This window comes from Falco punctatus (assembly GCF_963210335.1).
Source record: "Falco punctatus genome assembly, chromosome: 1".
Classification (NCBI taxonomy): Eukaryota; Metazoa; Chordata; class Aves; order Falconiformes; family Falconidae; genus Falco; species Falco punctatus.
The window spans coordinates 41062329-41206507 of record NC_137580.1 but is presented as its reverse complement, the minus strand read 5'-3'; the positions used below and the strand labels follow the sequence as shown (position 1 = coordinate 41206507).

The 144179-nt window shown below is 44.9% G+C and overlaps 1 protein-coding gene across 1 annotated transcript; it reads left to right on the top strand.

The window, feature by feature from the left end:
* The first annotated feature begins 43149 nt into the window (after positions 1 to 43149).
* On the top strand, positions 43150 to 128768 carry ADRA1D (adrenoceptor alpha 1D). Its single transcript, XM_080396822.1, has 3 exons — positions 43150 to 77110; positions 77201 to 78824; positions 123833 to 128768. Exons 2-3 carry the CDS (start codon positions 77858 to 77860, stop codon positions 124399 to 124401), a joined length of 1536 nt encoding a protein of 511 aa, XP_080252948.1. The 5' UTR covers positions 43150 to 77110; positions 77201 to 77857; the 3' UTR covers positions 124402 to 128768.
* The last annotated feature ends 15411 nt before the right edge of the window (positions 128769 to 144179 follow it).

Below are 144179 nucleotides of genomic sequence, written 5' to 3'. Positions count from 1 at the left end.
GGAGTCTGCAGCTGTTTAAATAGCCACCCTGCGGGAGCCACAGCACCACAGCTATGTTTGTCATTATTATACCTCAGCAGGGATGGGGAGAGCCATGGGGACAAGGAGTCCTTCCCACTTCCTGGTCTCCATAGATTACTTTAATTGGTAAAACTATGCTCCTGTCACTGGAGATGACACGTCGCAAAACAAAATATGAACAAAATCCTGTGTCTACGAATTCATTTGCCCTAAGGTTCAGCAAAACCCTTCTGGGTAAAGCTACGTCTACGGGGAGTCAGAGCACCAGCAGCAAAAGAAATTCCTTGGAAAGGGGACAGGCTTGTCACACCTCTCAAAGGGGGGCATAGTAAACAATCTCTATGGCTTTCTGTCACCTCCCCCCTGCCCCCCCCCCCCCCCCCCCCGAGTGATTTTAGGCTTTTCCATATGAGCAAGTACATGCATTCTCAGTGTAGAGTCATTACCTTTCTTGACTGAGAGAAAAATAAAACTGTTTCTGTGTGTGTGTGTTTCTGCACACGTATATGTGAAAGTAAGGGACATTATCCTAATAAGATGCCTTTTTATTGCTTTCACATTTAATTCAGTTATGACAAGTGTAAATGCACTATTGAAAAATGGTACTTAGCAGCTTGCACACTTAAGCACATTTTTTTTCTGAAGTTAATTAATAAAATTTTTACAGGAACAAACAATTCTTATTTGTGACTAAAATTTAACAAGTGCTATTAACAGGCTGCTTTAATCCAAATCTGTTTATGCAAGCCTCTTTTATTTGTGCCAGGGATACACTTTACAATTTCAAGAACAGAGAGAAGTAGGAGTTGAAGATAAACTGTACTCTCCATTTAATAAGCTAACAGTTCCCTAGATACTGTTTCATACAGCCAATATTAATCTCATCCAATAATAGATGTGAGATAAAAATTGTCTTTAGGTGCTGAAAAGATAAAATAATCATAGTGTCATGGAATGTTTGTCGTTGACATAATCCTAAATACAATCTTGATATTGCCTGCAGTTGTTCTAGAAATATAATTTAAGTTTATTCTCCAGCATCTCTGCACCATGGTATTCTGTATAAAATCAGTAAAGAAATTCAGATCTTTTTGACTTTGAATTTGCAGCTGATAACTACGGTTCTTCTAAGCCTACCTGCCTGACTCCAAACCAGATGATTTTCCTATTGAAAGGGCCTTTGGCAGAGTGTGCTCAGGTCCCATTCTTTAAGTTTTAACACAGCCTGAGCAGGTCGTCGCTTTTCAGGCATCACACTGTGCAAAGTGAGAGGGTTTCTGCCACCTCAGATTTCTTACATGGTGTCCAGCCATTCCCCCCCAATCTCAAAGGGTAGTAAGTTATTTTCCCAGTTTCTCCATGTGGCTTTGAGACCCTTTCCCAATCTCCCAAAGGTCTCTGCACAGGACAGTAAGGCAGTAGAGCTGCCCCTCATGCATACATACTGCTGCTCTTGTGTGGAAGTCTCCAAGGATCTCAGACAAGACCCTGTAACCTGAACTCAGAAAAAGTTCAGTAATTAATGCCTTAAAGCCTGGCTTTGAGCTTGCTACTCACTGAACATTAACAGGAAAGTACATGTCATCATGTGCAGCAGTTTATACCTGTGAAACTGTTCATAAAACTTTCCAGCTGTTGGTTTGGATTGTTTTTTCCCAAAAAACAGAGTCCCAGAGATTAAACTATGTCTATATTTTTTATTTCATTCTTTTTCTATTTTCTTTTTTTTTTTTTTTTAGTTTAACTTTGCTTAAAAACTTTAGGTATCTTTAAGATTAGTTCATTGAGAGAGATTTGGTCAACAGTTGCTTTCTTCACTGTTGCTCTGATAAACTTGGTTGATGGGTATGTAATTTTCATTCATGTGATAAATGAAGGAGAAGCAGAATGGTCTTTAATGTAAGGGGGAAATGGTGTATCTGACAGCCTTTAGACTGCAGGTCCATGTCACAAAGGTATTGGAGGTGTCATCTCACCATCCCCATGTCTCCCACTCTAGAAGAGTTCACTGTATAAGAAGTTCCCATGACCGGAAGCCCAAGTTTCATTCCATAAGAGTTTACTTTGGAAAGAAACTTGTTCCTGCAGCTTGCGTCCATGTGATCTCTTTCAGCTTCTAAGTGCAACTTGGGTTTATTCCAGAAAATGTTGCTATATTGAAAATCCAAGAGTGAGAGATTTCCTGCCCCTCTGTCACATAATTGCAGTCAGATGGAGACAGAATTGGTGTTTGATCTCCAAGCTGGCTCCAACTTTTACCTCTCCAACACGGACTGGCTGATATCTTAGCTCCAGGCTTTCCAACCTATTTGTGGAGCATAGGAAGGACACCACGTAATCACGATCAATGCTTTAAAAGTTACTAGATAAAAAGGTATAAATAGCCCTTGGATCAGGAACTGGAAACCAGCTTCCGCATTTCAGGTGACAGCCCTATTGCTCTGGCTAGCAGATGGCCTTGCTGCTACCCCTCTTTGATTCAGAGGAGATTTAATCCTAAACCTGCTGCATAATGGCTCAGTTTCAGCATGATAAACAAAGAATGCGCTCTCCTGTCTCCCCAACACGTAGGCTGTCTGCTGATAAAGCCATTAGTGCAGCCTCATAAGAAAGTATGAACCTCCACACATAATAGGGATTGAAGGGCTTTCCATTTTCCAGAATAAGCTTGAAAAATGGCAGCAATTCTCTCCTTTTTCTGCAGCACCTAAAAAGAGCAGATAGAGCTTGTTAAATCCTTTTACAAGCAAAACTGTACATGTTAGTGCTAGATAAGGTGGTCTAGTTAGTAAGGGTCCTCTTGTATGTAAGAACCACATACCAAACCTAAGGAAAGGGAAGAGTTTAAGACACTTCAGAGGTTATTATCATCTGCCACCCTCAGTCTGTCAGATGTTGAATATCCCTTTTGGAGCCATCTCTTTTTCCTGAGCATATTAGGGCTCTGAGGCTGAAGGGACCAGCTCAGGAGTCAGGAAACTCCAAGTTAGATGTTGTGATGGTTTGATGTTCATTTCACCTATTAATCTCTATTTAAAGTAGGTTTGCTCTCAAAGATTGTCATCTAACCTAAGATTTGTGTAGAAAGATGCTCTTCCAGGGTACAACTGGTTGTATCCTAAGTTAGGTGAAGTATCGCTGCTGTCTAAAGGTTTCCCTCTCTCTCCTCCCCTCACTTGCCCTCTCAAAGACTGTATCAGACCCAGTATCTTACATCAAGAAGTTTTACTTAAGTGAGATAAATCCTAATGAGAGCACCTAACTTCTGAATTTATCCTTTAGCTTATTGAGTGAGGGTTTTATAAAAATGTAAGAAATGACTGAGCTCACCCAGATTTTTAACGGTTTTCTGTATTTAGATTACATTTTTCCCATGGTAGGGTTGCCTTTTAGCAGGTGTGTATCTAATTTGCTGGCACAATGGCATCTGAGTCTTAGAAATGTGACAGGCTGGAGGTGTGCATTTGTCTTTTAGAAAAAGACACTTGCTCTTAGCCTTCACTTTGTCTCAAAAGTTACACATCCGTAGTCTTTTGCAGTAGGCACTTTAACAATATAAATCATACATTATCCAACGAACAATGATTATGGCTGTTCCCAAGTCTCCTCCCTCTCCATTATCTGTTGGTTTGCTTTTTTATTAAAGTTCCCATACCAAGTGAAAACCACAGAGTTCCTGTGAGTGAATTTTAAATGGGTGTTTCAGATGGAAAATATTGATTTCCAATCATATTTTTTTTAAAAAAGGCAAAAAACCACAATACAGCATACATTTTACAATGGAAAAGTTCACACAGGACGCAGGAAATACAGAAAAATGTTTCCTTCCCACTTCAGTGCAGGAGCTACACGGTGTGTTCCAACTCAAGAGAACATGCAAACAATGTTCAGTCTTCAGGCAAGGTCAGCAAAGCAGATGTGACTTTAAGTTTACCGCTTGTATAGCGTGAGAACAATCCCTGGATAATGGAAAGACCTTATGGGGAAGCCATGGAGTTTGCTAAGTGTCTTGGCTAAAGGCACCATATGATTCACTGTGTGCCATTTCCACATTGCTCAATGCTCTTGGGGCTGCTGGAACAGCAATGATTAAAAAAAAATGAATCACTTTGAGATAAATATCTTTAAAGATTGTCAGGGGAGGGTAGTAGAAAACATCAGGACTCCAGGGCTACCGTTAAGTCCTCCTACTGAGTGTAGATCGCTGAAGGATGCCTTGCTTTCCAGGGACTAGTTGTATTACTAGAGGTGTGAAGTCATCCTAGGGTAAGATATATCCTAGTCAACTCCTAGATTTTCAGCCACACTTGGCTCTTCCATTGGGAGCTGTGAGCTAAGACTTCTAGCACAAAAACTAAATGTACACATGGCCTTTGTGTTTGTTTAAGTGATTTCAGGTTCAACATTTAGTTTATTGGAATCTTGATCCTTGACAGAGGTTTCTGTATTGTATTTCTAAGAGGACAAGGAGATCAAAACATGGATTAATGTTAGAGCAATGAAGCAGGACATTTTCCTTGGAAACTTCTCACAGAGATTTCAAATAGTGAGACCTGTCCAAATAAATATGCAGTTCACTGACAGCTGAAGATTATCTATTTGTAGTTCATTAGTGTTTTATCATAATAAAAACATTAAGGAGATGGTATTCTCTTTCAAATTTTTTTTTTGGGGGGAAGAGCAATAACGCTGTCAAGTGATGTATGTGACAGAGTAAGTTAACCTTTGTAGCTCTGACCAAGGTCAGGTGACTAAGGTTGGAAAATAAATTTTAATCTTCCTTTATCATCTGGGTACTAGGATTTGCTGGCTCTGGATCTTACTGTACACAGATGTGAATCAAGCTCTAGTTTTCTGCTAATCTCATATTCTGTAAAGCAGTAATGAATTGGAAGGAGTCTCTGAAGTGGTAGTCTATGTTTTCCTGAGGGGAAAAAAATAAAATCAGATAGAACTGAAGAATCACTTGCTATTGCTTGAGGTCTGTTTTTTATCAGCAATCAGCCTAACTGGTTTAACGGTATTTATTCTGCATGACTAAATAACTGAATAACATAACTGAGAAAAGTAATGGATTTAAATTCATTTACACCCCTTAATGAAATGCATGTCTGTGCAAATTAGTGTAGAAAATTAACTAGCAATGACCTGTTATCCAAGATGTATGTCATACTTTGAAAATAATTTTACCTTAGACCAGGTTTCGGAGCACAGATACTCACCTTGTAAGAAAATAACCACAGGCAACATTATGACAAAAAACCTTTCTGATAGCTCACCTGTTTTTCTTACCTAGTCTTATGCTGTACTTGCTTTCTAGCCTTAGCTGATTTTCCCAAGATGGGATGATGAAGCAAGCTGTAACATAAGATGGAAAACTTGCTAACTTGTGCGTTGCAGTCAACTATCTGTGGAAAAATAGGCAATGTAAGCCTTACAGGGCTGAAGAGTTTTCAATTTTATTTGTTTACACACACAAATTTTAACAGAGGGATTGGTGCTCAGTTGCCTTGCTCCAGAACATGGGCCCATGGTTGCAGTGACTGAAAACCTCTTGAGCATCTTTAAAAGTTTTGAAGTCAGAAACCTTATTTGTGATTAACTCATAGTCTTTGAGATGATGCCATGAAAATAGTTCTGTTAAAAATCAAAACTCTTTATTTTACCTTCACTCCATGCTAGAACAGAGACAAATAGAAATCCAGAATTGTTAGCTTTTGGAATTTATCTAACTTTTGCATTTAACAGGAAGGAGTGAGATGCACTTTGACTTCAAGTGCACCAACTCCTTCAAAGTCAAACTGAAAAAACATGTACTATCATTTTATGTATCTTCCATTCCAGAAAGATTGCAAGAGTACATTTGGAAAACACACAGCATTGAAAAGAACTTGCCTTGAAAACAGCCAGGTGAATTCAGAATTAGCTTTCCCAAGTAAGTGCTTGACCAAAAAAGACGTACCACAGCAGCTGTTCCTCCTCCCACTATTCTCCTATTTTGAAGGATATGGGGGCTGGCAGTTGATCTTGAAATTAAGAAATTATTTGTGTAGCAGTAATATTAATGTCTGATTTTAGGACTTCATTTTCACTGTGGACTGCCAGATTGTTCTTTTCCCTAAGCACAACCATGGCTATACCAGCAGCTCTGCATGACAGCACTCTCCTTAGTGGCCTTAGGTCAGTCGGTGCTGAAGTTATTGGTAAAAAATGACTTTGCTGCAAAGCAGATGAGACCATTGTACCAGTGGATACGGAATTGGAGAATATTTCAAAGTACGAGTCAGTGATGGTAGAGGATAAAGCAAGGGACATCTTGTATGTTATTGATCTGTGGGGACTTGACAGGCTAGGCTTTAACTTTCTAAAGATAGAGATGGGAGGCAATCACATCTCAGTGCAAGGACTGAGAAAATAGGTTCCTATTTTTCTCTTGATTTTCCTGCTTTTATGTGTGATCATAGCACTACTGAACAGCAGAATTGGTAAGACTCTGCAACCACATAGGGACTGTATGTGTGTCTGATTTCAAGGGGTTTTAATGCCCAACTTGGACATATGATTCCTTCATGCCTGCAGTCTACATAAAACTGCCAACAGCAGTGAAGATACAGTGACAGATCACTTTTTGATGGTTAGGATGCACGGGAAAATGTTGGAAAAAGTAATAATTCTGGGAAGTTATGGTGAAAGTCATGGTCTAGATGAGTTTTAGTGTGCTGCAATAGCTATTCTTGTGTATTTTTCTCTGCATTTCTCTAAATGTTCAAATGTCATTCAAGTTCATGGGTATGAGAGAGTGCAGATGTTAAATTTCATTTATCCAGATGAAAGTTAGAAGCCCTCCTGATACCAGGTCTTTGACCAAGCTGAGTAAAGATTTCTGATATGACTGCACACTTTCATTTATCACAAAGATTCACAAGATTGAATATCTGCCAGGAAAGCTGAGCAAATTCAGATAGAAGATCAAGACTCTCATTTTTGCCTTCCAAAGTAACTAAACACTATGTCATTTTACCACAGGATATAACAAAGTCATTTTTTCTTAACTCTTTAAATTAAGGCAGATTAGTTTTTTAAAACAACATGATGTAGCTCAGACATTTAGTTTTCTTAAAACTCAGTGAAATTTCCCCTCTTGCCTTTGTTCTACAGAAGTCAGTCATTCCCAGTGACTGCTGACCTTAAATGTAAAAACCTTTGACTGTTGAAGAGATTGACTGTAAAAGGGACAGAAGCATGACATTTAAAGCACACACATGTATTTGCTGATTATACATATTCAGGAGTCATCCGCTTGGATGACTGTTTCTCTGCACACCATGCTGTTCCCAGGTGAAGTGATCTTTCTGCCTTGTTTATAAAGAAATTTATTGCATGTAATGATTATTTTCTTCAAAAAAATTCTAGCAAGACATGATTTTTAGGCAATAATAAAAAAAACAAAACTTGCCCTTTTCTTCTGAAAACAATATACGGATTTTTACAGTTCAGTGTAGCAGTATTGCCCATTGGAATGACTTTATCACAGTGTCCTCATAAAGAAAGGATGATATTTCTACTGAAGCATCAAGTGTCTCATTGTTCAGACGATTAAAGAACACAAGAACTGAGATAATGAGTTTGATGTACACGTTAACACATACTTTATCCTCCGCAGTCAACCCTACCAAAAAGTCAACTCTTGCTGTATCTCAAAACTGGAGACAACCGTCCATGCAGAAAGGGAAATGTTACTCCTGAGGACAACTGCCTCACACTCAGCCTCTGTCCTTGGAGGCAGTGTGGGCACCACACAGCCAGGACACTTTATGTCCACAGGTAAAAACACCTGGCAATAACTGTGAATGAACTTTCCAAGGCTGTCACAGGAACAGTCCTTGCTTTGTGAAAAGGGAGCTTGCCCTGTGGCTGTGGACAGGGGGCGTCTTGGGTGCTTGCACCATTCAAACAAGCTCAGGAGAAGGATTTTCCACCTCAGACCCCAGAGACACATTCCTGCATTTTCCATGATGACGACATTGTGAAGATGTAAAGAGGTGCTGGGGCACACAGGACATGTCTTTCCTGCAAGCACCTATGTCTAGGGGGTGACTCAGAGCAGGGACTAATGAGCTGTCTTCTGCACTGCACTGTCCTGCCCATAGAGATGAGATCTGTTCCTCCTAACTCCTACAGAGATATAAAAAAAAGAATAGAGTATGATGACAAGATAGAGGAAAGCTGGAAAGTGAGAGGGGAAAGCAAAGATGAAAGTTCAAGAGAACTAGTTTCCCCCTGCATCTCTTCTTTCCTAAACCTTCACTTTCCCCCCACCCCTTTCAGCATTTCATTATCCACATATGAACCTTATGCCTCTTGCACCTTTATCATCCCTTGGTACCATTATCGTGGAAGAAGTGAGGAAAATTTATATCTGCAGATCTGTTGATGGTTCTTCATTTATGGTCAAAAGTGCTTCTTTACAAAGGTTTCTCTATTCGACCATGTATAGATCTGTATGCACACCCCCTTCCTTGCTTAAAATTCTCTTTGAGTCTATAATTACATAGTAAGTCTTTTAGACTCCCTTTCTCCTGCTGTGCTTCATAGTGAACAATTTTTCATTGTTTTTGTTTTAATCTTTTCTATTTCTCCAGCAGATTGACAGCACATTTTTACAGTTTTGGCATTTACACAGGAATAATGATGTTCTCACACTGTCCATTTCTACAGATGACACTGCATCCAGATGATTTTGCACCACAAAGTTTTTTTCACAATGTTCTCCAGACAGTCATAGTACTGACTGATCAGTGAGGATCTTGGTATACCCAGATCCCTCTCTGCCCCTGCCCAGGCATAGAAAGGACTACCCAAAGCATAATGACTGTGTTCTGAAAACCATGCACTGAAAACCATGCAACAGTCTTGGGAATATTTGTAAAACCTTTAACTCAAGCTGCCTGGGGAAAAAAATTGGCTAGTCCTTAACTGAGTTGTTTGTCTCACTCAGAAACGTGACGATGGTGTGAATCTTATAAAAAATAAGAGATAATCTGGGTGTTTGTTGGTTTGGTTTGGTTTTTTGTTTTTTTTGTTTTTTTTTTCTTTTATATGCTGCTTAATGCAATATCAAACTAAGAAAAATCTGTAACTGCATTAGGGAAAACAAGTGTTTCAACTGAAACTGTATTTGGAATAGATGTCAATTCTTCAAGCCTGGATTAGACACTGGAAAAAGACTTGTGGAAGCCAATGTGTGGAGGAAACTAACACCGACAGATACTACCCCTGCCCTACATGTCTTGAACCTACAAGCCAACCCCAGTAAAATGTTATGGATGGAGAGCAGTCTCAGATATATTACGAGTTCTTATGCTTTACAATTATGTGACTACATACAAGAGGGAAATTTTGCATAATGTCCTCTCTGAAACAAGAACCCACTCAAGTGCTTAGAAAAAGCTACACATCAGCAAACCAGGCTCCACCAATCCTTTACTCATGAACTGAACTCTGCATCTCACTGTGGTCCTTTCCTAAAGATACAGGTTTCCTGGCACTCAGCCATAGCTTGTGCTAAAGAGAGCTATCTCCAGTCCTAGAATTGTGTTCTACTTCATGTAGAGGCTCCACTACATGTTTTAAGTTATTTTCTTCTAAACCCAAAAATTTCATTAGCAGGCTAGAGGGGAAATTATGAGGCTGAGTCTCTCAAGAATAGATTACAACAAAGCTAGAGTCAAAAGCAAAAATGGTAAAGGTCTGACATGATGCAGTGATGTTTTTAAATACTCATGATTTAGATGAAGCTAACTTGGAATCAGACTACAGGACGCCTGACAGTTTGTGGCAGGTGTAATGCTAAGATGTGTCAGGCATGTAATTTTCTCCAATTAAAATAATTACATGATTGGTGATCAGTTACTGCACTTCTGAAAAATAACTGGGAATCCCTCATCCATGGATATTCTCAATGACTGTTTAAGACTTTCTGTCAAAGAGATATGATAATCACTGCTCTGAATGGAGTATCATATCCACAAGCCCTCTCATGCCCAGTTGTCTTTTGGCAGGTTGTTTCTAGCAGTACTGAAACAGCTTCACAAATGTGACCAAAATTCCCTTCTCCTGCACTTTTCTAACTATGTCCAGAAAACTCAAAAGATCATCAGATTTCCCAGATGTAGGAAGGGTAAACTGGGATAAATCCTTCCTTCCCTATCTGTACCTGAGATTGAGTACCAAAAAGTAATCCGAACTTCATTGTATACTAAGTCGCCAGTAAACCTCTTCTCTATCACTGTACAGTGACTTGCTGGAAAATTTTCCTGATAGTCTTTTGAAAGTACAAGAGATCAGATAAGGAGCCTTGTCCTCTTAGAAGGGGGGATAAATCTTGTAAGGACTGGGGAAGGAAAAGCAGATTGCCTCTGTCCCTGGATCCCCCTGCTTTGCTGCAGACACAGTGCTTAACCAAAGCAAAGCTGTCTGGATCCAAGAGCATGAGCGATGGAACGAACCCACAAACATCATTAAGTGGGAACATGAACTCCTGAGGAAACCAGAAAGCATCAAGGGGGTGGAAGTTCATCCAGCAATCGCCTGGAGTGTGTCCAGGGCTGCAAATGAGTCCACAGTTCATGGTTCCCCAAAATAAGATGGATGTAAAAATGTTGGTGGGTACAAAAATGGCTTCTCCAGCAGCTTGCCATGTAGCTTTTGAAGGCTGTAACTAGGAAGATGAATCTGAATAGTGGAAAACTCCTTTCACTGAAAATGGTGTTCAAAAAAAAAGAAGGAAAAAGAAGGAAAATGAAGGAAGAAGAGGAAGAAGAAAGGTCTGAAGTGAGCTTCCTCTGCTAGCTGTCTCCTGCTTGTCAGGAAAGGAGAGATCGGCAGTTCATCACCCACCCCTCAGAAGAGGCTGGCAGTGTGTATGCTGAAAATATAAAGTCAAATGTAAGAGCTGCAATTCTTGCAATGCCCCTGATTTACATTTATGGCTATAATATAGATAATATTTATATATTTATTATATATATATATAACATAATATAATAAAATAGATCTTCAGGAAAGGAGACTGGCAGAAGGAGAAACATCTCCAAGAGGAGGTCCAAAACCACTGGCAGGCAGGAACGGAAGGGCAAGCAGATAGGCACCTGGATGCTGCAGAAGTGGAGGAAAGTCAGTAAAGCACTGCCAGCCTAGGGAAATAGGAAGGCACGTTTAGCACAGGCCTTCATATAACATATGAACCACTCCAGAGGGCTGCAGAAACCCTGAAGACCTCCAGAGCCTTCTGGTGGAACAAGCATGGCTTGTGTGCACTGCTCAGCATCATCCTCAGGTGCAGCAAATGAGCTAACAGCTTGGTGCACTCCCGGTAGCGATGGACGCATTTCAGCTGCAGCTCCTGGTGGTGGGTTGACTTTGTCTAGACACCAGGTGCCCACCAAACCAGCCTGTCAGTCCCCTCCTCAGGTGGGCTGGGGAGAAAAAGCAGTGAAAGGCTGCTGAGCGGGGCGAAGGGCAGGGAGGGATCACTCACCCATTGCCCTCATGGGCAAAACAGACTGGACTTGGGGAAAATTGGGGAAAATAACTCCATTTATTGCCAATCAAATCAGAGCAGGGTAATAAACAAACCCAGCACCGAGTACCCCCTCCCTCAGCCCTCCCTCTAGCCGCGCAGCCCCACTCCCCAACTCTCCCCGCGTTCCCGTCACTGGCGCCGGGGGCGGGCGCGGGGCTGCGGCCCGTCCCGCACTCGCTGCCGCTCCTGCCCCCTCAGGGGCGGCTCCTCACCCCCCCGCGGGGTGCCGGCCCTCAGGCACGGCCCGCTCCTGCCCGGGGCCCTCCCCGGGCTGCGGGGGGCAGCTGCTCCCCCGGGGCTCCCCGGGCCGGGCCGGGGGGCACAGGCTGCCTGGCCGGGGGCTGCCCCGCGGGCGGGGGGCACCTCTGCTCCGGCGCCCGGCGCTGCCGCAGGATCTGTCCCTTGTCCCCGGTGTAAGCGGCGCCCCCCAGGCGGTGCCAGCGTGGCCGCTGGGCTGGGCCGTGGCCAGCGGCGGGACCTAGAGCTTCCAGCCAGTGTACAGAAAATGGAGAAAACTCTGGGATTTTTGTGAGGCCTTTATTGCCCAGAGATGCTCATAGAAGAGCAGAGTTCAAGGCCTAACCTCAGACATTAAGACTTAAATGTGAACAAAGCATGGCTAAAAGCAGTTTGAGTTCATGAAATGCGTAAGGCATCGTGTATAAGTAGCTTTAGGTGTATTGTAGCTGTACACGTAATGAGTGGCAAGGCTGTTCTCCAGACCACCATGGAACTTGGGTTATTGACTGCAGACGTTCAGGCCTTGTGTGAAATTTAGATTTTATAGAATACAGCCTCAAGACAACAAGAAGGAACTCAAGAGCAAACAAGGCCAGATTTGGGTACTCCCTGGTTTACCTCAGGCTCTGGGACACCTGGCTGCTGTGCTTATCCAGTTTTCCGTCATGAATAGCTCACAGCCAGGACAGCCTTTTTTCCAATGTTTTTTCTTTTAGGAAGGAGGTCTCAAGGGTTAAATGTTCTATTTATGAATCCTGCCAAGATTTTACAGTATTTCAAGTATAGGTGGGTATTTTTAGACAGAGAACTCTAAAATTAACCATTCCGCCTTAAAAATACCCCGCCACACTCCAATAGTTCCCATTGATAAGACTTGAAGACAAAATACATTTTGATTCCCAACTACCAAACAGAAGAAAAGGAAAATTTTTCTCCCTGTAAACAGAGGGAGAGAAGTATTTTCTTGAAGTAGTAAGTCTCGCATCTCAACCCTGCCATCTATAAAAGGCCCTCCCTGCTTGGTGAACCATCAGGTTTATGGGGGATGGCAAAATAACCCTGAAGCTCTCTGTGCTTGAGAGTTCAGGTGGAAGGCACAACTTTTTTGAGTAAAATACCTTGAAATTAGACATAAAAGAGGATATACATTAGTTTTGTAAAGTGTTTGCTACCATTTTTTGTGATAAAATCAGTTTTTTGTCTAGCATATTAGAGGTAAACCCCTGTCTCTGTGGAAGTCAGAATTTCTGAATTACTTGCAAACTTTCAGAATTTCATCCATAATTGTCTCCTCTCTGTTTCTTTTCCAGCCTTTAAATAAAGGGTTCTGTGTAACAACAAACAAACCCCTCAGCTCCCTCAAGAAACAGGCACTGATAACAAGAGCTTTTTTTCAGATGCTCAGCTGAGCTAAATCTGTGTAATTCTTTCTGTGCTGTAGAGCTGTCATTATCTCTGACTTGACTGAGGCTTTCAGCTTTCCTCTGACTAATTGATACTAATTGCAACCATAGTCCAAGCTCAGGCAGTGGGCCTATTGCAGTTGACACAGGTTGAAAAAGACGTACGGGCTTGGGAAGACAGCTCAGATACCTCCAATTATCAAGCACCTTGCCCACTCCAGAAGATACCAAAAATTGCCACAAAAATCCCAACTACTTTGGGAAACAGAGCCTTGCAGGACACTGAGACTGTCCTTATCCATTTCTATCAAACAGCTAAACTCTTGGTATTGGTTTCAAAATTCTGTATCTTTTTCTGTGTGAAACAGATTATAAAACTTTTATACGTTCCTTGAAACACTATTCCAGCTGATTTTTGGAAACTGAAATGATTGTGCTGGTAAGCTGTTATCTTGCTGAACAGAATAATAGTCACAGTCGATTTTGTTCAGATTCATTCCCATAACCATGATTCCAGAATAATTTAAAAGCAGACTTCATTTTTTCTTGATGGAAGATTTCTTCTTGAATATCCAGAATCAGCTTCTCCCTCACATTAACCACTTGCTGATCTCCTACAAAGTTATGACAATCAGGGATATGTAAACTCTTTGCTCTTTTTAAAAGCAACTATAATTTCAATGGCCAAATAGAGCATTACTTACTGTGGTGGGGTATCAACCCCAAGTCTCCTAATTACTTTATATGTCCAAAGCAATTTTGCCATCAGGATAAAAACTTTCTGAATAAATCACTCTTAGATGATGTTTGCTAGCCCACTCGGGCTTCTGAAGAGTTCCAGCGAGACGAGGTACAGAACTATTTTTACAGTCTGGTTGAGAATACTTTAAGTGGAAATAAGATGACTTTTAAATCTCCATCTCGGGGATGTCTTCTCGGACTATCTCTTGTTTGTGCGTGCATGATCCTACGGACAGGCTGATGGGTGAGTCACCCTGCCTGCCACCTTATCTGCGCAATACTATGCAATCTGGAGAGTGTGGCCACATCAGAAAGTGATTTTACTACTCCTGGCTGCCCAGGCCAAAAGCTGAAGCAGAAAAAGGAGATTTTTTTCTTGTGTGTTATGGAAGTCGAGTACACTTCTTTTAATTTCTGATTTTGATTTGCAGTTAAAAACTACCAGAAAATAAACCTTCCTTTTCTCTGTGGCTCTTTTTTCTCTTTGTTGTCTTAGACTTGCAGCTCTAATTTATTCTGGTAATTAATGTTGCCTCCCTCCAAAAGAAAAAACTCTCTTTACATATTTGAAAAGCAATGCAAACTTGGTTTCATATTCTTGTCTGTGCAAGTGAAATCAAGATCAGGTCCTGCAGGCACTCAGTGTTAGGCACGAATGAGCAAAGCACTCCTAACACCTGACAAAACCCATGCTAACATCTTTACTACTACATGAGGACTCCTGGAGCACTCAGTCCAATTTCTGGCTTGTGCAATCACCTCTGTTTTAAAAAACTGCATCTTTATCTAAGCCAACACTACCTCACCCTTACCAGATAAGATAGCCAGGTGACAAAATGCCTACAGTTTCCCTTTGAGTGAACACATACCTTTTAGAAAAAAACTTTCCCTTATGATTTAAAGAAAACAGCTGGTGAAGAATTGTGAAGTCTCTAGGGAAGTTGTTCCACTGGTTATTTTCTCTCACTAAAACATCTTTTCTTTATTTCTAGTCTGAATTTCTCCAGCCTGACTTCCACCTTTCACAGCATCCTTTTCTCCCAGATTAAAGGGCTGTATTTTCTCAGGAAAGGTATTTCTGTAGAGATACTTGCAGAAATGAGAACGAGTTAACTCTTAATTCTCACGGTGAAGCTGAAGAGAGATAGCTTTTAAATCTCTTGGTTAAAGTTGCAATTTAAAGAGCACTTGCTGCTTTTTAAAAAGCCCTTTCGGTTTTTTTTCAGTATTCTAATAGAAGTATAAATATCAGGCTTGAGTAAATACATATGTAATTGTCCAGTTAGGGCTGCATTCAAGGTAATACAACCTATCTGAAAATCCTCTATTAGTATGTCAAAGCATAGCATTGGCCATATATGCAACAGCTTCATGCAGCTCAACGGTTTGTCCACCATGGCCTTGTTGTAACACTCAGTAGATGTTATTGACCCCTTTAGTGCCATACTTTTAAATCCCTAGAGGGAAATGGTTCATACAACAAGGCAGATGCAGGAAAATGCAGGTGTTTATGCTCAATGTTGATTGGAAAATACTATTTCCCACAGGAGTGGAATAAAGTCAGAAGAAATACTAGTTATCCTTGGAAATCGGTAATAGATAAATTGGAAGAATGTGCAAGCTTGATCCTACTGCCTCTGAGCTTTGATATATTTAAGGGTTCAATGACAAAAATTTGTTGATGATGTTACTGTTCTTGTCTTTTGTTGTTTAGTTACAGGAAAATGCCTGCCCTGAAACTGCCTGGAAGGGTGATCTGGCCTGACCAAATAAAGCCCACCTATACAGGAATGCCACATCCATCAGCCAGTTGATAGTTCACCTCTCACTTCAGCTGCCTAAAATCTGAAATCCTTTAATTTAAATCAGCAGAGACATTGCAGTGCTGTTTCTTCGCTGTGCTCTTGGTGACGTGGTATGACCATGAGATGATGCCTGAGGTGGAGATTTGGGCACAGAAGCAGTCCCCCAGCAAGCTCTTTACCTTTACCTTTGCTATTACACTAGCTTTGCACTGCACACCCACCCACCCCACCCCCTTTATTTTGGGCCTAATCTCCCAGACTGTTAATTCAAGGAAGAGAAACCTAACAGATGAATGCATAATGAATCATTTCCACTTTCCTTTCTTCATAGTCTAGTTCAGTCTGGAAATGTCTCTGAATGAGTGTACTGAAGTCAGGAGCTGGTATAACTAAAGTTAAAACCTTTTATCTCACTTCTCTATTACATTGTCTGTCTAGACAAAATCTATTTATACTTGGCTTAGTACCTAATTTAGACAAATAAGTTAATTTTGGTAGAATTCAAGTAATAAATGGCACAGACGTTGCTTTCTCTGATCTTTAAACCTGAACAATCTTACTATGTACCTATCAAGGTTTCTGCTAACAAGGAATTTCCAAGCAAAGACAGATGGTAGACTAATAAGAGGGGATTTAAAGTCACACAGCAACTCCACTGCATGGAAGATCACAAAGAAAACCTGTTCTCAGTGTAATTAATTTGTGGAGGCTGTCAGGAATCCCCCTCTTTTCACCTCTCCATACTCCTACCACTGTTCTTAGGCTTCATTCTCTGATCAGTGCTACCTGCTTCAAAGGAAGATAAAAACCTATTATGAGTCACACCTACTTGTAATGTCCTGTATCATGGGATGAATTTATTTTCACACCCATGTGATGGATGGATTAGCAAAAGCCCCTGCTTATGTTCTTTGTGCTAATAAAAGGCCAGTGCTTTCTTAAGGAGCAACTGATAAAGCTATTTTCTTTTCTAATACCTTCCAATAGAGGCACCTCTAATGCCTTTGTGCCAGCCCCTCCAAAATGCCAGACCTAGAGGATCTGGGAAAAACAAACACTCAGCTATTTCATTGTGGCACAAGATGCTTTGGGTACATTTTGTGATGTATCTGTGAACAGAAATTGGGGAAGGGTGTGTGCCTTCACTAGCTCTGAGTTGGGCTTGCTGACGGTATTCACATTGCACTGTTGAGACGGATCAGTCCACTTCAGCCAGAAGCTATTTCCATTTAATTGCGCAGGAAATGTTTGCACAGGGTCTCTTCCCACCCCAAGCATTCTGTGATGCCTTGAACCATGGCAAATGTAATCTGGAGGAGGTTGCAAAACACCTATTCTCCATGTTGCTATAAAACTTTTCCCAGTAAATGTGCGGAGGCTTGCTAGTTAAAAGTATGCTGGGCCGTGGGAGAAAGCTGCTGAAAGCAAGGCTGATAACTCACAGGTAGGAACAAACTGAAAGGAACTCCTGCTCAGCATTCTCTATTCATAAATCCTCGATATATTAACAAGCTGGATGTTTGATTTTTCCTCTCCTGGCTGGTTTCCTCCTAAAGTGTCCCCATCCCTCCATCCTCACCAGAACTAGCTGTTGAGCAGGGTCTGTGATAATGTGCAATTGTCAATGAAGTGATGAAAAAATACATTCATTTTTTGTTGCTAGCTCTGTCAAAGGTTCTCAGGGCTCATTACTGTGTGCTGGTAAGTCAAAGGGTTTTTTTCCTGCAGCTTCTCTTTCCTCTTCAATCGCCCATGGCTGGTGGCCCAATCTAAATGGACAGAAAGGATCACAATGTTCCAGCCTGTGCTGTCCAGTGTCTTGGACACTTTTTTTGGAGATAGAGATTAAAAGCTCAAGGTTAAGGACATTCCCAGGCAGTGGAAAGCTCCAGCACCCAAACCACTGCTTATGGGATGGGGACTAGTGCCTTTGATGTTGGTTACAGCTTGAAGGAAGGGGATTGTGGCTACTGCTCTTTGCTCCACTCAGTGCTGTCAGTCTGTAAATGTGATATGATCTCACTCATGGGACAGCCTGAGAAGCAGGATTTAAATTGTTGAAGGTTTTCTGAGAAAAAAAAAAAAAAAAAAAAAGTCCCTTGCAGCCTCTTAATTGCCTAAAAATGCAAAGGCAACATTTAGATATGTACCTTTGGGAGCCAGGGGTTTTGTCCTTGGTTTCTATAGTGCTCAGTGATACCTCTGCTGCAGTTCTTGCTCTGCTCTACCTTACAGGAGTGTTGCAAGGATAAATGGCGTTCGAGCGCTGGTCATGCCCATCGTTAAGAGGACTCTGTCAGTACCAAGGATGGGTGAATGGCTTTTGAAGCAAGCCCTGGAGGCATGAAAGAAGTTTCTCTTTTGACAAACTCATTTTGGGGAAGGCCAATTTGGGAAGGACACCAATTGAATTTCTTGTGTTAAGAAAACCCATGAAAATGATTCAACTTGAGACATTTAAGCAACTGCACTGAAAGGTTAAAATCCAGGTAGTTTCAGTCCCCAAAGTTCATCTTTCTCATTTTCTGGGGAAAAAAAGTAGCAAATAATATACCAAGCTCTGAGCCATTGTTTGCAATACATAATGAAAATGTCTAAAGCTGGAGAAGAAGAAAAAAGTGGAATTGCTGAATAAAGAGCTCCTATCTCATCACATCCTTACTTGCCTGCTTGGCCTCACTTGCTGTACAAAGTTATTCCGCAAAAAAGGACATTTCCCCCTATGCAAGTGGAAGCTTCATGATGAGATAGGGCTAGGAAGATTCAGTAAGCAAGTTGAGACTGTCAGGAGCTGTGTGGGTGTGTGGTGTGCATGTGCTGGGGAGGCACTTCACTGGATGCCCAGCACTCAAACGTTGTCCAGACTAAAGTTAATTGTAAACCTATTGCAACTGGAAACACATTTTTTCTTGAGATTAGTGTTGGATCTTTTTTGCTTTTTCTCATCCTATGACTGTCCCGTGAACTCTCAAAAACTGTGTAGAAGTCCTTATTCTGGGACTGCATGAGGCAGCTGGTTTTATCACTTCCTGCAAATAGTAGGGAGAATATGAAAAGAATAATGAGCTTGCAAAAGCATAAAACTTACAATGCACAGGAATTCTGTGGTGGTTTTTAGTGTCTTTTCTAATAAACCTTTTTGTAATGCTTCTAATCATTACCCATATTGCAGCTTCTTAGTTAGAGCAAGGGACCATCTAGCTAGATTTGAGGGACTGAGAGTAACTGCCCATATGTTGAGGACTTTGGGGATGAGGCTGTAATCAGCCACCAGCAAGAAGAGCTGCATAACATATGAAGAAGAGGATGTCACAGGACATTTGCTAAAGAGGTTTCCAGCTGCCCAAGAGGACAAATACTGCAGCAAGACAATTGTTTGTACATTTAAAACACTCTTTTGTGTCTTTTTCTTTCATAAATATTTCACCTGGTTCCTGCATACAAACTAGTGCTTTTTAGCTGAGAAGCATCACCTCTCAGAGGCATTCGGTCATCCCACCCTGCAACCCTGAATACTGCTGGCAGGTTCCCAAGGCTGCATCTGAAGGGCATGCCACAAGTACCAGAAGGGTCTCCAGACCTCACCAGACCTCTTTAACCTGCTTTTTCTGGGGCGCAGAGATGTGACTGTTGACATGTTTAGAGCAGATGTCCATGGGGAAGTGCATTCACAAGTCTGGCAAAGCATGAGAGATGGAGGGTTATGCTGCTGCACCCTGTCCAGCCTGGCTATGGCTTTTTCTAGTCCTGGCATTCATACAGAAGTTTTCACTAATCAGCTTATCTGCCCTGGATGCTGCTTTGGTTTATTTAGTGCCATCATGGAAAACATGATCAATAATAACATTATCCAGTGTGTTCCTGTGCCGCTTGTGCAGCCCCATGCAATGGTTTGGAGACCCTCCAAGAGGACTTCCTCTGGGAGCTGGCTCTGCAGCCGAATAGCTTTCACTGCTATGAAACGTTTCCTGATATGCTGCATGTTTGTCCCTGAGGGGACACCCTCACCATTTCCTTTCCCGCTGGTACCTGCCCCCTTCACACACTTCAAATGGATCCCTAGGCTTCCTCAGGCCTGGCTGTTTGCTGACATGCTTATGCCATTCACAGTTTTGGAAGGATGGGTCCCAAGTCCATACTTAGGTCATTAAACCTAAAACCTTCTTCTTAGTGCTGGTGCTGTGGTGAAGGCTCCTGCTGACGGATGCAATCACATACTTTACCACCAAATTCTGCATTTCTGAGCTGTGCATTTGTCTCCTCACAAAAACATAAGAGTCCCGTTGATGTATTTTTCCCTGTGATGCAACACCATCAGAGGCAGAGAAGGGAGGCAGAGTGGCCCTATAGATTATCAAAAGATATTAAGGGTCATGGATTAAACTTCTTCATATGTGCCTCACAATTCCATGCAGTCTGCACTGTAGCTGAAGAGCAGGATTTATTTTTAATAACAACTAGGGGATGAAGTGCGAAAGGGTGGTGTCATGGGATATCATTTAAGGAGGAAGCTTTGCATGGTCCGAACATGATAATCCAGAGCAGTGATGTACCTGCCCTGACCGAGGGGCTGAAATCCAGAGCTCTAGTGGTAACAGGGTGCTTCCTCTGCTTTCCATCAGTGGCAGACAAGGGATAGCACAAGGTCTAGTCCACAGCACAACACACTACATTGCCTCTGCACATGGAGTTCAGTGAGCTCTTCCCCTCAATGCACTAAGATTATCAGGCTTTCTGTTGTTGTTGTTGTTTCTGTTTGTGTGGGGGCTTTTTGTCTTTTTACTTTGTATCGTCAAATAAAAACAGGAAAATATGATAGAGTACAATATGATTTAGGCTAATAAGTTTTCACTAATTAGCTTAATTCCTTTGAAAAGAGGGGGGAGAAGGTAAGCATCCCTGAGACAGTTACTGAAGAAGAATAAGGCATTGCAAGGAAAAAAAATATTGCAAGAAAAAAACAAAGCAAAACAAAAACTGTGAGAAAGACTTGTTGCCATGGTAACAATGTGTATCAAACTGATGTCAAACATTCTATGAAATAATCTCACCAAGTTATAAGATGCGATGATGAAGCAGGTTACAAAAGGAGTCTGTCAGTATTGTGTTTATGTTATTGTTTATGTACCTATTTGCCTGCATGGTATGCACATATCACACCCACACACCACCCACAGCACACAGCTGTCCTTCTGAACTGTCTTAGCTCTACTCCAAAATTCAGGGGATGATGGGGGAGGAAGGATAAGGAGAAGAAAAGAAAAGAAAACAGCATTCAGATTTGGGAAGTAAAAAATAGTACTGCATCTTTTTCGTACCAGGTGGACGTAAGTTGAATGGGCCAGATTTGATTCTCACCTCAGTTATTTGTCCTACAGGTTTCAGCAGTACAATTCCAGATTTGTGCCAGTGGAATTGCAATCAGAATAAGCCTAATATTTTCTGTGTTAATATCATATTATTTCATTTGTGTGCTCTGCAAGTATCAATGCATGGACATCAATCAGTCTGAAGAACCAGGTTGGGGATGCTATGTGAAACTTAAGTCACAGAATCACAGTATGTTTGAGGTTGGAAGTGGCCTCTGGAGGTCATCTTGTCCATCGCCCCCACTCAAGCACAGCCACTGAGAGCTGGTTGCCCAGGACCACGTTCATATGGCTTCTGAATATCTCCAAGGATGGAAACTGAACATCCCTGGGCAACCTGTTCCAGTGCTTGGTCACCTTCACTGTAAAAAAGTGTTTCCTGATGGTCAGAGGGACCCTCCTGTGTCTTAGTGTGTGCCCATTGCCCCTTCTCCTGTCACTGGGCACCACTGGCAAAAGCCTGGCTCTGTCCTCTTTGCACTGTCCCTTCAGGTATTCATGAACATTGACTTGACTCCCCTGAGCTTTCTCTTCTCCAGGCTGAGCAGTCCCAGCTCTCTCATCCTTTCCTCACAGGAGATGTGTTTCAGCCCTTTCATCAGCTTTCTGGCCCTTCACTGGACTCTATCCAGTATGCTCATGTCTTTCTTGTACTAAGGATCCCAGAACTGGACGCAGTACTCCAAGAGGGATCACCTCTTTTGACCTGCTGGCAATACTTTGTCTAATGTAGCTCAGGACACCATTGGCCTTCCTTGCCACAAGGGCACATTGCTGGATCACAGCCAACTTGGTGTCACCAGGCCACCCAGATCCTTCTCTGCCAAGCTACTTCCCAGCTGGGTGGTGGCCCCCAGCAGGTACTAGTGCCTGGTGTATGTGAGGTTGGTCCTCCACAGGTGCAGAAGTCTTCAGTTAGGTGGCTGAACTGGCTTGTCTTCATCCCCTCATGTTGCAAAAGGAGAAACAAAAGCTGGTGATGCATTTTTGTGCTTGTAGACCCAATGGGCCCAGTGAACTGCTCAGAGGACGAAGCTGAGGCTTGTAATTACTAGCATTAGTATTCCCGCAGTTGCCAGAAGAAGCATCCAGCCCTCCTGATGGGTTCTTGGAAAATCAAGAAGAGGTGCCATAATCTGCAGAAAAGCAAGCAGAAGAGAGACCCATCTTCCCTGAAGGCTGGAGTGGATTTGAAAGCAGGCAGCAGCTTTAGAAACCAAAAATTATTTTTCTGAACAAAGTAAGAATGTCTTTTGTTCCCATTTGGCCCACTGACCTCTGTATCACACTTTTTTGACCTTCTGTTTCTGTCCTAACCAGGTATAGAGATGAAAGCATACATATCCATCTCTACAGTCTTCCTAAATGCCTCTGATAATCCCTTTCCATTTTTCTGAGAGCACTTCCTAGGTTCATGAACGCAAACCCTCAGCTTCGATGAGCAGTGGTCTCACTATCACAAAAGTGTTATGCTAATTCTGCCATATCCTCTTGGCTCACCATTGCTGTGCTCCCAGCCATGTTCCTCCTTGTTCATACATCCCCTCTGCTGCCTTGTACCCCTACCGTCAGATCTCATCTTGTGGACCGTGGTAAACCTAACCAACTTCCTCAAGCTTGTAGAGGTCCTTCTTGTCCCACCAATGTCCTTGCGTGGGCCATTCCTCTTTCACAAGCTATGCCAGCCTCCATCCCACAAACTACTCACTGGCTGCCAGATAATACCCCAGTTCACTTCAAAACACTACCTACCAGGGGCGGTCTGCAAGGGCCAGACACACAAATTACACCACAAAGCCATGTAAGAAAAACATGGATGGTGTTCTAAATCCATAAAGATACGGAAAAAAAATTATAGCTGCTGTAAGTCTGAGTAGCCTCCTTATTCCAGGTGACACTTCATTATAAGTCTGCAGGGGAAGCCCTATGCTCCTTCAAAGTATATGACACCTCCTTGATGACCTCAACTACCTACCATTTTTAAGGGCATAAGAACTGAACTAAAACATTGTACAGATTTATCCAGAATGATCATTTATTGCTGAAGCAGGATTCTGTTCTACACAAAATGGAGTTTTCTCACACAGAGCAAAATTTCATGATAAAACAGCTACTGCTTCATAGAAGTATCTACTTTCAAAGGTTGAAACAAGGATAAACAGAGCCATCTTTCCTCCTCTTTTGCAGCTGGGCTGTGATTTGCAAAGTCATTTTACAGCTTTGAACTATATGCAGAGAGTTGTGCCAGTAAACCCCTAGCAGACCCACTCAACACCCACCTTTGCGAGCAACCTTACTCTGATACGAAAATAAAACTCACTGTACTATGTGATATTTTGTTCTTCCATCCTAGATCTTAGTTTTTTTGTGATTTTCTTCTCTGGAGCTCCTAGCCCTGGGACAGCTACATTTCTTCACTTTTTACAGCGTGCAAAATACTTCAGGGTCCTTCAAGGTCAAAAGCATGGTGGCCAACTCCTTAGTCTTTCCTGCCTGCCCTGTCCCTCGAGGCCCTTCATGCCACGCTCACCAGTGCAGTACAAGATCTTGCTCACAAAAGGGCAATGTAATCCAACAGTAAGGCTGCAGTGTTAAGCATGCAATGTTCAGGAAGCACAGATAGGTTCTCTCAGCCATGCAGCCAGGCCACCCAATGCTCTATCACTGAACTATGGCCCTGTCACCCTGATAGCTGAACTCCCTCATAGGTGGTAGGTATGGGTGGCAGGGCTGTGTAAGCACCTAGTCCCAGCTGATGGTCTGAAGCTCTGCAAGAGCCTGGGAGATGAGGAGCTCAGGGGAGTTTTAACCTTTTGATAAGGTGCTCCAATATTTAAAAGGGCAAGTGTTCTTGTTCCCTTCCAGACATCTTCTAGGAGATGCCAGTTTTATGAGCTGAATATGAACATTTTCCTGGAGCTGGCTTTATGCTGTGTTTTTAGTATCCACCTACTGAACTCCATGAGTCAAAAAGAAGCAAGAACCCATTATACCTCTTATGTTCAACATAAAGTTACCAAGAAACATGGACGAGCAAAGAGTATCAGTGTCCCCTCTGTATGTATCTCCTGTGTTCTAATGTCTGCTAGAAAGCCTAGCAAAGAAGCCAGCCCTGAATATTTCAATGCCTGGAATCACAAGGAGGATGGGTGGAGCTTTCTTGTTTTGTTTATTTTAAGTTTTTTTCTCTTTGGAAACAAGCTGAAGTGATGAGCTATTATTTAAAGCTGGCCCTTTTCCAGGCTGTGATGTCAGAACTCCAGACAGCATGGAGGTTAAGCTCAGGAGAGAGTAAATCTTGTGCTTTTGCTCAAACAAATGAACAATAATGCTGTTGCCTGGCTTTCTGGCTTCCAGAAGAAAAAAAAAAGGGGGGGGGGGGGGGGGCGGGGTGGGAGGGATGTGATTTAGTCTGGATTGCTCCACAGTTGCAACGGAGTCAGCAAGATCATGTTTAAGTGAAGTCTCTTACTCCCCTCCCTGCAACAGTTCATATGCCACCGCTTCAGAAGTAGCACAGTCTCAAGGAATGTGATGGGTCTTCATGATTTAGAACTTTAAAAATGAATTTTCAAGTGATTCCGAAAGGAAAAAAGAGGACTTTTAAAACTCAAGTGATGTCATAGGCTATTTTTGGATATTAAAGACCCAAGACAGCTTGGTGAAAAGCCCATGAATGGCAGTAAGGTGGTCTAGGTGGAATTTAAGTCCTGTGAACATAGTCCTCTTGTTTTATCTAGTGTCCCTCTCCAAGCTTGAATCTGGCAACAGCAGTGGTAATAACATATGGGCAACTCCACTGTCTAACAGGGGTGTTGCATGCCCTTCTTTCTGCAATTTGATGAAGATAGACCATGGGGGAAACTCCCTGTGTATCTGGTGTGTAGCACTTGCCACATCTGATCCACTGAATTTACAAGTAGGAATATGTTAAATTAATTGTGTGACTGTAGATACACCAGTTTGGGATGCGAGGTGCTACAAGCTCTACCACAGACATCATCTGTGGTTGTGGTCACATCACACAGTGTCCTTCAGGTCTTTATAAACATTTAGGTGTAGATTTACCACGGAAGACCATGCATACTTTAGACCACTGGCCAGCTGCTTTTTGTGATGTTCCTGCAGACATTTCACCTCCGTTTACGTGCATCCCCTCTGCTTCAGACCCAGGCAGACATTATTTCTCTCCCTTGCTTAACAGCACTCTGAGATTTGAGGGGCATCATGAAATGTAATCACCTCTGTATCCTTCAGATCTTCACTTCAGGAAACTGATAGGAGCCTGTAGAATAGATTAACTGGATTTGGGTTGAAACACAGCCTGGAGAGCACCAAGTGGCCTAACAAGCACCTCTTGCATATAAATGTGTCCTAACAGTACAGAATTTTTTGTTAAGCAGATACTGTGGCTCCTCTCTCTACTTCTTCTGCAGGCTTCCCTGGTGATCACAGATGGGAAGAGATGTAGTGACCATAAATGGGAAGAACTTTGGTTCCAGAATTGAGAGAGGGATGTGACGATTTTTTTGTTCATTACTGTACTCTGATAATAAAATAAGATAACAAAATCATGCCTGGATTCCCAGTGACATAAAATTGGCATTGTGAGGTGACATGCTAGATAGAGTAATGCTTACAAAAATTTCCTTGGGGTCTTCATTTTGATGAATGTATTTAATTAAACATTATGGATACATAAAAAGATCATCAACTGGACTAAAAATACTCTGAACAAAGAACCACAGAAAATAATGGGTTTGGTGTCTGCCTTTGTTTACCCCAGGCAAAACTGGAAGTCTTCCATTTGTTTGTATTAGTTTTAGTGTTAGTGAAAGTAGAGAACCACTGGTCTTGACTCACCAGTGGTTTCCAAGTGCTGTCCACAGACCCCTCCAGTGGGTGTGGGAAAGATCCTTACCTATTGTCAGTCAGCTGAAATTCATAACACAGATGCTTCTAACTCCACTAATGCAATTTTACAGCTGCACAAGCTGGAGAAGGTTGGAAATCACAAGGTCCAAATGCTCAGCTGGTGCAAGCTGATAGTACTCCATTTCAATGTCAGCAGACTTGGCTGTCTCCCCTTGGCTCTATCAGGAAAGATCTCATCATTTGCCTTCGTTGTGGTTCTTTGTACTCACAGGGATTCAAAACACGTTTAATCAAGAAGCCACATTTGCTGGGCAGACAAGACTCTGCTGCAGAGCTATAGTGCATCTAGGGTCAATGTTACCCGAGCAATGGTTGATAAATCAGGCAATCAAGTTGGCAGACCTGATCCTTACAGTACCAGTGAAGTCCACAGCTTTTTGTACATTTTGGTGTTCATATATCCAAAGGCTGAATACAAAAAGTGTGGCACAAAGCCAAATGTTCTGCCTTTTCCTGGACAAAAAGTGTGTGAGTGAGAGAGGGAAGCTGCAGGGGGTTTGAGGATTTTGCCCTTAGGCTGCCCTGAAGCACAAACTAAACAAATGAACAACTTTGTTCTGAAGCAGCCAAACTACAGTACCTCTCACACATTGCATCATTACTTCTGCCACAGGAGTTTCTACACTGGAAAACTGTATTTTAGTCAATTTTTTTTTTTTGGTAGAAATTTATTTTTCCCCAGAATATTTATTTCTGGTGAAGAAACCCCCTTGGGGATATTCTATAGAGCCTGCTGTAGGCAGTTAACGGATACAGATAATACAGATAATAGTGGGTTCCGTGTTGTTTGTGGAAGAAAATTGTTCCTCAGAATGGGGAATTTGGGAGGATCATAGTCTGATTCATCTGCTCTGAATCACCCCCTGCAGCCCTTTAACCCCCCTCCACTGGCCAAAGGAAATTAGTCTCCTGATTATGAACCTAGCATGAAGCAACCCATATATATCGGGGTGGCATAAAACAAAAGATGATCTCCAGCACTGTGTGTGACTAGCCTCATCCTGTAAAATATGAAGCAATACAAAAGAAAAATTCTCAAAGCACAATTTGCTGAGGTTGCATCCCAAGTGAATTGTAATTGGCAGTGCTCACCTTATACACATTACATTGGACGAGGCCATAGCTAGTGGATCAATTCCTGCACCTGGATCAATTCCTGCACCAACATCCAGTTCAGGATGCACCATCCCAGTACCAACTGACATTCAAATACCCTTTCTCATTCTTTGGGGTTTGTGGGCAGGGCTGCATACCTCCAACAATGTCTCCTTGCACTGCAAATGATTCTGCAGTCTTCTGGGGCAAAAGCCTCCCTAGATTTGCTGCACAGAAAGCTCAGGAACAGTCATCCTAGGAAAAAATGGCTCATGGAGAGTATGATACCAACTCAGGCGGCACATGGTTGTGTTTGGAGAAAAGATTGTGAGTACACCCCAGTCCTGCAACCTGACACACCAGGGACCCTGGGACTCACCCAAACTGGGTACTGCCACGAAGAAGATGGAGAAATGATGTAGGATAACTGGAGTTTTGGGATCTGAAGAGTTTATCATGTATCCTAATGGGCTGCTCAGGAAAGTGATTGAGTCACAATCTCTGGAAGTATTTACAAGACATGTAGATGTAGTGCTTAGGGACAGGGTTTAGTGATGGACTTGGCAGTGCTGGGTTTACAGACAGACTTGATGATCTTAAAGGTCCTTTCCAACCTAAATGATTCTATGAAAATGTCCGTGAAGGCTGTCCCTTTCAGAGCCCTCCTCTCCTCACCAGCTCCGGGTTGTTCTACAAAAGAGACGGGGCCCAGGCACCAAAGGCTGCAGCCCACCGCAGAGACAGCTCTCAGCACACTAGCTGCAGCCCAGCTTTTAGAGCAACTTCTCACTTCACTGTTAGTCTGTCAGTGGGAAATGCTATTTGACAAGAACAGTGCCTCTGGCTCATCTCTGAATTTCTGCATTACCTGGAGGTGAAGGTGCTGCTCTTTTCTCATAGGTCAAACAGTGACTACTCGTCAATTATGCAGCTTGTCATTATCAGCACACCATTCATTTGTGTGTCAGAGAAAGCAACCACACTGTAAAAACTGGATCCAAGCCAGCACTTGGTGCTGGTTCCTCTGAAAGGAGACTGTCATGTTTGTATCCAGACAGAGCAGAAAATACCATGCTGTCAAAAAAACCCAGCTCCAGATTGCAGTTCCTTTTACATACAAAGCTTTGGTGCACACCAAACGACCTACAGTTTGTGGGTGGGCAAAGTCAGTTAAAGCTGACTGATTTGGTTTTGGCTTTAAAAACAAGGTAAAGCAGCACAGAGCCAGAAGATCCAGTAGTAAAGAAAGGCAAAGTAAGCATCTTAGTGTCAGAGGAAGGGGCTACTGAAAGCTTTTCATGGGAGCAAGACAAGGAAAGGTCTGCGTCTTCCCCTCTGCAATAAACCCCCTGAGTCACCCAACACAGAGCCATCGCTGTGAGGAATTTTGCTCTGCTTTAAGGGGAAACTAGGAGAAAAGGACATAAAGGTGGGAGTGGGCAAATTTCTCATCTCATCCCAGCCCCTCCCTCTTCCAGCTCTGAGGTCTTCACTATCACATACTCAGCATCCAGCTACTTATAGCACTAGCACTTTAATTCTTTCATGAAGCCCTACTATTGACACAACACTACCATAAAATGACTAAAACTGTTATCAAGATCTCATCCCACAAGCCCCTTGAAAAAATTGGCAGGAAGGACTGTGCTTTAAAGACCTTGCAGTCTACTTGGGCATAAAAGAGCAGGGAAGCCTGTGCATACAGCAAGTCAGCAGAACAAGCATGATGATTTCCTCCCTGAATGATGCACCACGTCCCAAGAAGCTCAATTAATAAAGCTGAGCTTCTCTTGTCAGGGTGGGACAACTCATCCCTAGTTGGTGGGAACATTTGCACCAACTGGATATGACAGGAATAGACTCAGTCTTTGATTTTCATTCCAAGCTAATGTCAACATATTAACACTGAAATTTTCATTCAGCTTTAATTATTGCTAATGAAGTTAAACTCTGTGCACTAAATAAGTCTACCTTGCCAGATCCTTATGTAAGAGCAGGGTTTTCATGCCCTGATGTAGGCCAGATGTTTTCTGCAGTGCATTAAAAAAACCAACAAAACAAAACAAAACAACCATACCAAAAAACCCACCCAACCAAACAACAAAAAACCCAAACCCCAACCTTCTCCAATGACTGAAAGTACATGTTTTGTCCACATCTGTTGAAAAGATTAATGAATCCTCTTGAACTTGGTTTACTGCAACTCACATTTGTAAATTACAAACATTCAATTGTTCCCAAATATGTACCAAATTAAAAAAAAAAATGCTGTTGAGTTTTCAGAAGCAGTAAAACTAACCAGCATGAAAGAGGAAACATGGCTGAAAGTGAAATTTAATCTCAAAAGGGAATTTCATATCAATCAAAAGTTTTATTCCAAGGCTCTCCGGGTTAATCTCTATTTTGATGTTTTCAACATCGCCATTTGAAAAATGCTAATATAGGGCAGGGCTGTGAAACACTCCTTCATATGGGAAGATAGTGGGAAAACTTGCGTATCAGCTCACTTTTCCAGGCAGACTGCTCAGCCACTCAGCCAGGGCACCATTCACCCATGCTTGGATTTCAGCATTTCTTTCACTTCAGTGCTTTGTCACTGAACCCCTCCCAGCAAATAAAAATATTTCCACTGGGCTTACTGTTGTCCCAGACCTGACCCAGCTTTTAAGGGCTTTGCTCTGTGCTGTTATATTGTCAAGTTCCTCTTTGCAGTGACTCCCAGTAGGCTTCTGTAAGATGAAGATAGAATGAGCAGGAACTATTAAAGAGGAGCAGACGTTACTTACTTAAATTTGTGTATGATTTTTCATCTTTGGACCATGTATCCATTGTCCATTTAGCTGTGTGGTCTGTGTCTTCATTCACTCTGCCTGCTCTCTTGAGCTGTTCCAACTGTAAGAAGGTGCAAGGTGCCCATATCAAGGATTAAAGTGTCTCTGTTTTCAGATGATCCAGGGTTAATAGCCGAGGCAGAGAGCAAGCAGGCACAGCAGTACGTACGTCTCCCGTCTGACTGTATGGATATGGAGGGAGGAAAAGACTTTTGGAGCAAAGTCCAGGCTAGTGGGGAAGGTGAGAATGAACAGTAACTTCAGGAAGACAGACCAGAAGCTGGAGGCAGGTTTTAAACAATGAGACTATTTAGGAACTGTCTGTGATTTTATGACCAAATCAGACAGTCTGTCTCTCAGTTTGCTACATCTGCTGGGCTAGGTGTTTTTTCAGGGGCTTTTTCATGCTCTTGTAAGAAGGGACCATTGAGGTCACAGGGGTGATGTAACCATCCAGGGGATCCTGGCACAGGTACAACTATGCTTTGTACTGGGAGGGAGGAAGAGCCTCCCTGTCTGCTTCTATCAGGGCAACACATCTCACCAAGCATAAGACAGAAAACATAAAAAGGGAAGCACGATCCCTGTTTCCCCTTCCACAGCGAGTATCCCTGCAATGAGCTAAGTGAGTATTTTGTCAAAGCTAACAGTTCCTAGGTTTTGATTTAACATGAGAGACTGTGTCAGATCTCAAAGTAAAGCAGAATAACCCCAATGTAGCACCAGTAAAGAAACCAGCACCAGTGTAGCACTGACAGAAAGCGTAACTGCTCAGGCGTGTCATAGCAGGTGCTTTCTGTTGAAACAGGTTCTGTTTCTTGCAGTTTGAGATAATACTTGACACCACACAAATCCTCCTCCATATTTCCAGTATTGTATTCAGTTTAGTTTCTATTAACAAGATAAAACCATTGAATTGAGTCAGCTGGGAGCAGAGCCTAAATGCCTGTCTCCAATCTTCAAGCATGCTGCTAAGTGCTGACATGAAGCTGAGTAGTCCTGGAAAATAAGGATGAGGATTTGGGGGCTCTTACTTAGGTCTGTTCCAGGCTCAGCAGGTGAGTCTGCGTGAGAGCCATCAGTTTGTATGGTGCAAGTTAGTCACACTCAGATCGCTTTAGCATCCTTGAAAAGCTATACAGCCATGGTAGAGGGTGATGCGCCTCCTCCTGAGCTAGGTTATTGTCAGTCTGTCAGTAGAATTTTCCCCTTGAGGCATCAGTTTCTCCTTTTCACTCTAATGGAACATCACAGTGACTGGCTTAGAGTGAGACATCTCATTTTAGATTTCTAAGAGTTAAGGAAGGTAAATACCCCCAAGTAAACTCAATAATGATTCTGTGCAACTCAGGGAAGCTTCAGCAGGGAATGGTTGAATGCATAAGAAAGCCTCATGGGAGCATGTGAAATTCTTGATAATGATGTATGTCACCCCAACATTCACAAAGCCAGATAAATCTTTGCTCATGAGATTTGATCTCATCAGTAGATTTGCAAAGCAAGATACCTAGGACTGCAGTGAGTAGGAGGGCTTGGCTGGAAGAGCAGGACTGCCGAGCAGCCATGCTGTGATGCATCATTCAGAGCCAGCCTGGAGGGACAGAAACTTACTGTCAGACGCATGGTGGGAGGTGGTAGGGAACTTGTAGAGCAGCTCTCCTCCAGCCAGTCCCTACTTCTGCTGCCTCTGCTCTCTGGAGGATGTCTTGAGGAGAGGCTTCAAGTCCTCTTTGAATTATGACCTTGATTTAGGAGATCATTTAGCACTTTGTTTGCCCTTGTTGGGACATCATCCCTCTGATCTTGAAGTGGTGGAGGACAACCACAGCAGCCCATCTGTCCCTTCACTAGCCTGCTCACCCCACTCCCCTTGCTGCCAGGGGTGTCTGCCCCTCAGCTAGAGTGCAGTGCTTTAGGTGTATTTTCTGATGCATTTTGTCTGGGAAGTGGAGCGGAGAGCACAGCTGGCAGGACCTGCTGAATAGAAGTTGAGTTGCAGTGGGACAAGGAAGCAGCCCTGCTCTTGGCCAGACGTGCCTTGCTTCAGCTGCATTCTGCCCACAGCAATTTGCAAGGTGACTTCACTAACATGTTCCCTTGGAGGATGCAGCTGCAAGTTTTTTGACTTTAGGGCTATTGTTGTTTATGCCGTTGTCAATGCAGAGGCAGGAATGGTGTGGATGAAACCCAAGGGAAACCCTCTGCTACTATCCTACCCTGAAATGACAGGAAGGTCAGAGCTAGTTTCCCTGCATCTGCCAGAGTCACCCCCCTTTCCCATCCCTCCCCCTGCTCTGGGGACGGACAAACTGCCCATGCCAGAGGCAAGTTAGTTCCAGGATTCATCAAAAGTTTCTGAAGAACAAATTTTCTGATGCAAGAAGCCAGATTGCACAAACAGGCAGATGTTTGCAAGCTAATGTCCCAAGGAAGATTAAAATCCCAAGACACATTTTTTCATAGCTCACATCTCAACTGCTGTCAGGATGCTCAGATTGCTCACTGGGGACAAAATATATAGAATTGACCAGCAGAGACAATAAGAGGTGGAAATTTCCAAATGCCACCTTCCTTCATGATGAGAGATGGGGTTTGTTTATAGGGAACCACGAAGGAATGATCCTCATTCATCAAGACTGCAGCAGTGCCCTGAAATCCCACCGGAGACTGGGGCCTTGATATCTATAGGAGCAATGAAAGTCTGCTCCTAATCTGTGAACAGATAAAACAGAAAAGGACCTTGTTGCACTCCTGCATCTGATTTGTGTCAGACAGTGGGGGCAACCTGCTTCTGCCATCCAAGATGGCTACAGCCACTTGTGTCCCTTTTTATTTTTTACTTGTTCTTTTACTTTCATCATGCATCCTCGTTCAAGACATCACCTCAGCTTTTCTTTGGGAGTTCTAGGACACATTTCAATTTGTACTGAACCAGCTCTTCCTTGTAACTTCCCACCCAAAGAATTATTTGTCAATAAATCTCTATAACCCAGCAGGCTGAAACATCTTTCAAGTCTCCAAGGTTTACATCCAGATTGGGCTTTGCAGCATGTTATGACATCCAGGAAACCAAGGGTGGATTAAGTGGCCAAGGGCTTCTCTTAAAGACCTGTAAGATCCTTATAAAGTCATAGCTTTCCACCCTCATCATCCAAAGAAGCAGGATGACTTATATAGACCCTGCAGACAGATCAACAGGTAGGCAGATACAGATTTACAAGGGTATGATGTTCTTCTCTCCCCTTCTGGGAAATTATTCAGGTTTGTGCATAAAACTAATATACAAACATCTACACATCCTAACACATACTGTAAAACTAGCTTTTTTGTAATTTACACATACAGGTTTGCAGTGCAGTTATGTGACTTGCCCTAGTTCCTCAGTCCCACGAGACAAATAGAGTTGATTTTCCCACCAGCCGCATGGGCGCTCTGTGCTAGTACAGCAGTGGCATACAGAGGTAGAACCACGGACCTCTTACAACAGAGGATGTTTTTTTCCAACATGAACGTGAAAATACAAGTGTGCAGTCCCCTTTTGGCCCTCCCTTTCCCCAAATGCATTTGGGACACAGGCTTTTGTTAGAGCTGGCTCTGAGTTTTGGAGCTGCCTGGATCTAAGTAGTATCACCTTAGCTAGCACCTCTCATGCTCATGGATGTGAGTATGGAGAACTCCTGAACTTGACACAGTTGCTTTTGATTTTTCTGTCCTGTGATAATGTCAATGTATACAACAGAAAAAGGGATACAGGTTTTTAAAAGTTAGAAATTAGCATAAAATCATAGGATCATTTATGTTGGAAAATACCTTTGAGATCATCAAGTCCAACTGTTGAACCATATTCTTTCCATATTTCCAGGTGTTACAAGTCTTTCTTCTCCACTTCTGTCCTTTCCACAGGTTTTAGAGTTCTTCAGTTTCTGTGCATTTCAGTTTTGCACCTGATGCTCCTATCGCTCCAGAACTAAAAAGCTTTCCCATGGCTTCAGGCAGAAGAAAGTGTAAAAATACTTTATTCAGCCACTGAGGGGACTGGCAAAAGTTGTATCCAACAAAGATGGCTTCATAAACAGGGTCAGAGAACAGTTGTACCCAATAAGATGGCCTTGGCATAACTATTTATTTCAGCAAATATGAGCCTGCAATTCTAGTTATGTAGTCATTACGCAAAGGACTGCATGAGACCTTGATGACTCACGCTCAGTACTTTGAACCAGCCCCTGAGTTAATCTCTTGATACCACTGCCTAAACAAAACCAGTTTCCATTTTGTCGCATATAATGCAATTCATTAATGTCACTAGACACATGTTGGCTGAGGAAACAGCTCCCTTCGATTTTTGGAAGGGACCCTGGCCTCCAGTCCTTAGCCTGTCTGTCCACCTGTTGTCTTTCCAAACAAGCCTGGGATAAGCAACCCAGCCAAGCAACCGAGTGCCCAGTTACTGGAGCGAGACTGCCTGGAGCCTTACATGAAATATGCTTGGGAGGAGTCCGAAGCTTGAAGCCAAGGCTGGTTAGGGAAAAAAAAGCTCCTATTTTGGGTGCCTTTGCTGAACATTCCACATGAAGGAATTTCCTCATTTTAAGAAGGAACGTGAAATGGTCACACACAATTAAACTGACAATTTTATATTTTGATTTTGTGTGTGGTCTGTTTATACCCATAAATCTGCATGGCAGGTCAGGTGGTGAGGAACGTCCTAAGGACAACTCTTAACCATATCGTCCTTGTGAATTTTCTTGCTCATGAAAACAAAGTCTCACAACCTTGATGGGCAGGGATGGAGCTGTACCATCTTATTTTCTGTACCTATTATAAGAACATCCTTAGAGGTTTTCAAGTGTAATCTCTAAAGCAGAAAGAAAGAGAGAAAGAAAGAAAACAAGGGGCGGGGGTGGGGGTGGGGGAGATTCCCAAGCCTCCAGGATAATAGCAGCTCCAGCTGCTGCAGATTATTATCTTCCTGGGATCATCAGTCTTTTCTGAAATGCCAACTAACCTGTGTGTGACTTAGATTTCACACAGCAGCTTTCAGCAGCATCACGCCAGAGTAGCTAAGTAACCACAAGACCTTTGCAAAGCTCTTGCTATTTCACCTTTTATAATAAATAAAATAAGCCAGGACTAGTCTGAGAACCTGCTGCCCCAAAAGAGGTCAGCTTTATACTTTCCCCAGTATGATATGGAAGACCCTTAGCTGGAATAGGCTGAAGGTGTGTGAAGAAACATTAAAAATCAGACAGTTTCATCAATCATAGGCTGTGTCCTGGCTCCATGTAATTTATTAGTGAAGATGCAGCAATAGGATGATGTGAGAGTTTCTTATTTTCTCTGTGCACGGTAAAAAAATCAGCTCTTTGTGTCACCAAACTGACTTGCAGAGGGCAATTTCAGTTACAAACTTGGCCATTGACAGAGCACGGGTAGTTTGCTTAGTCCTCTGCCTTCCGAGTCCAAACCAACATGGTGAAGGCAGCGGTCCGTATCTTCTTTGCCTCTAGATGTCTCAGACTTTTAACACCTCAATGCTGTGCACATCACATGAGGGCATCCCTCAGAGTATGGGGTAATTGTCTCTGTTAATAATGGTCTTATCTTCCCCTTTCTTGCACCCCTTTTTGGTTGTCTGGCTCCAGGGGGGTGAGAAGTGCTGATTTTCCCCATGCCTGTGCTGTGCTAAACACAGGTGTCCCACTCTGACCATGCATTACTGGAACATCAGTAACAGCAGCGTTGTAGTGGCAGGTGCTGGGGTATGACATTCAAAAGTGTTGCCTGATGCACTGGGGCAGGAGGTCTGGAAATACTGCAGAGCACGGCAGGGCAATACAAGCAGCACCACAGCTAGAAGCACCATCCTGCCAAATCTCCCCTATGATGCAGAAGTCAGGTTTAGGTTTATGGTACCTTTTCATTTGCAGTTCCCTTTAGGAATCCTTCCACATCTCTGGGATGGATTTAATTGACTTGCCTTCCTTGGTCATCAGTAAAACCTCTGAGCTTTCTCTCTCTTTGGACTTTATTGTTCCCTTTCACCAGCCTGTTTCCTCCTCATGATTGTTTTGGCCTTTGCTGAAACTTATAGCCACGTTATTCACCAAGCACGGACAACCTTCTGTGTAATGACTTTTTTCACCTCTTTCTTGGCTTCTCAGCTGCTCCATGTCCTCACTCCTCTTTTCACATGTGGAAGCAAAGAAGCCTTTGCTTCTCATCCTCTGCAGGGTCTTATTCCCTGCCACTTCATGCTACTCAACCCGGGATCCTGTGTCATTTGCTGGACCTCTAGGTTTCTATAGAAAAGGCTCAGAAAACCACGAAACCTTGGTTTGCATGTCCATGATATAAAAACAAAGTCTTAAAAATATACTGCTCCAACAGGTGTGAAGAGCTAGACTTGCACACCTAAACAGGCAGGGAGAACTTCTCCACATCTTTTTATAACTACCTGCTCTGCAATTCTATGTCACTGCTTAACGTGCTCAAATTTGCACCTTTTTTCCCTTCTAGAAGAAAATGCCAAATGGTCAGATTCTGTTGTGTTTCCCACTTTGAACAGGAAATTACTCCTTAAGTAGTCTCCTCCAAGCAATCAGGGCTGAAAATAAGAGGCATACTCCCTAAGGGTCTTTCCCACGTGGAGAAATGAATTCCATGCAGGAATACCTGTCCTGTCTCACCAGTATTTGGGAAACAGGTTGAACTCTGGCAGGTCTCACCAGTATTTAGGAAACAGGTTGAGCTCTGGCAGCCACACAAGGTTGCTGAGCACTTGCAGAAGCAGAGAAGTGACTGGAATCCAGTGCTCATGACAATCTGATGGAGCCAGATGGGTTGATGGTCACCCAAGCAGCTTCACATCCACTGTCCTGTGCTGTGTGCAGATTATGCCAGCTTTTGGCCTGGTATTCCCATGGGAGTTGTGTGTACCTCCTCTAAACTGCCTGACATCCTGACGAACAAGGGTACTTACTCTGTACACACTCTTATGGCAGTCCATATCTGCATGCCTGAGGGTGAAGGCTCTCCATAAGCACAGATTCCTCAGTGCTGGACTGAAGAGAGACCATCACTTTCTCAGTTGTTTCAGGGATGCTCTGTCGTCCAGCAAGTAGTTTTCATTGTAGCAGAACTGTTCTTATTACACCTGAAATGCACATGCTGGTGTTCAAACAGTGGCACGCCGATCCAGAGCTCAGTCCAAGGCTGCGCACAGAACCAGTAATCCCTATCCCAGGATCCCAGGTACTTCCTAACTGAGCACACCCCAAACAGCAACAGGTTTTCAGCACTGCCTTCCCATGATTTTTATTTTGTTGTGGAGATCAAACACTGTGAAATTCACTGATGCCATGAAAACAAAAGCAGCAGTACAAACAACATCAATAAAACACCCAATCTGTCATTAGTCAGTTGTCATTGCCCATTGGTCATTACCAAGTGAATGTGACACAGACAGCACAGAGGAGATTCAGCATGGGTAAAATAGAGGGATAAGAAAGCAGTGCAGATCCATCTGGTTCCCCAATAACTAATGGCTTGCATAGATGAAAATTATCACAAAAGAAAATACTGTGTGATTAAAAGTCATTCCTGAATACCTCACCTCTAGCACACAGCTTTTGCAGACTGATACCTGTGTAGCTAAATATGCTGTGCATCAGGGGTTACTCCATAGGCAGTAGGTTCGTAACTGCTGTCATCAGAAATAACAGTACCTTACTGATTTACTGAAACATCCAAGAAGTGATCTCATTTTTTCCTGTGTGAACTGTCATTTATGAATGCTTACTGTTACACTGTTCTAACTTGTGTAGCAACACTCTATACTGTCATCTTCTCAACCTACAGGTCCTAAAAAACTTGGCTTACAAAAAAAAACAACTTGAAAACAAACTAGTGATAACTCAGTGTATGAGATGTGGGACTGAAGTGTGATGCTCTTTGCAGTTCCGTTGACCTTGTTGGTCATATGTGTTGAATCCCACGCACTGTTTGTGAGCAAGGAGTGTTCAAGGAACATCCACCAAAGAGATAAGGCTTCCACTCTGAGAAATAGAAGGTTTGCCTAACAACACACCTCACAATGCAAAAAGTAAATAAAATAACAATGCAATAAAACTGTGATAGGGCCAACACGTGAACTGTGCTGGCATGAAATATGTGTGGGTACAAAAAAACAAGTGAAAATAAAATAGATACTTACAATCAAAAATAAAAGTTATTCTTAAGGATACTGGCAGGTATTTCATAAGGCAAGGCAGAAAATCTTGCTTTTGGGTTGGTTTTTTGTTTTTTGTTTTTGTTGGGTTTTTTTTTGTGCAGGTATTTGTGTCAGAAGAAAATTGTGTTGTGAGTAGTCGATACAGACAAGCAGGTGGAAAGTTCTGTATGCAAGTTCTTCATCCATCACAGGGTGTGTGCTTCTGTTGGGCACAGATGGATTGTGGCAGCTTGTATTCTCACCCACCCCCATGTCTCATATAGTTTGACCAGAGGAAACAGACTATTCAGGCACTAGGACGCCTTCAACAGAATTCACATTGCCTTGCAGCGTTGTTGTAAATCCCCACACTCTGGAGATCTCCAGAAAAGTGCTATTTGTGGTAGAGACACCACCCTGTACACACTCAGCTCCTCTGCCTTTGTCAGGCATGCAATAATCCCCATTTCTCTCCCTGGAACCACCATAAGAGCAAAAAAACCATCGCTAGCCAACTTTTACATCATAGATTAAAACTTCACATCATCTCTTCAGCCTTATGCCCTCTCTCCAGGAATTGGCAGTGCACCCTTAGCATTGATTTGCAAGGCTTTGGACCCATTCCTCCCACTTGCTTGTAGGGTACCACTCTGTCTGTGTAGCCTGACTATCCTCTTCAGAGGAGCATCTCTACTAATGACCTCCCACCTACACGCTCTGGTTGTTGGCTGGATCGTAGCTCACGGGAGCTGTACGTGCTGGGGCCAGATGGGAGAGTGAGTATTGCTGGGCAGAGGACTAGCTTTGTGGGAAGGCTGTTCTTCACATCCTCTCTCATTTTCAATGTCCTCTTGATTTCAGCTGAGTTTTCTTACTGGCCTCGGAAGGGTGGAGGGGAAATCAGAGCTATTCCTTATCCCCATGGGAGAGCCGCTGCAGGTATTAAAGTTAGTCTTGCCTTTGCCTTTAAATCCAGATGGATTTAGGATTTAATTACAAAGTTGTTTGTGTGTGAGTTTTTTTTTCCTCCATCTGAAAACTAAATCTGCACCAATGATACAAGGAATGTATAAAACATTTGATTTCTACTGCTGTGGGACATAATCAGCAGCACAAATGGATGTGGTGACCAGGAAAACACTTGAAATGAAAACCAAAGCAAGCAGTGACAAAGCTTTCTTTGCACAAAGAATGACAGCTGCTGTTGTCAGGATTACACTCAGATGAGCAGGGATTGTGTCAGTCCTGTTTTAGGAAAGGATTGCAACTGGAACCTCTCTGTCTCAGGGAAAGAGAAGCAGCAAATGAAAAATGTCTTTGAGCAGAGAGAAGTGACACGTTTTTGTGATTAAATGCACTGTTAGCGAAATGTCAGGTTGTATACAAGCTTGTTTTCAACTCTCGGTTGAACCAACTCCTAATTGATCACACAGAGGGTATCCCACATAGAAAAACCTGACAAGTTTTAGAAGCAAATGACTTTTCTTTTTCTTTTGGAACATTTGGCAAATGCACCCAAGACTTGCATTTGAACACTTCTTATGAATACTATTGTCAATAGGCAAGGATCTCTGGTGGCCCTTTGCTTCCCAGAACATCCCTCTGTTTCTTTGCCTGCCCCTACCAAAAGAGAAGACTTTCTGCCCTTGAGGCTATAGGACATCATGGGAGATGCACTCTGATTATGGGGGCCAGAAAACATCAAGGGATTGCAACAAGATGTACTTGAAGCCCTGGGAGGGGCTGAAGCAGTTTGAGTGGACACACAAAAGTGTGAAATCCACCAAAACAAAATTATTCACTATGATGGAAACCAAAGTGTTTTCATTCAGGATAGCTCAGATTGTATTGTCCCAGAAACAAGCAACCTTGTGATGATACTCAGCCCCTCATTTCTATTTTGCCTCAACAGAGAAAACACAGCAGAGCAAAGAAAATGGCAACAATTTCCGTGCATACACAAGCACTTCCTTTTGAAAAATAAAAGCTGCCTTGAAGTTTAATGCATGCTCAGAGTTCAAAGGGTGCAGGCCAAATTTAAATCAGCAAGGATGACTAAGGATTTCTTTGGAAATTGGAAACACCAGTCTGTTGGCATTCGTGTGCGAGTTCAAGACTAGCAGGTGCAAGGGAGGGGGAAGGCTACCTCTGGTGCTATTTCATCCCAGGTACAGCAAAAAAATGATGCCCTGGCCTTGTTTTGGGAATTGCTACATATTTCTTGAAAAGTATACAAGAAATAGCGTATTTCCCCCTCAGCCTGGGCAAGGATATGACATGTGATCAAAGCAGTTTTGAAGCTGGTTCACTATGTCTTCCTGTAATTGCAGTAGGGTTGTGGGCTGGTGGGGTTTTGTTGGCGGGTGGGGGGTTGTTTGTTTTGGGGTTTTGGGGGGTTTTGTTTTGTTTTGTTTTGTTTTGTTTTATCCATTGATGATGCTATTGTGTATTTTGAGACCTGTTAACGGCAAACAAATGTGAGCCTATCAGTGCTCCAGCAGTGCCTTTTATGGTTTCAGCTCCCTTGAAAACCAAGGACTTGTGTACCTGCTTCATGAGTAATAGACTGACTTTCCTTTTCAGCTGGAAATCTTACAAGTAGAAATTTATCCTGAGGTGACAGAGGTAGATTTTGGGTCAGAGTCCTCAGAACTCCTGCACTATTGGAAAAACAGGCTGAGATTCACACACCCTGAATGAGACCCACCTCTCCCAGCAGCTGTCACCCCAAACGTGCATGGATGTGGTGACTATGGGGGAAAATGGTTTAGGTGATGAAATAAAAATGCTTCCTCTCCAGCTGCAGGGAAGTGGTGAGGCATCTAATTGAAAACCATCCCTGCACATTTGCTGATATACACACAGAAGTTTGCCTACGTTGGTTTCCAGGCTCTTTAGATAGCCTTACCTCCCATTCAGAACTAATGCTGGTTTTCAGTGGGGTTGGCTTAGAAGTGGGGAGACAAAGATGAGGGTTTTTTTTTAAATTTGTTTCAGTCTAAACGGCTGATGAACTATTCTGAAAATGTCACCTTGATGGTAAGTGATGAGCAGGTGAGCATTTAGTTGAGAGCTTTAGAAAAATCAAGCCTGTGGTGCTGAGTAATAGAATATATAGATGAGAAAGAGCTGATCTCTTACTGATATTCCCCCCTAGCATGGCAAAACTGCTTTCAGCAACACATTTTCCAGAATCTATTTCCATGTTAGACAAAGGCTCGTGCTTTCAGTCTGCGCAGTGAAAGACAAGAGAAGAAACAGCATCCTGCTTCTTTGCCAAAAGGCTTCTTACTGAGCACAGTCTGAAATACTGCAAGGACAGGCAGTTGTTTTCCTTCTTGCATTTGCTTGGAAAGTCCAAGCTGTAAGATTCGTATTGCTGGGCACTGCTTGGTGGTCCACCTTAGGACAGTGGCAGTAGTGTGTTTGGCAAAGTGATGGTAGAAGTGCAGGCAATGGCCACGGGACATAGAGAAGTCAAGGTTTGTAAGTGTTGGGAATGTTTTTTTTATTAGATCAGCTAGTGCAGCTGAAAAATAAACAAAAAACAAAACCCCTAAACAACCCGTGTTTGTGGTCAATAGCCCATTTTCCACATCCTGAAAGCTTCTTTCACATTAAACCATCCAGTAATAGCTGAGGCTGCGGAAAGATGCTATCTCCTACAGGAGACACAGCCTAAGGAAATAAGATTCTTTGTTTAGAACTTGGTAATCTGACCTCCTTTCAAATTTTAGTCCCCTGTACCTCTCATTTATTAAATTCTGTTATGAAACTTAATTGGGGCAGAAATCCCCAAGTATATATATTTTTTCCAATTACTGAGATTGGCGGAAGATCTTCCCGATAGAGGCACCGATCACTGAAACCCTGGAACACAGACTGACCATGCTTGGTTCCTTAATGTACCTTCTGTACTTATTTATTCTTGTGCCAGAAAAGCGGGGAATGCTGCTACATCTCACGCCCCTTGCTGGACCAATTTCTGCTCAGAGCTTCCTTGGTAAAAGGGCAGAGTAATATCAGCGCCACAAACGCAGCTGTTCTGCAGTGGTGTAAATGAGACTGTCAGATTGCTGCAGGTGCAAAGCAGTGGAGAACCAGAGAGCAGAGCCAGGGACATCTGTACCCTTTCTTCCTCCATGTGTGCTGCTTGTTCCTTTGACCCACTGAGGTTAGTGCTGATTTGTGCCATAAGGCATACAAGATAAGTTGTGGAGGAGGAAGAGCAAGCATCAGGTGCTCCTGAGAGAACAGAGTTCCTTTGCAATAGAGCGAATATTCACTTTGCTCCAGGGTCTGACTAATTTACCCCCTGGATCTGAAAGTACTTCTTAATCTAAATAAAGATCAAAACAAGAGCATTGAATGTGTTCTTACATTAGTAGAGAGAAGACACTGACCCTATCCTTTAACTCTCTGAAGACGCATAATTAGGTTCTGGAGTTAAAACAAGCTTTTGCATGAGAACTAAGGTTTGGTTTCTTTTTTATAATAGGAGTTAATGGCAAGTTTTGAAGGGCTATGGCAAATAGCCTTTTCATTCCTGAAGTCTTAACTACTATCATGCCTGAATGACACGGCTGAAAATACTTAAGAAAACAAATGGCTGGACTCAGTTCAAAAGTCAACAGAGGAAGTCCTTTTTCTGCTGTTAGCTGGAGGTTAAGCTAGACACGATGTTGCCTCTTGTGATTAAACGCTGCAACATTGCCTGTATGTTTGGAGTAAACACTCACAGCTTCCTCTGCCACTGCTCCAGGCTGATGAGACATGAGTCGCCTACCTTCCCAAAGCTGTTCAGCGGTGCTCGTGCTGCAGTGTCCCATCCTCCACAGAGACATACGAACAGCATCAGGGTCCCATTACCTTTATTCAAGGGTAAATGACACGTGTGTGCGTGTGTGTGTGTGCGCGTGCGTGCGCGCGCAATTTCCTCCCCCAAGCACATAATGAAGTATCATTAGGCTATTAATAGGAACTCCAGGGCTTCAAAGTAAGAGCAGATACTTAAATAAACTTATCAGTTGCCTTCAGTCTGTTATCTACAAATCCCAAGGGGAAATGGGGTCTCTGGGCTGCCTCTGACCCCATGGAAAGTAATTAAGAAATCAAAACCATTGTCAGCAGCTGAAGTTTGCTATTCAGGGATCTACCATGCAGCAGAAAACAGAGGTAGCTGCAAACCAGAAAAATGTTGAGAACTTCTGCAGCAGGGAAAGTGCAGAAATTACAAAGATCAGCACTACCATCTGTTGAACTTAACAGTTCTAATATCTTCACTTAACCAGAATATTTCAGGGGATGGTGCATTTCTTCCTCCTAGAGCACTACGAGCCCTGCAGGATAGCTGCACTCCTGCAACTCTTGCCATTGATGGACAAGCTCTGGCTTGTACCCACTGTAACATTCTGTGAAAAAACACCGAACACTTTGTTTTTTTCCTTGGTGGTGTGAAAACTCCCCAGCAGAAATGGTGGATCTGGGATTCAGGTGTTTTATTGCTGTTAAGTGTTTTTCAACGTTGTTTAAAGCCTATGCTGATTTTCATGGACTGCCTGCTATCAGATGTGTGTTTCTTTCTGGTACTGTTTCATTTTTACCTTGTAGCTGAAATGTCATCCCCTTTCATGCAGAAGTGGTTTTCTTGCTCCCTTGTGCATCAGACATTTTGCTGCTGGAACAGTGAATTTCCCTCCACTGGCACCTCCCATAAGCTGTGTTCACTCCTGTAGACTTGGGGTGTCTGCAAGATATTAAAATAAACCCTATTCATAAAAGGCAGGCAGAAACTGTTTTTATTTGAGCTGCAGAGGAGAGAGCACTACCCAGCACAGCCAGGGTGTGAGGCTGGACAGGACTGCCCCAGCTTCCAAAGTGTAAATACTCATTGCAAACTAAGCATGGGGGAAACACTGCCTGCCTGGTTGCCCACTGCCTGCATCACAGAGCTTCAGGAAGCAGAGCCCCCAGACAAGGTGTAGAGGAATGAAGCTGGGTTAATTATCATTGATAATATACAGCTCTGGGCTGGCTTCAGGGACGGTGGGTTGGCTGATGTAGATAAGGTGCAGATGTGGCTGGTTCTGTTAAGTGGTTGAGAGTCAATGGAGAGAGAGCAGCTGAGGAAGAAGCAGAGAGAGAAAGAAGTAAGAGAAGAGAGAGCGGGCCCTGGATGAGGTGAGGAGAAGGCAGCAGAGGGACTGGCATGAAGAGCGTGCTGGTATGAGATGGTGAAAGACCTTGTTGGAGCCTGATAGTTTGAAGAGTGCTGTGACAACAAGGAACCGCCTGGGGACAGTAAGGTGAGAAACTTGAAAGAAGAGCAAAACTGAGCATACTGGAGTGATAAGGCCAGGTGGCTGAGCCTTTGTGGGACTGGTCTTTGCAGAGACAGAGATGCAGAGACAGATCCTGGCTGTTCAACAGTGCTAGCTGAAACACAGCACACTCAAACCTTCTTGAAGCACAAGGGAACTGAAGGAAATTAAGTTGCTTCTGCTTAATGATGCCAATGAGCAAAGCCTGGGTGCTCTTTCTCTCTTTCACCAAGCAGGGGAGGATGCTATCTAACACAGCTCCTCTGTGAGCAGCTAAAAGACCATTCATCAACAACTGAATTCCTGTGGTGGGTGAATTTTGGGGAACTAATAGTTGCTGCTTACCTCTGTGCATAGGAAAGTTCCTGAAGCAACAAGGTGGGCTGCAGACACACCTTCAGAGAGCAGCAGACATGATGCAGTGCAAGTCATATGTTCTGCTTCTCATTCTACCCTTCTTCCCAGCTCAGCATCACCAATCTGAAAATAGTCAGACTCCTCCAAGGAAGGCACAGGGATACCTGGCATTCTTCTGCATCAAGATAAAGTCCCTCAGCAAGGGGACCATTGTTGGATGGTCCATTAAATTTACCTCTAAAAATTTACCTCCATCCACTGATGGGCCATTAAATTTACCTCTAAAACATGGACTCACATTTTGTCCATCAGTTGAAGAAGCCTGACTAAGAATGGGTCAAGCATATAAGGATACACCTTCCCCAGACAGGACAGCTGTCATACTTTGATAACCCTGGGTGGATGTTTCTTCAATGATTTTCTTCCATAATTCCATCCACTCTCTTCCTGAAGCTATGTAAATGTTGGGCATCCACAGGATCTTGCAGTCAGGAGTGCTGCAGGTGGCAGGATGACTTCTGAAAAAGATTCTCCTTCTCTCTGTCTCCTCCTAGTTTCTTTTCATGCTGTTTGGAGAAGGAAAAAAAAGTTAAGGATTCTTTCTTGGGCCTAAAAATATTCTTTGTCTTAGATATGAGAAGAAATTAATTCTCTGTGCTTAGAAATGGGTGAAGCTTTACCTATAATCTCACATCCAGTCTAGGGGAGTTCTTTTTAAGAAAGTCCAAAATGAATTGAAGGAAATCCAGAGTTCAACAAGAGTGGCAGTTGTGTTAAAAAAATGACTGTAATGAATCATTGAAAGAATTGAGGTTTTTTAGTCTAGAAATAGGAAGACTGGAGGGGGGATACAATGGTCTGCCCACCTGAAAAAGTACCGCATATAAGAAGATGGATCATTGTTCTTTGTGTCTGGGAAATACCTTTTGGGGCAGGACACAAAGTAATTAGTTTCCTTTGCAGGAAAGTGGATTTGGGTTAGAAATTAAACCACTCTTCCTAATTATAATGCTCTCGGCAAATGAGCTGGGAAGCATGGGAATCCCCAAGTCCTGTGAGCTGCAGGACTGGGGCAGACACCCCACATGGACAGATGAACAGACCTCCTGTGTGTTCCTACCTCACAGCCTGCGAGCCCCCACCATTCCTGCCACCCCAATGGCATTTAGAGGATGACCGCTATTTGATAGTGTCACTTTAACTTTCCTGTCATTCTTTGCCAAAATGGCTTGGGGAAAAGCATTCCCTTTTTTCCTCTTAAATACGTTGAGCAGCCCAAAGTACATTTTCCTCTCTGAGTTCTCCCCTCTGTAACTAATGTGACCAAACTTCCACAGGTCACACTTAATGTTTCATTTGATGTGGTGATGCAACTTTGCCCAGCTGGTCTGTGCTTACCCAGTGCTCAGACACCGACGGTCACAGATGGATTGATTTACTTACCCGGTAAGTGGGAGGTCACTGGGTAAGACCATAAATATAGTCACAATCCACATTTTCTTCCAACAATGAGGTTTATCTTTCTGTATCATACATTTCCCATGCAAAGTGTGTGGTTCCTCTAGCATGTGATTCCCCTCTTTTTGGCAGCCTTGCTGTGATAAGTTTTATCAACATTGCTAAATGAATTCTGCCAAGGAGTGGACTTGAGGCCTGTTCCCCAGCTGCCCACACCACAAAATCATTAGTCTGATCCCTGGCTGTTTTGGATGGCTCTAGCTCTGCGCAAGGCGAACCCTGGTTTAGTGAGCAGTTCACTGCAAGGACCTCTCCCAGCAGGCAGCATGAGTGAGATTAAATTTGGGGGTTGTCTTCCTCCCTCTGTTTTCCAACACTACTGCTTGGCTTTGCATCCTTAAATATCCCTGGGGACCCTCCGATGGCTGTAACTCAGGGTGTGAAATGCAGCCCCTCCACTTGGCGCTGGTGATAAAAAGTCCTCCCAGGGGCTCTGTAGTACGAACACGGTCTGTTCAAGATGGAACTAATGTGAAGTAGTGCAGACATGAGGCATGGTACATCACTAAAGATTTGGGATTGCTCCTTGGTCCTCTTTTATTTACCGGCACAGATATACCCTTTGAGCTCTCACTTACTTCAGATGAATGCTAGTGAGAAGAGAATCAGACCCCTACATTCATTCTGAACATGTCTTTTTGGTCAGGTGGACTTGTTTTCTCAGAACAAAAATGGGGGATGAATGAGAGAAAATAGCCCTAAATTTCCTTTTTTATGTTTTTGCTTAGTGGTTTCAATATAAAAAAGCTGAAGGATGTGTCATTTTCACCTATATTGTGCATTGTTTTTTGTTTTTTTGGTTTTTTTTTTTTTACAAGGAGAAGGAAGGGTTCCTTGTGTTTTTTAAAGGAAAAGTATAGAATCAGAACATTTCCCACCACTTCAGAAGGAAAAGAGATATTTGGAGAAAGAAAAAATCATGGTGATTCCCCTCCCCCCCTTAATGTGTTTGGGGAAGATGATCAAGGTGCAATGTCAGGTTTTCTTTGTGTTGAATATCAAGGTTTTACCAGGAGAGATTTAAAAATCCTGCAGCCTTGACTGCCAAATGATACTGCATCTGTGCTGGGCATGCTGGTCTCCCAGCTCTGTTTCCCTTGCAGCCATGTTCGCCCAAACCCAATACAACCCATCCCTGCTCATATGCCTTTCTCCAGGTGTCTTGCATCCTCTCTCATCCTTACTGCTCCATGAACCAGCTCTTTGATTCATTCATATCTTCAAAAGTACATGTTTTTCTCCTTTCTGTTATGCATGTCAGGACAGAATTAGAGGGCAAACTGCTGCTTGGGCATGTGGTCCTTTGCCCAACATGGGGAAGGACCCAAAACTACTGTTGTGGCCTCCCCTTTGACTGAGAGTAGGTGTGCCCCAGCAGCTCCATAGTGCCAGTATCTAAAGCGTCCCCCTGCCCCCAACACACACACTGTTGCATGACTGCCAACTTGATGTGCAATTACATAGGCTACCTTGAACCACTTTTAAGACAGTACCTGTCACCCCTGTCTCTTTTGGGCTGGGATGAGGTTAGCCCTCTCCTGTTTTTCTTCATTTTTCTTGGATGGAGCAGCCAGATGGGACAGCTAGAGCCCTAACTCTGACCCAGTCATGCAAAGGGGAGCCAGCTGGCCTTGCGGGTATCAGTCATTATCCATTATTTGAGCATATTTTCCCTGTCTGCAGGCAGAGAGATGCAGGTTGACATCCTCCCAGGTGCTGAGTTCAGTGTCTTCCCTATAGCTGGATCACCAGTATAAAACACTATTTTCAGTTTCTCTCTGGTCTAAAGACCAGATTCTTCCCTCTCCCTTTCCCTGCCTTCTGGTCCATCATCCAGCTCTGAATGTGATAGAGGATTTCTCTCCCCACCCAAGTCAAAAAGAGTTGTAGCAGCACAAAGGCAATTTGCTCTTCTAAGTGTTATATTTTCCAGGCTACCTCTATTATAACCTCCTGAAGGACTGTTATTTGCCCTCATATGGGGCAAACCGAAGAGATTTGGAAACCTCTTTGAAGCTGTGAGTAGCTTCACCTCCTTGCATTTCACCTCATGGAAATGCAATTTGTTAATATGTTCTCAGTTCATCTCCAAACTGCCACTCCTCAAATGCAGAGCAGAAAGAGTTCTGTGCCTGCTGATAGCACCAATGCAGCCATGAGGTCATTAGCATCAGGCTGCACCTGTTTCACACCATTCATAGAGCACCATTAATGGTCCAGATAGTGATTATTTGTTCATACGTGGAGGGGATTGAAGCTTCCCACATGGCTGACAGCATGCAAGGGGTAAGGGACTTTCTGTTAAGGAAAGACAGACACAAGCACATCATGGCTGCTAAGAAAATTGAGCTTATCACAACAGTGACCCATACACTTGCTGTGATGACTCCAGAAATGGTAAGGGCCAGAGCCTTAAAAGAAATGCTGATAAATAACACTGAAGGTTAAAGGAATGGTGTGCTTGAAGTGATTTCTTGGAGCCTCAGGCACTGTGGCAGAACTTTTGCAGGGCTCTGTGAAGTCCCCAGACCTGTGGAAGGCAGGACGTTCAGTAATTATAACAGTGTCTCACAGACATATGAATCAGAATAGCTCCACTGAGGGTATCACTCGTTTGCCAAAGGAGCAAATAAAATTATTTCCATTTTAGTGGTATAGATTTGCAGTAACCAGGTAATTTCTGTTCACTGCTCTAGAAAAGAATAAAAATCTCATAGCATCCCCGTAGAGAAGGGAAACCAGGGAATAAACTGCTATGAGCCAGGTCACTTGCTTTTTAGCCTAATGTCCTTAGGAAATGAGGGTGCACAGTCACACTGTGTATGTCATCTGTCTTCCTGTGTCAGCCCAAAAAAATGTTAGCCCTTTTTACAATGTTACCCAATTTTGAAAAGCAGGGTAAAGTCTTAAAAATATTATGTCATATTGAAGATAAAATTTTCATAAAAATATGAGGTGGAAATGATCCCCAGTGCCTGTGATGTGACTGAGGGAGTCTGCAGCTTATTTCATATCAGACATTCTCCACTTAGAAGAGCTGGACAATACCTGGGCTTCCTCTTTGTATCTCTCTTCCATCTGAGCAAGATGCTCTCTAACCACATCACCAGTATTGCTCTTTAAGGCAAAAAAAACTTTTATTTTCTGCTGCTCCTTTTTAGCTCAGAATGGCAAAATGCTACAAACACTATATTGTGACCTAAATGCTATGGAAAATTAAAGCTTAAGCAGGAGATTGTGGCTTTTATCTTTGCCTTGTTATTTATGCTGCTGTCTTTCTAAGCACTTCTCTCGCACTTGTCTGGCAAATTAAAAACATGAGATAAAATAAAAAGTTTCATTTCCAAAAGTTCCCTTATTATTGTGAATGGTTTTCAAGCCCTTTCTGTTCTGCTGTGAATGGGACTTCTACAGTCACACTTTCTTCCAAGCATGAAAGGACTTCAGACATTCAAAAGCTGTACTAAACAATTGCCACATGATGCAGAAAATCTATAATACCATTTTGGAGAATCCCCAAAGCAGAACAATCCTGCTAATGGCCAGGTCAGCATGCACAGTCCTCACACCCTGGGATCCTCTCCGTTTTGCTTCTGGGTAAACTGAGGTGCAAAAGCAGTCTGTGAATTTATTGCCAAATAACCCAAAACTCTTAAGAGGCGTAGCTGTAACTGCCCTAATGGATGCTCTGCCCTTATTCAGGTGTGGGCCGTACAGCTTCCTTCCCTTGCTGCTCTCTGTCCTGCACACGTCTGCTTGGAGATGCCATAAGGCTAAACTGGGAGGCATCTGCCGATGAGCCACGCAGTCAAACAAACTCCCAGCCAGAATGTGATCAGCCAGCACTGAGCACCCTGTTGCCCACAGGTGCTGATAGCTTCATGAGTAGTGAAGAAGGAACAAACACAAACTTCACAAATTATTTCTACATTTTCAATAAATACAGTGGAGAATAAAAGGAGACAGGATCTGTTTTCTGGCTGCAAGGCACACATCATGTTCACACTTTTTTCTCCCCAAACAGAATGACTTTGTCGTCTGGCCTTTCAGGAACGGTCCTGGACAGGTGGCATGCCCTGAGATTGTGCTGTCCAGGAAAGCACCAGAACAGGGTAAAATCTCACAGCTGGAGGCTGTGTCCTGGGACTCTTTAGCGACTCAGGTGCATATAACCCACTGGTGCATGATAGAACCCCTAAAACATGTCTTTGCACAGTGCAGGGATGCGCAGACATGGACAAGCTGTGTTATGGGGGCTGGAACAGTGCAATGTCTACAGCAATGCATGGTAGTCTTCTGCCTGTGCTGGTGATGGACTCCTCATTAACTCCAGCTTTGGCCTCAAGACCTCTGCCGTAAAAAGGTGGCCAGCCCAAAATCACAAAGGCAGGATCTGTCATTTGGGATGGATGACACGCTGACAAAGAGCAGAACTTGACCTGGGAATTTTATACATCTCATTTCTACCTCTTGAGATGACTGAAGTAAGGAAGAAAAAAGCAAATCAAAACCACATATCATCTTTGTTTTGTCATTGTGTACAAGAGAAGGGGAATAACACAAATCACCAGTAAAACCAACATCTCTTCTGGGAGAAAATTCTATTGCATTTGTAAGAGGCTGTTGACAAATAACTGGAAGCATTGAAAGTGTTGTTTCATTCAAGCTGCCCCTTTTTATTTATAACCATTGACAGTGCTGGGGAGATGGAGGCAGATTAAATGGAAGGCACAGAATTGACAACCGGAGTTTTAAAGCAAACAAAAGTGTATTTAAGATGGGGATGTGTTGTTCCCCATGCTCTACTTCAACTGCCCATGAACACTTCTCTGAAGTGAAGCAAAGTGATCTTGTGTGCCAAATTTCAATTTTAATTTCTTCACTGTGTTCCCCATGGCCAGCTGAGTTGGGCAAGCATTGCCACAGTGTGAAATAAGCAGAAAAGTCCTCCCTCAGGTATCTGTCAGCAGTAGGCTAAAAATAAAATAAAGTAGGCAACTGTACTACTGTACCATACAGCCAAAAGTTAGTTAGCATCCAAATGCCAAAATTATTCTTTGCCCTGCATTGCAAAGGAGCTCATGGGAGAAATGTGCAATGGCCCCTCACAACCTTTATGGTCCACGAAACATTAGTTGTGACTGCTTTGGGTGAGCAGTCATCTTTCCCAGGATCTGTCCATATGTGCAAAAGCAAGCTAATTTTCAAGCTACCTTGCCCAAATTCTGCTGCCATTTCCAGGGCTGCAGCTCCCTTTGATGGGTCCCTGCTCATGGGCAGAACCTAGCAGGACATGGAGCCCACTGCACCGTGGGGCACTAATGACACAAAGGTTTCTTGGATGTGACTATGGGCCTGCTAAGCACCAAGTGCCAGAAGTGCCTTTCCAGCACAACAAATGACCATTTTAATGCCAACGTGTTACAGAGCATTTATTTATAAAGTGCTCTGGGGGATTCAAGGATATTTTTTGCTTTCTCAGGCAGTGGAGCAGAGTGGGCAGTGCATTGCACAAGAGACTCAGTTCTATTTCCAGTTCTGACAAAGGCATAAAACACATGATAGGGGCAATGCACTTCACCTACTTTTTAAATGAGGTATGGAATCTTACCTTACTTACTCAAAAAAATTTTTTGAGATCTGCTGATTAAAAAAAATAAATCAGCAGAGCAAAAGGGGCAGTGACAGCCTTAAACAACACATAAACACCATCTCTAGCTTTTCTCCTGCTTTCCTCACTCAGACCTCCCGTAACTTTCTGCTTTCCCACAGAAAACTCCCAAGGTGTGACTTTTTCCACAAGCAGACATATTTGTTTGAAACTATGAGCAAGGACTATTCTGACTTTTGGAAAAGAAAACACAAGACTTTTGTGGAGGATCAAACAAAAAATATTTGAAAAGCAATCTCTCTCCACTTTTCTGCTGAAGGAATGATGCACTGGAGGCAGCAGGTGAAGCACAGCCCAGCAAGAGCCTTGGTGGAACCTGTTTCTGCACATTCAGGTGACAGTGGACTTGGGCTGGGCTGAATTTGGGGCGGTTCTTCCTCTGCAGACTGTGAAGGAGGGGGAAGGGGGTGATGGAGAAGAGGGAGAGAGGGGGCAGGATGTTCTCACAGGAACTCTAGGCAGGAAGGGACCTCTGGGATCATGGTGTCTTGCCCTGGGTCTCACATCCCACCACATCCTCTAGACCTGGTAGTCAACCCAGCAAGCTCCCCATAAGCCTCAGCTATCTTAGCCTGGGGGCTATGGTGGTGCAGGCATCAGAAGTAGCATGCTGTGATACAGCCACTTTCCTGCAACACAGTAGGTATGTAAGAGCTGAAACAATTAAGCTCCTTGACTGGTTTGGGATTTTTTTTCTCGTTATTTTTCTCCTTTTGAAATCCACCCAGAAGGCTCTACATTAATCGATAGTAGTAAGGAGGCTATCACCCACCAGGAAATGCTGAACTTGAACTTGCACGCAGACAGTGAAACCTGAAAGTGTCAATCCCATCATGGGTACGTGTCCCAGCATGGACTTGCATGAGCTTATTACTGGCTCTCTCTGGAATGATGCAGCGCAGCTTTCAAATTGGTTTCCTCCAGATTTTGCCCTTTTATTGACAATTTCAGAGTTTATCCACAAGGATAATAAAAGAGTTACGACTGTGCTTAAATAAAATTTATTGTAACAGTTTCTTAGCCTGTGCTTAGTTCAGGGGACTGTTTCAGGGGCATTTTTATTGCCTGGCCATTTCTGTTCTGCTGTGAAAGGTTAAGCCGCCAAAGGGACAGTCATGATTGCAGGGATGGAAGGCTGATAGAAAGGACAGAGCTTTGGATACATGTCAAAGCTTTCACAGGACTGGCTGGTCTAAACTATTTCAGGGGTAATCATTACCAGCCCATCTGAATAATTAGGCTCATTTTCCAGGGGATAACAGCTGCTAACTACTGCTCAGTGATTTGTGGCACATAGCCATTTTTCTGGCTTTTTAACATAACCAGTCATTGACCCTTCAGGGTTCTGCTCAGAGTTGTTCTGCAGCTCAGGCAATTGGATCAAATCTCACTACTCTGAATTCCTCTGGAAGTGCTACATGGGTGAACCTCTCCGAAATGCATTCAGTATGAATACAATGTCCTGGTGCTCAGCTGCCTCATGATGTTGAACGTGTAAATAGTCCAAAATAGCTAAGTGAATGTTGTGTGCCCTGCTGTCTTTTAAAGTGTACTTTTGCTGGGACAAAATAATTTTGGTTGACAGGGCTGGAGCCTGAGGTGTTTCATGTATCTCCAAAGGTGCAGTGTACCTAAGGGTACCATGCAATGCCTGAACTTCAAGACTGGACCTATTGCAGCCATTATTCAGCCTCATGGTCTCAGACACCTCAAGGAGATTGTTGGTCTATATCCCAGGGAACCAAAGTTTTTATATGATTCACAGGCTGGCAGTGTGTCTTTGCTTCTGCTAGACCAAGCTGAGTATTACGCATGTGCCTGGAGTGCCAAGGACTTGTAAAGCACATTGACACACACGTATTCTCGGGGACTTTCCAGGTTGCACCTTGCTCCCAGAAATACTCAGGTCAACTGCAGCCAGGTAGTTAGCAGCTGAGATTCTTCATATGCAGGTCTGGTCACCATCATTTACGTGTTTATTGCCTTATGTCAACTGCTGAAGCACAGGCTTTGCGGGGTAAAAAATGGTGTACTCAGAGAGATAGGAATGTTTTTAAATTAGAACTGGATTTGTGAACTGATCTTTTTATCCATCCATCCATCCATTGAAGAAATTTCCCTTCCATCCAAAGTCAGGAGGCTCCAATATTGACTCTTGAGCTCATCAGGGACCAGAACCTGATATATTCACAGCTCATCTTCACAACCACTAATTAAAATAGTTGCTAGGCTTATTAGCAACAAAAATACAACTTGCAAACAAAGAAATAAGTCTTAGTCATGGTACTTTCTTCCATGGATTCCACTGTATTGAAAATATGAGACTTCTTTTGCATGTTTTCTGAGCTGGAATCAAAGAACCATAGAATGGTTTAGGTTGGAAGACACTTTAAAGACCATCTGCTTCCAACCCCCTGCCACGGGCAGCGACACCTCCCACCAGCCCAGGTTGCTCCAAGCCCCGTCCAGCCTGGCCTTGGACACTGCCAGGGATGGGGCATCCACAGCTGCTCTGGGCAGCCTGTGCCAGTGCCTTACCACCCCCACACTAAAGAATTTGTTCCTAATATCTGATCTAAATCTCTCCTCTTTCAGTTTAAAGCCATTCCTCCTTGTCCTGTCACTACAGGCCCTACTGAAAAGTCTGTCCCCATCTTTCTTACAAGCCCCCTTTAGGCACTGGGAGGTTGCTCCAAGGTCTCCCCGCAGCCTTCTCCTCTCCAGGCTGAGCAACCCCAACTCTCTCAGCCTGTCTTCACAGGAGAGCTGCTCCAGCCCTCTGAACATCTTCACAGCTCTCCTCTGGACGTGCCCCAGCAGGTCCATGTTCTTCTTATGTCGGGAGCTCCAGAGATGAATGCAGTACAGCAAGAACCCCGCCTCTCCCTATCCACTCTGCGGTGATCAGGAGGACTCCCATTTTCCAGTTAGCTCTCTCTTCACTATAAGAGCTCATGACAGATACTGTAACTCCTACCTGGGTTTTAGCCGCATGCATGTAGACAAGATTTCTCCAAACAGGCTGCTATACCTTCCACTGAACTCCTTCTGTTGTGTGACCTTTAAAAAGCTGCTTGGAGAGTTAGCTGAGACAGATGGAGTTAGAAGCCAACAACCCATCTCCTAAGCATGTGCCTTTTGCCACAAGCCCTTTAAGTCTTTTTGCACCTCAGTCTTTCGAAGCCTTTGAGCAAAAGCCCTACTATAATGGCATTACTATTATGCTGGCTGGCAGCTTGTTGTGACTCTGCATTGTTCATGTGCCCTTTTTCTTACAGTTTTTCTGTTCCAATCTGGTTAATAGATGATGTTTTCCCAAAGGCATCTCAGCCTTGGCACTGGGCCAAGTGGTCTGTGACCTAACACCTTTCCCAGCTATCTTTAGCTTCACCTCCTGTGTGCTGAGACTTGTTATTACATACAAGGTGGGGGTTTTTTCTGCAGATTGCTCCTATGTATTTGATTATTTAATAGTTATTGGTCATATACTGAAGTGCTCTTGTAAGTCCTCTATTGTATTCTGCTGGACTGTGACACTCTTCACACTCCGACTCATCAGCCACTGTGAAATGGCATTATTTTATATTACATTAATAGCCATAAATGCATAAACGCACTCCAAATTTCAGAGCTGGGCCCAGTTTATTAGATTATTAGTAAAAAGCACATACAGCTTTGCAACAGATTAGACATAATGCTCTCCTTGCACAAGGGTTATCTCAAATCTGCTCAGGAAAGGATGCTCAAAAAAGAAACATGGCTATCCTTTTGGACTAATCTAAGCATGTTGCCACAAGATTCCTAAAATACTTCAGATTATACCCTTATCTTATTTGTCTTTGGGGAAAGTTTGCGTATCTCAAAGTCAGCAAATATATAGTTTACTTAGCTTAACTACTCATTAACATAAAAACCTGTTTTCAGTACTAGGAGACTCATCCGCTTGGTGTCAGACTGAAGTCTGAGAAATGCTGCTGTTTCAGACAAATTTAACATAGTTGAAAAACACTGAACTGCTGCAGTTCAGTCACTTGCTTAGCTTAAGTACACTCTAAGTAGACATTGGTTATCACTTCTTCCTCTCCCAACCCTGTAACCTCAGTTACTCCATCACCTTGACATCTTTGCTAAATGGATAGAAATGACAAATGCTAATAAATTCCTGTGACATTTACACAGGTCAAGAAAACATGCAAACATAAGATTAATGCAAGTTAATCAGATACTGTTTACAGAATAATTAAAGTCTTGAAACACAACCTCTCTCTGGTTTTAATAATGAATATTCGCAAATCACTGTTGCCACATGAGATTATTCAGCATCTTTTCTGCCTTACACCTTTCAGCCTAATTTTAATAATGAGTGCCTTTTCAGTCTAACAATGTTCTTTAAATTTAAAGTTAGCAGATTAATATGCACATAAAAAAATAAGTACATCACCTCTAATATCTCTCCAGTGGTCAGATTTTACTTTGCATGATAGACTGATTACAGATAATTAATATTGGCATGATTACAGTTTGGCAAATTAAACTATGTGCCCATGGGGTAAAAACAGAACGACAGAATAACTTCTTTACGAGCGAGACGACCGTATAAAATCTCAGTGACTTGCTTCTACCTGCTACAGCCTGTCTGCTCTGGAAGTCTGTTCTCCCTGTAGGTCATACGATTTTTGTGATTTAACAGATAAGTGGTGTTGTCATAGCTCATGTTGATCTGTGCCAAAGCCACTACATCAGCACAGGAATTAATCTCTCTCTGGCACGCCGCAGGCTGCCAGCGGTGCTTTCAGGGTGTCAGACACTGGGTGAAACTTCACCACCTCTGGTAGATCCAAATTTCCTCTGCAGTGCTGTTCTTCTAAACAAAACCCAAGCTAAATAAATTTAGCACTTAATTATTTATTAATAATTATTCTATTCTATTCTATTCTATTCTATTCTATTCTATTCTATTCTATTCTATTCTACTCTATTCTTACTCATCGGGGCAGTGGCAACAAAGTTTAGTGGCCACATAAGAAATAGCCAGAGATTTGATTCTGAACAAAAGCCTTTGCAGCAAACTGTGATGTTACTGACCCCAGTTTATGAACTGAAAGTAACTGGTCTTGCAGTTTCTGGTGGTCATGTTGATAAACCACAGCTCCAGTGCTTCAGACCATCTGCATCCTGACCATCACAAGTCCCATTCCTGCAGCTGTAAGGGATGACTCGAATAATGTGCCTTCCTTACCATCTCTCTTGGCTTTCAGTTACATACCAACAAAGATGATAAAGTTATTTATATCTTATAAGGGACCCAATAATATAAGGCAGACTACACTAAAGGAAGAAGCTTGTTCTCACATTTTACTCTCCATCCTTTTGTTTGGTGCGGTACCAAACATGTTTTTGAAGCTCTTTTGAATTTTCCAAACTGTTAACTGCCAACAACTGTGTTTTCTGAGTGCATCTTATAACTTCTTTATAAAGAACTCCACTATAACTCCTTTTATGTAGCCAAAGATGTAATTCTTTTCTCACAGAAAACGTCCTCTCAATTGTGCCAGAATGGGAGGCCAGGTACAAGAGAGATACTCTGTGAATGCCCTCACCTTTTTTCTTCACCAGCAAAGTGAGAAGCTGGTCTCATCTTCTCCTTCCTCCCATCTTTTTAGCTCTAGCAATGCAATCACAGAATTAAGTTCTGTGTTTGTTTTCCTCCCCTCTGCCTTTCCCCAACACTCTCTATCCAGACTGTGAGTTAAGAGGTGCTAAGATTTCTTGATGGATCCAGGGTGCTTTTTTTAACTCCTCGTGTTCTTAAAAGCCTTACTGCCAGTACAGAAACCTAGACTGTCACCTTTCATTTTTTCCTCAGCTTCATCTCCTCCTCCATGCTCTGTCTTTGTTTTCAGCAGGCTCCAAAGACTTCGGCTACCAGCACTCAAAATGCCCCCATGACCAGTTACAGGGTAAAGCTAAAACCCTCAGGGGAAGTTGTGCTTCACTTTCTTGTTTGTTCTGACTTTAATGCTGTAAAACATTTCAGCGTGACCCATGTCTGGAAGGCGTTTTACCGCACAGAAGTGTTTTGCTGCAGTAACTCAATCAGATGGTTATTCCTGGCGCTATTGCAAGTTCTGTCAATGTCACAGCAGTCTGGCTGGCATGGGGTGATTATGCATATAAAATCCAGAATTACCAAATTGTAATCACAGAGCAAACACTATTAGCACCTGATTCATCGATCACTACCTTATTAACCACTCTAATTAGTATGAGCTGTGCAAAACCCCTCTGGGTACCGATGCATTAGATCTACATCTAAATATAGTCATAACGTTGGGAGTCCAATATCAAAACCACCCGGTTCAAACAATTAGTTTGTAAGTAAAAGAAAAAGGCAGCATGTCATCTCCTGCAATATCAACCAGGTTAGAGATACATCACCAAAAAATGGATACCTGTTTCTATCACTGCCATTGTCTGGAAGCTTTTCTCTACTATTAGACATACCTGCTGCAACTGTAAGCTGGGTGACATGTCCCAGAAACCAGCTGCTCTTTGTCTTGGGAACCTTTAGTGTTTCCGAAACGTGATGCAGGTGCCAGAGTTCTTAGCCTCAGTGAATTACAGTTGCTCTTCTGCCTGTTTTTTCCCAGTTTCATGAAAAATTATTTTGCTTGATGCAATTTATTGTAAATTAATCCAAAGCAAACTTTTTTTTTTTTTTTTTTAATGCCTACACGCATTAATATATGTAGGTATGTACATAAATCCTCCTTATATGCTTTGCTGGGATTTTCAACGTGGTGCTGGAGAGCAGGAGTGATTCTTACTGAATTCCAGTTCTGCCAAGTTATTGCGATATTTTCTGGATTTGTGGGTTAAAATTGGATGTATGTATGATGTTATTAACAAACTCTCTGAATTGCTGTAATGTATTCCAGAAACAATGTTTTTGATTACCATAGAAAAACATGTACTGAACCAAGAAAAAAAATGCATTTCAAACATTTTAAAATTGTTTATGGATCAAAAAAGATGTCAGGTAACTCAGGTTACTTCCTTTTTTAAAAAAATCCAGAGAGGTTTTATTAAAATACGCATATCATTCCTTTTTCCCTGCTAGACAGCTGATGCATATGAGATGCGTATCTGGGGTAAGTTGGTTTATCTGAGATTTTTAGAGGGAATCAAAGGGAAAAATGTGTTCTGACACATAATTTTACAAGTACATTTGTTCTGCCAAATAATTAATTCTTTAAATTCTTCCAAATGGGAAATCATGCTTTCTGGCCCATAAGCAGCCTTGTTATTCCTAACCATAGACCATAGAGTATGAAAAATAACAGCCTTTTTTTCAGATATCAGTCCATGTGACACCTATAATTTACAGCACTTGCAAATACAAATGGAATTAATGCCAGGTAGGGTTTCCAAAGGGCCTGGGAATCGGATATGCTTTTGAAAGACTGTTGACCAAGGATCACAGACTAATCTGTTTAAGGGACATGCCTGGCACACTGTCTTGAAAACTTTTCTTCACCAAAGTAGCGGTGTTGAACTCAGCAGTTTAACATGTCTGGGTAAGCATTGGCAGGATTTATCCCTCCTTAAATTTCTACAGATTTGCAGAGCTGTCTGTACATGTAGGAACAAGCTCTAACTATAGCTGACTTATTTATGTTGTTCATGCCAATCAAAATATTGAAGAACTTTGAGATATTAGCACCCTATTATCTCTTTGTCTGTACATATTACAATACATAGAAAAGAGGAATTAACTCTTTCCTCCTTCCCTCCTAGCCCCTTTCTTTCCTTGCTTAAATTCTTTCATACTTGCAGTTGATTTTTTTCAGCATCTTTAAGTTGAATTATTTGAATTTTGTCTTACAGAGTTATTATAGGATTGAAACAAACCTTCATTTTCACCCCTTCAGTCCTTCCAAGGAACACTGAAAAAACAGAGGTACAGGTGATAAAAGTAATACCCTGTCCTTGGAGGTGTTCCAGAGTCAACTGGGCGTGGCCCGGAGCAACCTGATCTAGCGAAACCTGTGTCGAGCAGGATGTTGGGCTAGATGACCTCTGAAGACCCCTTCCAACCTCAAATGTGATGCTACAGTTCTATGAAATTTCAGCTAAACTACGTTTCTCCTGATGGCCAATATCAATATACTGGCCAGGCATCTTCATTCCCACTGGAGTGACTGGGACCTGAGGAATGTAGTCATATGAGTGTGGCACGGAGCCTAACTTTTAAATCCTTGTTCACCTTGAGCTATTTGTGGTCCCCTTTGCAGAAGTGTGGCACTACCCAGACTTTAGGAGACCAGCTGAGCAGTCAACATTACTGAGCAAAAGGCAGCCCATGTGTCACCCATTACCATCCATAGTCCTATGTCATCTCCTGTCTGAAGTAATAATAGAGCTCATCACAAGCCATCTGTAAACCAAAGTTACCAGGATTTCTGTGCCAAAATCAGCCTTGGCCATATCATTAAACAGCCTTCCCGTTGTCTCTCTTGGGTCCTTTTTTAGTTAGTATCCAAATTAAAAGTGTAATAAGAGGTAATAAGGATATCCCAAATCACAGAGTGGGGAGAAATTATATTAATTTCCAATAGATTTATAGCAGTATGATTCCACACACTTTCAGAGTGTTGTGTCATATTAAAATGGTTTCAGTGAGAAAAAGAGTTGCTATGAAGGAGATCAATTTTTACTTACAGCCCGATGCATTCCCATCTCTGCAGGGCAGTTTTGTTTTCCACAGCAGTGTGAATTCCTGACAAATGTTCCTTGTGTGCCTACTGTGGCCCCAGTTCTCCTCTGTTGGCTGCTGCCGCTCATCCACTCTTCCGTATCACAGAGCTGATTATTCTTTCTGAGGGCTAGAATTTTACACTTGGACTTATTGAATTGGACTTCATTTTTTCCAGACAATTTTTTTCCAAGCTTTCAAGACAATTTTGGATTTCAGTCTTGTCCTCCTGCTTGTTCACATGAATTGCCAAAGCCATCAGTCTGTAGAAGCTCGAAGTCATTAATAAAAAGTGTTGACTGGTACCTGTCCTATGGCAGACTTTTCTTTCTTAATACCTTGTTCTTGTCTGATACTTCTCAGAGAATACTTATTAATGTTTTGCTTTTTTCCAGTCAAATGCCAGTACAATAAATAGTAGCATTATCTAATCCTTGTTTCCCAAAATTGTTTAGGAGACTATCTAGTGAAATAATGTCCAGACCTTAAGTCACAATATTTGACATCTATGGGGTTTTTTCCTATCCTACAGGCCTATTAAAAAAATAAAAATCTTTCGGCTATTATTCGTCCCTCTGTTGTCTTCTCCACACTTACAGACTGAGTATTTATTTCAACATTATTCTGAAAACTGAATGATGCTAGCTCACTGTATCACCCCATCCTTCTTTCTGAAGGTTGGCAGTGTGTTAGCCTTTTCCTACACCACCTCCCACCCCATGTTCTCACAGGTCATTACCATTGCTCTGCAGGTTTTTTCCAGCTGTCTCCCAGAATACACATAAGTGACTGTGGTCAAGTCCAGGTCATTTGAAAACCTATCTGCTATATCACTTTTTCTCTCATTATAGCCTGACTTCTGGGGTCTTTCTGCAGTGTTAATTGTGTCAAACACCGAATCACTGTTGAGATAGCACTATTTTTTTATGTCTTTGGGTGACATATTCCTCTCCCTTGAGATGAGGAACAACTGTCATGGAAATTCGTCTCATTCTTTTTATACTTACTAGATGCTTTTTTGTTCTTTGTCTGTCTCAGTTTTGCCCCTATATATCTATGCCTGTCTGATAAACTTGTCCATAGTACTTTGATGAAGTTTCTGGATTCTGTGTGTTTTTTACCTGTCTCCGAAGTCCCTAAAGCTCTGTTTGGCCAAGTAGGTTTCTTACCACTTTCTTAAGCCATCTTTCATGTTGAGATTGTATGTCTTCTTTTAACAGAAATTTCTTAAGGCATTGCTAGTTCTCCACAATTTTCCACCTTAAAATAGTTCCCTCCTGGGTCTTAACTACTTCCATTTGAGAAAATGCATTTTTCTGTAGACCATTATCAGTATCTTCCCTTCTCTTCCTAAGACCCATCCATACTGTTTCAGTCTCATACAAGCTGTCCTCTGTCTTCATGTTCTGTTCCTACCTACTATATTAAAAGTCATAACATCTTCTTTTCTCTGGTTAGGTTTTTATTTTAGTTGCCCATCAAAAATTTATACTTTTTAACCTCCACAGTTTTCTGGTTCTTTATATATCCTGCTGTACTCATCTTCCCAGACGTGTCTGGGTCAAAGAATTCCTTCCTTACATACCCCAGTTGCTACCAATATGTATCACTGTGAGTAATTATGTTAAATTTCCAAAAATGGATTCAAAGCTGTAAAGTGAATCTTCCACACTGAAAGCTGGAAGATGGTTGTGGCAGATGACAAAATTATAATCAGTGTTTAGCAAAGGAGTGAGTTGGTGCTACGCAAGAGACCATTCTGTGAGAATATCGGTTCTGGCATCTTTCAGAAACACTAAAACCAAATCAAACATCAAATAAAGCCAACTGGTGCACACAGCAGGAAAGGCTGCTACCAACAGCACTGGGCCATTGCTGGAGTGTTTGCTGGGGTCATTCTCATCCTAGCTTTATAGGAAACGCAAAGACTGTTCCAGTTCCAGCACTGACTCTGATTGCACCTTTTGGATACACAGTTTTATAGAGGCTATGGCCAAGCTCCATGGAGAAGAGCTTTTCCCCAGTTTATAGGCTGGATTGTTTATATTCCTTGTGGTTTGTTGGCTTAATTAGTGCTTGAATTTCTTTGCACTTTATTTCATCTAGAATCTGATTCTAGGGTATTTTAATATTCTTTAGGAAATTTCTTGTAATGCTTCAATTAGAAGCTTTATCACACAGCTTATTTTAATTTAGGGCTCTGCGTTCAACTGACAGAGGAACAATAGAAGGAAAATTGGTTGGATCCTGCTATTTTGATAGGTTTAAAAGGTGAACATTAATGATTGCATGAGTTATCTCTCTGATATCTTTTCCTATTTGGCATGTTCATCTGTATTATGCTCATCACATTGTGCCTGCGCATTCCTGGTAATGCATTAAGCTATGTGACTTGCATTATTTACATGGTGATTACTGTTCTCATCTTTCCCCTTCTACTGTGTGTATGGAGTCTTTTCCTGGTTTTTTAATGCATTTACTAAATCCACCATATGTATTAGTCTCATTGCTATGCACTGATGTTTAAAAAGTCTGGATCAAGGAAAAGAGAGATGGTGGTCCTTAGGTCAACAGCCTTGCTGACAGCTTTTTGCTGTGAACAAGAGGAGCTTTACCCAGTTGAAGGAAATTTTATTGCATCAGAAGAGTGAAATCATTAGCTGAAATTGTCATTTGATGGATATTGTTGATCTTCCACATATTTCAGCTCGAACCCTTCTTCATCTGTCACGAATTACCCTGTTGTATGATATAATTAACCACAAATGTAAAATCCTTCTGCAGCTTCCAGTTTACTTTCTGTTAGGAAAAGTGTTGCTGCCCCTGAATATTGTTAAAATCTGGCAACTTTATGAGTTTGCTAGATGAGCCATGCTTGTCTCTTCTCCTGGACTCGAATGCATCTACCTAAAAAAAAGTACATTGAGCAGGTTGTCTATGATGATTCGTGATTGTGATTGCCAAAAGTTGGAGGCAAGGATACAATGCAAACACACAAAAAAAGTCAGCCAAGTATTGGGCTGATCAGCTTGTTCAACATCATCTGGAAGAATGTCCCAGAAACCTGAATTATGTATCACACCCTGATGCCTTGCCTGGCATGCCCTGCTTTGGCTACGCATCTCAATTAAATGACCATCACTGTGATTTGCTATCATGGAGCTAACCTAATTTCTGGACACAAGCTCCAATTAAGCAAATATCTCAACTGTGTAGTTTTTTCCGTAATAGGAACATGTTGCTTTGGGTACATTCTTTTGGAGGATATAGTGTTGCTTTGGCAAAGTCAGCACTGCAAAGAATCCACTCAAGCTGTCCAGCAGATACTTAGGAATTAAGTATATCATATGAGAAGGAAACAACACATTTTCTAATCTTTGCCAGCCACATGGAGATTCATTTCTCTTAAGTTTCACTTCCTGAGATGATGACTGCGATAAGAATTGACTTAAATCCCACAGACCCTGGTTTTGCTTGCAAATTGGCTTAAGCTCATCTCCTAATCAGGTAGTTGAACCATTTATGTTTCTTGGCTGAATTCCAGTTCGGGTTCATCTCTTATGAAATTGTTCCAGTTCATTAACCAGTCTGGTGATCCTGAACCAGTCATTATTGGAAAATACAACACTTATAGCCAGAAAAGGGAAGATGACCAAGGCTTGTTTCAGATAAGAGCTTTAGACCCTTTGTCTTAGTCTTGTGACAGATCTTGAAGGCTGCTTCCCAGCATAGCTTCCCAGATTCTCCACACCTCCTTCAACCTGGCACATAAAGCCGAGCATCCACTGAGCCCGTCATGGGATCATGAGTGGTACCAGTACAATGGTAGGACCACCAGCCTTCCTGGCAGTACTGGTGCTCACAGCCTCAGAGCACTGAGCCCATCACTCTTGCCCTAGACTGTCCCTTGGGGTAGACTAGGGGATGGATGGGGCAGCACAGGTTAGTGAGACACATCAACCCTAACAGGGCACCACTGAGGGTAACAACACGGTTCTCCAGTGTGACAAGAGGCATCAAAGGTGTGCCTTTGGTTGAGAAGGACTCTCTGTTGGTGGTGTTCCTGGAGCTGGCTTTAAAATTGTCAGCCTCATGTGGAGTCAGGGAGAGACAGAACATGGCACAAAAGCATAATATTTTCCTTGTGCATTCCCACTGTCTACTATTATTTTCAGCTCACAAGATTTTCTGAATCTGATGCAATTTTCTCATTTAGTAATCTTTTTATATACATTTTATTATATAGATTTTATTATAATTCAAATACTTATGCAAACCCTTCCAGGAGCCAAATAAACTTCCCGTACAATAACATCCACTGACAAGGAAACCTGTTGTAATTTTTGTAGTCTGACATACTAGTTTCATTCAGTGGCCCCTAGTTCTTACTTTGGAAGAGACCAGGAATACTTGGTTGTTCTCCACTACCTCCATTCCCCTTAATTCTTTGTCCTCATCTTTAAACATCTCTTTCCCAGACTGAGGAGTCCTAACTTACTTACTTAATCAGCCTTCATAGAAACACTGTTGCTAGCAGCTGCATGGATTTGTTGCCTTCCTCCATAATTCTCCTATATCTCCTCTGAGATAAGGCTACCAAACTTACACATAGTATTCAAGATGTGGGAAAATCCAAATACTAGGGATTTATGCACTGTCATAACATTCAGTGTTTTCCACTGCTAACTTTTGTGGTGCTTGTTGTTTTGCTCTATTGAGCTTTGGGCTGTTTTATAGAAATCCTACATATTTGTGGGAATATCTATCATAACCCCAAAATCTGACTGCATTTTTAGGTATCTAGTGTGAAGCGAGGTCATTTTTGCAGTCCCTGAACCTGACACCTGAAGGTATTGCTTCAGCTGAATGCATCATGCTATTTTCATCACATTCAGCTTCAGCTCTTTCCGTGTGCTGTAAAACCCCCCAAAATTAGTTTTTGCTCCATGAAGACATGGAGATTTTCTTCATCTGAATCGAGATAGTTACTTTTAAAGAATTAGACAATGCCCATGGAAGTATTCAAAAAACAGTTACATAGACTAGGAAAACAAAGAGGTTTTTTACACAAAATTGTGCCATCAGCTCCCTTCTTTATCAGTTTCATATGGTTTAAGTTTCATTGCATGAATACAATAAAAAGAAGATGAATCCTGTTGGCAACTCAGGAGACCAGCGGTCTGTTCTAAGTATTACCAGAGTCCTTCTGCTTGGCCTGTGGCAAGTTGTTGTATCTCTGGTTTCTCTCAAACTATTTCTTGATTCTATTGAAAATAGAAACCCTGGGGGGAAGAGGTGAGCATATCTGCTCATGCGGTGGCCTTACTCCTCCTCTTTCCCTGGTATGAACATGAAGAGCGGTCTTGCTGGGACAAGAAAAAGGTCTTGAGTCTTTTCTCTAGCAGTAGCAAGGTGCTTAGGAAAGAGCATAACAGCAGAGCAGATAGCTAGCCATACACCTATATACTTTGCTGAGTATATACCACCTATACTGTCAACAGAGTATATAGGTGTATTACTCCTGCAACCAAAGGCAGAGGTGGTATCTCTGTGTTTGATATCCTTACCAGCCCTTTTTCCATCATTTAGATAATTTCTTGGGAATTCTGGCTACACTTTAATGGGTAATCTGCACCCAAAAGGGTTTCCATCCTCAGATACTCATGATCTGGCAGCTGTGACACAGCCATCACTGTCAAGATGTAGCCGTTGTGCAGGAAAATCCAGTTTCTCACTAGTACAGTGCTGCACCCAGCTATTTCATAAAATAAGAAGTGATCAGATGTCGGTCACTGTTATCCAAAGGGATTTTCATACATTGTCATGCTGAAAACACAAGAATGGGTGCTAAATCTTTCCTAAACAATTTTCCTAGCATTCAACAAGCAATTAGCATTTATGTTAATTTTGCTGAGGTTCACCCTCCCTCCTGACCCCACACTGCTGTGTAAGGTACTCCTGTTACATGAATTATGTGGATTTAGGAGGCACCCCGGGATGGCGAGGACCTGAGTTCTGGTCTTTGTTGGCTCCAGGAACTGGCTTTTATATTCTCCATAAACAAATACAAGCTAAGGCAAACATTTGCTTCTCACACTTTCTCCAGCAAATATAGCTTTAAGCATGGGGGGAAAAAACAAACTGTAAGACCGCCTCTCAGTTTTCAATAACTTATGCGTCCATCTTTCATGTTTTATTTTCCCTCATCCTGGAAGGAAAGTGGAGCAGTAGAAAGCATTAATCTCTAACCACAGTAATTTCCTGAATGCCAGAGAACTGTTGTCAAAACCAAGGATTCACTCACTGCTGAAACATCTGTATTAGATTACTGCACTTTCCTTTTTACTCCTGCATCGTGGCCTGCGATCTGCTGCCGCTCCAAACCAGAAGCTGGAAGAAGCTGCAGACTTCAAAACCATTCCAGGCTTCCCCTATCTAACAGCATTGCAATGTAACTTCTACAGCACGAACATCTTTTTGGATTTTATGGGTGCTTCTTTATCCAAACCCTGCACAGCAAACAGTAAATCCCATTTCCTTCCTGGAACAGAGCTGGAAAAAATCTGCATTGGATTCCTACCATTTTTTAATGTGGCCTTAGTAATTTCCAGATTGCTGCCTCTGTTCTGTACCATTTTGTCTCGCTGACTGCCAAGCTGCTTATAACACACATTTTCTTGAAACGTATTTTTCATCTTTTCCTCTCCGTATATTTATATTCTAGTCCCTACTAAAAATAATGATGATAGTTTTAATGACTGATCTTCCTTGACCTGATTTAGCTCTTTAGCTAGCTGATGCAAGAAGATTATTCATTGTCTTCTCCAAAGTAATTTCCATGAGTCTTTGGGAGTCACGTCTTCTGTCTGATTGACTCATTAGGTTTCAAGATCCCTAATAGCCAAGATCAGAAGGATTGATTTGGATAGTTCTTTCTGGGAGTTTGTTCCTGACTTGCATGTCAGACCTGGGTTTCTGTTAAGAGGTAGTAATGCATACTGACCCCGTGGATTTATCACCAGAAGGAAGCACGACCCTACCAAGTGCCCTGAGATAACTTATTCCGACACCTAGCATGTTGCTGGCATGTTGTGTGGCAGCCACCTTCTGACAGTGTCCCCACAAAAGAACTCTCTGACTTCCAAGGGAATGCTCAAAATGGGAAAAGGGGGGAGGTGGGTGGAACAGCGCCAAACAAAGCCAGTCTCTCTAAAATGGTGGCTGTTTGCGCATTGAATGCTGCCAAGATATCCTCAGGCTGAAGTTCAGCTCCCTCAGCCTTTGCAACCTGCAGCCTTGTGGGGCAGCTGAGCTCGGCTCACCAGGGACCATGGTGATCCAGGAAATCTAACAGCGGAGACAGAAAATTTGGCTTTTTTCCCCGAAGGATCTTGGTTAATACCTTTGTTTCTTTGTCTTTAACTGGGGAATAATATGTAAAATATTTCTGAAATTTATCTCTAACCCCTTCCTTCCAACTGGGATGTGTAATTTGAAGGACACGGTAAATGAGGCTAGCCCTTCACCAGTGGCAGAGATCTGATCCCACGTGTGAGGTCTGGATCTCCCACTTCCTCCCTAGGAGATCAGGAAATCAGGTATATGAGACAGTTACCAAGTGGTTTCTTGAGAAGTTTCAGCTTTAGGAATACCCTGGTTAAAAGTTCACCCAACAGTGTTGTTTAAAGCACCTTGGAGAAGCACTGCAGAAGAGGAGATGACTACCTCCCCTTCTCCACAGCAGCCAGGTGTCACAACCACAGGTAAGGCTGCTGAACTTCCATGGGGTTTGGGAACCACGTGGAAGATTTCCAAACACCACGAAATTTCATTTGCAGAAAAAGGGCTGGTACTGAGAAGCAAAGCCACCAGTGACGAAATTTGGGAACTGCAGCTCCGTACCATTTCCCGTCTGAAGAGACATCCTTACAGTAGGCAACCAAGAAGTCTGATTCAAGGCATCTCATTTAAGCCTTGCAAGGGCTTAAATTACCTGCTTTTCCTCCTTGGGTGGGCATCTACCTGGTAAATACATCTGCACATGGTCACTGGCTTTCAACGCAGTTGCTCTTTCGAGCTCTGGAGACCCAGGCATATTTTTATCTATTACTAGCTGTTCTCCTCCCTGGCTCCACTTCCTAACAGAAAGCCCTGCACTGGAAGGCCAAGTTCACTGACTGCAATGACAAAGCAGCACAGAATCACTTGGGAACAACTAATAACAAACTGATGCTGCCATCCAAATAACCTATCCATCGCAGTAAGGTCGTTTCTTTAACCTACCTACCTTAATGCGGCTTCTCTGACCTAGTTCACCTCCAAACTAGAGTGTTTTCTTGTTTTTGCTAGCCAAGATGAAGCTGATGTTCCCTTCTGGCCTCTAAATCAGAATGCAGTCATGCAGTCACTGTAGAGCCAGGGGGAAGAGCACAAGCCTACCCTACATGTGTCAGGCTAAATGCAAACATCTGGCTAATGCTTTTACATACCCATCGCTCTGCCTGTTGTTAAATTCATTGCCATGCTTAACTCTGTAGGTTGCATCAGATTGCAATAGTTGGATCAGCAGCTAGAGATATTCTTCTCCTCTTCCTTTAATAACTTTGTATATTTATACATATGCAACTTCTTTATTGGAAATAATATTCCCAGACTAGGAAACTGTCAGGTTAACATCAGTCATGGGGACGCTCTGTGTTGGTTTAACAGTGGGATTTGCAGAAGCTGAGGTGAGCCGCATGAGGATCCAAGTAAAAAGACCCAGAAAAGCATTTCTGACCTTTCATAGGAGGCTGAACTGGTCATCAGGGTGTTAAAACAGGGATAAGGAGATGTCATCCTCCTGCTCTCAGCGCTGTGATGGATTGCATTTGATCAGAAGGAAAAAGCGAGACATACAGAAGAGCTGTAACTCTCTCAGCCCCTAATTACCCATGCTATAGACCCTGAAAAGTCTTTAAGATTTTGAAGCAAAGAGGTGACCAAGCTCAGTCCAGCCTTTGCACACTCCCAGGTAGCACAGGAGTTCTTGAGGGGGCCACCTTTGGAGCACAAGCACTGGCTATGCGAGCAAAGCCCGAGCTGGCTGGCGCTGCACGGCACCAGGACTGGCAAGACAAACCTCTGCCAGGAGGGATTTTGCTTCAGCTGGATGGAGAAGCAAGCCAGCTGGGCAGCACCTTGGTATTTTGGGCCAAATATCTCAGAAGATGTAAAACAGGATGGTGCCATTATTTTGGGGGGAGGAAAGGTGTCTGGATTCATTCCCAGAGGGCTGGTAAATGCCCTTGTTTGCACTGAGAGGAACTGCAGGAACGAGCCTCCATCAGGCATTGCCACTCGCTGTTGGCATTAAAAGCAGGAAAAAGAATGATGCATTGCAGGGGTTTTTATCCCCCACACCCCCTATGCTTTGCAAACATTTCACGGAGACAAGACACTCGTGTGCTTTTATATAAGCACAAGCTCAACTTCCACTGTTTAAAATTTGGTCTCTGTAGTATGCACAGCATTAAATTGAGAAGGAAACAGAAAAAACACCAGCAGCAAAGAGGAGACAAACAAAGCTGGTGACTAAAGATATTAATGCAAGAGAGATTTTCTTCCAGGTGAAGTTTCCAGAGTGAGCCACCCACAGGTCATGGCTCTGCCTGTGCCATGTGTCCGTGCCCACCGGTAGCTGGGCAAGCACACATGTTATTGACTTCTGCCTCAAGGTGGGCATGAGGTGAGGAAACCAGTCAGTGGGTGAACTTACTTAATGCCACAGAAATAAATGAATCCAACATTTATTCCTCATCCTTCAATATTTTAGGTGGCTTATAAAAAAACACAAACACCAAACCTCACACACATTGAACCCAGATCTTTTTAATCTGTCACAAGGTAGCTGCTGAAGTAACTCTGGTTATTTCTAACTGAAGGCAAAGTTGAGGAACAGCACCCAGTTTGCGGAGTTTAATTTTAGTTTGAGCTGATGCTACTCATTTTCATGCCATGTGTTTATACTTGTTTTTATTTACTTGTGCTAAATGAGAGGGTGGAAGGCTGGGAGGTCCCTGTCTTCTCTTAAGAAAACAAACACACTACTGGGAGAAATTACAGTGTAACTTGAATTTATAAAAATAGTAATAATATATTTATATTTATATTTACATGTTGTACATTTACATTTATGCATCATGCAAACTGAATTACCAAAAGGGTTTAGGCTGTTGTGCTCTATTAGAACCAAGATCATTACCTTGCTTCTGAAGCATGCTCCTGGCTGGGACTAACACACATGGGTCAACTCACCCTTTTGGCTCATCTCTACCAACAAAGCATCCCCAGGCCACCCATTCTCACCCTCTGTTCTACATTCTTCTCTCCTTGTGGCCACACCACCTTCCCCCACCTCCTTCCCTGCCCACATCCCCTCCTGTCCAGGATGACACCTGGACAGGTCTATAGCAGGAGCAAGCTTGGAGGTGCCTTCACATGCATGCACCATGTAGGACACTATGTGGTCTCCAAGCCCAAAGACCCTCATGCCCTGCAATTGTCCTCTGCTCCTGATTGCCAAAGGGAAATCCTCAAACCAAATGCCAAGGATCTTCTTTGCTAACCCACCCCTCCTCCTAGAGCTCCCGACATCTCCAGTTCTCTATCCAGCTCCTACAGCCCCTGTTCATTTAAATAGCAGCTGTTGGGACAATGACTTTCTCAAGTTTTATGGCTGTCTTACCGTTGCCAGGGTGGAACAACTTCATGACAACTTCTTTGTGGGCCTAGTCCTAGTTTGGTATCCTCTTCCAAAAGCTGCTTCTCAGGACTTTTACTTATGAGCAAAAGAGTCAGCCATGAGAGGCAGACCTTCACCGGTCTTTGGGCTTTGGTTCAGGGCTCTAGCCATGACTGCCTTTTGAGGTCTGAACTTCTAACTTGTAGGAAAAAATACACTGACGGCAAATAAATGCTGGCATTCGGGGAAAGTGAAATTTCTCAAAGAAACAAACCCGCCAACAGTAATATTTTTCTGTGATAACAGAGAAACCCTTCGTTGAAATTTTGACCTATTGTAGCATTTTAATTTATATATTTAGTTCTGCTGTGATTTATCTTTTATGTTATTATTTATTTTATTCTATACATCAGTGACTGCTCTTTTTACATCACCATTAGCAATTGTTCTGCTAATTGCTAATTCTGTTTGTAATTTTTGAAGTAATTGGCCTTATGCTTTGCTCATTTCCCCCTGAAAAAAAAAAAAAAAAGTGTTTTGAAACGCATCTCTAAAATGTTCTGCTTGGTATTGAAGTATTTTATTATATGGCTCTCAACAGAGCAAAAGACAGAAAAAAAACCATCTCTGAGGAATGCTTCATTTTGAACACATCAACATTCCCACTGAAATAACAAACATGTCCAACCAGCTCTATAAACCACGCTTATCTGCTTGTTCCATCTACCCAGCCCACCTGCCTTGGCTGCCCAGATACCAGCGTGGCACTCAGAGCTGTTCTCTTTGCACACAAAACATCTGGCATCTTCCCTTGGCTCCTGTCCACCAAATTAGGCTGTGTCTGAGGCCTGGGGTGGGGGCTTGCTCCTCCTGAAGTGCCTGGAGCACGTGCATGCCAATAGGCACTGACTGCTGATGGCCTGAAAGATGCTTTGCCACCTCATTCTATGAGACTGCTCGGCTTGAGTTCAGAGGGGCTCCTGTTAGCTTCAGCCTTGGACCCCTAGTTGCCGTGTCAGCTCTTGCACCCAGGAACACAAAATAATCTCTGCTTCCAAGAGTCTTCACTGCTAATCACAGCCAGGCTCTGTAAAAGCACCTTCACTGCACTAAAAGCGTGGTCAGAAAGGAGTTAATGTGCCTGATAACGCTTTTCCTTTTTTTTTTTTCTTTTTCCCTTAATTTTGCCTTTTTCTATTCTATATGCTCCAAAATTAAATCAAAACCTGTAAGAGGAAGGTAATACTCTCCACATAGACGGCAACAAGCCATGAAATAAGTTTAGGCTAGGCCAGAGGAGACTTTCTAACCAAGAGGACAGGGAATCCACTGCAAGAGGAGAAAGCCACCATGAAGAGTGGATTTGGAAGGGACAGATCCATCTTCAGTAAAGGGGCTTCGGCCAGGTCACCACTGTCCTTCCCATGTGTGGCCTGGGGACCGCTGATGGCCACCAGAACCACAGGAAGGTAGTAAACTGTTAAAAACCAAACCAGACACATTTGCAGGCAAAGGAGAAAACTGGCAAACAGTAAATGTAGTAATGGTGTTGGTGTGATAGCGGCTGGGATGGTTGGGGGAGAGGAAAAGGAGGGAAAAGGGACAGTATAATACATGTCTGGGCAATTTTAGGTAGATGTCATAAGAGGACTGTCTGATTTTCTTTTGCCCCACCTTTATCAGTTAGCTAATATAAGCTATTTCCTCTCTTTATCCTTCTCGCCTCATTAATTAAGACATAAACATTCAAAGTGTAGCCTGTTTTTTCCTAGACTTAAATAAAATTGCAACAATCCAACACCACCACTAAAACATACATTCATCACACAATCTTCACAAGCCTCACTTACATCAGCAAAAAGAGTTCCCCACAGCAAAGCCAAAATAACTTCCTCACAACAAAGATGGGCAATTTACAGACACCCCAGCCCGCATCCCTTAACCTCAATTAAAAGAAAAATTTGTCACACTTCTAATGCTCTCTGGGAATGTCCAGTCCATGTTTTGCCCGTTTCCCCTCCCAATTACTGTCTTTATCTGGGATTTCTCAGGAGCCCCACCTTGGGCACTTTGGGGGACAGCAGTACAGGTTTGAATCATCCCTTGCAGTCACTTCTAGCCCATTTTTAAACATGCTTGAAGACCTGGGCTCAGCTGGACACCAAGGGCCCCAGAGCTAACAAACCTCCAGCAGGACATGGCCTCAGAGGGACATGCAGTGGGGACTGATCTTGGGTTCCCAGAGGATTTTCGGATGTCCTGCTTAATGCAAGGCAGGTCTACCTTTACAGTCACTTCAATATTATCAGTTCAGCACTGTTCTGCATTGAATGTGAGCAGGATCCCTCTCCCCCAACTCTGCATCCGGGAGATGCTGCAGGCACCTGCCCCATGGCTAATCTTGCTTTGCAGAGCAAGAGTGCAGCCAGGGCACCACTCTGCTTGTTAGAAACCCAGAGGACATGTAAATGGTGACTAAAATCCTTTAACCTGTGGTCTTTTGAACCAAAAAATTACCCTTCCTTTTCAAGAATCAGGTGTAACATGGAATTACAGTCTGACAAACACTGTTCATCAGGTGTGTATGTCTGTCTTTTTATGTAAAAGCCCTGTTCACACCACTATATGGCACCACCCAAGTCCTAGGATAACCTCTGTCACAAAAGGGTAAAAGAGGGGGGAAAAGGAGGGAAAAAAGAGGTGTTAACACATCACCAGGGGAAGGAGCTGCACCTCCTTTCAGCTCAAGCTCAACAGATTGGCAGGGTCCCTGGTGCTCACAGATCTCCATGTGTGTTTACTTCAAGCCCTTCAGTTCCTCCACACAGACCTAACCAAAGACTTCTTGGGGTCTAAGTGCATTAGTATAAACCTGTTCCTCATTAGTTTAAATCAGCCATAATAACCCTGCTTTAGACTGAAACAAGGAGACAGATGGAAAGCAATGAGGTAACTGGATCTTAATGAGTTGGTGTTCGCTAGCTGAGCTGCGGTGATGGCATGGGATGTGCTCTCTCCCTGCCCTGGTCGGGAGGGGAAAGGCATCAGTGCAACCTCAAAGGTTTATGCATGGTTGGGGCAGGTCCTGAGCAGCACACCAGGTGGCAGCCCCCAGCCTTACCCCCACCAAAAGGTGCATCTTCAGCTCAGCTATCCCACCCCTGCATCCCATTTGAACCCTGCCATCCATGCCAGCTCAAGCCTCTCAGCAATGTGGACAGGTTGTCTTCAGAGAGATCAGGAGAGGAGGAAAGCTCACCCAGGCAGGGCAAGATGCAGGGCAGGTGCAGTCTTCACCCTAATGACATTTCCTATCATGTCATTTGGGAGAAACTTTCCTTTTCACAGACTCACAGACTGGTCGGGGTTGGAAGGGGCCTCTGGAGATCACCTAGTCCAGCCCCTGCCAGAGCAGGTTCCCCTCGAGCCGGCTGCACAGTCACGTCCAGGCAGGTTTGAATGTCTCCAGGGAAGGAGACCCCACAGCCTCTCTGGGCAGCCTGTGCAGGGCTCTGCCACCCTCACAGTAAAGTTCTCCCTCACATTCAGATGGAACTGCCTGTGTCGCAGTTTGTGCCCCTTGTCCTGCCGCTGGGCACCACTGGGAAGAGCCTGGCCCCGTCCTGACACTGGCCCTTGAGAAATCTGTAAGCACTTTCTGACCAAAAAGGTGGTTCAAGTCCCACTGCACATGAGCAGCTCAGTCCAGCCTTAACTTTGGAGAAAGGCTCATGTTTTCTTTATCTCTGTATTTCACTGGATAGATTGGATGAGATATATTTATCTGGACAGCAATCTGTGTAGCTGCAAAGATACGGCTACAAAATTCCACGGGTTGAGATCATCTCGTGCTGAGTTTAGCTCCCAGTAAGAAACGATACTTCATTTTGGTAGTTGACATGTTTTCATCAAAACATAAGGAAAATGAGTAATTTGACCTCGAGTGCTAGGCATTTAGTTTTGTTTTTCTTTAATTCACATTAAAAAAAAACCAACCAAAGGGTTTGCTGGGGTTTTTTTAAGCAAAACCACCTTTTTTTTTTTTTTTTTCTTGTACAGTATTTGTTTCTGTTTGCTTGATTTTTCCAGTTGCTCTACTTTACTTGTTCCCAACAGGGTCAAAAATCCAGCTTTAGGAAGGAGGGGGAAACCTTAAGGAAAAATTCATGAAAGAAGTAAGGAAGACTAAAAATATGTCATTTCCTGCAATGGTTTTCAAGAAAAGTAAAGGACTAAACACACTATTATATTTTCTTGTCCACCGTCGTATCCAGTGAATCAACAGATCTCTCATGCTCTGATAGAGCAACAGTTAAACCACCTCACTGTCCACTTGAACTGCCCTTTGAAATATTTTTTTTTTTTTTTTAAGAAAGAAAAGTTGAAAAATCATGGATAAACACACTGCAAGGAAATATTTCCTGTGTACAGTAGAAAGGCGCTGAGGGAGAGCGCCTGTTCAACACTGGGGTCAGTCCCCATTGCAATGTATGGAGGCAGGAGGGTAGGGTCACTGGGAGGAAACCAGTGTAAACAGGATCTGCTTTTATCAGTGGGGGGAGGGGGGAGAACCCCCCCCCCCCACCAAACCACACAACAAACCAGCCCTGTTTAAATTATCTAGAAGTATGTGCCTATATGTTTTAATGACAAGCTGCCGTTTCCAAGTCTTGCAGCAGGGTTAAGTCACAGAGCTCGGCAGAGCTGCCGATCACAGCTGTCCCTGGATGCAGGACACTGATTGTCCCTTCTGCTTTCGGAAGGAACTAGTGAGGGGCAGCCGCGCTTGCAGTCCCAGCAGAGTACCTGGGCAGGAGTGGTAGAGCGGGAGGACCAGGGTTAGCATAGGAAGGATGCTAGCTGGCAGCCCTGGATGCAGGGATACCTACCAGCCTTCCAGGGCACCCTCCTGGTGTGATAACGGGGGAGACCTGCCAGCCTTGCAGGGCATCCACCTAGCGAGATCATGGGGCTGGGGGGACCTGCCAGCCTTGCAGGGCATCCACCTAGCGAGATCATGGGGCTGGGGGGACCTGCCAGCCTTGCAGGGAATCCTCCTAGCGGTCTAATGGGGCTGGGGGGGGGGGGGGGGGGGGTGTCCTGCCAGCCTTACAGGGAATCCCCCTAGTGGGATAATGGGGCTGGGGGGACCTGCCAGCTTTGCGGGGCACCGTCCTGGCGGGACGCTGGCGCCGGGGGGCACGCAGGGCGCAGGGCAGTGGGAAGGGGCAGCCCCAGCCCCGCCGCGCCGGGACCCCGGGGCAGGGGACGCGCCGCGCCGCCGGGCAAACCCTGCGCTCTGCTGCCCCCTGGCGGCGTCAGGTGGCGCGGCGGCTGCACCCCCGGGGTACCACCCGACCCCCACCCCGGGGGTGTCTGCACCTCAGCGCTGCGTGCCCCCCCTCCCCCACGAGTGGGTGCCTGCCCGTCCCTGGGCATGCCTTCTCCCCCGCAGTGGGTGCCTGCCCCCCAGGTGCGCGCCTGCCCTCTCCCGCTGTTCCTGCTCCCCCCCCGAGTGCCTGCCCCCCCCCGAGTGGGTGCCTGCCCCCTCCCCGAGTGGGTGCCTGCCCCCCCCCGAGTGGGTGCCTGCCCCCTCCCCGAGTGGGTGCCTGCCCCCCACCAGTGGGTGCCTGCCCCCCAAGTGCGTGTTGCCCCCTCCCGCCATCTCGCCTCCCCCCGCCGGGGCTGCCGCCGGCTTCACCCTGCCCGGGGCTCGCCTTGTCCCGCCACGCAGCGCTGCCACCGCCTCCTCCTCCTCCTCCTCCGCCCGCCCTCCCCCCCTCCTCCGGCGGCACCTGACGCGCGGGGTCCCCACACCCCCTGCCCGGCCCCCCTCCCTCCCTCGCCCCTCCCGGCGCTCTCGGTGCGAGCGGGAAGGGAGCGGAGGCGCCGGGCGCTGCCGGCCGCTGCCCAGCGCGGCCCGCGGAGCATGCGAGGGCGGCGGGGGGGCACCCAGCTCGCTGCCCCCCCGGGCGGGCCGGCGGCGGGGCTGAGCGGCAGCCGGAGCGGGGCGTGGGGAGGGGGGCAGCGCAGCCGGCCGGCGTGAAACGGGCTGGCTGGGGGCGGGGGGGGGCGAGGAGCCGCGCATCCCGCTGCCCCCCACCCACCACCCACCCACCTACCCATCCATTCATCCATCCCTCCACCCCGGCTGCGGGGACCCAGCGGGGCAGCAAGGTGCGGAGCGAGTCCTGGAGCAGGCTGCAGGGATCATGCCGGGGGGGCTACGCCTCGGCATCGCTTTCTCCTCGCCCTCCATGGAGCCCAGACCTTCTCTACAATGACTTTCCCTGAGCTGAGCAATGGCAGCTTGAGTGGGAACCGGACGGGACAGGGTGGCCAGAGCGGTGCCAACAGGTCCTGGGGGCTGCAAGGTGAGGAGACCCCCCAAGGCAACGGCACCACGCTGACTTTCGCCTTGGATGTGCAGGCGGTGGGCGTTGGGGTCTTCCTGGCCGTCTTCATCCTCTCGGCCATCGTGGGGAACATCCTCGTCATCCTCTCGGTGGCTTGCAACCGGCACCTGCAGACAGTCACCAACTACTTCATTGTCAACCTGGCCATTGCCGACCTGCTGCTCAGCACCACCGTGCTGCCCTTCTCGGCCACCTTGGAGGTGCTAGGCTTCTGGGTGTTTGGGCGCATCTTCTGCAACATCTGGGCAGCGGTGGACGTGCTGTGCTGCTCTGCCTCCATCATGAGCCTGTGCATCATCTCTGTGGACAGGTACATTGGTGTCAAGTACTCCCTTAAGTACCCCACAATCATGACTGAGAGGAAGGCGGGGGTCATCCTCGTGGTGGTCTGGCTCTCCTCCATGGTCATCTCCATTGGGCCACTGCTGGGATGGAAGGAGCCACCACCGCCAGATGAGAGCATCTGTAGCATCACAGAAGAGCCGGGCTATGCCCTGTTTTCCTCCCTCTTCTCCTTCTACCTGCCCCTCATGGTCATCCTGGTGATGTACTTCAGGATCTACGTGGTGGCCAGGCGCACCACACGGAGCTTGGAAGCAGGGGTCAAGAAGGAGAGGAATAAATCCATGGAGGTGGTACTGCGCATCCACTGCCGCAGCGTAATAGAGGAGCCTCTCTCCAGCACTAGGAGCAAGGGGCACAACTTCAGGAGCTCCCTCTCTGTGCGACTCCTCAAGTTCTCCCGTGAGAAAAAAGCAGCCAAGACTCTCGCCATCGTCGTGGGTGTTTTCATCCTCTGCTGGTTCCCCTTCTTCTTCATCCTGCCTTTTGGTAAGTGACACTGTCCCCCATCCCAGCCCATCCGCTTGTGGCCGAACCCCTGGGGAACTGCTTCTTGGGACAAACTTTCAGGACACAACTCCTGCTTGGAGGTGAGGAGTAAGTAACTGATAGGTGAATAAACCAGTGATTAATTAATTCAATTAATGAATATTTATTCAATATTTATTAATCAGAATCATATGATCAATCAAAGTAAATAGCAAATGAATAAAATAGCAGGATAATGATTGGTTTAATTAATTCATTCTACATTCAGCAGTTTAATTAATGAAGTTCAGGCTAAGGAGGAAGCAACTCTGTTTCAAACAGGCTGTGATTATGGCACAGTGGTTTCCAAACAGCATTGCCGTCCCCGCCCCCAGCATCCCTTCCTCCCAGTTTGGGGAAGGGCACCTGGACCTGCCCCCGTGGGGCCAGGGCTCCCACTTCTGTTGTGACCTGGAGAAGGTATTGCAGATGAGTGAGGTTTCATCCCCCCCAAGGAGCGTGTCAGAGTCTGAAGCAGAAGTCTTGCAGACTTCCCGGGATGCCATGGTTGTGCAGGGACTTGGAGCAGGACTAGGTCATATCTACAAGGGTGATGGTCCTCAGTGATTTCCCAGGACTGATCCCCCTCCTTCAGGAGTCAAGCCCTCAGCTCCCAGCCCTGCCACGGTGCCCGTGTCACTGGGTGCTCATTTGGGGTTGTCTGACGAGTTGTGCTCTAAAGTTTTGGCAAGTTGTTTGCCCGGGTGAAACGGGTGCAGTCCTCTGCGTGCAGAGGAGGCTGAGCGGGCACAGAGCCCACCAGGGAGGGTGATGCCCAAAGCAACGTCCCCTTCCAGCACCAGTGCTACCCGTGGCCATGCAAAACCAGTGCTCCCTATCACCACCTCACATAACAATGGGCACCCAGCTCAGGGCACCTGATTAAGCTTCTGGAACGGTGTAGCTAAAGCTAAGGGGAGAAAAAGAGATTAAAATAACTCTGAATATTGACGATGGCCTTTGCACAGAGCTCAGCAAAGCAGAGAGGTCTGTCACTCCATCTACTGGGTGGGACCCACGTGTCCCGCAGCCCACTGGGCACTTGGCTTCAACTAACCCTGCAGCCAGGGAAACGCTACAGCTAGTTCTGCACTTTTTCTCAGGATTTTTCAAACCCTCTTGCTTGAAGCTGCCTCTCAAGTCAGTGGAAACAGCATTGTGACCACAGGACAGATTTTGATCTGGTGAGGTTTTGATCTCCCTCCAGCACTGTGTCCCCCCCTGGGAACAGCTGGAGCCCAAGGCTGACACATAATTGAGGCCACTCAGTCCCCACCTGCCCTTCAGCAGGATAATTCACCAGAAGCGCTGGGAGCTGAGGTGTCCCTCGGGTGGTCTCACCATGCTGCTGTCTTGTGCCTCTTTGCTTCAGTCTCTCTCTCTGGGTGCGGGTGGTATTTGGTGTGTTTGTCTCTGCACTTTGTAGGGCTGAAATTGCTGCTGTGAAGAGTTTTCATCCTGCGTGAGCTTGGGAGTGCGTGGTATAACTCAGGCAGGGAGCAGTAAAGGCTGCAGTGAACTTTTCTTACTACAAGACCCAGGATGAATTATCCTGCCCGCCTGTGCCTCAGTTTCTCCTTAATTGACCGGGTGCATTGGGGGATTTTTGTAGCCTGCAAATAAATAGTTCAGGAATTGTGGGGCTGGCAAGATGCCAGTTCCCAAAGGCTGAGCCCCCATCTGATACTCGTCAATCAGCAGGGCAGAAACCAGCTCCAAACCTCATTCAAACCTTTACACCTGGCAGCTCATGAAGCTGGGAGTTGGGATCCTGTTCCTCTGAGTGATCCCCAGTACTTGGAAATAGAGAGCGAACAGCAGGCAAATACTTTTCAGTAGCAAAAAATATTTTATTTTGTTGTACCTTCTCTGTCCTCCCTTGAAACCCTTGAACCAGCTTCTCCACTGACGTGCATCACCACCCTTGCAGTGAAGTCAAGGGAGATACACTGATTTACACCAGTTAAAAACCCAAACTTCATTCTTTAAGTACCTCCCATGATCCCATTTGCTTCCTCCAAGCACACAACTTGCCAAGTCCTTTATAAACATGGCTTTGATCTTTACTTCCTGCTGTATTATATGTATAATATAAACACAGCAAAAGTTCATTTATTTTATGATGACAAAATATGCTGCCTTTGATTTCAGCCCCCCTTTTATTAATTGCAATTTCCTACTCAAATTTGAGAATCATTCAATGCTATCTAGAAGGAGAACAGAAACTCCTGCAAGATCTAATCTCTGAGTTTACAGCTCAGGAGACATGTCTGAAACTCGGAGAAATCAGCAAGGTTCACTTTAAATCCACAAACTGCAACATGCCAGGGCCAATTCTCCTTGAAAAGATCGTAAATGATTAAGTAGAATGGCTTTTTTATTTGCTTGTTAGACAAACTTAGGATAAATAAATTGGGGGCAACTGGAAATGATATTGATACTCATTTTAAATGAAAATGAAACACTCATGGGAAAAAAAATTCACTTTCAATTGAAGTGAAAGTTATTGTTTCAATTTGAGTGGAACACTATTAACAAATGAGTACTCAGATACGTTTCCAAATGAACTGTCACATTAAAATGAAATAAGTGCTCTATTTCCTTCTGAAAATATTTAAGTGTTTTGACTTTTTTCTTTTTTTCTATTTGACATGAATTTGCAAGAAGTTGTCATTGACTTACGCTGTTGACTGACTGCTGTCTGGTTATACTTTTTAGGGATAAGTAAATTTGTCAGCTGAAAAAACACTCCCAGCTCTACTTAGTATTTGCTTAGCAATCAGAAACTTCTGTCCTGGCTGTCACCAGGCTCCATGTGAGGCTGCACACGTCCTTGCAACTCTCTGCAACACAGTTTCCTCATCAGTTACGCAGAAGCAATATATATCACCACAGTGTTGAGAAGCAAAAATAACCAATAATTTTAAATAACAGGACCTATGCATGTGCCAAATGCTGTCAGCTGTTTTCTCCACGCTTGAATAATCTACAGATTATTCTTTAAATTGGTGCAGACTTCCCAATACCTCTACAGTCTACTTATCAGCTGAGTAACGTGGCTCCTTCCTGTGTTTGTGATACACATCCCCAAGCACAGGATGCCATCACCAGGAGTTTTAACACAATTAACAGTTTCTGTGGTTAATGAGACTTTTTAAGCAGCTGGTTGTTCAACAAGAGATGAAATCCTAATTACCCACACAACTCTTGCGTGGGTTGTATCTTTTGCTGGGTGTGCGGTAGAGCTCTACTGAGCTGCTTTGTTAGGGGATCCTGGGTGGTGGTTGTGTGGTTGATGCCAGGGTTCCTCTTCCCTTAGCAAAGACCTGTCAAGAGAACAGTAACTGGAGGCTTCTCAGAGATGTGAACCAGGAGTTTAAGGGTGTTCTGTAGGACAGGATTCATCTCCCTTTGGTTGTCTCAGGCACCTGTGCCTTCATCTCAGCTAGTTACAGCATCATGAAGATGCTAGTTGGAAGGGACCTCTGAAGGTCCATCTCCCTCTCTAAGCAACATCAGTAAAAGATCAATCCATCGTATTCACCCAGAGTGCCCTTTATTCTTCTGAGGGGAGTGCCAGAAGGTGTGACTCACATGACCTGTTTTGGACATCCACCTTAGGATGAGATGAATTGCAGTGTCAATCTGTCTCTTCCCCTCCCCTGACTACAAAAGCAGCCAGGGGCAACTAAACCCGCTGATGGTGTCTGCACTGCAGCTATTTGCAAAGAGGTGGGGTTTATCCTAGTTTGAATATTATTTTTTTTTTTAAGTTTAATAGAAGCAAGATGCCTGGGTGAGAGAAAGCTGAGCCTTATGTCAGCTCCATCTTTTATTAGAGACAGAGAATAGACAAAATCTCTCTTAAGTCACACAACCATTCAGGCTTCACTGGCACTTCTGCTAATGGAAACCCCTCCTAGAAGTTAGGTGCTGGCTTCATCCTTGCAGGTGGGCAGCTATGCAACAGGTCAGGAACCAGAATCCCCTATACAACACCTACAGATAGGTAGTGACCTGCTTCCTCAAACCTGATCCAGGAGGAAGGAAATAATAGGAGGAGGGATGGAGCCCTGCTCCCCATCTACTCTTCAGTGGCTGGGGAGCGTGCAAAGACAATGTGGGACCCCAGATGGGCCCGTCTCAGGATTGGAGGCAAAGGCCTTCTCCATCACCATCCTAGAAGCATCTTAAGAGGAAACAACCAACCCCTGGGGTCAGGGCCAGCACCCAGGATGGTGATGTACACATCTCAATGTCCCTTGTTTTTAAGAAGCATAGTCTAGTCTGGGTGGTGGGCTCCCATGTTTGTTTTCCTTTGGATTTGGTTAGAAATCAAGACTGGTGTGAGAAAGGCACAGCAGCACCCAGAGCTGGTGCCACACATGGATGAAGGCCATAACCCAGGCTCCCTTCACGCTGTCCCTCCAGCAGCAGCAGGTTACCCAGATAAGGAATGACTTCAGGGATCCCTCAGTGTAAGCAAAACCTTCCATGTTCATGGTCTTATGTTTGCCTTGGGGTGGTGACTTGCCTGTGTTTGCAGTGGAAGCCAATACACATTTTTAAGAAAGTGTATTATTTAAGATTTATAAGAAAAATATTTTATTAATACTTTTAAGAAAAACAGTGTACTAGCTTTTTTACCTTCATCTGGAAGGAAAGGCAGCTGCTACACAAACCAGGCTCAGAAAGGTCTCCTTCAAACAAACAAACAAACAAATAATAATTCTTGTAGAATTTTTTTTGACAGGGCAGAAGTCCTTTCACAAAGCATTTTGCAGAAGGCAGGCTCACAGAGGCACAGCAGTGCTGTCACTTGTGAAATAAACAATGGGGCAGATAACATAGGTAGAAACACATTTCAGATGAGACCAAGTCTGTTCTGGTAGAAGTGGAGAATCTAATTCTGGTAGAAGAGCATTTAGCATGTTTTCCTAAGACAAAAAGGTCTTATGTCATTGCCCTGAGCCTGTGTGCATGTCAGCCTTTCCCCACCACTTGATGGATCGTGTCATCAATCTCAATTACATCTGAGAAAGTACTAAAAGTCCTCAGTATACAAAGTTCCTATAAAAATGGGCAGATGGGTAAAGGAGTGGGAACTTTCGTACTCTCCATCACAGAAGGAAGGTTGCAAAGTAAGCACAGCCACTAGTTAGACATCAGAAAATACCCACTAAAAATCCACCATGAGACACAATTCCACAGAAAACCAAACTTATTTAGTTGTGTTGTGCACAGGAGGACCCAATCAAAAGTGTGATTTAAAAAGAGGAATGAAAGATAGGCCATTCAATTACTTGGATTGTCAGAGAAGTCTCATGTATGTCCTGAAATTTTCTGAGTTATGGTGGAAGTGGCAGAATTGGCATGGAAAAGGAATGGTCAGCTGCTTTGAAACAATTAGCTATGGCCCAGAGCATCAAATCTAACTAGGAGAAGAGCAATGGCAATGAACTATTCCATCTGCCACACGTCCTCTATTGATCCTAGTCCACAGGAACTATACATTCATTAAAAATGCCAGCAGACACAGACACGGAGTCTCAAAAGCAGCTAGGTACCAGGCTCTGGTTTGATTTATTGGACATCATCCAGGCAAGAGGCAAAATTCTTCTCGTCTTCTTTGCACCACAGGATGTTTCCATCAGATGGGCTTATGCCAAATTAGCATCAATTCATTAAATCGTAAAGGATGGATGGGTCTTCCAGTCCATCTCCTTTTCTGAGGGAAAGAACACTTGGCCCCAAATCATTCCTGACCTGTTTTTCAAGATTGTTCTTAAAGCATTGCAGTGAGGGCAAAACCATTTCTTTCCTGGGCAAACCATACTGTTTCTTAAGCAGCCCTCAAATGTGATTTCTGCTTCTCTTTTTCCAGTTCAGAGGGTCTGCAATAGCGTTAGGGATGTGCTACAGCCTACTAGAGTGTCATGCCTAGGGCACGATAGCAGGGATGCATGTGGTCGGCATGTCACAGGGAGTCATCTGCGTTAGTTGTGTCTGACTAGAGATAACACTGTGGAAAAGCAACCTGGGAGCTGGGTTTCTTTCCAGGGAGAACATGTTGACATCCTGCAGAAGGACGCAGGAGAGAATTACAAGTAGGCACATGGGTAGTGACCCTGTGAGTGAATTGTGTAGCTAAAGCATGTGACAGTGTTGATTCACTCCTTGTGCCCTAGTGCAGAAGCCACCACGCTGCAGAACAGGGAAACGTTCTACATGTGTTTGGAGGTAGCCAGCAGAAAATGATTATTTGGAGCCCAAGTGAATGCATGTGGTTCCTTCCTTACCCGTTACCTTGTGCAGAAAGCCAGAGACCGATGGAGAGGTTTAGAACAATTTTGCTGTTACAAAAGATGCTACGTTCGAGACCTCAGATGACCATTGGGGCACCCAGGTTTGAACACGCACTTTGCCTCTGCCTGGCCAAAATAATGCGGTGTTCCATGGAAGTGACTGGGAACAGGACCCAGGTCTCCCATGACCTATGTACGGGATTACTCTGCTTCCAGTCCACCCACTGCCCAACCAAATAAAACTATTTAAAGCCAAATGTCTGTTTTTGTACTGCAGCGTCTTGACGCATCTGGAGGGAGTTGCTATAATGGATGTACCACAAACAGGAAAAAAATAGATCTTGAAAAACTTAAAACTACTGTGATTCAGTGGGCAAAATGTTATAAAATCTCTCAACAGGAGTTTTGGAACCAATACCAAAATACGCCATATAACATTAAATGAATCTATATTAAGCCGGGTCTGAGGGTTTTATTATATTTGCACACAGAAAACTTTGTCCTGGATATTCTGGGAAGGAGTTTTTAATTAGCTTGAAATATCATCATTAATTTATATTTGGATAAATATTTGCTCATAAATTCTAATAATCTGGTTAATGAGATGTAATGAAGATTGGGGGGGGGGGGGGGGGGGGCGGGGATGCTCTTTGGTATGGTTATGAAAGGTGGTTGCTTAATCTCTTGCTACCAGATTTCTTTTAATGGGTTTTGCCACAGCAAACAGCATGAACCAGGTACTAGCAACTGTGTCATGTTAGCAAGGAAAGGCTTCGTGCTACCTGTAGGGTTTTAATTAGGAGTGTGCTCACTTTAGTGAGTACATACAGCACTTGGCTCAAGGCTCTTCAGAAAATGAGTTTATTTCCTTGGGAAAGCAACCTGAATTATCTTCCGATTGACCAATCAGGATTATCACTTGATGTGTTTGCTGTGCTGTGTTCTAGGTAGGGCTGAGAGTACCTATTATGAGACCCTTCTGGAATAAAATCCCAGTTGCTGGTTTCAATTGTTATCTATTAGGTAAAGTTTTCCATCCTGCATCTTTGTAACGGACTGAATTTGTTCTGCCAAATGCGAGTCGCCATGAGATAGCCATACCTGACAAAGATGACAGGAAAAAACACAGCATTCAGCTCCTAAAAGAAGTGTGATGGGGGCAACCTTGAGTTTAAAAAGCTCTGGGAATACCATGTGTCAGAGCAAAAACTTGGCATGCTGCTCCATTGGGGTTGGGGGTTGCTTTGTGTCAGGGCAGGGAATTAGACAAAGCTGGCCCAATATGGCCAACATCTGTGAAAAAAAAAGCACATTTCTGAGGTGTTGTCGAGGATGGGCATCTTAGCAAGACTGGAGCTTGCTGGGGGAGGGCTTTTGAGAGCAATGACTTGATGGTGTGTAATGGGCGTGACTGCTCCTCTGCGGTCCCCTGTACTGCTGTTACACACTGCTCCCATCTTCTCCAGTGTAAAGACAGTCCCTGGCATTGGATGCCAATAGTAGATGGGTCTTCAGCCAATTGCTCTTCAGCTTTCTACATAACCAACAATGAAAAACAGGTATTTTGAGGCTGCAGTTTGCCTCATCCTAATATTTCTATCTAAACCAGCCAGATGAGTCAAACTCCAAAAGCACCAGTGTCTCCTCCTCTCTGGGGAAGGCCAAAGATCACGAGTTCCAAGGGACACAATAAACATTTAAATTAGATGAGATGAATCTTGCTGGAAGCCCAATACAGGACTAGCTTTGCCAAAGTCCAGAACACTTCTAGCTGGAGCTGGAGCTGATGGGAGTTACGCTTTAAGACACCAAAGGCATAGGAATCTACACTCAAAACATAGGCATATTTTGGCATTGCTTTGTAAATGGGATGGTCAAATGGCTCTAAAGCATCTTTTTCTCCTTGAAGAGCTGTGGAAAGAAGAATATATTTGTTGGCAAAATGTTTGGCCATAACTGAGCTAAGTACCTTCAGATATCCATGAGGAAACAAATAGTTCTGTTGTCAGAGCGGAGCTCCGTTTGTGCTCTGTGGGTTTGTGAAGTGTGGAGTCACATACTGACCAGTGAGGAGATGCTGAACACCTCAGCTGAGCTGCTGTTTAACTGAGCGCCCACCTTTCCTCACAGCTGGCATGGCAGGGACACTGCAGGGGCAACATAGCATGAACCTGGAATTAAACTCCTTAAATGTAAGAAACCAAAATTTCGCAAATGTGATTTTCACTGTGACCTTGTTGATCTTTTGAGTCCTTTGCAGCATCCTTAGTGTTCGTTTAGCAGGTTTATGCTATAGGATACAAGCTAGTGTTGTGTGTGTTTTGTCTGCAAGGTATTGTTTTGTGTGTTCAGCAGAGAGCAGTGGTAGAGTTAAACAAGGCAATGTTTAACACATAACCCACTTTCGAAGTAAAGTGTGTGACAATCTCTTAAAATATTTGTTCTCTGTATGAGAAAATACATTTTTACAACAGCTGAAGCCCAGAAACAGCAGTTGCAAAGGCTGTGGCTGATGCACCACATTTTCAGCAATCATCTTTCCATGGACACTGGTGGCATTTTGAGTGGTGCTTGCAGCGACAGCTACTCTTTAATATAACCTCCTAAATTCAAGTGGCTGATGGGGACAGGAGCTACCTGAGGAAATAGGATTTTTCTTTGAAATCTCTCTTTCCACATAAATTCAGTTCAGGAAAATATGGTTCTACCCCTGGATACTTCTGTATGGTGCGTGGCACTATTGGACAGATGTTTTCCCTGTCTCTTACCCTTATCACCCTTCACATGGTGATCCTTCTGGAAGTCTGCATTTCCTGGTATAGCCCACGTTTCCCACTAAACCAAGAAACAAGTGCTAGTCAATGTTGCATCACAGGTTATACCATCCCCCAGACAAGTTAAAAGCAATGGGAAAGCAACTGAACTGCAACTCTCAGAAAAATGACATTGTCATTGACAACAGAAAATATTTCAGGGTTTGGTTTTTTGGTGTTTGGGCAAAACAAGGCTGAAAAGATCTTCTGGCATGAAATGTGTGTAGTGAAAAATCCAGTTTTCCAACTAATAGATGTTTAGACATTTTTGACCAACCCAGGTTGGTCCCTTTCCTTAATCTTTTTACACACAAAGTTTAGAAGTCCGCCTAAGGTATCTAGCTTTGAAGGTACAAAGCAGTGTTTTTTCTCCATCATTCCTTATAGAATAACTTGACACTTCTTGTGTTGAGTTGGTCCTCTGGAAGTCGTGAATCAGGTTTGCCCTCTGAGCAGACCTTTTCCCAGGAAAGCCTGGTACTAACAATGCTTTGTAAAGGTGGTTTTCTGCTCTGTGTTGTGAACTAATTGCCTCCTTTCCTTGTCATGTGATAAGGAGGCAAGGCTAAGTGTGGTCTCATAACCCTGAGATTGTCATTTGCTTTCGCTTGGGTTGTCATCAAGGACCATCTGTTGCATGCATCAACCCAAAAGAGTTCTTCTGAGGACATCCAGGGTTTTCTTCCTCTGTGCATTGGCTGCTAAATGGTGGTGCAGGCATTGGTGACTTTTGCTGATGGGCGAGGTCCTAGAGGAGGATGGATGCTGTAAAGTTCAAGGTGTTGCTTTTTCATTCTTCACAGGAGGTGCTACATCAGGATTACCGCTATGGCTATATCCACTAGAAAAATGAAGAAGAAAAAATGGGAAGAAAACTGTGCACTTTCACCAGCAAAGTAGTGCAGAGTGACTCACATCCACATAACTCAGGGCTAGTCCTCTCTAGAGACTTGCACATCCACATCAACACAGGGTCTTCTCCACATTTTACAAGGTGTCTCAGTGGCTCTGAGGCTTAATTACTATTTTGAGCCATTTGTAATGCAAAAAGGTCTGCAATAACATACCAGTTGTTGGCAACCTGTCAAAAAAGGATTTAGGTAATCCAAGTCTTTCAGGCAGACCTCACATACGGGACCCGTCCAGCCCTCTCACCCACCAGGTTACTATGGAGCACCTGCTGGGTGATAGCTCCCAGTGGGCAAGGTCATCTCTGTGGAGTATGTGACAGCACTCATCTCTCCCTCACATAGGACCTCTTGAATGGGACCATGGGGTCAGAGACAGGCAACCCTCTACAGCTATGGCGGAGCCCTTCATGGATGGTAGCTTGTTTCTATGCAAAATCTGTGATGAGAGGCAAGGAAAGTAGTTGGAGATCTGGAAGGCACAGTAGGAGATGAGGAAGGAGGGCAGGAGTCTTGGGGTGTGGTGAGGCTAACTAGGTGCCAGGAAGGCTGGACTGGGATCCCTTCTTATCTCCAGCAGCCCTGAGGTGGTAGAGCTTTGAGGTTCCCTGAGGTGACCACACAACAGAGGGTTTGCAGAGCCCCAAAACAGAACCATCAGCTCTGTCTCCTAATGCTCAAACTGACAAAAGTGTTTCCAAGAGCCAAACATGTTTTACGGTCTTGTTTTTGTTTACTCACCTGCTCTTAAGTTCATTGCAGCTGAAAGGGTTTGGGGATTTAGGAGTGAAGGTGGTTCATGAGGAATAGCTTCAGCTTAAAGTTCAGCAGCTGGCTGCTTTCACAAGGGAGCTGCTTTCAGATTCGGCAGTTAATTGCCATTCTTATTTGCTGTAAATACTTCCTTTAAAATGCCATTAGGAACACAGTGACGAGCTCTTCCTTCTGAAGGCTTTCCCTTTACAAGCACTTTCCATCCAAAGACCTTTTAGCCATTCACACCTATACCTGAACACACACCCCCAAACATCCTCATCATCCTCCTTCCTCCAAAGCAAATTCCAGCCACTGCAAGGCAAAAATGAACTCTCTGTTGTATGAACAAAATATACAAAAAATGTATACAACAAATGAAGTTGATTTGTTGTATCAACTATCTGCTGCCTGGGCTGGTGAAGAAACCTCCCTGAGTGGCAGAGGTAGCATTCACATCTTCCCACACAATGTGCATTGGGGACACGCTTCCCGCAGCAGTGCCAGCTCTGTAGCTCAAAGGACTAAATAGTAAGAAGGGACACACACACAAATGTCACCAGGGAGGGAGATAACCCATCTATTTCCACACTGTCATCACTTTTTGGCTAAGGAAACTGAGGTATCACCAACATACCTGTAGTCACACGGTAGCCCTCCAGTATGGCTAACACATCAGCAACTTCTGCCTATCCTTGCCCTGTTTCGGTGCTGTATAAAGCTGTCACATGGAAACAGAAGACTCCACTTCTCCCCACAGTGTAATTTATGGGTGCAATCAGACCAGGGATGGATTTACTGGAGTGGCTGGAACAGGATATGGCTTTTTAGCTACCCCTAATGAATAGTCTTTCTCTAAGAGGGCTCCTTAGCTAATGCATTTGGAGCCGAGCCAGAGAACCACCAGCTCTGGTGGCAGAATACCAGCTGCCAGCTCGCTAAAGAGAGGGCATTTCCTCCTCCTGTGAAGTTTCCAACCTGAAACAATTCGCAACTCAGTCGTTAAGGCGCCCTGAAATGCAACATTTTTTTTAATCCCCTCCAGTAGCTGAAAAAAAACCACCAGCTGCAAGGGATTCCTGCTGGGGGAAATCCCTGCCCCAGACAATTCCAAGCCACCTTTCTCATTGCTCACAGTAGGAACAATGATGGCACTCAGTAAAGGAAGAGGGGCAGGAGACAGCAAGGACTCGGCTGGCTCCAGCCAGCTCTCTCCAACACATATCTGCCCAAGAAGAGTGCCTGGAGCACTGTGAACATGAGGTGGTTGGTGCCACCTGGGTTCAGGACCTGGAATCTTCTGTCCTGCAGTTTGCTTATTTATCACACTTCATGGGATCTGTGTTTCCCCCAGCGAGTCAAAGGCTAGAGCAAATCACAGGCATTATCTCGCCTGATGTCCTGAATTAAAGAACTCCTACCTGCCCTCCCCTGCAAGACTGTTGCAAGGTTGCAAGTGCTGAGTAGCCCAAGACAAAAGCCAGGCTGCAAATCCTCCAAAAAGATGTCCATGATGGGGGGTGGGGTGGGGAACATAAGGAAGCCCTGCAAGAGATCAACCATGCAAGGATCAATTAACGCAGGCACTGAGCGGGGAACAGCCCCCCCTACGAAAGGCTGCCCCAGCCTTTGCTGGAAGGGCTCTCCTGGGTCTTGGCCCAGGTCTTCTGCCACAGAGCAGAGCTTTGCCAAAGCATCGAGATGGGGAAAAGGTAACAAAGAAATTTGTTTAGAGGGAAGTTCATATCCTAAGCCAAAACCTGATGATTGTAGTATAGAGGCAATGAGGAATAGGGATACCTTCACTGCAGGGTGCTCTTTTCTTGTGTCAATGAGCCAAGAGGGGGTTAGGGCAAGCTAACTGGGAAAGGGATGGGAGCCCTCCCCGTGGCAGGAGGATGGTCTGGCGCCAGGCATTGCCACCGCAGGACGGCCCAAGGGAAGGAGGTGAACGCACAGTAGGCTCGTGCCACATCTCATCCCTGGCTGTTTTCCAGCAGCAGATTTCCTCAGACCAGCCTCACAAACTGCTGAGAAACAGCCCACGGACAAAGACAGGGATTGTGGAGGGCACCAGCCCTAAAACCCAGGGACTCAGCACCACTTTCAAGCCCCTAGGTGACCGGATGAAGCTGACAGTGATGGGATTTCTTGCCCTGGGTGAGACCACTCTCACCTGAGTCCTGGGCAGGGGACCTGACACGTGTATTCCCACCCCAGTTGTGTTTTCAGGAATCCAGTTTGGAAGGGCATAGCAGCCTCCAGCTCTTGAACCTCTGCCTTAAAGCCAAGTTCTCTAGGAGACACTTGTCAAACTGCACCAGGAAAGTTTTTCAGCCATGGGCTATTTCTGTTCCCAGGGTCCCTTCCATAGGAATTATCTGGAAAGCTGTGAGGATACGTTGTGAAGCTGAGCTGGCGGCCAGCCACGGGCTTGTCTGCCTCCCTCAACATTGCACTCAGGCTGGGGATCTGGGGAAACAAAACAGAATGACTTCACGTCACCAGGTTTGCTTTCCGTGTACTCCTGGCTCAGCGATGAGTATGCAGAGACAGAGGAAGAAGCAGTAAAGCACAGAGTTTTCCAAACCTTGCATCTCTCCTTTCTTCTACCTTGCCAAAACAGAGCTATTTGGGATTAATCACATTGTGCTTCCCTTCCAGAGACACCACACGGTTACAGCACTTCAGGGATCTCTGCAGGATGATCTGTCTGAGAGCCTTAATGATGCACAAGCCCATTAGTCATGTGCTTCAGCCCCTTTTGTGTCAGGTGCTGTACAAACAGTAACGCTATTTCTAGCCCAGAGGAGCTCAAAGTAGTGGATCCAGATGGATGTGGGAGGCAGGAAAGCACCCAGTGGTGTCTGCAAGCAAGGAGACTGCTGTTTTGCTGGCATTCAGGCAAAGGAGCAGGAAATAGTGGTGTGGGTATTGGTGGATAGCTGCTGCTGTCCTAGGAAAGCAACAGAGGAGAAGGCACCAATTCCCATCGCATCTGATCACCTCCTTGGCCATCATCCTCCCAGGGTCCCCTTCCCTGAATACCTCCTTACCAGTGCCTCCCCTCTCATCCATGACTCTGGTAAACAAGGCATATAATAATTCTTATAAAATACTAATTTCTGGTTTGCAGGTAGACAAAGAGATGAGGGGTAGGACCAGATTCACATGTGAAGGCTTCTATGTATAGTTGTCTACAGGTAGGTGGTCTGCATGTGAGCTGGGTGTCTCAGCTCCCATTATTGCCCATGTCTAGAGAGCTGTATTGCTCACCAGACTTTGATTGCAATTTACTTCCCTAAGATATGCCCCGTGCTGTCCAAGATCCCCTAAGATAGATGAAGGAACTGTATGTGGTTTTTGGTTGCAAGACAGGACCTAGAGAAGCCCTGTGCTCTTCTGGAGGGACATCCAGACATCAGGAGGAATCCCAGGGCATTTATCTCCAGTGATACCAGACATGTAGGCAACCTCGGGGTCTACTTTGAATTGTACCCTGGATTGCCTTCCCAAGAAATTAAAAAGAAAACCAGACACCATTGTGGAAAATACTTGTGCTAACCTGCCGACACAAATATTTCTTTCTCTATCCCATAAACTGCAGTGTAGGTCATGCCCTGAAGTTTGGTGTCTTGTTGTGTTAATACCTTTCCGGCAGATGCACCCTTCCACAGGCTAATTCTGAAGCTGTGTCCTGAAAATAAAAATAAAGAGGTGACTACTTCTTCGTCAGATGGCCTATGAGGGATCAGTCTGGCTTCCTTTACATTGCTGTCGAGCGTTAAAGAGCTCACCTAATGCTTCAGTGCAAGAATAGTAAGAAATATATGGAAAAGTCTTTGAAAGAAGGGCTTAATCTTTGCTGACTGGCAAAGATAGAGAGGAAGAGTCTTCTAAGTGACTTTACTCATCTGACCTACCTGTTTCTCCATTAGGCTTCATCACTTGGCACATTTATCTAGGCAAGTAGGACCCAGCTGGCCAAATAGATGAAAAACATGGAGTTACCTGCCAGTGGTAGGTTTGGCCTCTCCATTTAGGACATGTAGTGATAGTAAAGCTGTTGGATAGGGTGGTGGTGTGCACGAAGCTTGTCCCATCGCAGCTTTAGGTCTCTGGCCACCTGCTAGTCCTGAGGTGTGAGAACTGGCTCAGAAACACTCCACATGACAAACCTGATGCACAGACTCTTCTTGGGCTTCAGTAACATCCCTTGCTGACCCCAGCAGGCAGTGTGGCTACTGGGCTTCTACAGGACAGATCCATGAACTTCCCCCAAAGGTCAGGGAAATCAGGACATGGGCCGTTTCATTTTCCTGCTGCAGTTTCAGGGCAAGGGAAAGTATTTGCCTTCAAAACAAAACTATCCCAAGTGTCCGAGGCTGTTTGAGTCAAAGGCAGCTGGGGTTGGGGGCTGAGTGAAGATTGTTTACATTGAATGTGGCCATCAGCCTGTCAGGATTTATTCCACACATTCAGCTGGAAAAGGTCTGTTCCTTCTTTCTCTGTCTTCTCACAGCACACCTATCAGCATGCAGTTAGAGAAACTGCAGATGATTAAATTAGCAGTCTAATGTATGGAACAAAAATCATTTGCTCCAAACCCAAGCATTTACGGCTCAAAGCAGAACTGGGTGACTCACAGCAGAATCCAGATAAGCCATTGGAGAGCAACGTAGCCAGAAATATGATCCCACCAAGTGCATTGGCAGTCCCTCAAGGACCTACTTCCTTCATAGCTCTTCTTCTTCTCCCTGTCTCTCCTCCTCTCTGCACCCCTCTGTGGCTCTGATGGGCAAATATGACAGGCAGCCGTCACCACATGGAAAAGGAGTAGCTGTCACTGCCTGATCCCGTTCAAAATCACTTGAGCTTCATGTGTGTCCCAGCCTCTGACCCTCTGCTGCCTGTGCCTTTGGGAGGGCCATTTTGGATCTTATTGCATTCAACTCAGAAACTTGATTGTTTGCAGTGGGAACATATCCGTGCCCCATTTGCAATCATTTAGTTTTGTGTCCATATCATCTTCTTCCTTAAGCAGCTATAATCTTTCCTTGGTGTTCACCCTTCTGGCAGAAAGCTGGTCAGAGGTCTTCTTCCCCTGTAGCCTCTTTTTGCTGCATTGAACAAGCAAAAATTCATCCCACCTAATGAAATCCCTTTTGCCTTTTTATCATCCATATTCCTCCACTGGTCCATGTGGATTTACTCCCCTTTAGAATATCACTGATGGTTTAGATACTTTGGGAGACCAGTCTTCTACGTTACACTCAAACTTTTGAAGCTGCACCAAACAAATGGGTGTCTGGGCAAGCAGTGCTTTCTGGTAATCCTGATGATGCTAGTAACAACGGTAGTGGCAGGTCCACCTGGAGAAGAGATGGAGAAGGCAACCACTTGCACTGTGTTGGCACGTGTCCCATGTGATTGCCACCATGCAACCTATGCAGCTTGGTGCTCTGGCTTTTGTGTCAGCGCTAGGTTTGGACTCAGAATTCTGAGCCATACCACAGAGATGTCCAAGGAATAATGTCTAAAAGAATAAATGAATGTTACCTGCCATGTCCAAGTGCATGCTCAGGATTGCACCAGAGGGTTTACTTCATAAGTCCATCTTTTTCACTGCCATTTTACTTTCTAAGGGACTTTCCAAAGGACCTTCCTTCCAAGCTCAGTTGGAAACAGCTCCCCATGTTACTGTAAGGGGTGTACCTCGAAGCTGCGAGGTCCCCATCAGCCACTGCTGAAATGTGGATTAAGAAATGCTGCTCCATTGCCAAACATGAGTCATCCTGCCTCTCAAACGCTTGCTCATGGTCACCATGGTGACTGGGTCAAGCACCTCAGAAAAATGATCTGGGAAAGTCCATTTTTCTTTCTCTCTATTTATTTCTTGTCATTGCCTGCCTCTCACCCTTCTCCTTCTCCAGCCCAGGAGTGACTTGCACTTCCAAGGATAAAGCTTGCAGGGGACCAAGGAGACTTTATTTTATTCCAAACTGCAATCATCAAGGAGGCAATTCTACCACACGCACTTGAAAAAGGTGTCACAGTCTGTGAAAAATCACTTTGTGAAGAGAGACAGAAGGATTGGGCCAGCTAAAGGTGGTGTCAGGACCTGGATCTCCCCCTCCTTTCCTATCAAATATTCCATCAGGAAAGTTCTCAGGTGGACAGGAATTGGAAGTTAGCCTGGGCTACGGTAAAGCAGGCTCTCTTCAATACAGGTGATCGTGCATTGTACCTCCACCAGTGCTCAGCACTCAGCACCCATGAAAAGTAAAACACCTTTGCACCACCCACAGGAGCAAAGGATCTCAAGGTTAGAAATTCCCTTGGATGAAAAATTTAGTAACCTCTTCCCTTGGCTAGCCCTTTGTTTATGCTTAGCCATGCTGTTCCGTCCTCTCCCATCCACACTGCCCAAAATTTCCCCTGGGACCCACCTGTCTTTGCAAGCACCTCCCAGTCCCTCAGGCAGGGGGCTTTGCTCTTCTCCCTCCTCCCCTTCAATAGCCTCTGTTTCTTGGTGTTAGAAAAAGTCCTACTCAGGGGTCTGGCAGGCACCCAGGCATTGGCCTGGACATCTTCAATGGCTCTGCAAAGTAAGACACTGAATTTAGGTGTCTGCACTTGGGTCACCACTGAAGTCCCCACTGTTGTCACCCTGATACAGATCCTTCTACCCAGAGCTTGTTTCCTTCCTTCACAAGGTTGAATCCTTCCTTATTTAGTGGCTGTTGGTCTCCATCCTACTCAGAATGCCTCTCTTAACCAGCTCTGATGGTGTTAGGCTTGTCACTCAAAAAAGCTGCAGCATTAGCAAGATTTCCCTGGATTTCATCCTCTCCTGGGTTGTCATTATTGCCTGTTTCTCCGATTCATTCCCTAGACAAAACAGAAACACTAGGGCAGGGTTTGATAGGTGAACTGCAGTGGGTTTTGGCAGAAGCCACCAAGGCTGATGTCAGTACTAAGCCGTAGCTCTGCCTCTATGACACCGAATGTTGGTAAGGAGCAGAAAGCATCCCATTAGACAGATGCTTCCATTAAATATGTGATTGCCTACAAAATCATGCAGAAAAGGCTTTCAAATCAAAAGCAAACCAAGCTGTTTATTGCCATTAGCAAACAGGAAACAAACAAACAAACAAACAAAAACCCCAAAACCAACCAACCAACAAAACAACAGAGAATGCAAGAATATGATCATTTGGGAACAATTCATTATTTGTTATTCCTGATAATAAAATCTATTTGTACTTCAGTTACATCCAGGGGCACACGTGTAGGAGCTGGAACTCCGATAGCAAAATGGTAACACCTCACTCTAAAGGTTCTGTTGCCTTGGGCTTGTGAGCTTAACTGTTCAAATTGCTGGCCTCTAGGCACCATCACATTTGTCACAAGTGGTCTACAGCAGATGCACAGAAGAATATCAAGCATTAAAATGTGCATATTTTTGGTGAAAAGTTGGACAATGAGGTTGTTGAATCACCCAAGAGAGATCCAGAAGGCTGGTAATGGTCCTTTATCAGCAGGTTTAGGGTCTAGTGAAGGAAGAGGGAGAATTGTTGGGTCAACAAAAGAAAATTAAACTCTGTCTTTCAAACTGACCCATAGTGTCCTATTTCCTTTTGTGTTTTGATTAAATTTGGGTTGGGTTGGGTTGTAAACTTAAATGTAAGCAAATTTTACTACAAAGTACTTCAGCATGCCTATTTCTTCCCACCCCAAAAGAAAAGTTCTGCTTAGAAAGGTTTCAGTATTGAAACTTTGCATTTGTTTTTCAAATACTCTCTCTCTCATCTGCTTTGGTCAAGATAATTTTACGAGTTTGCCCTACACGAAAATTTGTGTTTGTCTCCTCCAATCTGTATGCTTTTCAGTGAATGAAAGAGGCAACCAATATATTTTTGCCCTGATATCAACAGATGTCTTTTTTTCTGGCAGGCTGCATGAGAATGGTGTCAGAATACATATCCTGGTACAGTCTAAAGCCCTTGGGAATCTCTCTGTGTAAAATGATTAAGAAGGCTGGGTAATAAAGCAGAGACATGTTACTGTTTTGAACTATTATGACGTTTCTTGGTTGTATCCATTTTTCAGTTTCCTTTTGCAGAACAAGTCCCGGACTGAAATGCACCTTTTTTGCTCCGTACATCCCAAAAGCCATTTTAGGGGAGCAAGTGGCCTCTTTCAAAGGAAAGCCATGGACTGTTAGCAGTGGCAGAGAGTGAGAAAGGATGTCACCCATCCCTTAAAAAATACTCACCCTTGAGTTATCCCAAAATCCAGGCAGGAGGGATCAGTTTGACATCGTTGGCTTGCATGTTGTCGGTGCACTTGGCCATGGGAGCAGCATCAGGCATCAAGTCAGGCTCAGCCATGGAGCCAAATTCTTCCCAGTGTTACCTCGAAATCCCTCTCTGGGACTCGGCATAGATGGTATCTCCCACACCTCCTCATACTGGCAACAGCTGGGACACCTGTGCCACAGGAGATGAGGAACAAGGGCAGATTCATGACCATGGAAATTCCCAGGCTAAGTACCAAGGGAGCCCTGGTGATCTGCAGAGCCAGCCCATAACTTAGACCATTTCCTCTCTCTCAAAGGGAGCATCCAGGGATTTCTCCATGTCAGGACATCAAAGAGGAGATTATAACCAGCTGTCTCATACAGCTAATTGATACCAGGCCTCTTTATTCCTCAAGGAGGTCTCTGAGGGAACCAAGCCAAGGGAGGTCAAAAGGAATGAACAAAAGAGCATGAAGTCCCAGAGTGTGAGGAGGGCAGAGACCACCTTTATCACAGGATCTCCTCTGGGGAGTAATCTCCCAGCTGGTCCAATGCCCCCCTGCTTCCCTGAGCACAGAGTCCCATCAGTGGAGTCTGGACTGATTTGTCACCCAGCACCCAGGGGATATCTCATATCACCCAATAACTTCTTGTTTAAATACCCTAGTGCAAGGGCAGGGCAGGATGTCAGTACAGGCTGGGGATGAAGGGATTGAGAGCCATCCTGAGGAGGACCCGGGGGTGCTGGTGGATGAGAAGCTGGGCATGACCCGGCACTGTGCGCTTGCAGCCCAGAGAGCCACCCGTGCCCTGGGCTGCATCCCCTGCAGCGTGGCCGGCCGGGCAAGGGAGGGGGCTCTGCCCCTCTGCTCCGCTCTGGTGAGACCCCCCTGCAGCGCTGCCTCCAGCTCGGGGGTCCTCAGCACAGGAGAGACGTGGAGCTGTTGGAGCGGGGCCAGAGGGGACCACGGGGATGGTCAGAGGCTGGAGCAGCTCTGCTGTGGGGACAGGCTGGGAGAGCTGGGGGGGTTCAGCCTGGAGAATGGAAGGCTCCAGGAGGACCTTAGAGCAGCTTTCAATATGTAATGGGGACTTTTAAGAAAAATTGAGACTTTTTACCAGGACCTGTAATGACAGGACAAGGAGCAACAGTTTTAAACTAAGGGAGGGTAGGTTGAGATTGGACAAAAGACAAAATCTTTTATGATGAGGATGGCAAGACACTGGCACAGGCTGCCCAGAGAAGCTGTGGATGCCCCATCCCTGGAAACATTCAAGGTCAGGCTAGATGGGGCTTTGAGCCACCTGATCTAGTAAAAGGTGTCCCTGCCCACAGCAGGGGAGTTGGACTAGATGATTTTTAAAGGTCCCTTCCAACCTAAACCATGCTACGATTCTGTGATGCAATGTCACCCCAGTGACTGGGAGTCATCTGGAAATTGTGGATTAGCAGGACAGCCATGCTCCCCTCCCTGTCTCCTCCACAGGGTCAGCGCAGGGTGTTCTGCAACTCAGCAGAGCGCCTCTGTGTTTTGATTTAGCAGAGAAGCCAAAGTTACCTTATTAGAGAGCTCAAATGGGAAATCCCCCTTAGGTTCTGAAAGTCAGCAGCCATTTGTCAAGGCATGTTTTGATCTTCTCCAACAACTGGAAGGACTTCCTTCAAACAGAAAGTTAAATTGGCTGAGTAGAAGCATTTTGTCCTCCATTCTCATCAGTGATCAAAAGAATAACCGACCTCTGTTTCCTGTTGCTTGTATCACTTCTGTACTTCCAAATCAGCAGCTTAACTTTGTGCCCAGTCCAGCACAGCTGGGGATGGACGTGTTGGTTTCTACAGCAGTCAGGGGTGCAGGGCTGAAATGTCCAATGGCACCCATGCTGCTGCTGCAAAGCACAAACATTGCCCTGCAGACCTGTATGTGTTTGCATTTGCCAACCTGAAAATGGCTATTCCAGATACACAATCAGCATTTTAACAGCCTGCAGGTGACTGGCATCTTTTGCATTAAGGAGCTGGGAAATGGTGTGTTACTTAAATGAAGGCAGAGGAGTGAGAAACAGGAAAAGGAAATCAATTGGCAGAAGTTAAAATGAGGATGGAGAAATGATCCATCTGCACAACCTCTCCCCTTCTCCTTCATTTAGGCAGGTGTGCCAGGAGGCCCTGTGCTCTCCAGTATCAATCCAGAGTCAGCAGCAAATGCAGATTGGTCACATTCAGCCTTGTCACTGTAATACCTGGGGCATGGATGCCACCTCCTGCACATCTGCAAAGCACTTGCCATTCTCCTGGGTGCGCTGGCCCAAAGTCAGTGAAGCATTTAAGCAGACGCCGAAGTCATGAGATACCCAAGTAGCGGGTCTGGGTGCTGGCCAGCAAAGGAGGATTTCAATGGAAAACGCCAGTTGGAAAACTAAGCGGAAATGTCCCAGGTTTAACAACCTCTACTGCAATCACTACTCACAGCTCCAGGGCAGCCCACTGATGCCAAGTTTCCATGGCTTTCTTACCACGCAACCAGCAAAGTGAAAACCTTGGCAGCTCTGCACTAACCCAGGGCTGACTCCTGGATCTAATGCAAGTAACCTGGAAGTCCTGAGCACCCTGGCTCCAGAAAGGGTTTTCTCATGCTTTAAGGCTTCCCGCTACAAGTATGTTAATTTGGGGGACTTTAAGACACTCCAGATTCCCAGATTGATGAATGCCAAGGACCGCAGGACTTCCATTGCCTGGATATCCTGTGTGGCTCAGCCCAGGGAAAGCCCAGGAAACATTGCTGGCCAAGGACTTGGCATATTCTGCACCCTGTGGCTGGGGAGGATGGAGAAGAAGAGGGTGAGACTGCCCCACAGTGCAGATCCATCTAGTAGTTGGTGGTTGGCTGTTGGCATAGTTGTCTTCACGGATTAGTGAGTGTTTCCACATCAGCTGGTAGTTGCCAGGTTTCCAGGGATACATCCCTTTTAGACAGCAGTGTGCACTGGAGGGTCTTTGAATTTATTTTTTTCAATTTATAGTTCCTCAGAAATGTTAATTCATTTTTTTTATTGCATTCTGGTTTTTGAAAGAAAACAAATATTGAGCACTGAAATTTCCCACAACCAGGCATCTGGATTTCCAGATAGCTCTGTTCCTGAGCATGGGTTGACACACTCCTCAAAAACTGAGTCTTAAAAATTCCCTCTTGTCACATTAAAATCATGGGGATTTGCACTGTTTTTGATTTGAACTGGCTTTGCAGAAATAGCAATGATTAGGGCTGGAAATTGTCTTAAGATATGATCTAGTCCCTCCCCCAACCGCAAGTCAGAGAAAAAGTGTAATGGCCCGTATAATGAGTATGTAGTAGAGTATTTCCATTACACGGGAATTTCTGGTTGCCCTGGTGCTATGAAACTGGTACTGCTTTTGCTGCTTCATGTTATTCATGAATAGCACATCACTCTCTTCCCATTAAAGATGTACTAGGATGTCCCAGCTCACCTCCAATTTCTACTCCAGAAAGCACCAGATCTCCTGTAGGTCCTGTGTCACAGTTTCCAACCCTGTGTAAGTTTTGGGTATCCTGTGTGGAGCCAAACAGCACAAGGCACCTCTACACGGGCATCAGAACTGAGCCTTTTGCTCACATGCAGCTAATTAAATTTAGGTGTCAATTGGTAGGATGAATCCTACCCTTGAAGACCCCTGATAATCTGAGTCCGGCTGTTTTGGCTCATTGAAAACATCTCTTTTATGTTTCTTTCTGTCACTCAGTGGTTCTCCTTCTTTTTAAACAGTTTGTTTCAGTTCAACCATGAAGATTAACAAATTCTACTATTGTGCAAACACTTTGCCCACTCCTTCCATATCATTGCCTGTACTTATCCCAACAACTTCACCTTCCAGTGAGCCTTGACTTCATGTGTGTGCCTAGGTGAACGTTGTGCAGGTCTCTTGCTTCTGCTCTTTGCTATAAGATCCACCACATCCAGAGGTAACTGGGATCCACGGAGCCTATCCTTGTTTTGAATGGATGTGCCACTGTCAAGGAAGGACTCTGAGCTGACATCCCCATATCTTTACTGAAGCAGGACTCAGACATGTCAGTCTTTCCATTTGTCCTTGTTTCTCCTGAAGCATGGCATAAGGGCACATCTGCTGAACAGCTTGCTGCTTGATTTCCAGAAGAGGGTTGAATACAGCACCGCCCCATGCAATTCCAGCTGGGAAATTACACAGACTTCATGGGGCTGTGAAAAATTAGTTGCAGAGGAGTGGTGCAAGTTCTGATCTTTGGCTCCTTCATGTTTGCTCACTGGCAGACAGGAGGTGATATCCAGCTGGATTCAGGAAGAGTCCATCCCATTCTCCTTCCCTGTTGGCAGAGAGCTGGGGCATGCTCAGGCGTGAACTTCACTGTTATTAGTAATGGCAGTGTATTCATGTCTTGTAGTTACTTCTAAGTGGTATTAAAGAGGTTACCAGAGCAGGGCAAGCACAGCTGAGCTGATGTGAGCTTTCAAGCTTGGAGGACAGTAGTAAAACACACCTGAAGAGACTCAACCCTGGAAATTAGACATTGGGCAGCCCCATGGCTGTGGGCAGTTTTGGAATCAAATAAGCTGAACTTTCATGGAAAATTCATCTGCGGAGTGGTCTGAGCCTTCTAAATTAAAGGGGAGGATTAAAAAATGCCCAGGGGTGCTAGGGAAGGCCTCACCTCCAGATATCCAAGGCTGAAGGCAGAAGTGCCCCGCCTCATATATTCTCTGTGGTTTGGGCCCCATAGACAGGAGCAGCAGCCCAAACACCTTTTTCTTCATGCACATACCCCAACACAGATACATGCTTACATCCAGATTTTAAGTGAGAGCTTGGTTCAGTTAGAACAGCAATAGCATTTTTTTTAAAAACAGCAGAGGAGTTGTCTGGCTGCAAACAGCAATTGCTGCCCTGCTCCCCGCTGTCTTGGGTCATGCACCTGGAAGCCAGATGCATACGCTGACAGGACCAGGGCATCCGAGTGATGCTGCATGGCTTGATGCATAATTGAGAGATAGCATCCATCGGCATATACTGTTGGAAGAGCTGGGATCAGGGGACTATGCTTTCCTCTAGAGACAAATGCCAGGAGGTCACTCTGTGTGCCATCAGGCTTCGCCCAACAGAGAGCTCAGCATCCAAGGTACACTTAAAATAAACTATATTTATTAAAGGCACTCATCAGCGGTGATTGCCTGGCAGAGATACAAGGCCAGGCCAGGCCAGGCTCTGTAAAGCCTCTTAGAGCTGCAGCTGGCTCCTCAGAGTAACACTGTTCTTCCCTAAAAAGGGGGACGGAGGTGAGAGAGAGTTCTGAAGTGCCGGCTGGACCTGCAGATCTGGCTCCTAGAAAAGAGGAGTGTTGAGACACAGGTTTGTTTTTTCATAGCCTCATGTACCCCCCTTTCCAGCCATCCAGGACAAGTCCAGCACTGCAGCTCCGGCTGGAGATTAGTGTTGAGGAAAGTATGTTTGTTGGCCTGCCGTACTTTTCAAGGTATTCACTGAAAAAGAGCCATCTCCTTCTCTCATAGTCTTATGCCATCTCTTGCTTCCCAGGGACATAAGAGCCTCACGTCCTAGCCGCTGCTATTCCATGTTCACACTCAGGTTTTCAGCCTCTCTATCCTACATCCCAAAAAGCATCCTGGCCAATTTGCCAGAGATATATTGTTACCATTATTTTCTTAGTATTAATTTCATTTTGGAAAGCGGACCAGCTCTAGCTGCCCATTCTGGCCCAGAAAAGCAGTCATGTTTTGAAAGTTCCATCCCTCAAGGATTTCCCTTGGCACCTTGCAGCGAGAGGTCCAGGTGACATGGACCCCAGCTGAGTCAGAGAAGAGCAGCCCCATCTCCTCTGGGCCAGCAGAAGCTGAGGGGACCTCTCAAAGTCAGGAGCAGGGTGGTGATTACTGAAGACTCACAGTAGGATACAACAATACCCCAGATGCTTCTGTGCTGGAGTCATGGGATTTGAGATCTTTTCATGAGAAAGCCTGTATCTCCTACAAGGTGTCTGACACCTGGAGTCAAAGGATTCATTCAAGGTGAAAAAAGCTGCAATAACAACCTCTTTTTGCCTGGATCTACATGGGCAGGCATGCAAGATGCACTCACCTTGAGAGATGTTTGAGAACAGCTTCCTTGCTTTCTCCCTGACCTATCTTCATGAGGCTGAGACATCCTCCTGGAGGGAAGCTAATCTATCTCTGGGAAGCTAATGTATCTCTGGGAAAATATGAGAGCAGCTATGATGCCATCCTGTCACTTGGTTTTCTCCCTATGGTTTATCTTGAAGACTTAGGCTGGTTTCTGGCATGGCTAACTCCATTTCTGAGGCTCTCAGCAGATGCCTACCTCACTCCTTATGGGTGGCAGGGGCATGGCAGAGGAAAAGGTCACAGGCAGCTGGCATTGAACAGGAGAGCCAAGGAAATAAGGTGGAAACACCTTCGGGAGAGGAATCATGTAGAGGGAATGGAGGAACAAGGCAGTCACCTGCCCATCACCGAGAAGAGAAGCAATGCAGGGTGGTGGGATGGCCAGGTCACAAAGCCTCTCAATGCCATATGCTGACGCTGTGCAGGACTGTGGTGCTGGCAGGGCTTGCTGAGTGTTTGCAGGCAGGGCTGCCCTGGGTTTGATTTGCCTCATTTGGGCATGGCCAGGAGTGAGCATGTGTCCTTTGGCACCTGTCCTGCCAGCGCGGGGCGCGGCTGCAGGGAGGAAAGCACAGGAGAGGGTCACTGGCAGAGGCTGTTTGCTTGCCCTGGAGATAATTTTGTGGGGGCCTTAGGACAGTCTCCCCAGAGAATGCACTAGAAGATGGGAGATTATTTATTTTATCTTTTTTTTTAATAAGCCGTTTCGGTTGCTTGAGGGTTTTTTCTTCTCTTGATCTTGGTTATATATTTGCTGCTGGACTGAGAGGGGAAAGCTCACACATCAGGAGAAAGAAGTGTTGTTAGAAAAGCTCTTTCTCGTGGAGTTTTACATTACTATGTCTTTTCTTCCAGCTCCTCTGGGGGTCCTTAGGACCACTCCCAGGTGGGCTGTGGGCCCCACAAATACAAGGCAGAGCAGGTAGCCAGGGACCAAGCAGCACAGCACAAGGACACCCCAGGCTGCTCTCCCCACGCTGCCCCCAGAGCTGCCAAGCAATATTAGCATGTCACACATTGATTCCTTCAGCAGCACAAAAAATGCAGCTTTAATGCTGCTGGAACCTGAATAACTGCTCGCAGCTGGCTCAGGTCTCTGTTCATGGCATCCTTGCAGACCTTGCCATCAGTGTCAGAAAGTGGCAGCAGCTTGCTTTGAGAGGAAGGTCCCAGACAGCACTCTGTAGTGCTTATTTCTTCCCAGCTTTGTTTGCTCTGCGTAATTACTAGCACACCAAAGGATATTAGCTCTGGATGTGAGAGTACAGAGAGACTAACTGGTTTCAAATACCAACATTGCAGTTCATTGTAATTAATTAAATGTTGACATGATCCCCAACAAGCAAAACCTTCATTATACTCAATTAAACCCCTTGACACAGATGCTTGACTCATTGTCAGTGCCTCTAATTAAGATCAAATGCATAGAAATTTAGACATCACAGGGTACATGTGTCAAACCCAGGGAAAGATCTCACAATGGGGAATAAAGGGCCACTGCTATTCCCAATTAAAGCAGTTACTGGAACAGACCAACTGTTTCCCAAACAGTTCTTGCACTTATCATCTCTGAAGACCCTCTGTGACATGATGATTTGTACAACTCTTCTGTATTCAAGACCTACTGCATTTTGGAATGGAGTTTGCAGGTGATAGTTGTAGTTTGCAAGGCTAGAAGGGGCTGCTCCAACTACCTACTCTGATTTACAGATGACTGCAACCCTAAGCACCTTGTTCGATAATTTCTTCAGCTCCCTCATTACTCAAAAACAGTTTTCTCCTTAGAAAGACACTCAGCATTAACTCAGGATGGCAAATAATGGAGAATCCATGTCTCTAGTTATGCTCTTTCCAGCTGCTTTCTAGTGTTGCTACTAAAACTGACTGCTTTTTTTCCAGGGTAAATTTATCTAGCTCTAACTTCAAGCCATTACATTTTTCTACCATCCTTGGCTAGGTTAAAGATATGTTTGCTATCAGAAACATCTTCCTCTATAATTCACCACAATGCATGAGCAAGTCACTTCCATTTCTCATGATAATGCCAGTAGATCAAAATCCTTTAATCTCATGCTCTAAGCAAAGTTTTCCAGACTTTTGCACTGTCTTGCAGAGCTCCTTAGAGCATTTTCTCTCTCCTTGACTTCCTTTCTGCACTGTAGGCACCAAAATGGGACATGATTTTCCATACGAGCAACCTCCATTTTTCAGTCTTCCTTGGTCTGGTTGATATATTCCTGTTCTTGGCTTTTTTATGATCTGAGCTTTTGTTTAATGCTCTGTGAAATGCTACTCCTAGGTGGATCACACATGCCTTTTTGCCAGCACCCTTGACAGCCTTTCTGTGAGGGAGGTAGCTGTAAAAGCAAGTCATCAACAATTACTGGAAGTAAAAATATTCTTCTAACGAACTGTTGCACCATGTTCCCATGTGATACTACTGTTCAGGGTGGGCATGAATACTGATCCAGAACTGACAGTATTGCTAATGTAAGCAATACTGGGGTTGGCATTGGGTACCATCATGTTCAGAAGATATTTTCACGTTTAATGCCCATGAGTTTATTGAGAGTTCAATGTGTAACTGCCTTTAAAGCCTGTACCATGACATCCATGTTAAGGATCATCAGGTGGCTTAGCTTCACTCACTCTTACAAGATATTTATCTCTAGGTGCATGTAAGTTGGTAGTCTTGAAGAAGTATATGACTGGTGAAACCATATATGGTTTCAGTTGCCAGGGAAATTGCTCTTTTCAGGGTTATGAATATCTGGAGGCAAAATTTGTAGGGGATCTGCATTGTAGGGAATCTGGTTCCTCTCTCACAGCAAATATAGTCTCATTACCCAGCCAGAGATTCATTGCACAAGAAAATACTGAATACCTCTGCTTGAGGACCTACTGACAAAGGCATCCTGGAGACCCACTGGGAGCCTGCTGTCAGACGCCCAGACTCCCTGCCTTTAGACAACATTGCTGGTGGGAGTGCACAAGCAAAGCAAGTTATATATATACAGCATGGGGGGTTTGTTCCCTTGACATGAGGACCCATCAAAGTCTCCTAAGAGGGAGGTGGCAAGTCAGAAACTCATTGGTGATGATGGAAGAAGAGAAGGTGGTAGTTACCTGGGTTGATTCCTGCCTTGAAAGGGGCTGTCCACAGAAGGAGCACTTTCCTAAGCAAGGGTGGGAAGTCCACTTAGGGTCACTTCCCTGGAATGAGAAGTTAATATGCAAAATTAGCATATCAAAAAGTTAATTAGGAGTTAAGACCACATCAAGACAGGGGGTGCACCGCAGATCTCATGTCTGTTACTTCTGAGCAGTGAGTGAAGAGCAGAGGAGGTGAAAAGTCTTGTTTATCTAATGAAAAGGCAAGAGAGAGGCAGACAGATATCTCATGGGAGATACTCAAATTGCCATGAAAATTACATGCGAATTTCCATCCTTTCCCTTCAGGATCAGAGATTTAAAAAGAAATAGAGATAGGACAGAGATGGAGCAGGAAGCATGTCAGTGGAGAATGAGCCTCATCACCATAATGAAGCACTTTGAGACACTCATCTCTTCTCAGCAGAGATCCCATTGCCCTGTGCAGGTATTTAAATCAGGCAGTGCAGGAAGTTTCTTGCATTCTCTCTCCTGAAATGTGTCCTTAAAACTCCATGTGGCTGTAAAGCTTAAACAAAACCACCATGCTACAATGGTTGGTCTGCTGCTACGTTTCTTGGTCCTCCCCAGCATCATCTTTGTGCTTGTCCCAGGCTCAGCTCTATGGCTTAGACAACCAGGCAGCCAGTTGTTGCCTCTTATGTCATTTTACTTTCTATTCAGCCATGACATTTGGGTGGATTTCTCAGGTAATAAAAATACCAACCATCTATGTTTTCTGGGCTTGTCACCCCTTCCCACCAACAGGTACTGACACCATTGTGCATGGTTATACCATGCCACCAACTCTTCTGGGGACTGCTCTAGTTCAGGCATCACAAGCAGTCTCCTCTCCTAACATGGTGCAGTCTGTCCCATCCAAGGTGCCAAACATATTGTCATGGATCACAAATCCTGGGGTACAAACTTTGTGTGTCCTACAGGCATGCAGGGAACCCCTGCTCAGCATTAGTTAGCAAACACCCCCTTTGGGGACTGGTTTTCCTACCACTCTCTGTTTGTACAGCACCAAACACAAAGTGTGGTCCCCCCATCACATCAGTGCTAGTAAATACAAGGGATCAGGGTCAATTTGTTAGCCATGTGCCTGGCATTGCCACAGCTAAACCCTCCCAAATGGGGATCTGGTACATCCCTTGGCTCTGCTACCCACTGCACCATGTCCAGGACAAAGTCATGCCAGGGACCATGCTAACAGCCTATTGCCCCTCAGTCAAAATGTGGTCTGTTATCCTGTCCCTGTTCGCTGTACCTGCAGAGATATGGCTTAAGTGCATCACTGCCAACTAATCAGATAAGAGATGTACAGCTGGTCACATCAGACAGATGACATGACCCTCCCCATGGAGACAGGGGAAAGGACTGAGTAAAAGGGATCCTTTGCAGGCAACCGGTGCAGCATTAACCAGGAGACTTTATCAGTTAGAGGCTTTATGAAGTTAAGGGCTTCAGGAACTGTCGGGAGCCATGAGGATGTTGTTATCTCACCATTCCTGTTATATTTTTGGAGCCCTGTTACATTGACCCATTGTTTTCTGAGAGAGGGAAAACATCTCCTTTTGACGTGCAATGTTTTCCGAATTTGGTATCAGCTGAAAGGTGGCCTTCAGGGCTGGGGCGAGACAGAGCAACTCTTTGCTATCTTCCCTGAATAATTCCAGGTTGGGTGAGAAGAAGGATATATGAAAAAAAATAATTTAGCTTTCTTTTTTTTTTTTTTGGAAAAAAAAACCCAACAGAAAGACTGAGAATGCAAGCAATGAGAAACTGCAGATTTTTCCTTGCAAGCTATAGCCAGAAGGGCTGTGCCTTGGAGCTGGGTGCGGAAACAGGGCAGGCGTTGGAGGATTTTCCCCTCCAAGCTTGAAAAGAAACAAGAAGTTGGCTGGCTGGTCTTCAATAACCCCTCCAGAGCCTGCAAAGCCAGTCCCAGTTTTTCATCAGAGCTGAAAATATCAACCTCCCCCATTCTTTCTTCTCCACCCTTTCCTCAACAACGTCACAGCACCAGGGTCCAGCGGTGCGGCTCTCTGGAGGATGCTGTTCAGCATCCTTTGCAGCCAGCGACGTCGGGAGGGGGACGCGGGCTGCAAGTGCTGTGGTGCCAGGCTCCATGGCCAGTGACGTGCTGTCTGCCCAAATCTGATATAAACAGAATGTCCTTGGGACCGGCGCAGTGGAAACACTCTGAGGAAGCTCCCACACCTCCCCTTGATAGTGTGTTTTCCAAATATTGGCATCCCGCCACTAGCAAGTTCTCCAGACTCGGGGCCACCAGCGTTACCTGCAATCAGCTTAAGTAAACCTTCCACTGTAGCATCCTTCTAGATCAATGATGCTATCTCTGTTTGGGTCCTGGTGATGCTCACCCAAGGTGAGTTCTGCTCACCTCATGCTGTAAATTAAAGTTAGGACTCATGCATTTTGCTCTGGGGGAGAAGTTTTTCCTGGGTTGGGTTGGACCCAATGAAAAATTGCCTTTTTCCTTTGTGCAGCTCAGATCTGGCCTCGCTGTACATAAAATGCCATGTGTTCCCAGCAGGATTCAGCCCTTCCAAGGCCTACCCCTCAGCCAAATCTGATCTACATATTTACGAGCTTGTAAACAGGACGGGGCGGGTGAGTTCACATTCTTAGAAAACCAAGTGCAGAGAAAAGAACTTCTGAGTTGGAAAAACAAAGAGTAGTCTTGGGTCTGACCCAGCAAACACAGTGGTTTTTCCAAGACTTGGATGACTTGCTTGAGAATCATTCCCCTCCACAGGATTTCCCAAGCTTGCTCTTTAGTTGGAAAAAATACACGTTCCCAATGTTTTGGACCAGAGTGGAAGAGACAGCTTGATAGAAAGGAGCATTTTATCTTGGAGGTGAGTTGAAGCCAGGTTTCTGTTTACAGTGGCCACAGAGGAACAGTAGCCACTGGCAAAGGGAGGTGTAAGGAAGCTGTTAAAAGGCATTGCACAGAAGAGGCCGGTTGGAGCGTTCACCACAAAGCGCCCTTGTGTCTGCCAACAAATGTGAGAACCAGTAGTCTAGAACAGTGGTTCCTAAACTCTGGTCTCCAGATATTGATGGTCCATGAAGGTTTGGTAAATGGTTCATGGAAAACCAGATTTTAAGGAAGCCAGCCAGTCTGCAAAAAAAGATTATTTTTTTGATTCAGAAAAGCTGGAGAACCACTGGTCTGAAACGCTGTGCTGTGTCCATTCACTATTTACAGATACAGAAGCAGACAGCTTTTTGTGGCAAGGGCTGAAGAAACATTTTTGCTGTCTTCTTGCAAAAAAAAACCACCTTTGATGATATTCCATGAAATATGTAGGTCAAAAGTGTTATCACAGGACTAAGTCACAGCAATGCTTCTACTAACTTACCCAACTTGCTGGGAAGTTTGTCATTGCTTCTCTCGTCATAACACCTAGGGTTTTCTCTAGTAGATTATTGTGATGAATCTTCAGCTGACCCTCCAGAGTCCTTTTTGGCACCTCTCTTGCTTGGCTGTTGGCATTTATTCTTAGTTCAGTATGTACGTAAGTTCTCTGCCCTCTATACACAATATTTTCATCTCTTTAAGTAATAATGCTGATGATCATGAAGTTTTTGTTGATTTCTTGGAGTAGTCCATGGAAGGAACATTTAAGAGAGAATGTGATGCAGTATTTCCAAATATCAATTAGATGTTACATTACCGTAAGGTGCGTGGGGAACCTCTCCCAACATTTGTCCCTTCCACAGTCTGCAACCTCCACCTGCCTGAGAGCATCAATTCTTCCCTCTGTTTATCTCAGACTTCGAAAGCTAAACCCTGTAAGATGGATTCAGGCTATATCAGGACAGTGTCTCAGCTGGCTGGTCAGCCATTGAAATGCCTGGGCAAAAGACTGAAACACTGATCCACTGGAATCCTAATGCGAGGTGCCTGGGACCCCAAAGAGGTAGAAATTCCCTCATAACCCACACACCACCTTTTACAGGGGGGTTTGGCCAGACAGGAACGTGAAGGTTATATTCCTAACCAACCCCACAGTGAATTTGCCTCCACTCCAGAGAAATCCCATGTAAGAATTTATTTTCCTGACTAATCCTGCAGCCCATCATGAAGAGAATAGAAACCTGTGGCAGGCACTGATGGTAGTGATGGCCTTTGGTGTTGGATAGCTGTGCTTGGGTCTTCTTAAGAGGCAGCACTTGAGGCAATTCTTCGTGTCACAGAGTGAGGAGAAGAAGGCTTCTGGCTGTGGTGGGGGTGACCTCCTGCACTCCCAAACCAACTACCACAAGACTCCAAAGTAGCCAACCTCCCTTGCTTCTCTGTGCATAATAAAAGCACTGGATTAAAGGTCTTTGTGGCTGTGACACTGGCTTGGCACAACACAGGTTTGCTTGGGAGATCATAGGTCAAAGCCCAAGGTAACTTGTCACCAGTTGTATGAGACTCATTTTGCTGAGGTGGATTTGTGCTAGAGTAAAAAAGCCAGCTATCCAGGGCTCAATTCATTAGCCTAAACACCAGTCTTTAGTGCCATCTGAACCACCCCAGCATCTCTGAGGCACCTGCACAGGTCTGGCTGACATGAGACAATTTACCAAAGACCTACATTCTTCTGAAACATTACCAGTACACCAGGATACACCAGGCTGTCTAGAATGGCTCTAGCCTCCTATATTTAACCAGCTGCATCACACCAGTGAGACAGCAATTCAAGCAGCAGAAAGGTAAGAACATAGCCTCCTGCTGTGAAACGTTATGGTCCACCGAAAGAGAGCATTACGCAAGCCAGCAGTTAAGGACAAAGTTATCCAAGCCCAAGAACTTACACAGTTTGCCATCATGCTGTTTGAGTCATGGGTAAACTCACACAGGATTTGAATAAGAAGCATCTCTGATAATTGTTATTTGCAACCTATGCCTATGGTTGGACCTCTGTCCACGAGATGTCCTTCCTATGGCTTACTTCTGCTGCAACTGGCAGATAGTCAGCTCATCCATAAATGCTTCCCTTCCCCGAGGACTGGTCATACCATCTGTGTTACCCAGAAGCGTGGCCGAGATGCTGTGGTGTGGAGAAGAGACTCCTAGGCTTGGATGCAGCAAGACTTTCATGCTCAGGATGCTCCCCCGTTGGCAGGACGAGAGCCACGGGAGTGCTCCTCTCTGAATGACAAGCTGGTTTTTACATCGCCTGGAGGGAACCTAGCAACCCCACAAGACCATTGTGTGCATTCAGATCCTGAGCCAGACGGAAATTTTCTTTTCAAAGACAGCCCCAAGCGTGTCTCCTCTGTTGAACCATCCAGGCAAGAATCTCACTGTGCTCTCTGCCATGCTCACTCTAACATCAGCACATGGATTCCAGTCTCCTTCCTGCTCAGGCAGCAAGACAAGAGCTTTTGACATGCGACTCAGTTACCCTGACTTTTTCCTTTTCTCAGGAGACTTTTTCTTTCTTTTTTTTTCTTCATTTGCATCTGCCAAATAAGAGCCTTCCTGATATCTCCCTTTGGATTTGCCAGATTGGCCAATCTTCCAGGCTTTTTTTTTTTGCCTTCCTGATTTTATTTATATCCTTTTGCTGAGTCTCATGATTTTAAGATTGGTTTTAAAGCCCTCTTTGGGGCTGGAGTCAGGCTATTATCATTAAGGAACAGGCACTTGGATACACATATAGCATTGCAAAAATATTACCTTTAAGGGACTCTGTACCAGAAGCTAGATAATATTTTTTAATTCTCTGACTCATTTTCAAAGCCCTTCTTCCTACTGACTGATGTATTCAGCATTGTCTGTGGCTCTGAATCTGCTGCCCTTTATGGAGGGTCTTTATGGAGGATGCACTTTGTGGAGGATGAACCGAGCAGCTAAAAAGGCTGCTCCTGGGCAGGGCAGTGCTGACAGGAGTGATGGACAGCTTGGTTTGAGGGCATGGGGAGGATAATGCCTAACACCAAGCTTGGGGCTACCAAGCCCTCTGTACAGTCCCCTTCCAGCACTGAACCAGCCACGCTCTTCACCACAGAGTAAGCAAAATACTCATGGTAATGGGCTCATCAGGTGGCCCAGGATTAATGGTCAGCAGCAGTCCTTACACAGAGCCTAAGTCCTGGTTTCATCATAGGCATGTGGAAGCTGACGGGACAGCATTGCCTTCCACAATGGAGAGATTTGGTCCTGCTCCTCATTCCCTGATGAAAGCATTGCTTTAACCCTTTTAAAAGCTTTGTGATAGAGTGAACTTAGTTTGCAGTATGCAAGAGCAGGTGTGGTTTCAAAATCTCTCTCCTTTTCCTCTGCCTAGTCCTGGCTGGGTAGGGTCCACAGAGCTCCTGTTAAAAATTAAGAAGCAGGGAAAAACTCATAGAATCATGGAACACCATGTTGGAAGGGATCTCAAGGATCATCTGGTCCAACCTTCCTTGGCAAAAGCAAGGTCTAGACAAGATGGCCCAGCACCCTGTGCAGCCAAATCTTAAATGTGCCCCATGTTGGGGAATCCACCACTTCACTGGGGAGATTATTCCAGTGGCTGGTTGTTCTCATTGCTTAAGTGACCCATATATTACTTTTTTGGCCTTATCATCTTGGTTTGGACATTGGCAGCAGATGCTGCTGTAAGATCCCCCTTGGAGACAACTTCTCTGATCTTAACACAGAGGCATTTGATAGGAGTTCCTCAATCACTGTAGCTGACTTCCATACATTAAAGGTTCTCCTTACCACAGAGCACAACTCCTCCTCCTCTTCTTCCCTTTCTTTACAAAACGGTCTATAGCCATTCATTGCCATCCTCTTGTCATGTGAGTTGTCCCACCAGGTTTCAGTTATTTCTATGATATCATGACTTTCTGAGCCTGGAGCTCCAGTTCCTCCTGTTTGTTCCCCAGGTGCTGTGCATTGGTATACATACACTTGAGGTGGTTGGTCTTCTGGTTCTCTTCTTGGGAGGCAGCTAAGGAACATTTGTTGCTGCTCTGGTTGGCCTGGCTTATTCCTCAGTTGCAATAGTGTGAGTGTTGCCACTTTGGACCCCACCCCCCAAAGCCTTCAGTTTAAAGCCCACTTCACCAAGTTGGCCAGCCTGCTGCCAAAGATTCCCTTGCCTTTACTAGACAGATGGATCCCATCCCTCCCGAACAGGCTATAGTAATCAAAGAATGTTCCATTGCCATAAAAGCCAAAACCTTCATGACAGCACCATCCACAAAGTCAGAAGTTGATCTGCATTATACTTCTATTCCTGAGTGCACCCTTTCCTCTGACTGGTAGATTGGAAGAAAAGATAACTTGGGCACCGATACTTTTTGCTTGCACCCTAAGGGCTTTGTAGCCTTCCTTGATTCTGCCCAGGTTCCAGCTTGCAATGTCATTCATGCCCACGTGAAAGAGCAGCAGAAGACAGTAATCTGTACTCTTGACAAGTTCTGGCAGCCTCTGGCAACATGTTGGACCTTAGCTCCTGGGAGGTACCGTACCTCACGTGCCTCCCCATCACGCTGGCAGATGAGAGCCTCGGTGCCCCTTAACAGAGCGACCCACTATGAGCACTCAACATTTATTTTTGCAGTATCCACTGTGTGCTTCTGGTACAATTTCTCCTTGCAGACCTTGCTCAGAGCTGTCTACAGCTGTTAAAGCTTCATATCTGGTTCTGGTTGTGATACTGTAGGGTAGGAACTGAAGCAGAGTCCTGATTTTGTGGGCCACCAGGATCCAAAGTGCCTCATTCTCTGGTGTGGTGCCTCATCCTGTCATGTGGCGGGCACTACAGGAGCACGGCTTTGAAAACACCTCTCTCTGTGTGTCTTGGTCCTTCTAATACCACACAGCCTTTTAACTGTTTTCTACAACTTGGCCACCTGACATAACAGATCATCAACCTGTGCACGTCTTTTGCAGGTGCTTACCTTTTCTGCAGGAGAAGGGTCTGCCCACTTGTTTCAACCTACCCTCTGTACTGAGTTCCATCTAGGTGGAAGTGTCAGACATCTCAGGGGCTTCCTCTGTAGAAACACTGGGTTTAACTCTGATGAGTACCCACCATCCTGGCAGAAACCTAGAGTGCTTCCCTGGGCTGTGGGGGCTACCAGCAGGGTACATGGCCCTTCTCACGAGACCTTCTGCACCAACAGGGGTGCAAACTGCGACACCCTCTCTGTGCGCCCTCTCAATCCCTGCTCACAGTACTCCTCTTAATCCTGATCCTGCTGACATATATACTTCAAAAGGATGGCTTTGTCATCATGCCACAGGGTTGACAGCAATCCCTTCCTGACCCGTGTTCACACCCAGGGCTCTATATATCAACCCCTCTACCCTAGCAGGCCACAATCTCTTAATTATTCCTTCATTAGCTTGAGCACAACTTTCTCCTTTATAGATCCCTAATGAAGGATGCAATGCAGTATATTCAGTTCAGAGCAACGAAGTTTTGTGCATGGTGCTAGCATGGGACACCCAGGTCCTCGGAAGGAGAATGTAATGTAATGACCTTCTGGGGATACGCTGCTGCTTTCAGCTATGTGCCCCCAGCCAAAGGGCCAGTGCCTTTCCAAGAAACCTGGCATATTGAACCTTCTGTGCGTCCCCTCACCTGCCTATAGTAGCATCACACTCTAAACAGTATCCAGCAAATGACAATTTTAACTACCACTTGCTCAGGAACCAAGCAAACTACTAGGGGTCAGCAATCCTGCTGAAAAAATAAAAGAGAAAATAGAATGTTTATGGCCACAAGCCCCCAGAGCAAGGGCAGTAGAGCAGACTAGAGCAAAGTACTTTCGAGCACCTGGTCCAAAGCCTCTCTTGGGCTCCATGCAGTGTCCCAGTGTCCCTACAACATAATTACTTTTTTGTAGAGTTGTGAATCTCTGGAAGAGCAGGGTGTGTTGTGTGGCAGCCCACCAGAGCGGATCTTCAGTCTGAAACAGACGCTTTGCATTGCATGACCTGTGATGTGGCATGAGGGTATATGGAGGTAATTTAAGGGTGCAGAGCCTGCTGGGACAATGTTGGAGGACTGCATTGGCAGGTCCTTATGGCTTTTTGGGAATGGTCTCTGGAGTGAACTGTTCCCTGGACCACATTTATGTGGCGAGGTCTAGCTGGACCATGCTAAGCAAATTAGCAGTGTGCACAATCCAAGGCTCGAAATTACGTTGTTGGCTTTCTGTTGGGTAAAGGTGTAGATGCTCTTGTGTGACTCTTCATTATTTCACCCTTCACCACTGTGGGAGGCTCACTGGTGAAATTCTTCCAGTGATGAGAGTTCTGTCCTGCACAGGAGAAAAACTGATGCTTGGGAAGTTACGGAAGTTCCTCCTAAGAGAAGAGGACACCACCTCTTGCCAATGACATTTAGGGTGAAATCCATCAGGAGTAACCTTGGATGCCCATGATGTGGTTGCCCATGAGCCAGGAGTCTGGGTCCAGTCATCTGAGACCTAGTGTGATCCATCTGCTCGGTACAGACTTACACTTACAACGAGATGGGTCGCTCCATTCTCACTGCAGTCTACCGACTAAACCATTGACGGTAAGAGGAGCCCAGAGACCTGCTCAGATACTTAAATTCAGTTAGGTGATTCACGTAAGAGACCCACATTTTTCAGGAAATGTGATGCCACAGAAACACTGTTATGGCAGTGACTCCCATCAGGGATCCAGATTCACAGGACTGCTTTGAGAAAAGCTCCAACATGAGATTTGAGAGGAATGAAGGGCATTTTCAAAGCCCTACTGATGTGCTGCAACTTAGAGGAAAGCTTTGGAGACATCACTAGAAACATACTGTCTAGAGGTCAGGGGACAGCTTCGGGGACCTTGAATTAGTCCAGTGAATGAGCAGAACGAGGCTCTGCTGCATTATCCTTCTCATGCTGACAAGCAGACCTCACTCAGACCTCAGCTTTGAGATCCTGCTTGAGAGTACTGGTGTTTTTCAGAGCCCTTGACACACACAAGACTGGTCTCTCCCACCTTTGCAACCTCCCCACCACCCCCAGACTAAACCATGCTTCCTTGAGCCCCACCACCCCACAGGCTGCCCTCCCTCCTCATGGGGACCTCGCACGCCAGATAAGGACATCCCACCATGGGCTGTGGTATGGCCAGATGCTCCATGGGATCGCCTTTCCAACCATCAACTTGGGTCAACGTGACAGTGCCTAGAAGGTCAGCAATGGGCAGGGGAGGGGTAACTTCTCCCCGCTTTACTTCTCAGCCAGGTCAGAGTGTAGAAGATGGAGCAAGCAAGCATGCCTGTGCTCAGAGAGGCACGCAGGCAGCTTGCTGGAGTTTTCACTGGCATGACGGAAGCTTTCGTTTATCTGTGACATTGTTTATGTGGGGTTGGCTGGAAGGCTCACAGGCCTGAGGAATTCTACCCGATATCCCAACGCCATCGTCCTCTAGGGAAAACGCCGGAGTCACTGCGAACATGCTGTCCTCCTCCCTACGCCAAGCAGCTCTTGGATCCATGCTAGGAGGGCAGTGAACTCCCTCATCACTCCAAGACACACCACCAGCTGCAAGGAGGTGTTAACCCTCTAGGGACCCTGGTACGCCTACAGATGCCGAGTGGAGGTGGTCAGTAATGGATGGAGGAGAAGGCTGGGAAACAGAAGCTGAGACTCCCAGTCCCCCACACAGGCAGAAATCCTTGCTGATCTCCAGCCCGTTCTCCCATAGCTTAGCAGTCACATGAAGGAGGTTGTCCATCATGGGGGCCTGGGAAGGAGTTGGCAAGGAGGGGTGCAAGCTGTGTAGTGAGCAGAAAGTGGCAGATCTTGATGACTTCAGACCAGATTTAATGAATTCACTTTGTAAGAGCCAGGAAAAAAGAAGAGACCAACTATTTCTTTGGCCAGGAGAACCCACAGTGAGCTTCAGCAGCTGTGGTACCTCTTATGTTAGGGGTTTTCCTATACCAGCTGCAATTCTCTTGACTTGCTGCTCTGATGCATCTTGCGGGGGGATCCTCAGACCCCTCCTGGCCCTTGAGGCCACATTCAGAAGAAGCTCATGTGATGGGACACCTGTCCCCACCACAGGCCTAATCCTATATATGGATTTCTGGAGCTTCCTCACTGAAGAACATGAGTAGTTTGCACCTTGGGAGATGTTTTGCATGAGTTTGGCCATTTTTTAGCATCCACAGCCTCCTCCTGCAGGGATGCCCACAGCTGAGCAACATGCTGTGAGATGAACCATCTCCTCCTCTTTGCTTTTAACCTACCACCCGCTGGTCTCCACCTCCTGTGATGCCACTTGTAGCAGAAAAGGTAGTGAATAAACCTCCCTATTTACCTTCTCCATGGCATTCCACCAACACCTGCAAGGTCCAGCCCTCCATAAGCTATTTTTGTCCAGGGCCATTCCTGCTACAAAGCCCACACCAAGCAACAGCAAGGCCCCTTGTCAGCAGGAACAACCCTGCCAGTCCCCATATTCCCCATTCAAGGTGGGAGGGCATTGGGGCATGACTTTGGCACTTTGTTTTTCCCACCTGCTGTCACATCTGCACCATTTTTGCGCCACGGACTATTCAGGACATGCTGTAAAGCAGGGACCTTTTAAAACAAAGATGCTCTTTGCCAACTGCGGCAGAAAGCAAGCCTGCTCACAGATTCTGGCTGCGTACTGGGAACCAGGGCCAGAATTTAGATTGGACCGGATCCATTTTCATTTGTGCATTTGTCTTTTTTCTTGCTTTGCTTTTTTTTTTTTTTTTTTTTTTTGAGTGTTGAACACTGGGACCAGCAACTCTCCAAACAATCCAGTGATATCACCTTCAAGTGAGTCATGGGGAGGGCAGGGTGGAGAAGTGCACACAAGGAAAGATCATGAGATTGTGCTCAAACAACCTAAACCCCCCCTGGAATATGTGTTTGGATATGTGGAGGGAAGATTGCAGCCCCTAACCACCCAACACAGGGTGTTGCATGCCTGTGGCTGCAGAGATTTGTACCTAGCTGTTTTTTCCCCAGATAGGAGCAGGGTAACATTAACTAGGAAAAAGAATGTATAGGCACACACACACAGCAAACACACACATATGCATGTCCTGCACATACACACATGCTGGAAGAAGAGCAAATAAATTATTTGTTTGCTTTCACTTCAGAGCACATACTTTATTGGCTCAACTTTTGCACCATCAAAAAAATGAAATTCAGTCTTCAAATCACATTTAGTTTGTGAGTCCAGGAACTTTGCACAGTGCAGACAAGCTTTTCCTGAGCTCCCCTGCAACTTTCTTAATTTCTTAATGACCCTGAAGATAATTATCTAGGGTTACAACAGGACCTGCAACCCTTGCTCAGACTCAGCTCTACCACTAGGATTCAGATTTGCAAGATGTGGAATGACCTTTTATAAGACGACAAAAGTTATAAAGGTCCCAAATGGACTTTCAACCCCCCAGCAGTATTATTATAAAATTTTTATTTATTAGAAGACAAAATCCTCAGCAGGATCTCCATAAGCCAACATGGAGCCTTCTCAGCAAGGCAGTGGGAAATATGAAGGATGAGGCTCTGCATCCCACTCTACCTTGGAGCATCCTACACTGAGATACAACCAGGATCCTCCATCAACCAGGACAGCGAGCATCACTGAGTGGACAGTCAGGGTGGAGAAGGGGCACCTCAGAGGTCTGTCTCTACTCCCCAGGTTGTCTTGTGTCTCATGTGTGGATTTGATTAGGTTGGGTGGAGACTTCCCTGCTGGTAGCACTACCCCCACAAGCAGCAGCCCTGTTCAAGCACAGCAAGGGCAAGCCAGGCCTCCGTTGTCCTTTCTCTAAGTCCCAGATGCTCCAGCATGGCAGGCAGTTGCCAGATCCCAGCATACATACTGTACATAATGTTGGTGATCACCACACCAAGACCACCCTACAGGTGGATGTCCCCAAGGTAGGTGTCACTACCTTCTCCTTTAGAAAGTACACCAAGCTTTGCCACGAAGCATTGAGCTGGATGCCCAAAACACGTGTCCAGAGGGCTGATTTTGAGTGAGTAGGAAGAGCTCCTCTTTGAAACAAGAACAGGTTTCACAAACTTGTGCTGTGGCACAGGTAATACAGTACTTGGGCTTGCTGTTCTTTGATGTTGCCCTGTTCCGGCTTTGATTCTTTTGGGGCCAGATCATCAAAAAGTGCTCTTATACTGAGGTATCAGGCTAAAGTGCTGGTGCATCACTCTGTGTTGCTGTATCTGATGTTTTACTCCCATCTTCTGTTTCTGGACCTTTGACACATCCATGTGTTTCCTGAACTCTTCAAGTGTCCATTACTCAGTACTGTCTTCCACACATCTCAACAACATCCATGCTCCTGCACAGTAACTGCTACAACAGCCCAGGTCAAAACCCCTCCCTCTCAAAATATCATTGCATATTCGTGTGTATGAAAGCAAGAGCTAATTTCTTCCATTCTTTACACATTCCTTTAATAAGACCCCACCACCCTTCCTCACATGCAGCCTCCCAGCACCTATCAAGAGAGCCTGATGCTCTAGCAGGTGCAAATTCACCAGCCAAGGACCTTATTCTGGGGACTCCCTGTCTAGTTCTGTTCATCCCAGTGTGATCAAATGGGGAAACTGTGGATGCACTCAGTACACATCTCTTCCAAGAGGCACGCTTATTTGCATGGTAATGAGGCCCTTGTCTTCAGATGTACACAAGGTTCTAGCCAAAGATGAAATGCAGAGAATTCGTAGCTTTTTTTTTTCTTTCTTTTAAATTTGTGGGGTTTATCTGGATGCAAAAGACAGAGCATGCAGTACAGAAACCGCATTGTGCAATGAACTGCTAAACACTAGATGCAAGTTATTATTTTAACAACCATCAGGCTGTTTAAGCAAGCACCAATCTCTTAAGTAGCCTGGCTCAAGCATAATTACCAGCCTCATTTCTAAATAGACCCTTCTTTTATTTGCTTTGTTACCATAGCTTTTTGTTTTCTTTTCCTCTCTCTTAACATTAAAAAGGCCACATAAAGATGCGACTCCTCTGAGAACTCAGGGCGCTGCAAAACAGGGGTCACAGCAACACTGTAAAAGAGCCCCTTTCTCCAGAGGGGAAACTGAGGCATGAAACCTCTCCCCAACGAGGGAATGAGCAGGATTACATGCTTCATGAAGTCCTTCACCTGTCTTGGCCCCAAATGTTCACACTGAGCTAGAGCACGGTCAAGCAGGGACAAGGCAATTCCTTAGGGCTGAGCCAGGGCTTGCCTTGCAGAGAGCAGGGGGCTCTGGGCAGAGGCTGCTGCCCGGGCAGGATGGGGACAGGGTGGGTCTGGGCAGGAGAACAGCCACCTGCTATTGCCAGGACCTGAGACTGAAGAGAGGAATTGATGCTGGACTTGGAAAGCCACCGCTGGTCGACTTTGCCCAAAGCATTGTAGCTCCAGGGTGCGGGTTGGGGGTGGTGCGAGAGAGGGGGAAGGCTCAAAGCCACAGCTGGATGGAGGACAGAGGAAATGCTACGTGCAGTGCAAAGGGGGGTTGTCCCCTGCACCACTGGGGGTTTTAAAAACTCCTAGCTAAACACTCGGGGTGGTGTTTCTGCTGTGGTTAGAATTGGATGGGGTGATTCCAACAGCCTAGCACCAACCCATAAAGCTCACCACTGTCCCAGAAAGAATAAACCCTTTTAATCAAAAACAACCAAGGTGGGGTCATTGCCTCTACAAAACTTAACCCCGGCATGAGTGCTCTGTTCAAAGCCACAGGCTGCAACACCAGCATCTGCTCATTGAACGGCACATGCCACCCCTTCCCATGATGGGCCCGGGTCTTCCCGGCGCAGACACACCAGTCCTGCTCACTGTCCTTATTTCATTGCCTCCTTCAGCACGTTCTGACAGCCGTCACATACTCCAGCCTTATAGCTTGGGTTAGCCTTAAGCAGATATTTAAGCTGCATGGCTGCATCTGTGCTTTCCCTGCCTAACCATCAGAAAATGCTGAGATCTGTCTTCTCCCTCGTCCCCATGATGGAATAGCCCATGTACCTAATGCTGAGTCTGGCTGTAATTTCTAAACTTTTTAGGGAGGGGAGTAAGAAAGCTTGGCTGAAACCAGTGCTCTGGGTTTCTTGGATGATGGTTTTTCTCCAGCAAACAGCTTGGGGACCTTTTCTGTAGTGTCAGTCCCGAATTTCTGGCTCCTGGCACCGGCTTTACTGTTTTGACACCAGGCTTTTGAGCACAGAGCAAATAATAACGATATCCAGAGCTAATGTTATTTACTAAAATACAAATTAGCGCTCAGTCACATGGCGGCACAATTTGTCATCCAGAGCTAAAATTAAAAGAAATTAAGGCTGAGTCAGAAAGTTGTTTCAGATGAGTGGGGAAGGCTGTGGTGGGCCATGTGGGAGCAACACTGACATCTTGTGGCTGCCAAAAAGATCTCCAGCTTTTTCACCAGGAAAACCACCAGGAACCTCTAGCACAAAAGCATTGACAGGGGTTGGAGAGGACAAAAGAGTTTTCGAGTAGCAGGTACAAGCTGGGAGCAGTGGATGTTACCTAAGCCCACTTCAAGAGTCCACCTTAGCATCACTGCAAAATTTGAACAGAGGGTGGGTGACAATGATGACCCAAAATACATGTGTAGGAGATGAAGGGGTGTTGCTCTTCCATCAGTGTCAGCAACAGGGTTGTATCCATCCTTGTACGTGGTAGTGGTGAACTGTACAGTGGACACATAGGAAGAGGCAGGCACCAAGAACCGTTCCATGCAAACCAGCCAAGCCACGTTTTCTCTGTCTGATCTGAAATATGACAGGGGCTGGTGGTCTTGTGCTGATAAGCCAGGGAGGCATGGGACCACTGAACCTGTTCCCCAAAGCGATGCCCTCAGCCCCTGCTATAGGGTCTCAGAAAGCAGCCTGGCCCCAGGTGTGGAAGATACCTCTTGGCTGCAAGTCTCCTGCATCAATTCAGAGCAGGATGGCTGAACTCACAATGAGGTACACATGTTTGGCCATGAGGCTGTTCGGTCCTGCACCAGGATTTTCTCCTCCAGAATGGAATCTATTCAAAACCCAGTTTATGCTGGATTTGAGGGGTGGGGGGTGATGTTGCTGGATGGTTTTCTGGAGAGATGTGTGAGAAAAACCCTCCATCCCCACTACCCCTCATACTTGTGTAGCTTCTACCACAATTAACAGCCTCTCTCCAAGCTGTATGGGCTTTCCACAATGGCTCACAGATGTGTTTGAGGATGCTGGGTCCATTGCTAAGAGCCATTTTGCAGTGGGGGATAGGACACCCCTGCCAAAGACACAGTATGATCCATCACTATCACTTTAGGATCATTGCCTTGCTGTCCTGGAGTGGCCAGTTCTTCAGTCTGGTGGCAACAGCATTGCTAACCAAGGACCTAATAGGAGAATCACACATTTAGACTTTTCTGCAGGTCTTGCCTCTTCCAGAGGGGACTGGCCACCACCCTTGCTACCCTGCACTGCCACAACCTCCCTCTTCTTCTAACCATATTTCTTTTAATCTCTTCCAAGGTTCTTTCTTCCCATCTCTGAAGCCCTCTGAAATTGTCTTCAAGATCATCTTCTGGCTGGGATACTTCAACAGCTGCGTGAACCCTATCATCTACCCCTGCTCCAGCAAAGAGTTCAAGCGAGCTTTCATCAGGCTGCTCAAGTGCCAATGCCACCACAGAAGACGGCCCATTTGGCGTGTCTATGACCACCACTGGCGAGGAGCCTCCATGAACAGCTCGGTGCAAGACTCTGAGACAGACCTGAGACCCAGGATTAACACCCTGAACAGCTCGTTCATATTTAACTCCTCCTTGCAGGAGAGAGCCAGTAAGAGGCGAACACTCAGCTTCAAGGGCTGGAAAATGCTCACTCCGTTCCAGAAACCAGCATCCACCCAGCTGAAGGAGAAGATGAACAGCCTTTCTAACAAAATCCGGGGTGGCTCCAGCAAAGGGGGGGTGACAGCCACCTACAAAACCGAGGTGGAGTCTGTCTCTATTGGGATCCCTCATGACTTCACAGAAACCATTGACTATCAAACCTATGACTTAACAGACTGCTGCGGGCTGAGGGAAACAGATATTTGAAGCCACTGGGACAGCTGTCCATGGTTTCTTTAGAGGTATCTAGCAGAAGCGTGAAGGGATACCATCTGTGGGTCTGTCAGGCAGACTGGAAGCAGCAATCAGGTATAAAATGCAGCTGCCCAAAGGTTATACAAGCATCCCCTACGCAGAGCTCAGCCCCTTCTGTGGGATGATGGGTTCCTCAAACAAAAGCCAATAGCATATCCCATTTCAATAAGCCACAGCAGGAGGGGAAGATGTGGGGTGGATATGGCCTTAGGACAAGAGCTGTTTCCTCCAATGGATGGTTATCTTTGGCTCTGGAAGAAGCTGTGCAATTAAGGGAAATCAGGATGTCTCCTTTGCCTTAAAAACACCACCATAAAATCTAATGGAAAGATCAAACCCCAAAAGACGCCAACCCTGCCTTAGTACATGTGATCACATTTCCATCCAGAGGCACCACCCAGAAAGGACAGTGCTGAGCTGTAGCTAGCTCTGATCCTTTAGATAATGGGTTGGGAGCTTGTAGGTCTGCAAGGACAGGACCTCCAGACAGGACCTCCAGCAAAGGCGTTTATTTTGGAGGGCAAACAGACTGTCGTATTCCCAAGCAGGGTGGGGAGATCTTGGCTCTCAGTCATCACGTCTGCAGCAACCACAGCTTTACCCCTTCCGCATAACCTGGGTTTAGGCCAGAGGAGCAGTCCAGATGCATACACTGATGCCAGCAGGTGTGCAGCTCTCTCTTTCTAATTCCAACTCCTGATACATTTCTCATTTCACTTTCCGGTGAAACACTTGCAGCCCACCTTGCTCTAGGGCACATTCCTCTGTGATACAGAAAGAAAGCGGCTGCTTCTGGTGTCAGTCGTTCCCAGCCTTTTCTGTCCCCTTCTTGCTCTTTTTGTTGTCTCACTCAAACACCACGGAATAAAGACACATCCCAGGGGCTTTGCTCAGGCCCATGTCAACCTGCCCTGTGGCTCAGGAAAGGTCGATTGCTGAGTTTGGGGTCTGTTCCTATTACCCGTAGAGTCAAAGCTAAACTGGAGCTGACATGCAGTTGAAGTTCCCTCATGTAGACGGATCTTCTCATCCAGGGGCACACCTGTGACTCTTCTCCCAAGTGGCTTCTCATATACCTGGTACATCGAAGCCTTTGGTGGCTATCAACAGTTGCCCTTGGTTATATCCGCTAGCATGGTCAAAAGAAATGCCAATAAGGGGTTTTTTTACCCTGCTCACAGCCCCAGAGCATGATGTCCCACAGAAGTGCATGTGGCCTCCTCCAGACACCTCAGGGAGGTGGGAGCCATGACCTGCCTCAGCCAGGCTCACACAAATCATGCTTTGCAACTCAGAAAATGGTCACCCAAACTCTACTTGGCCATGTACTGCAGGCACTGGTTTTATCAACTTTCAGACAGGCAATGAGCTACAAAGAGCTGTCATCAGATTAAGCTGTGAGAAGGGGCAGAACACACGTAGGTGGGGAGGCAAAGTCTGGATCTGAGGTGCAGTGTCTCAAGCCAGGTGACTAAAGAACAGGAACATGAAGTCAAGAGGTGGAAACATGGCACTCAATGTGTCCTGGATGGAAACCCATCCACTTCAGCACTCTATCCCTCAAACCCATTGGGAGTCTTTCATGTATGTGCCTACAGCACATCTAGCTAATCTTCTTAAGGGTGGCTACCAAAGAAAAATGAAAGGCTCCTAGGCAGAGCAAAGAGAACGTCACCTTTCTTTCTGATGTCCATTTGCTTTAAAGGAAATCAAAACAGAGGAAAAGGGTTTTTTTTTACTTTTTCGTACTGTGCATACTGGGACGTGATATCTGAAGTTGGCCCTGTCTCAACACCCTTAACAACATTCTGCCCTTTACTCCATGCAAGACTCCAAACTGGATGAATTACTGCACCAAGACCTGCAGATTTTATCCAAATATTTTCCTGCCAGCAGCAAATGGCACCAAGGCACACGGGCAGCATTGCACCTGCACCAAACCCAGACTCATTACTGTCTGCATGTTAGCCAGCATCTGCAAAATCAGCCAGAGGTTGCTAGGTTGAGAAGTTCAAAGCAAGGACCCAATACCCCATGAGAACCTCTGTGTGGAAATGCATCTTTTTTCCCCCCATTTCTTTGGCCTTCAAGGAAAGTGAGTCCCTACAGTGATAACGGGGTGACACAGAAAGTCACTTTGCAGCCTAAGGTCTGCAGCTGCCATGAGTTTCCTGGGCTTTTGGGGGATCCTAATGGGAGAGTACACTGCTGGCACTGGGGACATAGCAGAGAAGGTATCAGGGAGAGGGTGATTGCTGAAGAGCAGAGATGTTTGGAAGGTCAAAGTGAAAGCATTATCCCTCCTGCCTTCCATCACCTCTCGGGATGCACGTGCACACATGCCACTGTTGGAGGGAGAAAATGCACCCAGATCTGCATTGTTGGACCCTGTTTGGGTGACACTGTCTTACAGGTCTAACCCGTGCAAGTGTATAATGTAAGCAATTTGGGGGCACAGTTTAGAATGAGCTGATAGAGAAATCATCAGAAGTGAAAGTCTAGTCAAGGAGGAAGATGGACATCCGCTATTAAGTGCTTTCTGATGCTCAGGAGCAGATTTATTTGGTGTCTTTCCACAGCCAGGCACCCACAGACACAGTAATGTGCACCCGTGACCATACAATTACGCATACACACTTTACTATACTTATATATGTGTGTCATCCCCAAAATAGCAGACATCCTCCTATAATGGGCAGACATTCTCCCAGAAATGGAGACTTTGCAGGGGCTTTTAGCAATTGCTGACATTCCCATGAATGAGTTGACATTATTGCTTTTGCTTCTCCCTGATGTTTTAAATATACTTTTTTTTTTTCTTTTTTTTTTCCAATTTTGAAATACTTATATTTACAGCCTCTAGCCCCTTGACAGCATCCAGAAGGGAAAGATGGATTAGTCTGGATGTTTACTGCTTCTCCATCCCAATTCTTAACAGGCCTACAAGGGAGAAAATAAGGATAAAGTTGGTTTAAGCACACATATGCATACACACACATAAATGCCTCAGCTCTGGCTCTTTTACTTACTGCATTTGATCTGGCCCCAAGAAATACCCTAGACGGTGCTGTAGGTGACTCTGGAGCTCTGCTGTGTTGCATTCAGGCAAAATACTGGTTTCACACCTAATCCAGAGCCCCCTTTCATTTAGCATTTTCGTCAGAAGCAGCAATGCCTCTGGACTCTGAGGCTGTTCATGTGGAACTTGATGTAGAGTAGACAAAGATGCCTTTGCTGGCAGGGAAGAAGAACAATGTATGAAATATGACCCGAGTATCTAAAATTTTGCATTTCTTTTTGATTCCCTTAACCTCCAAGGTCTCCCAGGTTTGGAAAAAGGGGCTCAAACTTTCAGGAGGTGAATTTGGTCTGATCCCACTGACTCCCCTGGCCCCACAAGGGTATGAGTAGCTGAGGGTATGGCCCTGTTTCTCCAAATCTGCCAAGCAGGCCATTTCCCAGCACACCTCTACCTTGGTCACCCAGCAGCTCTCACCTCAATGCACTGGCTTCATGTCACTGTTGCATCGTCAGACCTCGCTGCTTCAACAAACTGAGTGCTGAGGATGGTGAACAGCCGCTTTTACGTCCATAGACTCTCACAAGTCTTATTTAAGGGAGAAGGAAGGTCTGTCAGCCTGAGCTGGACTGCCGTTGGGTTGCATTACTATTGTTTACAGTGTGTATATAAGTGTACATTTTCTTTAGCAGACATTGGAATTTTTTATGTATAGATTTTTATTTTTCATCCCCAGATGTATTTATTAGCCGGAGTATTTCTGTTTTGTGATTCAAGTTCTGTCAGATTGATGTAAGCTCTATGAAACAGAATGCACATATTTTTGTTTCTTTGTACCAAATACATGCACAAACCTGTCTAAAACGCCGCTGTGAATTGTTTCTGTGTCTGATTTTTAAAACAGGTGTTGTAGGCAATGAGGGAGGGAGGGAAGAAGAAAAACCTGCAAATTATCCACCTTCTTTTTTCTCAAAGACTTTTTTGTAATTCCACAAGGGTAATCACTCCCACGTGCAAGAATTTATGATTAAAAGAAGTCAGAAGAGGACAGCCTCAGTTCTGCGTCATGCAGGGATGAAGGAGTTGCACCAGCCCTGTCTTCTCCCAGATTCTGCAGGAGGAATCCGGACGCAGCCATGACCCGTGGGAGCGGAGGAGGGCAGGCTGCTGTGCAGATGGTGGTAGGAAACAAGCCCTGGTGAAAGGATTTCCATCAGAGTAAGGTTTTTAAATAAAAACTGAAATATTAACTCCTTAAAGTTTTCCCAGGAAAATTTTCATTTTTCTGCTGAAATTAAAATTCCAGAGTCACTCACAAAACTACTACCCATGGTGAAATGGAAATAGCATTTCTTATGCTCCTGTCTCGCTCCAGGTGCTCCATTTCACAGAATGCCGCCTGATGGCACCTCTAGATACTGGGCACTGGTGTCTCCGAGCTGGGTGTTATGGGAAGGATTCTGAGCTGGAAAGCCCAAAGGAGAGAACAGCAAAAGAAGATAAAACACCTGCCTCACTTGTAGGACACTAGAGCAGTATCACATAGCAGTCTGAAATGCAGTGAGGGGAGAAACTGAGCTCTGAAAACGTCCAACAAGTATTCCAGAAGTATTTTGCTTTGCAAAACAAATGGCGAAGCACAGCCCAAGGCTGGCTGTCCTTCAGGGATGACTCCAGGCAGAGGCAAAGCAAGCAGCCGCCAAACACAGCTCAACAGCTCCAGGGAAAGATTGCCACGGCTTCACTGGGCATTTTGCTAATGCCCGTGTGTGGTGGAGCCAGACTGATGCTGGGGAAGGGAGGTGGATGCTGTGTTCTCCAGCAAACCCACAGCAAAGAATGTTCTTGACTGATGATGCTCATATTTTGAAAGGGTTTTCTTTCCCTTCTGCATCACTGTCAAGACTGGCTGCTGCCTTGCTTGGATGCCAGGAAGCAAGCGTTAGGTGCTTGGCTGTTGACTTCTCCAAGGATATGGTAAGAAAGACCTATGCCGTGGCCACGAGGACTGAAGGAGCCTTTGGAGCAACAGGGCTAGGCTGGGTACATTTGTTTTGGCATCTTCCCTCACCCCAGGTTTAACACATTGAGAACACTGCGTGGCCTGAGCTAATGCAAACAGGATCAGGGGCCAGGGCTATGCCATCCTGCCATCTGTCAGAGCACAGGCCGGTGCTGGTCTGGCTCACCAATCTCATCTCACAGTAGCCCGTAAAGACCATGCAGTCTCATGGGAATCATAAGTGACCTGTGCAATCCCAGTGCCCCCCTTTCTCCCCTGCCCCATGCACCCCCAAATCTGTTCCTTCTGCCCACCAAAATCTACAGTCCTACTCCTCACGCCTTCCAGTTGCTGGCTGGGCATTGCCTGGACAGGATGGATCCACTTGGAAGAAGAGTGCTGGGGCATCTTGATCCTGGTGGGAGTTCAGTTCCCTTGTCTCACCCGAGGCCTTGGTGCCCCTTCTCCACGGCACAGCCCTTGCTAGACAACCTTCAGATGCAGAAGAGGGGGTTTTCTGCTCAGATGAACAACCAGTAGGCAGGTGATTTGCAAAACATATTCCTACCACTGGCCATGACCCAAAGCACAGTCCATTATGAGGAGCATGTGCTCTTCGATTGCCAGGGAAATAAGGTGCACCCTTAAAAGCCTGGCAAGAACCGTCCAACAAAGGTAATTACTATTTTTTTTCTTTTTTTCTTTTTTTCATTTTTATTCAGGTTTGAGGGAAGCCAACACTTGGTATTTGGGTTGCTCTCCATTCTGTGATGGACTTGTCAGAATTTGAGATCTAGCTTTCACTGAGTTGCTGTATCTGGGTCCCAGCAGTAAACCTGGGCAAAGCCTGGACACTGCCTTGGAGGTTGGAGCATCAGTATACTCTTGGGGATGGCCTCTTCATTTAGCACCCTTCTGAGGTCAAAGAGGGCAACTGAGCTCACTAGGCCCTGTGACCTGTGCCTGACCACCCAGGCTCCCAAAAAAGTTTACTCTCTTCCAGATCCTACTCCAGCCTATTGAGTAGACTCAGCATTGCCCTGTCAGTGACAAGTGGTAGTTAAAGAAGACACCGCAAAAAGCCTATTGCTGCTTTAGGAAGCAAGGGACATTTTTGCCACCTGGGTGTATTTGGCTACTTTGCATCCCCACTTGGATGTCCCACTGGATACCCCTAGTCAGTTTCTGCTTTCTCATTTCATCTCATTTCATCTCATCTTGGTCTCTCTTTGCTTCCTTCAGTAGTTTTCTTTGGATCTGGCTAGCCTAAAGCCAACATATCATCTCACCCTGCTACACCTGTGCTTCCTTTCCTCAATCCTGCCCAGCTGTTTTGCCTATTTAAGACCCACAGCTCTGTTCCCCTGACTGCACCTAAAAAGCTTTCACTCCAGGGTTGCAACATTGCTGGTCAAATGCAGGTGGTCCATTCCCCAGCACGCTCCTATGGGGCTGCCTGCACACCCTGAGCCTGGCACATCATGAGGTGGGAACCTCACCAGGAAAACCTGCCAAGGATATTAAAGCACTTGCAAAGGCTTACCAAAAATGCTGCTGGGGTTTTGGGGAGGGTCACCTCTTGGAATATATGAGAGACACACGCACATATATATGTGTAATATGTATGTAATATCTATCTGAGACATGAAAGGGAAAATCAAAGGGGGATATAATATGAAAGCATTGGATCGATATTTGATAGCAGTCACAAGTGAAAACTGCATGTTAGGAAATCTGGGAAAAGACATGGAGAATGGGAGAGATGGAGAACAACCTTGGAAATATCTCTGCATCTCTGAATAAATCTATGATGTAATTTGACTACTGTTTGTTTTTCTGATTAGCCCAGATCCGAAAGGATAGAATGGACTTAGGGCTCAGAAAAGGCTGACACAGATAACCAAAGATATGTAATAGTTTCTACCCAAAGAACAATTAAATCCCCTTAAAAAAGGGGTCAAGTACATCCACCACAAAAGGCACAAAGATGACTGAGGAAGAGCACAAACAAGGTCTATAAAATAAGGAGTGTCAGGGAGAAGATGAACAGTGGATGATTATTCAGTGCTTCTCATAATACAAGGACTAAATGACATCAAACCCAATTACCAAAATGAACAAAGTGAGGTAATTCTTCACACAGCACTTATTTAAATGGTGGACCTCATCACCACGAGATCCTGCATCTGCCAAAATTCCATAGAGGTTGGAACAGCAGTCAGGTGCCTTCATGACAGAAAAGTCCATCAAGGGCTGTTGGAAACGTTTGCATAATCTCTCAGCTGAGAAGTCCCTGAGGCAGCAATTGGTATTGGCTGGGAGAATATTTCAAGGGATATTCACTGCAGGTTTTTTCTTTCGCTGTATCCCTCCTGAAGTTTCCATCATCAGAGAGCAGGGACACAGCTAGACCCAGGCTCTGAACCAGTACAGCCATTTGTGTCCCCTTCATCTGCATGCTGGGCAGCCCAGCCATGCCACAGCCTCATCCTTCATTTCTCTGCCCATGGGCTAGAATGAGAAAATACACAGAAAGCTCAAGGTTAGTCTCCAAGGCACATTAAATCACCGAGGTCAGACCATTTTGCCGTCTGTGTGCCAGTTCCCACAGGGAAATTTCTGTTACTGAGCACCACTCAGAAATGGAAGGCCACCTCCTCAAGAGACTGACATTCAAGATCTTTGCACAGAGGACAGGCTTGTAGCTGGGAGTTGCCCAGAGATTTCCCAAGAAAACTCCATCCATCTTCTGCAGAGGTCTCAATTTCTTTTCCACTTTCAGACCTCAGACTGTCCCTCCATAGAGACACACGTCGTGCATAATGACATTAAGGCCACTTACAAGCGGGATTGCTTTTCCTAGGTACGTTCAGTGGATTCAGCCCACAGGCTGAGACATCTCCATTTCTATAAGTTGTCTGTTTATGAACCAGATGTTTAAACTCCATTATGGGTATCTAGAGGAAAAAAACCAAACTTTTTGCCTAAATACAGGTGTTTCATGCCATTTGAGCCATCCTAGGCTAGCCAAGACCGTGGCCAAGACATGGCTGGGAAATAGGACAGAAAACCTGTTGTGGAACACTGACTCAGGAACACAGCAGAAGGATCTGATCTGTAAGCTGGGAGCAGAAGTAAATGTTGGGCAAAGAACAGACAGAAAGTGAAGGTCTGATCCTCCCTTTTCCCTAGGGTAAAGAGGACACAGGATATTTACCATGGTTGAATGTAAGTCAGATCAAAAGTCAGAGCAACGCTTGACTTGCAGGATGGACCACACCACCCAGTCCCTACGGCATCTTAGAAGAGTCCTGCCAAGAGGGTGGGAAGGACAAGTCAGAGATAGTAACCTACCCTGAAATCCCATGAGGCCAGAAAAAAAAGAGTTTATAGCAAAATGTTCAGTTCTGTTCAGTTCAATAAACCAAAATTATCCAACTTCAAAGATTGTGTGCAATGCTGGTGGATAATAGATGTCTTGGGGTTTGGAGGTAGGGTGCAGGCATCAAAAATAATTTTTACGTATTTTCTGTGAACATTTTATTGCATTTACTATCCCCAGATGTCTGATTTCATTTCCACCACACAGCCTCAAGTAGGACATTTCACACAGTTTGGACTTGCTGGACTTTCTGCACTGCTCTCCTTTACCTTCAAAAAGGCTGAGGAAAGGCAGGAACTCTGCCTGTGACAGGTCCAGCTGACCGATGCTAAAAATCTCACTGAGACCTTAATGCATTTGGATATTTCACAAAAAATCAAGGCCCAGTCCAGCTCCTGTACTGAGTATTTACTCTCCTTTCTCCACAGCTTTTGCTTTCTGGATGGAAAAAAAATATTCCTTAAGGGCTATAGTTGATTCAGAAATCTCATTGCAGCACCACTGCTCAGAGACAGAGCATTACCTGCTCAAACCCATCTGTTCTCTCCTAGCAGATCAGTGGTTGTTTTAAAACCAGATAGACTAACACATGGATCAGAAATCTGAGTTCTGTTGTGGCAGAAGGGTGTCTCTGGAAAAAGAAGGTCCCAGAGCCTAGTCCCATTCATGGAGGCTTCAAGGGGCATGGCTGGAGAAGAACACCACTGCAAGAGCCTTTCTCCTTGTCAACGGAGACCTTCCATTTCCAGAGTTTCACAGAAGGTGTTTGAAATACAGAAACCTGACCAGAACAGAAGAAAAGACCCCCAAAAGCCCACAAGCCAGCATACACCGATTAGAACACACAGGGCAAAACTGTACTTGCATCACGTTGTGCCAAAAGCTCTTTGTCGTTTACAAGCTGCCTTGACACAGATTGTAATTTCTCCACAAATTCTTTGGGAAAAGGAAGGCCCTCGGGTAGCCCTGTTGTTATCACAGCAAGGTAATTTTATGGCTGTAAAACGTTTGCTGCCTTGACAGCATTTATGTTAATCCGTGAGCAAATCGCCCTTGTTTTCTGCGTGTTTATTACTATAGTCTCCAACAGATGAGTCACAGTACGGATCCAATTTAACTTCAATTGCTATGGCGTTTTCATTTCTAACCTATTTTAGGCTTGCAAGTTTAAACCTTGCTTCTCAAAGCTTTAGGGTGTGGGGGTGGTCAGTGTATATACAGTTTTATATAGGTATGCATTCCCTATGTATGTGTTAATAGATATGTCTACATAGAGCTACACATGTATAAAAATACGTATAGATTTTACCCTTCAGATACTTTTTTGTGCTGTCTTGGCAAAAAGCACTCTTCTAACAAAGCTAACTTCATCCCCAGACCATTGTCCTGTGCCCTCCTGAGAGGGAAGCTGCCACCCAAGAGTCTGCCCGTTGAGTGCAGCAGCTGAACCACCATCTGGGTGATGAAGAAATCAATAATGAGCTTTCTAATATTCCATTACTGAAATCAGTTACCTAGAAAGGATGTGGATTCTCCATCACTGGATTTCAGGCAAATATTTATCGTAGGTAAGCGTAGTGGAATGAGGCTGGGTTAATTATCATTGATAATATACAGCTCTGGGCTGGCTTCAGAGGCGGTGGGTTGGCTGATGTAGATAAGGTGCAGCTGTGGCTGGTTAAGTTAAGATGTTGGGCGGCCAATGAAGAGAGAGCAGCTGAGGAAGAAGAGAGAGCGAGAAGAAGAAGCAAGAGAAGAGAGAGCGAGAGGAAGAAGCAAGAGAAGAGAGAGCAGGCTCTGGATGAGGTGAGGAGAAGGCAGCAGAGGGACTGGCATGAAAAGTATGCTGGTATGAGATGGTGAAAGACCTTGTTGCAGCTTGATAGTTTGGAGAGTGCTGTGGCAGGTAAGATTTTAGATAGGAGACATCCTGCTGCAGGTAGTGGGGCAATTTAAGCTTTCTGAGGTTCCTATGAGCCATATTGTTCCATATTCTATACTGTTCCATATGTTCTTCTCTTTAACCTACCTCTGAGGAATTAGAAACCGGGTTTTTTTCAAGTTCTGTGAATTAGCCATCTATTGCTAATTAAACTACAACTATTTACCCCATCTCCAGCTTTTGCAGCTGACCAAGGATGAATGACTGTGCTATCAAACTGCCTGTGAAAAGGTATAAACATTCCCCTGCTGATTAATTTACTAGTAGACATGTTCCCTTCCCCACTTTCTCCTGCAAGCCTCTAAATGATCATCTTTCCTCTGGCACAGTGCTATCCCTCAGAGTCATTCAAGCTTCAGCTGAGCCCCTCTCTCTGCAGATCACATGCACAACAGGGACCCCCACCCCCCAGGGTCTGAGTGAGCAGGGCTCTGTCATTCAATGGGCACAGGACTTGTAAATCGACTTGCAGGAAGCTGGGGTTAGGCAAATTACAATTAAAAGCAAAGTGAGCATAGAGAGTAATTAATAAATGGAGTAAATTTTCTCAAAGGCTTGGTTCTTGAAACTTGCAAAACTTGGGAGAGAAGAAAGGAGAATCATTTTACAATGCATCCTCTGGCTCAGGGACAGGTAATGGGTCTGATGTAAAAATGTGCCCTCCTGTCCTGCTTATGCAGAAGGTCAGGCTAAATTATCAAAATACACTGTCCGACTTTTAAAATAAATGTCTTTCTGCCTGACTTGGCATGTCCTGCTGAGCTTAAAATATTGCCCAAACATTGCACGTGTTTTGCTGAAAGGAGAAAACACACTGGGCAGAGGCATCTGCCGCTGACCTGAAGGAACCTGGATGGAAAGGTCTCCTCTCCTCTCCCCAAGCCGTCTCTTTATTTCTTACTTTAGTTTCAGCGTCCGTTTTCTTTGCATTACATTTTTCTGTCGGGGCCCCTGCAGTTATTTTTAGCTGGTGGAAATTGGCCAGACAAGTTATTTTTCACTCTTTTCTATTTATTTTGGAGGGATTTATTAGCAGAGAAAGGAACCTGACTGACAGCCCGTGAGGTGTGTCTCTCTCTATTTGTCCTCTCTTTAAGCCAAGGAATTGGATTTTGACACTCGGGGCACTTAAAGAATTGGTCACCAGTGGGTCTCAGATTGGTGAATTTTTCAAATTCCCTATTTATCCCATGTCTGCTTTCAGCCTCCAAGTTACCCTGCGGCAATAACTTCTGCCTGTCATAGGTGGGCTGCCCAGCACTTCCCCATTTTGAGCTCCGATGTGAGATGGATAACTTCCCATCTCTAACTGCTGTCTGTGGGTGGCTGTGATCAAGTCACGGTTCATAGAGCATCACGTCCATCCTCGCCACCTCTTTCCCCATGAAGCAGTCCTAGCCTATCGAGCCTATCTAAATACAAAGTTTGTCCAGACCTCTTATTGTTGTCCTTCCCTTGACCTTTCAAGGTCTATTCCATTTTGAGAGTGTGTGGTCAGCTAACCTGACTGTTTCAGTGGTAGTTCCACCAGGGATATCACTAACTGCGTAACACCACCATGCACGTGGCAAAATTATATTTTTTTTTCCTTACTTTCAATTCTTTCCCTAGTAATTCCTAACATTTTATTGCCCTTTTTGCCCACTGCTGAGCACAGAGCTAAGGTACCCCTTTCAGCTGTTCGTAAAGATTCACCATCTCTTTCCTGAATGTTAATGATGACTTTTGAGTGCATGACCACCTATGCATAGTTTTTTCCTCATTTACATTATTTTGCATTCATCAGTATTAAATTCACCACCTGCTAATCCAGTATCATGGCATCTCTTCCACAAATATTCACATTTAGCATTAGCTTTGACTATCCTGAGTAGTGAGGGTTGTCAGCACACTGTCACCAATCTATTTACACCTTTTACCAGGTCTTTTTGGAATACTTTGACCATCATGGGACCTAGCATTACCTTAAGGAAATTTCTAATAAAATTCCTCCACTGTGAGAAATGACTGTTTAATCATACTTCTTTTGCTCCTTCTCTGTTTATTCCACCTTTTATGAAACCAGAAGACCTTTTACACCTTAGGTGACAGCTTAGAGAGGTAGGAATTTTTTTCAGGATAGGTTGCTGAATGTTAGACAGAAGACTGTAAACACTATGAGACCTTCATAAAAGAAGGCAATATTTGCTTTATGGAAAAGAGAAGAGGAAGAGAAATGGATTTTAACATTGGAGAGGAATTTGCAAAGGCTATTAGCGTATGGATACCATGTACAGCATGCGTCACATGCCAGCTTCTCTAGATCAAATACTTTTTTCCATGGGAGCAATGGACAGCCTAATAGCAAAAGTCAATGTGAAAGGCAACTGCAAAGTAAAAGGGTCATGTGTGTATTTTAAACAAGAAAATGGTGCTTGTGCCAGTGTATTCCTAAAAATACTGTTAGCGACACAGGAAAAAAAAGAAGTCATGGGCAGTGAACAGATACAACTCGGGTTTTGCGTGAATCAGCTTATTGCTATTAATGGCTTAGGTAAAGATGAAAAAAAACCAAAACCCATAATTGCACTAGGTTAGAAATACCAAATGTAGCTTAAACATATTCCAACCTCTAGACGTCTTCAAGAGAAAATGTTTAATGAAGGGATCAGGTAAGGTACTAAAATAACTGAAAAAGGATTCAGAAATATCTTCAAATGAAATTGGAATCTCTCAGCTGAGTGCAGAACAAAGGAGAAAAAGGTTTCCTGCTCTGCAGGTGACTATGACAGAGGTTGAAAGAGGAGCTGGGTGAACCTCTTGCTTTGAGAATCTTAGATCACACAGAGCAGCCAGAATATCATCACTAGTTGAAAAGAAAAGGGGGGAAAAAACAGAAAAAAGGAAAGAAAAAAAATTAAAACATTGACCTTCACACTTACATAGACCATAAATAATTAATCAAAGAGAAGAAAAGTTAAACAAGTATTCTGCTTCTCCACCCAGGGGAGACCCCTGGGCATTGGCGCTGATGTGTCGGCAGATCTCTAGGAGGTGTCCCTGGGATCTACCAGTTTGGGGAGGGTTGTGGGTTTGCTGAGAGGTTGGGCTGCCATGCAAAGGGACTTGGACAAGCGAGGCCACGGTAGGGGTCAGGATTTTGGAGCATGCACACAAGGAGATGCCAAGGGAGCTGGGTTCATCCAGCCTAGACAAAGGAAGGTTTTAGGTGGGTCTGGTTGCTCTGCTCTAGTGGGGTTGCAGCGAAGACAGAGTCCGGCTCCCCTCGGAGGTGATGGGCTCAACAATCAACAGGGTAAATTCCCATTGGAAACAAAGGAAAAAGTAGTTCTTCTGAGTATAATGCAGCCCTGGACCAGGGGTCCTGAAACGCTGTGCAGCCTCTGTCCTTGGAGATACTTGAAATTAGATTGAACAAGACCCTAAGCAACCTTGAGAGCTGGCCCAGCTTTGAGCAAGGGGCTGAAATAGAGACCTCCAACCACGTTTATTCCTCAAGCCTATGATTCTGTGGAAAATAGATCACATGGGTAAGAATTCCAGCTCTCCCCTTTAGGACATGATTTTTTTTTTTTTTTGTAGGCTGCCATTTGTGTTGGGCTGAATATCTCTGAGGCTCCAGTGAGAAACGCCATCCTGTTTTTCCATGTCATGCAGAGCACAGAGCTTTATAGCAGTCATTTTGTTCTGGAAAGAAGCAACAGGAGGGCATGATTAGAGACTCTGAATAGCCTCAGAACAAACAGCTCTTATCAGGCTGCAGAGCAGCCACACGTATACCCCTCAAACAGCCACAGAGTTGGCTCGGGACATTTTTTTAGACATTTCATTGAGAAACATTGGCCAGGATGTTAAAAAAAGTAATAAAGAAGTTAAAATGCTCTTCTTCCCCACTGGTTTTGATTTATTTATATCAAGTGGAAAACGCAGTCCCTGTTGTTTCATTTCAGATGTGCTTTTAAGGTCGGCACACCCTGCGCCCCGACATTGCTCATAAATCATTAATGACCTAAGTTTTCATCACCCAGCTTTGTTCTGACTGGTTATAGCTCTTCATTACATCTGCTCTGTCATCAGAAAGGCCGGTGACAGAAGAGGGCACCGAGGTCAAGCGATGCACTTCCAAGGGAAAGGCCTCCCCACCCTGATACCCCAGTGTTTACAGTTTGAGTTTCATCAAGGAGGATGCCAAGAGAGAGGAGAGGAGGCAGCAGAGCACAGCAGGAGCTCGTTGCTACCCATTTCTCCAGGACACCCTATGTGGGTGACAGCAAACATCTCCAAGAGCTTCTGTTTCTGAGCTCAGCAGGATCTGGGGGTCATCTGGGGGCACAAACAGCATTTGCCCAGATAATGGAGAAAGTTAACTAAAAATGCCAGTCTTATTTGGATTTTTCTCAACTCAATCCAAAAAACAAAAAGGCATGTAAATATCAGCAGCTAGAAAAAAATTGCTGATGACTGAAAGTGAAATTTGTCGTTAAAAGTGGAAAATAAATGAAATATACCCAGAAGAATCTAAACACAGAGAAACCGAGTCACCTTTATGCTAACACATCTTCATCAGACCTGCCTACTGAATATCTAAAGTGGTCTCATTTATTGTAATTGAAGTTTATTCTCTATGTACGTACACGACCATTCAGAAAGACTTACATTTTATCTCCTTTTTTGCTCCCGGTAACTTCTCCTCACTCTTTTTTTCTTTGGAAAGTGTTTCAAGCAAAGCGACCAGAGATACCTGCTTAGCGATATGAAGCCAGAGGTTGGCTCACGTGGGTACAACACTTCCATTATCCTTGTCCCTGGTCACCTGCGACTGGAGTGACACCGAGTGCCTCTCACTGCTGAGGTGCACACCTTCATTTCTCACAGCCTGTTCCTTCTCCTCCTTCTTAATGACTCTGAGCTAAGAAGAAAATTGTTGTCATTACTGAAAGGCTGTTGCTCTCATCTAAAATAGTTGTTTTTCAATAAAGGCCCAAAAGGCTGCATTCAGCTACGGAGTGCCTTGATGTAGGGTGGCAAAATCAACTCCAAAGGAAATAAATATAAATCACAGTTCTGATCTTCCGGGAGGGTTGCCTGTAAGCATTCCCATATCAAAGTCCACTGATCCAAAGGCTGATCTTTCCTAGCGCTTTGCATCTGGTAGTTGTGGCTGGCTCAGATCTCTTTCTACCTAGGAGTGTTATGAACCACTCCTCCTCTCTCTTTTAAAATCTTGATCGTGGTCAGAGCACCCTTCATTCATGCCAGGATTGGGAAACCCTCCCCACTCTCAAACTCCCCTCCCCAGAATGCAATCTAACTCTCACCTCCACCATAGCAAAGACATCTGCTGTAGCCCACCACCCCTCTACCACACCCACTCTAATGACATGGAATTCGTTAAACTTTGCAAGATTTGTTGTCTCCCTGCACCATAACCCAAGCAACCATGGGCAACTAGGGTGAGCAAGCATGGAGACAACCACCCTACCAAGTCCCAAGAGGGGTATGTGACTCCCTGGCAGGGGTGATCACACTGGGAGTAGTGGCGCCAGTGAGCTCTCCTGCCTAATCAGGGCCTTTCAAAACCTGGGCATTGCCCTTGGTGTTGCACTCCCCAGTCCTTGCTACTACTCATCACCTGCACCAGGCATTTCTCCAGCTCGAGAGTGTGGGTGACAGAGCACCTCCTCTGCTCTTGCCCTGGCGCAGAGCTGGGATGAGGCCAGAGGATACAGCAGTGCCAGGATCTGGAAAGCTGCCTTGTGTCTCTGCTGGAAAGACATGGCACCCAAGGACCTCCTGAAGACCTAAAGTGACATGGCCAGCACAACAGGCCACCAGATCGAGCCAGAGAAACCCCAGTGCATTGAGTTTCCTACTAAGTACATGACAGGTACTCACTCCAACATTTTGATCGCACCCACATAGAATCATAATCTCAAGTTGGAAGGGACCAGTAAGGATCACTGAGACCAACTCCCTGTCTAAACTCATCAGTGAAGAAGGTTAAAGAGTCATACACAAATGGACACTTTGAGAGCAGATCCACCAGTGTCTACATCAGACAAAAAGAGCCAGCAAAGTGTACCTTTGCCCCTCCCTGAATGACTCTAAACATGCAGAGAAGCTGTTAAGACTCTTCTTATGGTTGTTGCTACCAGAGATCTTGACATCCTGGAAAAGGGCCAGTGCTTATGATCAAGCATCTAAAAATTACATTTGGTCAGAGCAGCAGCACTTCCACAGCTTTGCTGCTCTCAGAAGCAAACAGCCTGGACCAGGGAAACACGGGGTTCCAGAGAAGGAATCCATCAATGTCTCTCTGGCTTTTTTGGATGACAGGTACTGAGAGAAAAGGATGAGATAAAAAAGCCCACCTCCTTCTGACAGTGGGAGCAGGTGTTGCCATGCCATGGCCCTGTGAGCTGCTACATTGAGGGTGCTGCAGGAAGGCAATGCAGGCTCACCACCATGCTCCTGAGGCTCCTCTGGAAGGAGATTTGGCCAGGTAACCTAATCCCAGGAAGCATTGTTTTCATTTTCAGTCTGCAAGACAGCAAGTCCCAGCACACCTGTGGTCCTCCGCATGCTGCGACATCAAACAGTCTGTATCATTTCATATACTTTTTCAAAATAACCCGCTTGTTTGTGTTGTAAATAATGCAAATGTTTTTTAGTCTCTCCCAGTGACTCAGTTGTCCCTAGGTCCTGGATCCCAGTTACCAGAATCTGAGTGACTTTGCCATTACTTTTTTGAGGACTACATGTTAATTTTTACGTGAAGGCTCTATCAGTATTAGTCAGCATCTATCTTGGCATTTATAAAGCATAATGTTTTGTTTGTTTCTTGACTGCAATTACAGAGTGAAAAGTTTTGTATTGAACTGCTTGTCCTGATACAGAGGTGTCACTCTTGACCAGACACAGGTTATCCAAGAATCCTGTCCTGCTCAGGATTTGCTTCATTTCTCCTCTCTTCTCTGTTAGTTTGCATTTTATCAGTGCTCAGTTTCCTCTGCTATGGTCATACTAATTCCTTTGCCTTATTTAGGTGTCTCTGAAGTTCCTCCTTGCTTTTAACTACCTGAATTAGTTCTGTCTTACTAGTAGATTCATCTGCCTCTATTTCCAAGCCATGTACCAGCACGTTAACCAGCACATGCCTGGGACTAAGCACTGAACTGTGACCTCCTGCCATAATAGACCATTTAATCCTCCTCTTTGCCTTCTCCTAGGACAGCTGTACAGCCAGGAGCCAGCGTGTTTCCCACTCAGCCCATGACCCCTTAGTTCCCTCAGGAGTGTCTTTACTCTGACCTTGTTAAAGACCTTCTGGGTATCCAAATGCACCAAGTCTCCATCCACTGTTTTCCTGACACGGTCATCGAGTCACAATCCTTCTGTGAGACTTTTCTTCTCCACAGGCTGCTGGGTTCATTCTCTTCTCTCGTGAGCTATCTCCCTGCTGCTTCATTATCCTGCTTTTAAATATCATTTCCAGCTAATTTCCCCAGGACACATGTAAGGAAGGATAACCTGTGACTCCCCCAATCTCACCTTAAGGCTTTTTGAATATAAATGCAACCTTCTCTATATCCCAGTCCTTGCTTCTTTTCCTTAGCAAGTCAATCAAGGCCTATTTAAATGGCTTACAAATGCCTGCCTAGACAACCCGCACCCCCGGGCAAAGCCTCCTGAGACAAGCTGTGGATGCTTGCAGTTCATGTCTGGGTTCCTCTCTGATGGCCTGCAGGCAGGTCTACAGGGATGGCACCTGAGTGCCCACTGCACCCGCATTGAGCCCCAGACCTACCCCTGCAAGGGCTGTCAAGCAGAGACCCAGCCGTGAGCCAGCCCATCTCTGGAAACCACGCTGAAATACTATATTCTTCAGCTGATAATGCCTCAGAGGCAAATCAAATCTAGCCTGGAGAGAAGGGGGCTGGGGGGAACTCTGCAACGGCCTGGCAGGAGGCTGTAGCCAGGGGGGTCGGTCTCTGCTCCCCAGGAACCAGCGACAGGACGAGAGCAAACGGCCTCACGTTGCGCCAGGGGCGGGTGAGATTGGGTGTGAGGGAACATTCTGCACCGAAAGGGCTGGCAGGCGCTGGCACAGGCTGCCCGGGGACGGGGGTGTCATCATCCCTGGGGGTGTTCAAAAACCATGTGGCTGTGGTGCTTGGGGACATGGTTCAGTGGTGGCCTTGGCCGTGCTGGGTTAACGGTTGGACTCGATGATCTGAAAGGTCTTTTCCAGCTTAAATGATTCTATGATTCTAAAAAGAGACTGCAGGCACCAGTTTGAGAGTTGTCTTCCCTTTCAGCCTCCTCCCTTTCTATTGAAGCCCTGAGAGGGTCAGAGGGTTCACAGTCCCTGGCAGTTTTATCCCCCCACACACACCACCTCCAGCACATACCCCAGTCACACATATATTCGGATTTCAGACATACGTGTTCTCCAGTTATTCTTCTCAGTTTCCACAGAGGGGCTCCCAGCATCAGAGGAACCTGTGTTCCACATTCCATATGCAAACAGGGTCAGGTGCTTTACTCTGATCAAGCTTCTGTGATGAAACCATGCCTGTATCTGAGGCTTGGCTTTAAAAACTCTGATAAATAATTCCTGTTCTACATCCTGGAGTCGGTGGGGTTTCTGCCCAGCAAATACAAGGGGCTGGGTAAGCCAGAAGGAAGGTGTAATCTAAGGGAATTATGGGAAGTACATAAGAAAATAAGAATTAGCTGGACAGAGATGGAAAGAGTGCCATATTGCAGAAGGCAGATAATTACTGAATTAGCTCTTGAGTGTCCATATGATGCAGAGCCATTGGCAACCAGCTACCCCCAATATTGTGAAGCCATCTAGAGTCTCCCCCTTTATCACTAATGGACTTTGGATGAGGCCCTGGATTCTTTGACTTGCACCCCTGTGTAAAACATTTAGTTTTTCCTGCATATATTTCCTTTTTTTGTTCTTTTTTCCTTTTTTTTCCCCCCTCCTTTTTAAAGCTATCAAAACCTGAGGACTTTACCTATTGTCAGGCACTCTGTGTTACATTAGCAAAGCATCCCTGTAAGTGCACTGGGCACAATGCAGACTTCAGAGGAGAGAGCTGCTGGAAGCCTCCTAAAACCCACCCGCTCTCCACAAAAAATGAAATTTGGCATATCTCATTCCAGAGGTTTTCCACCTAATGCTGGGCACTTGTCCTCACCTCTCCCTTCTCTCCTCCCGCACCCCGCTTAGAGTTTCTCCTCTCTCCAGATGGGCCAAAGCAACCCGCATCTAATGGAGGGGTGAGAGCGCAGAGGTGGGTGGCACGGGGAGAAGAGAGCAGGGAATGCAGTCATTTCTGCTCAACCCCCCATCACTGGGAGTTGGAACCAGGTG

Bases quoted from the DNA above. Each gene is read 5' to 3' on its own strand.
- ADRA1D (XM_080396822.1), top strand. From the start codon at position 77,858: ATGACTTTCCCTGAGCTGAGCAATGGCAGCTTGAGTGGGAACCGGACG. The intron at 78,825-123,832 runs GTAAGTGACACT...ATCTCTTCCAAG, and splicing joins CTTCTTCATCCTGCCTTTTG to GTTCTTTCTTCCCATCTCTG.